Source organism: Trichomycterus rosablanca, chromosome 4, assembly GCF_030014385.1.
Source record: "Trichomycterus rosablanca isolate fTriRos1 chromosome 4, fTriRos1.hap1, whole genome shotgun sequence".
NCBI lineage: Eukaryota > Metazoa > Chordata > Actinopteri > Siluriformes > Trichomycteridae > Trichomycterus > Trichomycterus rosablanca.
The window spans coordinates 43195448-43316577 of record NC_085991.1 but is presented as its reverse complement, the minus strand read 5'-3'; the positions used below and the strand labels follow the sequence as shown (position 1 = coordinate 43316577).

The window sequence follows — 121130 nt, the reverse complement described above, 5'->3', positions numbered from 1 at the left end:
TATCAGGGTAATGGTAGCACTAGGCACAAGGGCATAGCATACTTACTCATTTGCTCTTAGCACAGCCAGTCCACCTTCTGCATGTTTCTGCCTGAAAGTAGTCCTTTATCTCACGTGGGGCGGCACGGTTCAGTGGGTAGCATTGTCGCCTCACAGCAACAAGGTCCTGGGTCGATCCTCAGGTGGGGCGGTCCGGGTCCTTTCTGTGTGAAGTTTGCATGTTCTCCCCGTGTCTGCGTGGGTTTCCTCCGGGAGCTCTGGTTTCCTCTCACAGTTCAAAGACATGCAGTCAGGTTAACTGGAGATACAAATTGTCCATGACTGTGTTTGACATTAAACTTGTGAACTAATGAATCTTGTGTAATGAGTAACTACTGTTTCTGTCATGAATGTAACCAATGTCTGTAAAACATGACATTAAAATCCTAATAAATAAATAAATAAATCATCTCACTTGTGATCAATCAGTTCTGCATTTAATTTGAGTCTTTTTAAACCCAGTTGAATAGCAGTGAAATATTCTGGGGGGGTTTTTCTCTTTACTGAAAAAGATGAGTGTAGTGTTGTAGAGGAAATGTTAGTCATGGTAAAAACGATTGTCCACCCTCCTTATAATCTATGTCTTTATTTATCAGTGCCTAAATAACAATTGTGTATTTGTGTGGTCCTCACCACATTCAATAAAGACATAAATAACATCAAACAGATTTCCACTAATGCGACATCACTATCTAAGCTTCACAATTTTGACTCAGTCATGTCACTGAAGTTCATGTTCATGAATTAAACATATTCAGTGTGTTACAGCAAAATAGCATTTATAACTAGTAGTAAGAAGGAAGCTTATGCTTGCAAGATTTCCATTAATAGATACTAAAACAAAGTGGCTTAAAGTCTTGTGGTTTTACTAAAACAATACCTTTTGTCTCTGATTAATCAGTATGAGTGGCGTGAATCAAATGAGACACCAGGTGACTCTAATCATGTTGTACAATTGTGGTTTAGTGGTTCAGCTGATCCACCTGTGACAAGACATCACTTTATTGTCATTACACATGTACAAGTACAATGCAACGAAATGCAGTTTAGCATCTAACCAAGAAGTGCAATAAGAAGAAAGTGCAGGATATGCAGTATCTATGATATACATTATTTACAGTGGGTAAATAGCAGTGGTATGAACAAGATCTATAAACTATACCATAAACAAGATATGTAGCTAAAAAAACAATATACATATTAAGGTGCAGATTAAGATTAAGGTGCTATGCAGGTTAAAGTGATTAAGGTGCTATGGACATGATCAAGGAATGTATATGTGAAAACATGGTAAACAGATGTATACAGTATATATGGGATTTATGTACATATGAGGTACAATATGTACCAATGAAATACTAAGTGGAAAAAGGATTAAAAAAATGTTTGTAGTACAACTTTGCCAGGAGGAGAGATGTGCAAAGTTAATTAAGATGTACACTATAAGACCAAAAGTATTTGGATACCTGTTCATATTCTTGTTGAACATCCCATTTATAAAACAAATGGGATTTAAACAGAGTGACCTCTATATAATCGTTTCAGTTATAAAAGTATGCACTCATCTGAGAAGGCTTTGAAGTATGTCTCTGGGAATGTGCCCATTCAGTCAAAAGAGCATCATATGGTCAAGGGGCCAGTGATAGCTCAGTGGTTAAGGTACTGAACTAGTAAACAGAAGTTTGCCAGTTCAAGCCCCGCCACCACCAAGTTGCCGTTGTTGGGTCCCTGAGCAAGGCCCTTAACCCTCTGCTAACTGCTGAAAATGTAAATGTATATAGTTAACCACTGCTGTTGGTCAAGGAAGCCTCAACTGATGTTTCAGTTTATTCCAAAGCTGTTCAGTGGGGCTGAGGTCAGGGCTCTTTGAAGGCCACTAGCAATCATTAGCCTAGTGGTTAAGGTACTGGGTTAGTAATAAGATGGTTGATATTCTTGGGCTCTTGAGCAAGGCCCTTAACCCTCAATTGCTCAGACTGTATACTGTAACTGTAATCAAAGTCGCTTTGGATGAAGGCATCTGCTAAATGCAGTAAATGTAAATGGACTTTCTTTAAATCAAGCTTTTCTTCATGTCTTTTTAGACCTTGCTTTGTCCTCAGGGTCACAGTCATGCTGAAACAGGAAAGGGCCTTCCCCAAACTGTTGCTGCAAAGTTGGAACCATATAGTTTTCATTATATAATTGAATTATTGGATCACTTAGCAAATGTTGTGGTTGAAAAACATAAATTTAATAATTAGAGGGGCCAATATGTTTTGAGTATTTAAAAGGCTATTGACTCTATAATACCAGCCAAATATGCTTCAACCATGTACTATACAAGTGGGATGCTTTTTTTTTTTGGTGATAATGTGTTCATATGGTGTTGTGTTTATAAAGCAATAGGTGTTAATACTTGGGGTTGGGGTAATATTTTTTATAATGTGCTTTATGATAAATCTATATCATTAAAGTTGTGTTTTGTAATGTACAAGATTACATTAAATGTCATTAACTGATTTAGCACTGGAAAAGCTTTCACATACACACACACACACACACACACACACACAAACATCATTATAAAAATGACAGAAGGAAAGTTTAAGCCTGGCTTAGAGAGATATTTGCCTAATACAGGTCACTGCTGGGCCAATGGGTCACAGTCCACAGGACAGATTCTGCATTAGAGCCAGTACATCAGCTCAGTGGGTTATACCAGAGCTAAGGAACCACATATGAGGAGAATAGATAGCAATATTAAAGTACTGAAATATGGTTTTACAGTTATGGCATTTTATCAAACTGATTTACAATTGTGACTGAATATATTGCAAGCAATTGAGGATTAGAAGAAGCTTTACACAAGTGCTCAACAGCAGTCAATTGACAGTGGTGGCTTAAACCAGTGGCCTCTTGATTAATCATCCAGTATCATAACATCTAAATTAACACTCAAAACTCAGAAGTGTGTTTGGGTGAGACTTTTATGGATCACTTTATTCTGAATATGGTCGGAGTACATTGATTGGATCACCGTGTTTTTCAGCATGTATTCCTGCCTTACAACCAGTGTTTCTAAGTTACTGTGGATCCCCTGCAACTTTGACCAGAATGTAGCAGTTCCTGAAGATAAAAGACTGCATGATGAATAAAACACTGCATCTTTGTTGCAACTCTTGTTAAATCAACGTTATATTGTAAATGCCAAACACTCCCAGATGCTGCACTGTAATTCAATTCTGCCTCATGGTGGCACCGTGACTCTGTCAGAAGCAACCTGTTGATTTATACCATTCTTCACTGGCTGTTTCCCTAGGTGGTACACATGCACAGTCTTTACTTCAGTTACAATACCAGTAGTGCTTCTTAACCTGAGACCAGTGACACATATGAAAAAAATTTTCCACAAGGGGAAGCTATTGACCCCGCAATCACACTGGAGAGCTAAAGTACAATGCATTTTGTGTGGTAAACTTTCATAATATACCATGTTAGTAAAATGGATTATAATTTAGATAGTATAACTTATTACAAATTACTTCTAGATGAGGAAATAGTTGACTGTAGCTTTTCTATAATATGATCTTTACGAATACCCCAAAAAACATCTAGGATTGTGCATTTATTTTGTTAGCATTTTTTCAATGTAGCATTAAATGCTTTACATGTAGTTACATTTAACTGTTTCAACTGTAGTTATTTGTAATGTATTGAAGATTAATTTAATAAAACTAAATAATAGCTGATTTTAGCATGAGATTTAAGTGTATTTTGACAGTGCAAAACAATGCATTACATTTTAAAACCACTATTAACTAAAGTACTATACATGAGCAGCCATAACATTAAAACCACCTTCTTGTTTCTACACTCACTGTCCATTTTATCAGCTCCACTTACCATATAGAAGCACTTTGTAGTTCTACAATTACTGACTGTAGTCCATCTGTTTCTCTATATGCTTTGTTAGCCCCCTTTCACGCTGTTCTTCAATGGTCAGGACCCCCACAGGACCACCACAGAGTAGGTATTACTTAGGACACTGACATGGTGGTGGTGTGTTAGTGTGTGTTGTGCTGGTATGAGTGGATCAGACACAGCAATGCTGCTGGAGTTTTTAAACACCTCACTGTCACTGCTGGACTGAGAATAGTCCACCAACCAAAAATATCCAGCCAACAGCGCCCCGTGGGCAGCGTCCTGTGACCACTGATGAAGGTCTAAAAGATGATCAACTCAAACAGCAGCAATAGATGAGCGATCATCTCTGACTTTACATCTACAAGGTGGACCAACTAGGTAGGAGTGTCTAATAGAGAGTGACAGTGAGTGGACACGGTATTGAAAAACTCCAGCAGAGCTGCTGTCTGATACCTGCTCTGTAGTGGTCCTGGGAGAGTCCTGACCTTTGAAGAACAGCATGAAAGGGGGCTAACAAAGTATGCAGAGAAACAGATGAACTACAGTCAGTAATTGTAGAACTACAAAGTGGAGCTGATAAAATGGACAGTGAGTGTAGAAACAAGGAGGTGGTTTTAATGTTATGGCTGATCGGTGTATATTAAACACTAAATATTTACTAAAAGAAACTCAACAAAACAAAAAATAGATCAAGATTAAGACAAAAATAAACAGAAGACTATAAAAAGACTCTCAGGATCAATTTCGAGACCTAAACTAATCTCAAGACGTACAACCCTGAAATAGGAAAGTCTGTCAGGCTGTTGAGACAAGCGATACAGAGAAACGACTGTGTTTTAGCTTGCACATTGTGGTACAGACAGTCTGTCATCGTTGCATACAAATAAAGAAGGAAAGGAAATGGTCTGGATTGGTACAACGTGGCACAAACAGCTAGCCCTATTGATGATGACAGAGGAAACCCAGTCTGGGTGGTACAAAATGGCACAGTGAGAAGACTGCTATGTCATAGAGAAAAAAAGTCAGTACTTGTTACAGAACATTCCTTACATGTCTATTACAATTGTATAGCGTGACTCAATAGTATCTATAATAGCACCTTTTGGAATTTAGGTTGAAGCCATGAATTCCTCCTGCTCTCTGCTCTGACCTCTGCTCACTGTAAGTCCATCCACCTGCACACTGAGGCTATTTCCCCAATCAATCAGAAAAAAGCTCTTTCTTTTAATCTCTCTTCCTCTCTCTCTCATTCACTCACTCTCGCTCACTCTCTTGCTGCCAGGATCCGTAAAAATTACATTAGTTCTGACATGCAGAAACACTGATTCTGTAAGGGTCGTGATCCCACACAGCAGGCCTTGGCAGGGTTTTAGTCCAGCCTAATCATACATCTGCATGCCCCAGTCCAGCACTGCCTGCTATGCTTTCCTCTGCTCCTGTTAAACGCAAAAGTATGTGCAACCCCAAATCAGAAAAAGTTGGGACAGCATGGAAAATGCAAATAATAAAAAACACAGAGTTTCTTACATTTACTTTGACTTTTATTTGATTGCAGACAGGATAAACCTGAGATATGGTTAACCTAATTTCATTTATTAATAAACATCCATTCCTGCATTTCAGGCCTGCAACGCATTCCAAAAAAATGTTGGGACAGTAAAGCATTTACCACTTTGTAATGCTGCCATTCCTTTTCACCACATTTAAAAGATGTTTTGGCACTGAGGAGACCAAGTGATTTAGTGTTTCAGCTTTTATTTTGTCCCATTCTTCCTGCAAACACATCTCAAGGTGTGACCACAATACTGTTTCCACTGTGTGATGGTCCATCCTAGATGCCTCCGAGCCCAGAGAAGTTGACGCTGCTTTTGGACATGGTTAACATAAGGCTTCTTTTTTGCACAGTAAAGTTTTAAGTGGCATTTGTGCATGTAACATAAAATAAAATAAATAACAAAAGTATGTGAGTTTAGATGTTTTTGCCACACATATTGCTTAACATTGTAGGTAATTCATTAAACAAAACTAACAGTTTGTGGCAGCAGTTTGGGAAAGCTGTGCCCCTATGTACAACACAAGGTCCATAAAGACATGCTGATAATGGGGTTAGTGTGAAGAAATTTCATCTTCCTGCTTTGGATTTAAACAGAACAAACACCTTTGGGATAAATTTAAATGCTGATTGCAAACCAGGCCTTCTTCAGTACATGACCTCACAAATGCCCTTCAAAGTGGGCAAAGTGTTTACAAATGTCCAAAAAAGTTGGGACAATTTGTAAATATGCATTAAAAAGCATCTATCATTGGTTAAGTATTTTAAATATTTATTTAGCTAAAAAAGTACAATGTGTTTGCTGACTTTGTTTAGCAGTACAAAACAAGATAATACAGGGCATGTGTTTCATCAATTTTCCATTAATTACATTTTTTAATTGTTTGGGGAAATTGGATATTAATTGATGTAGTTTTGCAAGTAAGATTTTTGTCCATTCTTGCTTGGTACATATCTTCAGTTGTTCAAAAGTCCATGGTTGGTGCAGTCTCCTCTTCATAATGAGCCATACATTTTCAAAAAGAGACAGATCTGGACTGCAGGCAGGCCTGTCAAGCACAGTGTGCAGAATAAGCCTGGCATTGTCTTGTTTAAACAACCAGGGATGTCTCGGCAAAAGACACAGATTTAGTGTATGGGTTTCACTTTGTATATCTTGATGCAGTGGTGGACCTTGTTTTTACACTCACTGTCAATTTTATCAGCTCCATTTACCAAATAGGAGCACTTTGTAGTTCTACAATTACTGACTGTAGTCCATCTGTTTCTCTGCATGCTTTGATAGCCCCCTTTCATGCTGTTCTTTAATGGTCAGGACTCTCCCAGGACCACCACAGAGCAGGTATTATTTAGGTGGTGGATCATTCTCAGCACTTCAGAGACACTGACATGGTGGTGGTGTGTTAGTGTGTGCGCTGCTGGAGTTTTTTAAATACTGTGTCAACTCACTGTCCACTCTATTAGACACTCCTACCTAGTTGGTCAACCTTGTAGATGTAAAGTCAGAGATGATCGCTCATCTATTGCTGCTGTTTGAGTTGGTCATCTTCTAGACCTTCATCAGAGGTCACAGGACGCTGCCCACAGGCACTGTGGGCTGGATGTTTTTGGTTGGTGAACTATTCTCAGTCCAGCAGTGACAGTGAGGTGTTTAAAAACTTCATCAGTGCTGCTGGGTCTGATCCACTCATACCAGCACAACACACACTAACACACCACCATGTCAGTGTCACTGCACTGCTGAGAATGACCCACCGCCTAAATAATACCTGCTCTGGTGGTCCTGTGGGGGTCCTGACCATTAAAGAACAGCATGAAAGGGGGCTACCAAAGCATGCAGAGAAACAGATGGACTACAGTCAGTAATTGTAGAACTAAAAAGTGCTTCTATATGATAAGTGGAGCTAATAAAATGGACAATGTGTGTAGAAACAAGTTGGTGGTTTTAATGTTATGTCTGTATATAACCACACAATATAATTTATAATTTGAAAGAAACAGTGCTATGCTTTTTAAACACTTCCTAAGCACTCTCCTCCTTTTTATCAAGCTCATCAGTCTTGATAAGTTCCCTCAAGTTAGTTATTGCTTGCCAGGCTATGCTGCCTTCCCATTGTGGTTTGAACAAAAGGAGTTGTTGTCGTCTCACAGGGTATGTTGCAGTCTATCACATGAGGCAGACACTCGGGATCAGTCACTCTTTATCTGCTGTGATACATCAGATTACTTCCACAGCCTCTGTCTGTTCACCACAACCAATTCAATTAGGCCCTATTAGTCCTGCTCTCATCCCACTGCTTGCTCCACTAACCCCCCTCTATCATCCTACCATCCATCCCACTACAAACATTCAACTTCTTTACCCCACTTTACCTAAACTCATCCTCTAGTTTGTCCATCGGCCAGGATGGTGGTGCACATCACTGCTCCCTGGCATGGTTTAGGACTTCATTGTGCGATGTCCAGCCCCTCTCGCCCAACACTACGCTCATTCTCTGTGCCTGTCTTTGCAAATGAAAGGGTTTGACAAGCGGGCAAAGAAAGAAGGGATGGAACAGAAGGAATGGAGGGTGGGGGTGTTGGATTTGGTCCTGTTGCATTCCCATGGAGCAAAAAGTTAATGATGGCTCTTTTGTGGTGCTGGCAGTTAGTGTGACGAAAAATCACCACAGGTGCGAGTGAGCAGCAACAAAAGAAACACAAATCTGACACAAATAAAAAAATAAGAGCTTTTTACTTGATTTATTACACCATTAAAGGCATTTTATTGCATTTTACGTCCAAATTTGATGTTTTTGCAAACATCAAATTTCAAAAATGTATTGTAATTAATAAGTAAATGTATCATAACCTTATATTAATTAAAATGTAAACAAAGCTAGTTAATTTACCATAATAAACCACCGTGTGTTAACTGAGCTGACAGTTATTAACTCATCAATCCTATTTATGTCCATGCTTTGTGTCTCCTAAACCCTTTTTGCTTTAATAATAATTCTCTATTACTCTTTTAATAATAAAAGCCACCCGTGCGCCCACCTTGCCCTCTGGGCTTAATCTGGCCTGACAGCTTCCTCCTATAATTGGTGCTAACACCCAGATGGACAGAGCCCTAATTTGCCATTCCCAATAAAGAGAGGTGGCTGAGGGGCGACAGAAAGGGGGAAGCCTTGATCTGTTGGTTATAGATACAGAAGCAGTAAACACCCCAGGCTTCAGACCCGCCAGTTTGAGCAGGCTTTTGTTCACACATTTGTTAAAAAGAGAGAATTCCCCAAACCTCCCTCCTCTTCTGTGCTTTAGTTCTCACTGCCCTGTATTTCTCTCGCATAGCTCCTGCTGTTTTATCTGCTTAACTTCATTTCATTTATTAATAAGCCTTCATTTCTGCATTTCAGGCCTGCAACACATTCCAAAAAAGTTGGGACGGGGGCAATTTAGGGCTAGTAATGAGATGAAAAAACTAAATAATTATGCGATTTTAAACAGGTGATGTCAACAGGTGATTGTAATCATGGTTTGGTACAAAAGCAGCATCCAGGAAAGGCTGAGTCTTTGAAAGATGATCAGAGGATCTCCAGTTTATCATCAAATGTGTGAGAAAATGATTGAAATGTTTAAAAACAATTAACCTCAAAGAAAAATTGGAAGTGATTTCCATATTTCTCCCTCTACAGTGCATAATATCATTAAACCATTCAAGGAATCAGGAGGAAGTTCAGTGCGTAAAGGCCAAAGGCGCAAGCTTAAGCTGAACGCCCGTGATCTTCGATCCCTCAGACGGCACTGCATCAAGAACCACCACTCAACAATAGCTGATATAACTACATGGGTGAGGGATTACTTTGGCAAACCTTTATCAAGCACCACAATACAGAGTTACATGCACAAATGCCACTGTACTTTACTGTGCAAAAAAGAAGCCTTATGTTAACCATGTCCAGAAGCGGCGTCGACTTCTCGGGGCTCAGAGGCATCTAGGATGGACCATCACAGAGTGGAAACATGTATTGAGGTCAGATAAACCAGCATTCCAGGTCTTTTTTGGGAAAAAAAAGATGCTGTGTGTTCTGGACCAAAGATAAAAAGGACCATCCAGACTGTTATCAGCAACAAGTCCAAAAGCCAGGGTCTGTCATGGTATGGGGCTGTGTCAGTGCCCTTGGCAAAGGTCATTAACACTTCTGTGATGGCAGCATTAATGCAGAAAAGTACATTGAGATCTTAGAGCAACATGTGCTGCCTTTAAGATGTTATCTTTTCCAGGGACGTCCATGCATTTTTCAACAAGACAATGCAAAACCATATGCTGCACACATTACAAAGGAATGGCTGCGGAAGAAGAGGGTACGGGTACTGGACTGGCCTGCCTGCAGTCCTGACCTGTCCCCAATAGAGAATTTTGAAAGGAAAAATGGGGTTGTAAAAAGGTGGATGAAATGTTTGATGAGCCCATGAAGAAGGTGTACATGTTGATGTCCCACAACATGAAACCATTGTTGATATTGGTGTAAACCTGGCAATAAAATATTGTAAACCAGTGCAAAGTGTCTGTAAATGAGTATGTTTATTAATTTTGTATTGTGATGAGGCCAGTCTTTTACTCATGTATTGTTAGCATTGTTACAAGTGTTTAACAACAAAGCATAAAAAATTCAGAATAAAGAAAAGTAAATATAAGGGTAAAATTAAATTATTTTAAAATAAAATATTGTAATTTGACACAAATATTGCTAAGACTTAAAATGGTCTATATCTACTTTATCATAAACATGACAAAACATCAACACCTTCTGCATGCTAGTTGGGGACATGGATAATGTGGGAGGAAAGTTTTTATTGTTATTGTTACGTTAAATTACTTTTTACCATTTTGTAGGGTGGCACGGTGGCTTAGTGGGTAGCACTGTCACCTCACAGCAAGAAGGTCCTGGGTTCGATCCCCAGGCGAGGTAGTCCAGGTTTTTTCTGTGCGGAGTTTACATGTTCTCCCCGTGTCTGTGTGGGTTTCCTCTGGGGGCTCCGGTTTGGTTTCCTCCCACAGTCCAAAAACATGCAGTCAGGTTAATTGAAGACACAAAATTGCCCTATAAGTAAATGTGTGTGTGTGTCTGCCCTGTGATGGACTGGTGTCCCGTCCAGGGTGTTACTGTGTGCGTTGTGCCCATTGAAAAGCTGGGATAGGCTCCAGCACCCCCAACCCCCCAGTGCGACCCTAATTGGATAAGAAAATAAATGAATGAATGATCATTTTTGTAACTTTGTAAGTAAGTGTCTGATCATGTGAATTTGTATTGCCTGTGATTGATAATCCTTATGTTTGTAAATCAACTAATACACATCATTGGCTTTTAATTCACAGTATTTGGAAAATGACCTAATTCTACTGCAGACCTGATGTACGTAGTTTACTATATACCTAATACACACACCGTGTCCTATAGAAATAAACAAATGAAAGATCTGTGGACAGATGGCCAAGCATGGTGACCATCTATCAGCTCATTAGCTCAGAGGTCACAACCTCAGTCTTTGTATATTGCAGACAGCATGAACCCAAGATATTTTATGTTTTGTCTGGTCGACCTAATTTCATTTGTTAATATACTTCCATTCCTTCATTTCAGGTAAGCAGAAAGAAATTTAGGGCTAGTAATGGTTAAAAGAGTAAATAATTATGTGACTTCAAATGGTAATGTCAACAGGTGATTGTAATCGTAATGTGAAACAAAAGCAGCATCCAGGAAAGGCTGAGTCTTTGAGAAGTAAAGATGGGCAAAGGATCTCCAGTTTGCCAACAGAATCATGAAAGAATTATTAAAATGTTTACAAACAAAATGTTCCTCAAAGAAATATTAAAATGAATGCGTAGCTAGACACTCGTGTACCATTCAGAGGGAACTGCATCAAGAACTGTCATTCATTAATAGTTGATATAACCATGTGGGCAAGGGATTACTTTGACAAGTTAAGCACTACAATACAGAGTTACATTCACAAATACCACTTTACTAAAAAATAGCCTTATGATAACTATGTCCAGAAGCAGCCTCAATTTCTGTTGGCTGGGAGGCATCTGGGATGGACCACCACAATAATGGAAACATGTATTGTGGTCAGAGGAATTAGTATTCCAGATCAGTATTAGCAGACACTTTTATTCAAAGCAGCTTATAATTGTGACTGAATACAGTGCAAGCAATTGAGAGTAAAAGGCCTTGATGAGGTACCCATCAGTTAAACTTGGCAGATGTAGGGCTTGAACTAGTAACCTTCTGAATAATAGTCCAGAACCTCACCCACTGAGCTGCCACTGCCCAGTACTACTTACTGATTTGATTGAATAAAATGTTTTTACAACTATTTTTAGTTTAACATACAATAAATTCCAAACGGAAAAGAAACAAGAAGAAGTTAAACAAATAGGCAGGGGTATTAAATAACAGAAGAAATTAGTTAAATATAATGCCAGCCAAAAATAAGAACATAGACCTTTTAGAGTGAACAGAAATAATATAAGAGCACAATACAGGACCTTTCAATCTTCTGTTCCATTTATCTAGTTATTAAGATTCTTTTCGGACATCCCATTCTAAAACTGTGAACAGTAATATGGACTTGGCACCTTGTTTGTGGATATAAAAGGCTCTACCTGTTTGAGAAGACTTTCCAGTAGATTTTTTTGAAGTGTGTCTCTGAAAATAAAATAAAAAAAAAGCATTTTTAATTCGGGATCTGATGGACTAGAAGCCCTGGCTTCAAATAAATCTTGCAATTAAGCTCAATAGTGACCAGTGGGGTTGAGGCCAGGTCTGTATGCAGGCCACTGAAATTTCTCCACACCAAGCTTATAAAACCATGTCTTGTATAGAAATTGCACAAAGTGCACAGTGATGCTAAAACATAAAAGGGCCTTTTATGTTGATACAAAGTTAAAAGCATATGATTTCTTTTAATCATTGATATTAAACACATACTAACATTGGCCATGGCTAAAATACCTGAAATGAATAATTAGAGGATGTCTCAATACTTTTGGCCATGTAGTGTAGGTGTGCTTGATGTGTAATATAAAACACTGAGTTACAGTCATTATGTTTTTGACCTTGAAAGTCTGTACAAGCGACAAAACATTTATTTCCACAGTCTAGACCATCCCATAGAATACATGGCAGGGTTACAAAATTCAAGTCAATATTTGTAATACGTTGGTGTCAGCAGTCCAGCCAGCAGTGCACTTTGTTTGTGGGTAGAAGGAAGAGGCAACAGACCTCACAGGTGCATGAGGGTTAATTGATTCAGAACACATTCACAGGTTGTGTGTGGTAGTGCTGAGACATGGACCAACAGACCATAGAGATAAAGAGCAAGTTGTCCTTGGGCAGGGGAATGGAACTGACTGTGAAAATTGGGGTCAGTAGATCTAGCAGCAAGGAGGTGGGTTTAGATTAAGAATTTGTGCTAGTTCTCATGAAGGTGATGTGACATTATTACATTTTTCACATGTAGTATCTTTTATTAAATCCATATTAAGTTCAGATGGTAAAGTCAACAATTCACAAAGCTTTAAAGACAGTAAGACCAAATCTAAATTTTGTAAACATAATACCTGACTTATACTGCATCTAATTTATTTCCATTTACACTTTTATCCAAAGCAGCTTATAATTCTGACTGAATACAGTGCAAGCAATTGAGAGTAAAAGGCCTTGATGAGATACCCATCAGTTAAACTTGCCAGATGTGGGGCTTGAACCAGTAACCTTCTAACTAATAGTCCAGAACCTCACCCGCTGAGCTGCCACTGCCCAGTACTATTTTCTGATTTGATTGAATACTATTTTTTTACAACCTGTAAAAAAATGTACTGAGACTGAAAATCTCACTGAGTGTAAGGTAAAAAAGTGCAGGTATAACTGCTCCACAATTGCTTCTTCCCCTCACTCCCTTTTTTCCTTTTCCCTCTTTCCCGTCAGTATTTGAATGGGCCTCACCATTTTTCTCAGGAATGCCGAAATGTCCCCTAATGGCCAAGTCAGCAGCTTGTGTGAAGCGTGTCAAAACAAGAAGGCTTAATCGCGCCCTGGCTGAGAAAAGCAGCCCATGCTAGGGAGCTGATCAGCCTGGGGTCAGCCTACAATTAACCCCTAGGGGGGCAAATTTGAGCACAGCCTAACTCTGTCTCATTCTTTCTCCTCGTCCTCCCCGTACCTCTTCTGGGCGAATACACTTCCCTCACAGCTGATCCAGCCCCTTTTGCTTCTTTTGCTCTCCCTCCAACTCAGTGGATGATCCATGGCCCACTGCACCTCACAGTGGGTCACATGATTCATGCAGGTGTGGAGGGGACCCCTGGCCCCATCACCCTCCAATTAGCAACCCTAATTAGTGAAGCGGCCTCCTGCAGGGTCACTGAACAGGGCGTAGCAAGAAAGCGGATGGATAAAGAAAAGAGAAGGAGGTAGAGAGAGTTAAAAAAGAGAGAGCGATGCATGGCAAAAGCTGAACAGACCAGTACAACAAATCTACAGCACAGCAAACTTATGTTATGGGTCATTTTGGATTTTTTCTTTTTTCACATTCCAAATCCAATTCTAAAAATATCGATTGGGTGATTTTTTTTGTACAAAAATTAATATTAAACCCTACTTTCATAGCTATTTAAAATTTTTTCCATACAATAAGATTGATATTAATCTACACAGATTAGTAAACAGTGATCTATACCTATAGATCTATAGTTCCAATTTCATCCCAAAGATGTTAAAGTCAGTTCAGCCTGTTATAAAAAAAAAACCTACAACCACATTGACTAGGTCAGACTGTCCATGTAAACTTAGTCAGCAAGCTAGAAAGGCACTAAAAACAATGTATACTAATGGTTTAGTGGTTAAGGTGCTAGACTATTGATTAGAGGCTCAGTTACCCCATTCTTTAGCTAGTCCCTCAACACTTAGTTGTTTAGACTTGTTTAAGCCTAATATAAGTCAAATATAAGTCACTTTAGATAGGTGCCTGACAAATATTGTACTGTACAACACCATTAAGTATATTCATACACATGCATATGTACCGTATGTTGATGTATATATAGATATGGCTATATTGGCCCAATTCAATGTGCAATACTCATCACTTATCACTTTATATTTAATATTTAATCTACAGTATATTTAATCTGTACCATATACTGTATACTTGGAACTGCACCTTCCTGCACTTTTCATTCCATTTGTTTATTTACACTCAATCCATCCTCATCATTAATAACGGCTCTGTAGTTATGCAATATATGTAAAACTCAGGTTATCTTCAATCTTGGTTATGTTTGTGCTGTTATTTTTTCAAATTTATATTGTTGAATTTTTATAGTGTTTATTTGATGTATAATGCTACTATCTATCTATCTATCTATCTATCTATCTATCTATCTATCTATCTATCTATCTATCTATCTATCTATCTGTCTGTCTATCAGAAATAGTTGGGACAGTATGAAAAATGCAAAAAAAATGCAGTGTTTATTTTGACTTTTATTTCATTGCAGACAATACAAACCCATGATATTTCATGTTTTGTCTGGTCAACTTAATTTTATTTGTTAATATACAAGGGTTCTTCAAAACGTTTCCACCCTGTTTTTTAACTTTATTTATTAAGAATTTCAAAAACAAATTATTTTACTTTTCTACTAGTCACCTTCCGATGCATTTTCCCAGCGTCGTACCAACTTTGTAATGCCATTAGCAAAAAATGTTTTTGGTTGAGCGTGTAGCCACTGATGCACCGCAGCTTTCACATCATCACACATGAAAATCTTCTTCCCTTAAAGCTTCTTTGAGAAATCAGATGGAGCTAAATCCAGGCTATAAGCTCTCTCAGTCTCTCAGACATGACCAATTACTACTACTTCCACCCTCACCGTTTCCAACCAAATTATAAAAGTGCAGAAACTTTTTGAAGATCCCTCATACATTCATTATTGCATTTCAGGCCTGCAAGGCATTCAAAAATATCACACAGTGGAAATGTATTGTGGTCAGACAAATCAGTATTTCAGATTATTTTTGGATGAAATAGACCCTGCGAGCTCCAGACTAAAAATAAAAAGGATTATTCTACAAAGCATGTCCAAAAGCCAGGGGCTGTCATGGTATGGGGCTATGTCAGTGCCCTTGGCAAAGGTCATTAACACTTCTGTGATGGCAGCATTTCCACATCTTTTCCAGTTCATGCATTTTTCACCAAGACAATGCAAAACCACATGCTGCACACATTACAAATGTGAGGGTACAGGTACTAGCCTGACCTGCCTGCAGAATTTTTAAATGAAAAATGCGACAACGATGACCCCTTACTGTTGCACACCTTATGATGTGTTTGCAGGAAGGAAGGGACAAAACCCCTGAAACAGTTCACCGCTTGGTATCCTCGGTGTTGTGAGAAGAAGTGGCAACATTGCAAATTGACCTGCTTTATTATGGCACTTCTTACTGCAAAATATGTTGGTGGTAGTATTATTCTATGAGCATTGTTTTCAGCAGCAGGTACTGGCAATCCGGTCAGAACTAACTCTGGGAAATAAATAATAGCTCGTACAGGAAGGTCGTAGATACGAAAAATAATAATAAAATTATAACAATTGCTTCTCTTCGTAATTTAGCATGGCAATGACCCAAAGTATGTTGCTACAATAACACTAAATTGGGTTTTTGTATGTTTTTGAGTTGCACTGTTCTTATTTCAACCCCTGTCGCACATCTGGATGCCCAACTAACCAGGAACAACCTAAAGAGGTAAGGACATAAATTGCTCTATCACTGTGCACAATTAATTAAAAATGATGAGCTGTTGCCATTTACTAAATATTTTAATACCCTTTGCAAAGCATGCCTTTAAAAAAAATAAAGGTGTTGCCTTGGTTGTTACACAGCTGTTAAGTCCTGCACCCCTGTCTTCCGCTGTCCCACATACAAAGCACCAGGCCACCCATTAAGTACTCGCTCTTCCCAGCCGTCCACTCTCTCAAAGAAAAGATGCCAATCATTTTAATTGGCACCCTGGAGTGTATTGTCTTGGCAAGCGTAAGAAAGAAAGTGCAGCTCTGAGAGGAAGGAGGGCAGCAAACCATGTGGTTAAACATATTGTGGCCGTTTAAGCCCACGCTTTCCTAAAGAATAACACAAACGTGAAAGGATTTCATGTTTTTACTGGCTGACTAAAGAGAGTGAATGATGTTTAAAAACGTAAATGTTTAGATCATCCTTAAAGCGGGACATCGCTGTGAAATAACCAAGGAACCAAAGAATGTTAAACCTTTAATCACAGGAACTAATCACAAATTCTTCCCTGCTAAAAAAAAATAAGACCATTATGTTAAATTAATCATGTTAAGTTAATTTGCTGGGGCAAAGCATCACATTTCATCACTGATACTAAATTACTGTAATTCATCTGTTTAAAACATCGTTGACCCACTATTAACCTACACATTTTAATGGAGGACTAACCTGTCTTACAAAATCTAAAAATGTAGAATTTTAATACAACTATTTCTGAGCACTTTTCATATTGAATCACCACCTTCAGCCAGTTATGCAGCATGAACAGAACAGTGCATGAACGATTCAAAGATCTAATGGATACCTTTGGAGAAAAACGCAGTTAAACCCCCTGGATAGGGTGCTAATCAATGGAAATGCATCACACATTAATTTATTTCCATTAAAAGTAGTCAACCTAACTACTTACACAGGCAGAGGATGAACTTCACATATACAATAACCAGGAGGAATCAAGTAAACACAGATTCTGGAACTCACACAACCCCCGTGCTGCATCAACTGACATCTCTAGCATATAATTAAAAGTCAGTTAAGAAATTAGACACAGACAGAGACAAAATACATAGACATATATTTAGATGCATATAAGTAAAAATACATACATACATTCTATACATTTTTTTGGCTTTCATTGCCAGAGCATCGAAACAGCTCTTTCACCAAAACACAGAGAACTGAATTTTTCTTTTAAATAAGTGCAAAATGTTATTGTAAGTAATTGTACACATAATTGTAAAGCATTATACAGGATTTATTTTCTTTTTCCATTTTAATCATTGCTTTGTTTACAGTAATATGACATGATACCTACATTACTGTGCAAAGACTCGTACGTTATAGTATTTACATACAGCTTCCATTCAGGGTTGGGCAGAATCCTCTAAAAAGATACTGATGGCTTCTGTAGAATACATCAAATAGAACATATTCACGAATCATTTAGAATAAACTTTTAAAAGGCATACGTAAAACATGAGTCACATGGGCTCATGTGGCCCCACTATACACTGATCAGCCATAACATTAAAACCACCTCCTTGTTTCTACACTCACTGTCCATTTTATCAGCACCACTTACCATAAAGAAGTACTTTGTAGTTCATCTGTTTCTCTGCATACTTTTTTTTAGCCCCCTTTCACCCTGTTCTTTAATGATCAGGATCCCCACAGGACCACTACAGAGCAGGTATTATTTAGGTGGTGGATCATTCTCAGCACTGCAGTGACAGTGACATGGTGGTGGTGTGTTAGTGTGTGTTGTGCTGGTATGAGTGGATCAGACACAGCAGCGCTGCTGGCGTTTTTAAATACAGTGTCCACTCACTGTCCACTCTATTAGACACTCCTACCTAGTTGGTCCACCTTGTAGATGTAAAGTCAGAGACGATCGCTCATCTTTTACTGCTGTTTGAGTTGGCCACAGGGCACTTTTGGCTAGATATATTTTTGGTTGGTGTACTATTCCCAGTCTAGCAGTGACAGTGAGATGCAGCATCCCTGTGTCTTATCCACTCATACCAGCACAACACACATTAACACACCACCACCATGTCAGTGTCACTGCAGTGCTGAGTATGACCCCCCACCTAAATAACACCTGGTCTGTAGTGGTCCTGGGAGAGTCCTGACCATTGAAGAACAGCATGAAAGGGGGCTAACAAAGCATGCAAAGAAACAGATGGACTACAGTCAGTAATTGTAGAACTACAAAGTGCTTCTATATGGTAAGTGGAGCTGATAAAATGGACAGTGAGTGTAGAAACAAGGAGGTGGTTTTAATGTTATGGCTGATCGGTGTATATTTATGAAGAGGGCTAAATTTAACTACCAGAGCAGACTACAGTGTAGATCCATAAAGCTAAGAAATTTTTTTGAACCAAACCCTGTTGGTGCTAACCAAACACAAATCTGGCTTTTAAAACTCTTTATAATAAACACATGTTAAAAATTTAAATCAGAGGGGCAAAGATGAAGGGAATTAATTTACTAATAAATGTGTAAATATCTGTATAAAATGTATTGTTTTATACAAGATATGCAATATCCAAATGTGTGATACAAGTATTTATAAAGTATATAGTAAAGAAACCATCATATTACTATGGCCTTTTGTCAGTTCCATCACTGCCCAACCCTGCTCATGTTAACACTTTAGTTTATTGGTGGGAAGCTGGTGCCAGATACATCTTGACATGGTTACACAAGTTACACAAAGTACATGGCTTGTGTAAAAACAAAAACACTGGCTTGTACAATCTCATTAATCATAAAACCAAAACAATCTCACATTACAATCAAACTATGTGAACATTTATAGACCTCTTTCTGTACCTAATATGGTATCTGTACTGTTTCACAGTGTGTTTCAATACTGTATAAATACTGTATATTTAAATTGAGACTGGGTGGTTAGGGTTTATAATAGGGTGTGGTGGGAGGTTTTGTTTGGGGACAATTTTACAATCAGTGCATTCTGATAAACTCATGGCCCCGTATTAAACAGGAATTCAACACATCTTTTCCATATACACTTAACACACAGCAAATACATGACAATACAACCACAGGAAACTGGTAACTATACAGTTAGTTAGCTGCTTTTCATAATATTATCATTATAATATAATTTTTTATGGATAAATCATTAATCTTGCAAGAATATAGCCAAGATAGAATTCCAGCAACTCATGGCATCATATCCTGATCAAACTTCACTTTTTCACATCCAGGAGCAATTTATTGTAGCAAATAAACCTACTGGCATATTTTTGGAAAGTGGGAGAAAACTGTGCCAGAAGAAACACATTCAGACATAGAAAGAAAATGTAAACTATAATTTAAAACTTATTAAATTATTTAAAAACATTAGTCAAACCTGGGTCACTAGAATTTGGTAGCACTAACTCTATTTGCTGCACAATTATGCCACAGAACAACAATTGTGCATATTTGTGAAGACATGATCAGCCACTGCATTAAAAACCCAAAAAAGTAGACAAAAAGCAAACAGAGGAGACCACGCTTCAGCGATGCTAAACTAAGCTTACTTCAGTGTTCCAGTAAATCATTTCCCCTAATTGAAAATAGTGGAAACAAGTGAAATGTGGGCAAGTAAATAATGTAAACTGAGTCAGTAAGAGAAGTGCAAAAGGGCACATTTTCACTTATTTTACCTTTTACCATGAATCTTTAAATAATACTGCTTAAAGGGGAGTCCAATAAGGATTGATGGTTAAACAGTATTGAGTCAGTAAATCAACCAATAGCAACAATATAGCTTTACAATGACTCATGGTTACAATATTGTAAGAGTCAACTTGCAGTAACAGAACATTTATGAGTTATGCCAGTTTTACTGCCGGTTTCAGACATTTAAAGACATTTAAAGGTCTTATTTCTTAATCTCAGTAAAAGCTTAAGCTAAAACATACAATGTAGACATATTCTGCCAATATTAGTAATAATATCTTTTATATTACTTAATTCAGTGATTATTAAACTATCTTTCAGCTGGACCACAACAGTAGTGGATAAAATAGAGGCCGCACAAATGCCTTAATGTATAATAATACTATTACAGAAAAGCAGGCCAGATCTGCAAATGTCCCACAAGCTTCAGGCTGAAAACCCCTGACCTAACTGAACATTAACAAAGACTAAATGGAATTAAGAAGTATGCATGTTTGAAAATAAAGTGCTTTCATTTTTTACGGTATAAGTTTTTTCCATTGTTCTGTAAGTCAAAATGTACTCAAAACCTGGAAATGCACTCATTTATCAAGAAAATGACAGTGTGTCAAAAAATACACGTTGCAGAATACAACATTTAGGCTGTATTTAAAATGGCATACTATACCATTCATACTAACTTGTAGTAGCATGCTGTGAGCAACGAACAGTATATCACTATTACAACAAAAAACCTAGCTTGTGTATGTTCCGGGTGGTCAAGTACAGAATAATGTTTGACTTTTTACTCACTTTATTGTGTTTTGAGTTTTTGAATGATTATGATTGCGTACTTTTATTGTTCTATCTACAATTCATCACTAAGTGATTAATACAAAGTAAATGGTTGATGCACTCTAAATTGTGAGCAGGTTCATCAAGTTTGCTTTAATTATCCTTGAGATGTAGCAAGAAGTGAGAGATGTAAGCAAAAACCCAAACAAAACATATGCATAAATTCAGTGGAACATATGTGAAAAGATCTGAAGATGGCAGTTAGGAGTTGAGAGGATCTGCCATGAAGAATGGGATAAACTGCCAACATCTAGGTGTGCAGTTCAGATTGTAGAGATGCATCCAAGAAGACCTGCAGCTGTAATTGCAGAGTCTACATTTTAAGATTTGATCCTATTTTATGGCCTCACTAAGAGATCGTGGCAGAATAAACATTCACAATGCTAGATTGTTCATAAATAATAAGATGCCTCCACATAAACATGGCGTTTTAGATCCTTTCCTTTTTTGGTAAATAAGTTAGCATTACACAAGTCCATGAAATTTAAAGATTGAGATAATTAAGATACTAATGTTATATAGTCTTGCATTTTCAAAAAAGTCTACTTAATTTTAGGTTGCTAGCTACATGTACTGTATTGCAGAAGTGTCGAGCCAGTTTTCTTTGTGGCAGCTAAATTTAATTGTGAACAAGGGGCATATAAGTAAATGCATTTAAAGTAAATAATACTATTAGGCATACCACACCACACAATCATTTTGGCCTGGAAAAATATGTGAAACACTAGATAGCATTACATGTTAGCATTCAAAATACTTACAACAGTCAGTGAAATTAGATTAAATATAATAAGCTATTTGAATTACATTTATCAAACGATTGTCCAGCATGTGACGTCATAATGTGGGTTGTCTTGGAAAACCTACATTAGTTTACATTAGCTAACGTTAACTAATCACGATTATGACTGACTCTGTTCAAAAGCATCATTTTCAACATGAATAACTCTGTTTAAACAAATTATTTGGAATCGAATTACAGTATTGTCATATTCTTAAGCATTTTTTTTAAATCATGGCACACAAAAAAGAAAAACACCATTGCTGCTTACCTACGAATCGTGTGATTTTTTTAATATGAATTTAATATCATTTTGAAGAACAAAAGCTAAACTAAACGATATTTAGAAGATTTGGAGAATGAGTCCGTGAATCTAAGTAGTAAGTTGAATTTTCCAATAAACAAGCAGTTAAACACACTGGTGTTTGTTACGTGGCTGATTTTATGCACATGCTATTATTATTCTTATTCTTATTCTTATTATTATTATTATTATTATTATTATTATCAGTAGTCGAGGTATAGATTAGTAATGCAGCATAGTTTCTTGTAAGCAAAACAACAACAAAATATAGCTATATTATTATTATTATTATTATTAAAATGCAAATGCTTACAGGCTACTTTAGGTATCGCCCCCATGGTAATTTATTGACTGTTTTGGTGCCACTGTGGCTGCCTGACTGGGTGAGGTTACCATGGCAATTTGTTGATGACCATCCCCCTTGAACTCTTGACCCATTAATATACCCATCTGATTGGTAGGTGAGTCCACCCCCCTCTCCCCCATGATCAAGATTCCACTTAGAAAAAAGTGTCAACTTTTCACTGACAAGAGAAGTGTGAGGTGCCAAGAGAATTAAGAGAGAAGAACTTATTTACAGAAGATGAGTGCATGGAAGACAAGTGATATTTGGATGCATTTTCATGCAGTAAATCAATCGCAATCAAGATGTCAGTACAAGTGACTCAAGTGAACCGGGTCACATTACTGAGTGACTCAAATTAACCCGAGTCCATAAAATGAACCGAATTTACCACCACTAGTTCCAAGACAATCCACATCATGACGTCACATACTGCGCAAGGATAAGATGGCGCTACACTTATTTGAAGAAAGTTATTTAAACAGCTTATTATTATTATTATTATTATTATTAATGTATTTTCACTGATTGTTACACTTTTATTTTTAATGCTAACTTTACCTAGTGTTCCATGTCCCACTCTTGGCTATTTCTTTATGACCATACCAGTTAGAGCAGCATAAACACATGTACAAAAAAGTCTATCATTTGATTTTTTAAACACAATACTGGTCATAAAGCAAATTTTGCCTCTATACAACAACGTTAACAATGTTATACTTTTTCCATTACTCACAAAATCTAAGCCTGAGGCTGATTGAAACGAGCATGCACACACAAAAGAACATTCAAACATGGAAGAAAACAGTGATCATCTGTTATCAAGAGTTCACACTTAAATGCTGGATGCATTGGCCGTTACTATATATACACACTACTTTAACTCATTGTATTGCAAAGCAGTGGTAGCCATTCTTTAATGTTAATGTTGGGGAGAGGACTTGAATTGGCAGGTCTGAAAAGCACTTCAGTACAATTCTAGGCTTAATTTTTTTCTTCTGTAGCTGAGGAGAAAGCAGATCGCAACATCCGGGCAGGTAAAAAAAGAGCCATTCCACCAGAACGATGGTCCAAGTCATATAGTGTACGTCAAGTTGTGTATCTTTAGGAAATTGTTTTCTTTCCATCCCCATCTTTTTTCTCTGTTCTTGTATAGGGCTCAAATGCTGATGATCCGCACCCATAGCTAGACGTGAGTTCATGATGAGCGCCACTTATTAGCGGCACAGAGAAGAGTGGTGGGGGTGCAACACCAAGCCTTGGTGAGGGTGGCGTAGCACCAAGAGAGGACAAAGACAGGCCAAATGTCCCACCACTCGCCACAATTGCTGGAGGTGTCCCTGCATTACTCACCACAGGTGAAGTGGAGGAAATCGATGGGCCACCAAGGAGTGAGCCATTGGCAGTGTATGGTGGTGCCAGAAGCGGGTTGGGAGGTGGTGCGGGCACTGAGAGCAATCGCCCCTGCTCCAGCAGCCTTAGGATGTTGCATGTGGCCAGAGACTCTGAGCTGGACAAAGAGTGCTTGTCTGAGTCTTTGGTCTGGTCTTTCTTCTGCTTTGTGCGCCGGTTTTGGAACCATACTTTCACCTATGTAAAGAGAGGAAGGAATTTAACTGATACAAGAAAAATGAACAATGCCTCTTTTTTTTAATACTTACATAAAGACCAAGCATATTAATTCTCAAAATGTTTATGTTGTGCAGAGAAATGTAGTTCTGTACTGTGTGTGGTGCTGTTTAATTGTATACCTGAGGCAAATGTATTACACCTGTAAGTAAGACTCATTACAAACTTGGTTACTGACATTGCAGAAGCTACAAATTTACTTACAAAGTAAATTAGCCCTCTAAGAAAAGTACTTTTTTTACTTTTTAGTATTTTACTGTAACAGGGCAGGTCGTGCCTTAACCTGAAAGAATGATTATGTTCTTATTTTTATTGTATTTAATGAAGCATCCAAGTCTTTACAAAAATTGGGTTTGTATATAGTGTACAGCAAAGTTTGTGGACCTGTGTTCTAACAATCAGAGTGTGCTTTAATAGCTGAAGGATCTATCTGATACGCTTCATGAATTTGTAATAGACTGTAGGTAGTGGGGTCAGATAGACAAAATAAACACCATTTAAAATAATGCACAACATTCCAGGTTTAATCTTTTTAACTGATGTGTGAAATCCACAGTAAGAGCGAGACCCTCTGTTGACCGAAATGTGACACTGTGCAGAGGCCGCTTAACACCTTGTTAATCTCACACTGTGATAACCGCTATAGTCATGTGAAACACATTGATGCTGTTTTGTAATTAGGTGTGTTTCCTGACCTCACAACTGTGTGGTGTAAGTCAGAAAAAAACTCAAATCATCATATTTAAGAAAGAGGAAATTTAGATTTTCCACTTTTCACAATTTTAAAGCATGACAGGACATACTTTCACCGACGAGGCATAACATTATGACCACCTTCCTAATATTGTGTTGGTCCCCCGTTTGCTGCCAAAACAGCCCTGCAACTGTGATGCACTGTGTATTCTGACACCTTTCTATCAGAACCAGCATTAAATTTTTCAGCAATTTGAGCTACAGTAGCTCGTCTGTTGGATCGGACCACACGGGCCAGCCTTCGCTCCCCACGTGCATCAATAAACCTTGGCCACCCATGACCCTGTCACCGGTTAACCACTGTCCCTTCCTTGGACCACTTTTAATAGATACTGACCACTGCAGACCGGGAACACCCCACAAGAGCTGCAGTTTTGGAGATGCTCTGACCCAGTCGTCTAGCCATCACAATTTGGCCCTTGTCAAACTCGCTCAAATCCTTACACTTGCCCATTTTTCCTGCTTCTAACATCAACTTTGAGGATAAAATGTTCACTTGCTGCCTAATATATCCCACCCACTAACAGGTGCCGTGATAAATACTGAGATAACCAATGTTATTCACTTCACCTGTCAGTGGTCATAATGTTATGCCTTGTCGGTGTATATAAATGATTCAGTCTGACAATAGTTTGCTGCCAGGGAGTTGGTGCATTTATAAGCTGCTTATAATGTTATTTACATTTTTATTGTGATTTTTTCAACAGTTGGTTAAAACTGACTAATAAAAATTACTAATATTATTAATATTAATATATTAACATTTGAATTTTTGCTGCAAAATGCAGCATTTATCATGCTTTCGTCTGTGATATTTAAAAGCTTTTGATCAATGAGCCTTTTATCAGTTGACCTAGTTGCTAAAAAGGCACAACACCCCAAAGGATCAGATGTATGTGAACACCTAATCATGGGTTTTTTGTACATTCACTTCCTAAACCATGGCCATAAATGCCATAAATATGGAGTTGCACCCCCCTGCAGCTATATCAGCCTCCATTCTTTTGCAAAACTTTTCACAAGTGTGTCTATGGAAATTTGTGCACATTTATTCAAAAGAGCTTTTGTGAAGTCATGGACTGATGTTGGATGTTGATGTTGTGATTGATGTTTCACTTCTAAACTTTTCTTCACACACTATGTACTTTTACATCTTGCTTTGTTCACAGTGGCACAGTCGATTGGTATAGGAAGAGCCTTCATCAAACTGAACTCAAAGGGTGTGTTCGAAAACCTAGTGATCTCTCTACATAGACAGCATTTTACGTCATCCCGAGTAGGCTGTTTGAAATCCTAGATGCCTTAATATCCTCACTAGTGAGGCATCTTAAAATTTCAACAGTATTTTGACTCAAGAACGAGTGAGCATCCGATGCTGCCTTAGCGGTGAAGGCAATCCTAGCATTCAATGCGGCACAACTTTTCTCACTGAAAAATAAAAAACATGGCGGACATGAAGTTATTTATTTATTTATTTATTTTTATTATTTTCTTTATGCATTTTCTCCCCTTTTTCTCCCTTTTTTTAGCATGTCCAATTGCCCTATTGCATCATGCTTCCTCTCCACCAGTGCCGATCCCTGCTCTGATTGAGGAGAACGAAGCTAACCCATGCCCCCTCCGACACGTGGGCACCATGCCGTATGCATCTTATCACCTACACTTTGACGAGTGCAGTGCAGCTCAGCGTTGTGTACCGAGAGACTTACCCTGAGAGCACTCTTTTCTCATCTCTGTGCAGGCACCATCAATCAGCCAGCAGAGGTCGTAATTGCACCAGTCATGAGAGAGAGACCCCATCCGGCTTAGTCCCGCCCATCTGAACAATAGGCCAATCATTGTTCATGTGGTTTCTCAGCCTTAGCAGGCAGGCAGACCTGAGATTCCAGCGTGTGTTTTTACCACTGCGCCACCTGAGCGGCCATGGAGTTATTTTTAAACATATATAAATTATTATTGATTTTTAATCTGTATAAACTTGCACAAGTGTATTTATTTGCTAATTCGGGCTTGTCAGCAAATTTAACCGTTTTAGGTACATGGAGGGAGATGTTAGTTGACATTCTAGCACGTTGTGCCACCCCATCTAATTGGTTTGAATGGCATGATGCTAACTGTGTTGTAGTAAGCGAAAACTGATGGAATCGCTGTCTAAGTAGTGCGTTCGAATAAACCTGCCTTATAAGTCGATGACTTATTAGAATCTCTCTACTTAGGCAGCTGCCTATAAGCAGTAAGACAGCAAGGCAGCTCACTAGGTTTTAGAACACACCCAAAGTTGGCTGAAACACCTAAACATTAATTAGTAACGGGGTACACATATTTTTGAATGCATTATTTATTTATTGACAATGATGGAACAGCATTGATGGCTTTCAGATTTGTCATTTTGATCAAGTTCTCTCTTATGATAATAGAAAATAAAACCAGAACTTCAAAATTCATTTGTTCTATTCAGTCAAGTTCTTGTTTTTAAATGTGCAGTGAAAAAATATGTTAATATAGAACCAACCCACTGTTTGATTACATTCACAGTCATTTCCCACTAAACTGCCCCTGACCTCTATTATATATGCTCACACCTCTACCTCCCCTGCCTTTTTCACGTTCTCAGCCTTACAACCTGACCATGGCATTACTGAAACGCATGTCTAAGCAGGTTCAGCCAACGGTCAACCCTGTCTTACAGATTGCTGGTGGATATGGCTCTATAATCTGCCTAAGTACTTGGACTATTATTAGTGTGGTGCCCCTACACATACTGATACAGCTTGACACTGGTGGTGTTGAGGTTTAGATAAGAGAATTAGGCTTACAGGGTATGAGTTCAGTCTGAGAGAATGACTGTTAACTCTGTGATGCATTTTAAGATTTACAAACTGAGCTACAGCTAATCCATCATACCACAAAAATGTGACTGGCTATAAGATTCAAGATTAACTTTATTGTGACTTTACTGTACACCAAGGTGTAAAGAAAAACGAAATTATGAGCGTTTGGTTCATTCTAAAAACACAGCAGATTTAAAATATAGAGCATATATAAAATGAAGGATATAAAAATGTAAATGACTAAAATAGGTATATCAAAAGTTACATATATTAGTATTTATATTCACATGCCAAAACATAGTGGTTATTTTAGCTATGATTATTGCACATGAAGAAAAATTCACATAGTGATTAATACACATGGTTATTGCATAGCTATGAGTATTGCACATGTAGAAAAATTCACATAGTGATTATTACAAGTGATTATTGCATATTATTGCACATTATGATATTTAACATTAAGTTATTGCACATTACAAAATTGTATATTAGATTTTGCACAAATGGTTTAATCTGCATCAGTATTTGGTTATTTTGTTCTGTTCAGGAGTCTAATGGCAGTCTAACAGGCAGTAAACACATTGTGACAGGGATAAGTGGAGTCACTGATGATGCTCCTGACTTTTGACGGTAATAATTTTTGATACAAGTATATGTGTATTCTATACAAGAACTTCTATCCTCACTAAATATATATATTTGGACTAATATATATGGACTAATATATTATAGCCTTTGCCCACTTGGTTCAAAAATGAATCCCAGCTCCAGACTTCCTGGTAGAGAAGAAGGTTGATGTTGTACCAGCAGGTCTGGATCTGGGATTCATTTTTAAACCACATGGACAAAGGCTATAATATATTAGTCTAAATATATTTATGTAGACTAGTGTTTGATAGGAGTTCTTGTGTAGTCAAGTTCCTCCACAACCAATTTGACTAAACATGTCTTTACATACCTTACTTCGAACATCAAGGAAAGGTAATTACAGATCATTTCCAGAAAATTTGGAAGCACACCATTCTCTAAAATGTCACTGTATGTTGTACTGTTAAGATTTTACTTTATTTAGACTAAAGGACCAAGCATAAAACATTAGCAACAGACCAAATCATTCTTCCACCAGGGTTTTATGGCATTCAGTTTAAATTGCCTGTTGTCTGTTTATAAGTGGTACACAATTAACAGCATTTTTGGATTTTCATTAAACCCAGCTTGTTTTATCAGATATTGAAGCATTATTTACCAATAACCAGTTCATCTGTCAACTGGCATTGCAAATGGTGAACTTAGCAAACTTGGTGTGTGGTGTCATCCATTTCCAACCTTTCCAGAAGAGGTTTATTTATTTATTTATTTATTAGGATTTTAATGTCATATTTTACACACTTTGGTTATTTGGTTTATGACAGGACAGGTAGTTATTGGTTACACAAGATACATCAGTTCAAGTTTAATGTCAAACACAGTCATGGACAATTTTGTATCTACAATTAACCTGAGTGCACGTCTTTGAACTGTGGGAGGAAACCGGAGCTCCTGGAGGAAACCCACACAGACACAGGGAAAACCAGAGGAGGTTTAAAACTCTGAAGTCAGTAATGTAAATGAGGGCAGACTATTTTTATGTGTTGCGCACTTCAACAGTTGGCATCCAGTTCTGTAAGAGCTACCAATTACCACTTTGTTCGCTCTTGTTCCAATGTCACAAGAACAGTACTAATCCCCTAACAAAGCTGCTACAGCAGGGAGGATATCTTATGATCTGATTTCAGTCTAAAGACTGCAAACTATAACAGTGTTACTGCAAATGTCACTTGCAACTCGTCAATAGCAACTTCATTGTTATTATACATATACGCATATGTATAGTACAACAAAGACACTGCTGAAGCAAATAAAAAGAATGGCTTGAGGTTAATGAGCTGAACGAGCATTTTTGTAGCAGTATTTAAAAAACCCAGAGTTTATGGTGCTGATTAAATTGTGACTGACACTTCCAACAGTGTTTTTAAAAAATGTAAAAAAAATAAAAAATAAAAATAAAAAAATGCAAAAAAACCAGTGTGTATAAGCTTACGTGTGTGTACACTGTGTTTCTGGACTGGTGTAAATAGTTGTTTTGAAATGCATTTTCTGGTATTTCACTGATAAAGTTAACCTTCAGATTTGCAGGTTTCTGTTCTGCTTGATCCCATCAACTAATAGCATTACACTCGACCTGGAAAGTGACACAACAGTCCTGTTTACATGCACTGCATGAACAAACATTGCATGTTTACACCATCAGAAGTTTTTTCATTAGAAAATTAATTTGTTTTCTTGTGTTGGCAAAAATAATGGTTTTCACAGAAGGACCTAAATTGAGAGCAGTGCCACAGCACAGGGCAGGAGAAGCTCACACATACACACAAACTTTTGACCCTACTACACACATGACCAACTAGCTAAATACAGCTCATGACTTAATGTTGCATTTTAACCATATGCATTGTAACTTATTGCATTTGTTGCATACAGTTAATAATTATCTGTAGCTTTAATAAAGCCATATTTTTGGCTTTTTAATTTTTTTTAAATATCATTTATAATATAAATGAATAGACAAGATTATTCAAGTCATTACTCTCTAAAATACATTTTAAAAAATGAAATGGCAAAAACTAGTTCTAAATAGTAATATTGTTATTAAAACAGAATAGCACTGATGCACTCTGGTCAAAACAACTTGCATGCTGAACTCCCACGCATAATAATTACACTGCTGCTTACCTCAACCTTTCCCCTTGATGAACTCTAATTTATATATTTCTGTGTTTCCATTGGTGTCTAGTACTTAATTTTGTTAACAGTATGGATGAAGGAAAGGTTGACCAGTTTTGTCAATTAGATATTGTTTGCAGTTATTATATTTATATTCAAAACAGAAGCTTTAGCCATGAATACCTAATTTGTAATTGCCCTTCAAATAACTTGCCTGAATCAAGTCACTGTTTTTTATGGGCTATAAAGCCCTAAAGAAAACATGGCCTACCAAAACAGAGGTAGATCTATCATTAAAAATAAACTTTAAAGGCTAGCTACACAGTTATGTGGGTACTTTCCCAACGGGGTACTTCAAAAGAGAGTTATTGTCCCAAAGCCTACAGGACTGTAAAACATTTGGGAACCACTGGGCTAAACTAAACGGAAGTCACTGTTGGAGAAGCAGCAAGTCATTTGATTTATTCAGGGATGACATTTGATGTAATTGCTTTATACTCTGTTAAAGAAAACTTAAATGGCCTTATTATCAAGACAAACGATTATTTATATTTAAATCTAAAGAAAATTAAAATATATAGTCTTAACTAGCACAACATAGACTACCATACTGTTTTATTTTTAAAAGCTTGCCTGTTTAAAAGTATTTACAGTTTTACTTTAGAATTAGAATTCAAGTAGAATATTAGCATTCATATTAATTTATACTTTAATAGCTATAATTAATTATTTAGTAATAAAAATAAACAATAACCTAAAAGGTATGAGTGAGGAACGTACATCAACATATCATCACAACAATATCTCTTGTTTTTAGTTACAATACCTAACAGACAGGCTTTTGTATAGAATACTGGGATAACCCAGTAAAGAAATAAATTTTTGGAGAAACATAACTAGACAACAGAACTAAAATTCCAAGGCTGAATCATAACATAAAGCTCAACAAAGGTAAACTCTAAAAAATAGCCTATTCTTCAACAGAGGAGAAAATAGACTGTACATATCTTCATACCTCAATAAACCTTGAAAAAAAAAAAAATCTTACATGTATTGCTGGCCTCTAAATGTGAATACAACCTTTCTGACTCTCTTTGTCTAACCAAGAACACTCACTATTTAATTCCCTTCAGACATTATGTTATAGTTAGGTTTGATGCTGTCTGTCTGGATACAGTGAACAGAATCACAGAACAAAGGCAGTCCTTCTCTCACCAGTAGGGTGATGTGTATGGATGGGGTCCAAGACATGGATAATAAGGCCATTTGTTTTCGTTAATGCAAGATATCACAACATTTATTTATTTAACATTTATCTGCTTGGTCTGCTTAAAGTGGGATTGAAGCTTGTTCCAGGAACACGGACTGCAAGGCGAGAATTCACCCCGAGTATAAATATTTTAAAGAACCTCCAGTCATCAGTCACTCACACTTACTCACACTCAAGGCCAACTTTAAGAAAACACTTCACCCACTGGCATGTTTATGGGATACAGAAGGAAAACATAACATCCAAGTAAAACTTATACTGGTAACTGAAGCTCTGGATTGCATTACACTACACTGGATTATTATTTACATTTTATAAAATACAAAAAACAAGAATCTATTATTTGATCCCTTTGTTTCACAAAACTACAAATAAAAGACTTACTTTACTGACCAACTCATCTTGAATTTGATGGCAACACTTTTAGAAAAACTTGGTACAGAGACAGGTTTACCACTGTGTTTCATCACCTTTCCTATTAATAACACTTTTTAATAATTTGGGTGGGAACTGAGGATGTTATTGTTGCCATTTTGCAAATGTACAGTATTTTTTTGCCTGTTCTTGCTTACAACAAGAGTCCATGATTGCCATTGTCTGATTCTCTTCATGATGCACAATAGTCAAGAAGACAAATCTGTACTACAAGAATGGGACCTGGAATTGTCTTGCTACAAAATACATGGACTTTCCAAAAAAAAGACATCACCTCTTGGCAGGATTTTCTCTATAAATTTTCATTATATACCTTTACATATATGCAAGCCACTCATGCTGTGGAATTTTGCACCTTTCATTAATATTGGAATAATATTGGTTTTGCTCAGAGAACTGCTGAAACGTGTATTTATCTGACCACAGCAAACATATCCACTGTCTTTTGGTTAATCTGAGATGAGCTTGTACCCAGAGAACTTGTAGACTTGATGTGTTGCTTTCCCTCTTGGATAAAAGAGTTTCAGGTTGCATTTCTTGATGCAGCATCAGACTGTGTTAAGTGTCAGTGGTTCCCGAAGGACACCTGATCCCATGTGGATATATTTGTAACAGTAGCATATGGGTTCCTCATGCCATACAGTCTGAGGGCTCAAAGGTTTCTGGCATTTAACAGTGCCCTACATGGACTGAAATCTCCACAGATTCCTTGAATCTTTTCACACGGTTTGTATGGTAAATGGTCAAATAATTAAATTATTTGAACCTTTAAACCTTTCTCTTTTCTTTACCCTGTCCCAAATTTTGTGTTTTGCAGATATCCAGGTAAAATTTTGTTTCTATTTACAAAACACAATTAAGTTGATCAGCCAAGACTCTAAAAGTGCATCTTTGTACTCATGAGAATTAACAAATCACTGTGCAGACATTATGTTTCCAAGTTATATTGTTAGAAGACAGTTACCAACTGAGCTGAACTGAATAAACGGGTTTGCTCCTACAATTTAACAAAAACACAATACCTCATTTACTGGGGCAGATCTTCTTGCTAGTGATCCTCAACTTGAGCATTTAAATACCTACACCTAAATACCTAATTATTCACAAACAAAGTATATAATTTGTTCAGGTAAACACGTTGTCAGTGTCTGGTACTTCCTAAAATAAGGCATGCTTATTCTATCCGATTTACACGTTTAACTTTATTGAATTAAGGTCAAGGCAAAGGAAGTCCAAACAGTACACCCTGTGTCTTCCATACAGTGCTGAGTTTCTTACTGTATTAGACTGTAGCGGGGAGCCATCTGCTGGGGATACAATCCCAAGGGCAGTCATGTTCTGGAGCAGAATCAAACATATTCTCATTTATACAGTACGTGATATCAAGTATGTGTATATGTTGTGCTTTTGTAATTAATAACAATTTTTGGATTAATTGATAAATCAAGTGAAACACTTTTGCTTGGAGATTTAGGCAACCTATACAAAAAAGAGCTCGAATCCACAATGTTAATCTCGTTAACCTACTAATTATAGTTCAAATACACAAACATGAACATATAGAGTGCTATGAAAAAGTATCTGTTTTCTATTTTTGCTGATAAGTCACATTAAATTGGTTTAGATCTATATGTTAATATACGATAGGCAATATGAGACAACAAAAAAGTGCAGCTTTTAAATGATCATTCAATTTATTAAAGCCAAAGATGTATTCAGTATCTATATTACCCATATAAAAAGGCAATCGTCCCCCTTAATAAGCTGTGGTTTGTGCTTTGCAACACTCCTACGGATGCCACTTTTGCCCAGTGTCTTTCTTATTGTGGAAAAGTCTACAGTGACCTTAACTGAGGCAAGTTAGGCCTACAATTCTTTCATAATACAGTTCATAATAATTTTTATTAAAATATCTTGTATATCAGATACTGATACACTTCCATACAGTGCTGAATATGTGTCACACTAATGGTTTCAGATCTGTATACAAAATATAAGACAAGGAGAACATAATAAACACAATATAATTTTATTTATTAATTGATAAAAAATGTGATGCAACAGAAATATCACCAATGAGAATGTAATTGCCTTTAAACTAATTACCTGGTTGTGACACTTACAATTAGAGATCAGTTTTTTACATTGCTTTGGAGGAAATTTGGGCCACTTTGTTAAAGGGTTTTAAGGCATGGTCTGCCTGTTTACAGTCCTAGCAAAGCATCCCAGTGATGTGTCTAGACCACTTCAAAACCTTAATTTTTGTTTTATTTAAGCTATTAGAGGTGAGCTTGCTCTTGTGCATTGGATCAGTGTCCTGTTACATCACCCAGTTGCACTTGGGATGACTAGATGTTTTCTTTTGGAAATTTCTGGTAAAAAGTATAATTCATGTTAATTTCATTATTGCACGTTGCCCAGGTCCTGAGGCTGCACGCGTCCACACATTATTACAGTTCCTCCATCATGTCTCACTGATGTTGTTATGATGATCCTATTTTGAAATGCTGTATTAGCTTAATACCAGACATCAGAATATTTCCCCAAAGGTGTGGTTATTTTTTGTTTGGTTGGCTGTTGTTATTGTTGTCGTTATAATAGTGGAATTATATGTAAATACTAAACTTGTCTTGAACTAGCTAGGTCTGGGTTCTTTTGTTCCTATATGAGAAAGCCTATTATTTCTGGGAGGATTCACCACTTCTCCAAGCGTTCTCTAAAATAGTGGCTTGTGGTCCCAGAGCCTTAAAAATGCTTGGTAAGTAACTAAGTTAATTAATCAAGATTAAGTAACTAAAAAAGGAAGAACGTCACAGTTGGTGTTGGAGTTTTTTTCATTACATAAAATACTTTTTGTGTTTACTTAGTTTGTCTTTGTCTTGTTTTTTAAAAAATATGAAACAGTAAAATGGGGGTAAATTTGCATAACACTGTGTGTAGTGGTTGCATAACACTTTAGTGTGCCTATATAGCTCTAGGGGTGATGGAAATGCATTCAAAATCATACATAATATATCTGCACAAGCTTTTTAAATTGAAAAAGAAAGGATGTAAATAGATATGCGTGTGTTCTCTAAATGCGACAGAGGCTTTTGCGTTTTAAACTGAATTAAATCCTTTAACACGAGAGCCGCGTCCACATTCCATTTTAATTTGTTTAGAAATAAGCAAAATAAAGGTTCTGATAAGCAATCTATCCAGTCATATACATATTTTACTATTATTATTGTTTAGCAATACGAGATCGTACGAGTCCATTCCATGTTTGAACTAATTAGGATTTCACTCAAGTGTGTCAGGACCAATGAATATGAATGAAGCTGATTATTAGCACTAACAGACTGTCTAAAAGCATGTACACTTTGAAAGGCATTTCACTAGAAAGAAAACTTAAACGCTGTCCAAAAAACAGAGCCATAGTGCATTTAGCGAGAGCAAAAAAATCTCGCAAACCATGGAAAATTGGACCACTTTAAAAACTTAAAATACATTTACTGGAAAGGACTGCCTGTCTTAAGTAAAGTGCTTTCAGAAAAGAATTTGGATATATTAAATATTCTAAGCACAAATCAATAAAGCATCAATAAAGTTAAATCAAATTGTTCAAATTACACTGTAGTGAAAGTTGAATAAGCTTTTAGAATGTCCCAAAAATTATGAAGACGATGAAGTTTTTCTGGGTTTAATGCAATGTGTAACTAAATGAAAGCAACGTGTTTGACAGCAGTGTGACAACAATGTTATTCTACATTTAATAGTTTATTAAACTAGAACACGCTTGGTTGACAGGTGGAGAATATACAAAAATGCATGGCTAAATGTACAGAGATACGACACAACACAAAATAAAACATAACTAAATTTGCTATGAACTCAGTCATATAACTTGATCTAATCTAATCTAAGAAAACATTTTGTATGTTGATCGAATAAAATTACTTTTAGTTTTTATTTTAATAGAATTTCGAAAAATGGGTCATTAAAATTTTTTTTTTTGTTGTTTCACAAAGCAATATCCTTTTTTCATTTTTGTAATTTCTACATTTTTATATATATTCTTTCTTTCTGTTTTTATCAGTTAGTTCCAAAATATACTTTTGTTGTTTATTATGCTGATCCGAAGATGACAACATTTCTACTGACAACTAATAAACGTATAAACCCCTATTGTTGACGTGTGGATTTATAACCTAACAAAGAAAACAACATATAATTTACTTTTAAGCACATGTAAAATACTTGTCTCAAAACGACGTACCAGTAACACCAGGAAAAACAATGCTTTTTATTTAGCAGTTAATCGTTTGTTCCTGTTTACTGCACACTTTATGTAGGGACCATTTAATGATTCTAAATATAATTTAACTATCCTATTTTATAACTGTAACACGATAACTGTGACTTCTTACTGGCAAGTATTTTACTGACTTTGCGGCCATTGTTTTAAAACTGAGAATAACATGTCAACAAAGAATGAAATAAGTAATTCATTTATCCAAAAAGTTTATAACATTCATAAGACCGAGTCCCAATTTACCCTCTTACATAGCAAAATGCACTCATTTTATTTTTACCTTTAACAATTAAATAATAATTAAAAATTATAATCGTAAGAGAAAAAGTGTAATTACATCTCTTAAAAAGCTCAGTTAACAACCACTCTGCTTTCTCCTTGTTTATTGTAGAGTTCTTAACCTGGAGCCTAAATAAGACGTGTGTAATAAAATACACCTGCGAAGTAAACCTCTCTTAATCTTTCAAAAAATAGAGCACAAAAGTTTCGATAAGAGTTATAAAACAGTATACGGCTGATTAACCATGGAAAAACAGCAAAATCAACCTGAAAATTGCTAATATATGTATGGTGTCTTTTTGCTAGTTTTGATAATTAAAGATGTGTATTTTAAGCGTTAAGATATTTCATCTGGGTCATGTGAGAACCCAAAAATCTTGTTTACATTTTTATTCCAAACCCAGCAGTATACACTTGTTTACCCACAAATCTGGTCAGAAAATAAACCCCATACCCTTGCTCAGCACTCTACAAACATGATGGTGCACTGACTACCAAAATAACCCAAAGTTGTTTTTAACAATTAGTATAATTTTACTACCAAAATAACCCAAAGTTGTTTTTAACAATTAGTATAATTTTACTACCAAAATAACCCAAAGTTGTTTTTAACAATTAATATAATTTTAGTACTCTATAGCATAATAACATTTTAAATGTTATTAAATCTTGAAATGTAATCGTGTTTAAGTCGACTGATGCCGCATTTACAATTTAACCACAACGACATCACGTGACCATTGCTTGTCTATGTGAAATGCACAGATAGTTCTGCGTCAGGAACCACACAAGAAAAGCACAAGTTAGTTAAACTTTCTAAACTTGGTAATTGTTATTGCTTTAAATGCTAAGAAAAAAACTTAAACTGTGACAAAGGGGTGTTTAAGATTAGATTAAATGCACAGGGTAAACAATACTATGTACAAATCAAGTAAAACAGAAACGGTTGGTCTGACGGAATAAATACACGATAGTAAAACGTTTTTGGTTTGTTTTTAGTTGCTTTGTATATTTGTAATTAAATTTTTTTTGCAAGCTTTGCCCTAAATATATATAGTTATATGTAGTTAATTTTCTTAAACTATTTTTATTTACTGTCGCCGTCAAACTTAATAGACGGTTGTCAAATATAAATGAAGACTTTAAATAGATATTGCTTACCAAAGCTATTTATCTGTTAATGCTTTGGTTTTACAGGAAGTTCATTTAAAAACAAAACTCACTGGAGTCAGAAAGAAATGCCATTATTGAATAATAAATAGGGCTGTCATGCGATTAAAATTTTTAATCGAGATTAATCACGATTAAAGAGCCAAATTAATCGCGATTAATCACAATTAACTACTAATTAAGCAAAATTTGAACAGTTATGCACATTTTTATTGCAAGAACCATTTCTAGATGCAACACCAGTGGTGTAACTAGGAGCTCATGGGCCCCAGTTAAAAAAAAAGAAGTTGGACCCCCTCAACAAATTGCATATGCTGATGATAAGCATAAATCATGTTTTTAAAATATTTTAATCTAATATTATGCATCAATAACAAAACACAGATATGATTATTTCATACATCTATTAAGAAAAGCTTGTAATACTGTGTTGTGCAGAAACATGACTGGGAAATATTGTTATAAATTACCATTTAACTACCTTTAAATACCTAAAACAATCAAGTTACCAGACATTATATATAAGTTATTGACTGTAGCTATAAAAAGTGTTAATTAATACAGTCCATGTAAACGCTTAGTCCATATAAATATCAGATACAAATGTGTTTTTAAAAAACTACAAACATCACAAAAATAAATCATGTATATAACCATGTGATAAAATAACCTGAATAAACTGTATATATATATATACATATATATATATATATATATATATATATATATATATATATATATATATATATATATAGTTTATATACGCAGTTTCACTTCTGTATCAAACAGTACCTGAGGGCAGGGAGGCGGAGCTACGCGGTTTTGATGGACAGCTGTAGCAGCCAATGAAAATACTCGTTACAGAGATGTGATTTCATTCATCTTTTCATCAACACGTAAAAATAGTGAAAACCGCTCAAAGTATTTTTTCATCGGACAGCGACGATAATTTATTACTTTTTTCTGTTTGACTGCGCTGGCGGGTCACAAGTAATGCAGTTTAAAACAGAAGATGCGGGCCGTATAAAACCAGATCCGGTGTGGACAGAACACCCCGGACTTTGTGATCCATTTAACAGCAGTGTTTGTAAAGTTCTGTGTACAGTTCATGCGCTTTACATCCTAATTCATCTGAAATACAGTTCATTACCACAGAGACACATATTTACGTGGCAAAAACAGCCAAATAAAAATAGTTAGATTAAACATTTTAATTAATTAATCTTAATTAACGCGTTAAACGACAGCCCTAATAATAATACAGCATACAATGTTTGGAATAACGAATCTATAATATAGTCTATAATAAAAGTCATTGTTGTTGTTGCTGTTTAGAGATAACTTTTATTAAAGTGCTTCATTTTTAAAATTAATTTAATTGTAAGTAAGTAGTAATTGTAAGGTTTAATAATTCCTTCTTTGTTTAATAAATTTTGTTTAGATTTCTCTTTTTTTAAAAACGGAGGACGGTAGATGCATGTATTACCACGTTGTTGTTGTTAAAGCGTTTTATAGCAATAAAATATCATAATTAAATACAATAGCAATAAAATATCATAATTAAATACAGTACAGCACAAAGAGCTATTTTTTTCAATTATTTTAACCCCACAACCCGTAGGAATCGTTGTAATGTCAACTAAATAACATTAACTTTATTTTATTCTTGGCACCGTGGCTCAGTGGGTGGCACAGTCGCCTTACAGCAAGAAGGTCCTGGGTTCGATTCCCAGATGAAGTGGTCCGGGTCCTTTCTGAGTAAAGTTTGCATGTTCTCCCCTTGTCTGCGTGGGTTTCCTCCGGGAGCTCCGGTTTCCCCCCACAGTCCAAAGACGTGTAAGTGAGGTGAATTGGAAATACGAAATTGTCCATGACTGTTTGACATTAAACTTGTGAACTGATGAATCTTGTGTAATGATTAACTACCTGTTCTGTCATGAATGTAACCAAAGTGTAAAACATGGCGTTAAAATTCTTAAAAATAAATATATGGGTTTTTTTTTTGTAAGATATAACTGCAGTAAAAGAACAGAGCTGATCAGAGGTGTGTATTATAAACTTGCAGACATACAGAAGTCTGTGTCCTACCTGAGTCTCGGACAGGTTGAGCTGGCGGGCGAGTTCAGTGCGCTCGCGCCCCACCACATACTGACAGCGCTGGAACTCGAGCTCGAGCCGGTACAGCTGCTCAGCGGTGAAGGAGGTGCGCGTGCGCTTCGGCCGGTCCAAGTCCAAACCCTTCGGTAAAACGATCTCACGGATCGTTCCTTTAGCATCTGTCAAGAGAAAGCACATTTACACAAAATCACAAATATGTACTTTTTACATTTAAAAGACTGTTAGCATAAAGCCTGAAATAGTAATCAACCCTGAATGCAGTAATTTAAAACTCAAATGAAAGAGTTCATGAGTTCAAGAGAGGCTTTATTGTCATTTCAGCTATATACACGTACACACTAAAACGAAACAACAATACCAGGGTGCAACACAAAACACAAAGTGCAAGACAATACAGTAAACACAGTGCAAATAAAACACAGCATGATAAATACAAAAGACATTTCTAATCTAAAAAGTAAGTAAATGATAAGTGAAGTAAAAAAAACCATATTCTGATATACAGTTAGCAGCATAGGATTTTTATAGCAACAGAGATATAAAAAGAGAATATTGTGCCAATTGACAGTCAAAGTCTATTTGCAACAAATTATTATTATTATTATTATTATAATTATTATTATTATTATCATTATTATTATTATTCGTAAGCGCTGTAAAAGATACAGATACAGTAAAAGAGGTTTTCATTTCTGAAAAAACATTGCCCTCATTTAATGTATTTAAGCATGCATGTGCACCATAATTGTCTTCTAGTTTTTTTATATTCTGTAAAAACATAAAACATTCGTATAAAGTAAAAAAAAATCATAAAAAAATTAAAACTTAAATAAATTAAACTACATAATACTTATCAATAATAATTTCCTTAATAATAAAATAATAAGTTCCTTAATTTCCTTCGGGATCAATAAAGTATCTATCTATTTATCTATCTATTTTTTGTATTATTTTACTTTTTTACTATATGTTTTTATATATTTATTTCTCAACAGCAATACGTATAATACTTTTACCTATAATGATATGCAGTGTTCATACAGACCTTGTCTTCCTTAACGTGTATGGTACTGATTATGATTGTTCGTAATTTAAAATTTTATAATTAATTTAATAATTAATAAGAGAGAGAGAGAGAGAGAGACACACACACGCATTATACAATATACAGTATTTAAAAAAAACATATTATCAACACCTTTGGTTTGGTATAAAATACAATAGTTCAATAACATGATTCTAAAGCAGTTAGGTATTTTATTTAGTTCTATTTTTGGTGCAGGAAGAAGCCTTATCTCGCCCACTGTTTCCCCTTTCAACCCAGTCCAAAATACTTTAATCGTTTCTGATCACGTTCGGCATTTTTGTGTTGAATTTATTAATAACACTGTAAATCATATCTTATATATTTTACATATATATCTTTAACACCTAAATTGTTACTTAGTTTATTGATACCAGACCTGCTGACCTTTCCATGACCCCAGTTCTGCCGTGTTATCCCTGCAGCTTTCGTAACACACACACTCACACACACTCACACACACTCACACACACTTACACACACTCACACACACACACACTGCTGGATTATGAGTTAGTGTGAGGCCTTAAACACTCATTCACTGTTAGTGTATGATTTCAGCTACATTAAATCAATCTCCGTTACCTTCCAGTTATAATTCACCAGCAATAGCAATCATTCTATCAGTCTGCAAAGTTAAAATAAGTTTAAATGTATTATTTTAGATTTTTAGAGGGGAAAATAAATTCTACTTAGTGCAATATCATATGACCATTTTACACGTGCATGTAGTCCACATGTATATTTATATTTTATTTATTTATGCTTATTGTGTAAATAATGGTCAACAATTTTAATAACAACACTTCTTTTTCCATGATCCCAATAACATATATTATATATACCCTATCTATCTATCTATCTATCTATCTATCTATCTATCTATCTATCTATCTATCTATCTATCTATCTATCTATCTATCTATGTATGTATGTATGTATGTATGAGTCTGCAAAATTAAGAGGTTTAAATGTATCATTTTAGATTTTTAAAAGGGAAAATAAATTCTACTTCGTGCAATATCATATAACCATTTTACACGTTCATGTGGGTTAGTCCACATGTATATTCATGTATGCTTATTGGTGTAAATAATGGTCAACAATTTTATTAACAACACTTCTTTTCCCATGATCCCAATAACATATATTATATACCTTATCTATCTATCTATCTATCTATCTATCTATCTATCTATCTATCTATCTATCTATCTATCTATCTATCTATACATATAATATGTATGCAAATGTTTAAACAAGATTTTTTAAATGTTTATTTTTCTTGATTGTGTTAAATGGCGAAATAGTACCTTCTTATTTACTAATCAATATCTGCACAGAGGCTTGTGCTTTGACAATGCTTTTTTATTTGTAAGCTATATATTATATTATAGTAATATAATGTTATATATAACATCTGTTTAATAGGCATTTCCTTTTTAATTTAAATATTGTATTTGTTCAGCTTGTATTATACATTTTTAAAGAAAGCTCCATCGACGTAAACAAAGTAAAAACACTAAATAGGAAAATTATTAAAGCTGTAAAACTGGAATATGGTTCCTTTTTCCGTGTAAACATAGTATCTGCTGTAAACATTTGTTACCGATAGATACAGCTGATTATTTTTACAAATTTCCTACTCAGGTTATTTATGCTTGCGACATGTTACTATATATTTATTACCGGCATGTGTAAATAAGCTCAGTCTGTAGGCTGTATAACATAATGTAGGGCACATTTTGAAAATAAGAAGTCTTATTATATAGAATTAATATATAGGTCATCTGGGTTACATCGTTTGCCCAAAATGGTTTAATGTTTATTGTTAATTTCGTTAAAAACGTGCGATTTAATACAAAAGTATTTCTTAAAAATACTTGTGTGTGTTTACAATAAAAACCGGTTCTTTTAAGACATCACACTTTTTTTTAAGAGTAGGCTTTTAATTAAAATAAAAATAAAAATGGGAATTGCACTTGATGTATTTATTTCAAAAATACACCATTACATCATTTTTATATGAAAATGAAAATAAATCTGAAAACAAATAAATCTGTAGCAACCTGAAAGGTCCAGCTGTGTTTTATGTTTTGAGGGGTGCAAATGTAAATTATTTTAATAGCCATAAGTAGCAGGGAACTGTCCAAAAGAAGAAGAAAAAATCCTGGGTAAATTAACCTTTCGTGGGCAAAAAAAATATTATTACTCTTTTACATAGCAACTTATATACACCATTAAATAGTATAATAATAGAATTGAATGCACTCCGTTTATTTAATGGACTGAGCCCTTACCTCGGACTAAAATCCTGCGGCAGTAGTCTGGGTCCACTCCAAGCAGTTTATCGTGTCCGTCCTCACTGGAGGAGCTCGGGGTGGATGAAGATGTCCCGGCATGATTGTCATCTGAACCGCGACTCCCCAGTTCTGTCCGGGTTTTGGCGTCTCCGCCGCGCTCTCGGCGCACTGAATGGGCTCCACAGTGGTTTCGGTCCTCAACCATTCCATCACCCATAGTCTTGGCTTGGTCAAACATTAAGTGTAGCTTTACTAGTCAATCTTTTCAGTCCTACTAATCCTGTTACTTGAATGTGCACCAGTTATTTAGACTTTCTTCCACTACTTGCTCTGAAATAAAGGAACCTGTTTCTGGAACCCATCCAATCAGATTCCGACCACTGAAAGCGGGGTGCTGGATGATCGGATTTGCATGTTCACTGTAGACCAGGCTTTGTGCAGAATAAGGAAGAGCACTGGGGAGTATTAATGAGAGAAATGCCTTAGCTATAGGGTAGCATTTAAGGAAAACGTGCAAAGCCAAATGTTGTTGTTCATGCAGGAAGTTTGGTCTGTAAAAGAACCACTGGGAGGTGCTTCACTGCTTAACCATGGATAAGTAAATTAGACACACGAAGCACTAGCAGCAGTGATACATTCCACAAAACAAACGCTTATTTCTTCTGTTTTCTCCAGAAATCGTGTCTGCTCCAATAAGTTCACCCTCTTCAAGTCTTCTAGGCAGGTTACATTTGGTCTCAGAGCATGTTCTTCGTCTAATAATCTTAGCTATCGAATTTCAGCTGGATGTACAGCAGCAAAATCTATATATATATAAATTCCACAAACGCTGTAATGTTAAAAATAAATAAATATATTTGACACAACATATTTCTTTCTCATAACCATTTCCTATACTGAGATCATCTGAAAATAAGTGGCAGGATACATGTTTAAATTACCCATGAGTCTCTACGTAACTTCCTGTCTGTGTATGATGAGCAGTGATTGGTAAACAGTGTAGTAGGAGCACGTTTCAGAGAGGAGGGAGGAGAGGACGTGGAGATTACTGGAGGAGGAAAGAGGGGAGACCCGGATTAAGCGTTTTCTATTAATCCTGCATCTTTCAGGATGGTGGAATCAAGATGCATTGCGACTACAAGTCTCCAGGTTTCATAACCAGTGTTAATATTTTAACCATTACAGTATAGTCATTTATTCAATAACAACTTTTATACTGTATTAAATAAACATTATACTCTGGGGCAGTTGTAGCCTATTAAGGTATTAGACTAGTATTTGGAAAGATCTCTGGTCCCACCCCCACCACTGACAGGTTGCCACTGTTGGGCCCTTGAGCAAGACCCTTAACCCTCAATTGCTTAGACGATACACTGTCTCAGTACTGTAAGTCGCTTTGGATAAAGCGTCTGGATAAATGCCAAAAATGTATTATAAATATATATATACAAATAAGACCTATGTATGTATGTGTGTATATATACAGTGTATCACAAAAGTGAGTACACCCCTCACATTTCTGCAGATATTTAAGTATATCTTTTCATGGGACAACACTGACAAAATGACACTTTGACACAATGAAAAGTAGTCTGTGTGCAGCTTATATAACAGTGTAAATTTATTCTTCCCTCAAAATAACTCAATATACAGCCATTAATGTCTAAACCACCGGCAACAAAAGTGAGTACACACCTTAGTGAAAGTTCCTGAAGTGTCAATATTTTGTGTGGCCACCATTATTTCCCAGAACTGCCTTAACTCTCCTGGGCATGGAGTTTACCAGAGCTTCACAGGTTGCCACTGGAATGCTTTTCCACTCCTCCATGACGACATCACGGAGCTGGCAGATATTCGAGACTTTGTGCTCCTCCACCTTCCGCTTGAGGGTGCCCCAAAGATGTTCTATTGGGTTTAGGTCTGGAGACATGCTTGGCCAGTCCATCACCTTTACCCTCAGCCTCTTCAATAAAGCAGTGGTCGTCTTAAAGGTGTGTTTGGGGTCATTATCATGCTGGAACACTGCCCTGCGACCCAGTTTCCGGAGGGAGGGGATCATGCTCTGCTTCAGTATTTCACAGTACATATTGGAGTTCATGTGTCCCTCAATGAAATGTAACTCCCCAACACCTGCTGCACTCATGCAGCCCCAGACCATGGCATTCCCACCACCATGCTTGACTGTAGGCATGACACACTTATCTTTGTACTCCTCACCTGATTGCCGCCACACATGCTTGAGACCATCTGAACCAAACAAATTAATCTTGGTCTCATCAGACCATAGGACATGGTTCCAGTAATCCATGTCCTTTGTTGACATGTCTTCAGCAAACTGTTTGCGGGCTTTCTTGTGTAGAGACTTCAGAAGAGGCTTCCTTCTGGGGTGACAGCCATGCAGACCAATTTGATGTAGTGTGCGGCGTATGGTCTGAGCACTGACAGGCTGACCCCCCACCTTTTCAATCTCTGCAGCAATGCTGACAGCACTCCTGCGCCTATCTTTCAAAGACAGCAGTTGGATGTGACGCTGAGCACGTGCACTCAGCTTCTTTGGACGACCAACGCGAGGTCTGTTCTGAGTGGACCCTGCTCTTTTAAAACGCTGGATGATCTTGGCCACTGTGCTGCAGCTCAGTTTCAGGGTGTTGGCAATCTTCTTGTAGCCTTGGCCATCTTCATGTAGCGCAACAATTCGTCTTTTAAGATCCTCAGAGAGTTCTTTGCCATGAGGTGCAGTGTTGGAACTTTCAGTGACCAGTATGAGAGAGTGTGAGAGCTGTACTACTAAATTGAACACACCTGCTCCCTATGCACACCTGAGACCTAGTAACACTAACAAATCACATGACATTTTGGAGGGAAAATGACAAGCAGTGCTCAATTTGGACATTTAGGGGTGTAGTCTCTTAGGGGTGTACTCACTTTTGTTGCCGGTGGTTTAGACATTAATGGCTGTATATTGAGTTATTTTGAGGGAAGAATAAATTTACACTGTTATATAAGCTGCACACAGACTACTTTTCATTGTGTCAAAGTGTCATTTTGTCAGTGTTGTCCCATGAAAAGATATACTTAAATATCTGCAGAAATGTGAGGGGTGTACTCACTTTTGTGATACACTGTATGTGTATATATATATATATATATAATATATATATATATATATATATATATATATATATATATACACACACACACACATAGGTCTTATTTGCATGAAATGTTAATAACATTCCTTTAATAATAATGTTAATAAACATTCCTTTTTTTATTTTTAACTTATATTGTATGCGTCAATATAGACAATCCACTTTTAAAGTAAAATTACAAAATAAAACTAATAAAAAAAACTAAAAATGACACAGTTTCGTTTTATCTTTTACATTTTTCTTTCAATCAATGACAATTAAAAATGACAACGTACGTTTTTGCATTTCTTTTTTTTCGTCTATTTTTCTCTCTCACTTTTTTGTCCGCTTTCTTCTTGTCAGTCAAAATACTTGATCGTAGTTCTGAATAATAACTCCTTATGCAGTGATAATCTATTGTTAGTAAAATTGTTCAAACATAAATTAAAAATCTAATAAATGCAACAGAAGATAATGTACCTCTCCTAAAATTATTTGACTGACAGATTGCACGAATAACACATTGGTAAAGTGTGAAGAAAAAGGCTTACATTAAAACAGTTAAGTTATATTAAAAAAAATAGGATTTTCTGTTGTATTTTTGCATCACATACACATGTGTATAAAACTTTTTTTTTAAATAAATTAATCTGCCTTTTATTGCTTTACTTTGCCATATAGAGTTCTACTGATTCGTGTAAACCTGGAATTTTATTGGTTTTTAACATCAGTTCATTGACCATATTTTTTTTTTCTTTTTTGTACATAAACATTTATAGTGGAAAATCACTCTCCAGTTCATCTTAGAATCTTCAAAAAATAATACAAAGGTAATTCTTATTCTAGAAGAACATTTGATTCATTAATTAAGCTAACAGTGAATGCTGTTTTGACCACGTTTTCACTACTGATCCACATCAAGCCAATTTTACCTCGCTTGGTAAAGTTTTACTTTAGATTTTACTGTAGTGACAAAATATAGCATTATGGGTAATATTTAACCTTCAGTTTTAGTTGAAAACAGTATGACAATAATTTTTTATTAAAAATGACTTTTTTTGTGGTTATGGGCAGTGGTTAATGTACCGGACTAGTTGTGAGGAGGTTGCCGGTTCAAGCCTCACCTCAGCCAGGTTGCCACTGTTGGGCCCTTGTAACTAAGACTTCATATTTTTAATCCTTTATATGCAGGTGTGTGTGTGTGAGAGAGAGAGAGAGAGAGAGAGAGAGAGAGAGAGAGAGAGAGAGAGAGAGAGAGAGATGGAATTTACGCTTTAATGGGTATTCTGTGCGTGCATTATGATTGTAACCATGGTATGTCCATGTCTTCGTTTTGGCAATGTGAAAAAGCAATCATCAAAAACATTCAAGTTCATCATGTGTCTATTTGGCTCAGTGCTATCTTTATTTTAGCATTTTAGAGACATTAAAGAACAGGGAACATATTTTATTTTAAATAACTTTTATTAATTATTAAATATAATGTTGCACCTCGAACAAAATGCACTTCAAAGAGGTTATACCAAGATCACTATAGCAAACACGGAACTATTAAATTGTTTAATTCGTACTAATGTGACATCAGTTTTTGTAAACTATGGAGAGAAGAGATAGAATGGAGAGATAGAGGCGGCACGGTGGCTAAGTGGGTAGCACTGTCGCCTCCTGGGTTCGATCCCCAGGTGGAAAGGTCTGGGTCCTTTCTGTGTGGAGTTTGCATGTTCTCCCCGTGTCCGCGTGGGTTTCCTCCAGGGCTCCGGTTTCCTCCCACAGTCCAAAAACATGCAAGTGAGGTGAATTGGAGACACTAAATTGTCCATGACTGTGTTTGATATAACCTTGTAAACTGATGAATCTTGTGTAATGAGTAACTACCGTTTCTGTCATCAATGTAACCAAAGTGTAAAAACATGACGTTAAAATCCTAACAAACAAACATGGAGAGATAGAAGAGCTACTTTTATTAACATCAGTTCATTCGTGTCTCGCTTGGTAGCCTGTTTCTCACGCTATTGCAGTTCTGGTTTTGCAAAATAAATTAAGAAAAAACTACACAATAAAAACATTAGCCTTTTTTTTTTTAGCTCACTTAACCAACTACATCAATCTACAAAATATTAGGCCAATTTAACCCAACCCAACCTACTGTGTACGTTGGATATGTAGTGTCTGCAAACTTAATTCAACACAAAATGACTTAAAACAAATACAACACAAAATCGAGCTGGTGTCTATTTTTTGGATATTGTTACTAATTCTTACATATCTCATTGGCATTTGTTAATGAAAGTATTTCTATGCGTAAAATCTTAACCATCCGCTCCAAAGAGCGTCAGCTGTCTGCGTAAACGTTGATTAAGTGGCTCCATACTGAAGTCCATTGGATATTGTGCAGTATTGCGAACGTATGCAATACAGACCAGTGATGGCGAGTCCCCTAATTCACAATCCGAACGCAATCTCCCACCCATCGTTTTTGTGCAATCTCGACGCCATTAGCCAAGTGCAATTACATAATTACAGTTTTGCCACTTTTGCCCAGTGTTTACTGCCGAGCTCCGAAATCGCTCATTATTCAATTGAGCTGTTGCGCAGATTAAACGGTGGACGTGATGAATGGAGCTGTCAGTCAGAGAACCACACACATCTTCTACCAAAGAGAAAACACAGTCAAGAGAGGTCTAATTAGCTTCAACTGCCCTGACAAGCTTACAAAAACAATCAGTCAGTTAACAGAGTCTCTCTCGTCAATGCCGTGGACAAATTGACATGCACTTCTTTACACAAATTACTAGTCTGTCCAGTTCAGGCTACAGAATCTATAAAAAGTCTTCTAGCCACATACATAAACTCAGCCAACAAGTCATTAGGCTACTGATGACCTTCATGACTGTAAAAGGCCTATGTGCATCACTTACAGAAACAGATATTATTTATTATATTATTTATTATCTTTCTTATTTTATTTTGATAGATAGATAGATAGATAGATAGATAGATAGATAGATAGATAGATAGATAGATAGATAGATAGATAGATAGATAGATAGATAGATAGATAGATAGATAGATAGGGCTATATATTTAGATAGATATTTAGATAGGGCTATTTAGTTATTTATTAGGATTTTAAGGTCGTGTTTTACACTTTGGTTACATTCATGACAGAAACGGTAGTTACTCATTACACAAGATTCATCAGTTCACGAGTTTAATGTCAAACACAGTCATGGACAATTTTGTGTCTCCAATTCACCACCTCACTTGCATGTCTTTGGACTGTGGGAGGAAACCGGAGCTCACGGAAGAAACCCACGCAGACACGGGGAGAACATGCAAACTCCACACAGAAAGGACCCGGACCGCCCACCTAGGGCTTGAACCAGGACCTTCTTGCTTTGAGGCGAGAAGCAGCACTTTAGGGCTAGTGATGAGGTAAAATGTTCTAAAACAGTGTTCCTCAAAGGAACATTGGAAGGGATTTTCATATTTTTTCGTCTTAAGTGCATGAAGCCTTTAAACAAGTTAAGGAATATAGAGAAATTTCAGTGCGTAAAGAACAAAAGCGCAAACCTAATCTGGACACCGTGATCTTCGATTCATCAGACGGCACTGCATCAAAAACCGTCATTTATCAGTAGCTACTGAAGGTCCTGGGTTTGATCCGCAGGTGGGGCGGTCTGGGTCCTTTCTGTGTGGAGTTTGCATGTTGTCCGCATGGGTGTCCCCATGGGTGCTCCGGTTTCCTCCCACAGTCCAAAGACATGCAAGTGAGGTGAATTGGAGACACTAAATTGTCCATGATTGTGTTTGATATAAACTTGTGAACTGATGAATCTTGTGTAATGAGTAACTACCGTTTCTGTCATGAATGTAACCAAAGTGTAAAACATGACGTTAAAATCCTAATAAACAAACTTGTGTGTCAAGCTATGATAATTATAACTCTGATTATACTAAAAGTTGAATAATAAATTTCATTTTTGCAGTTGAGTTTCTCAGATATGTGTAAATATTGGAAACATTTTGATGGTTATGATGGCTGGTGTGTAGTGTAGTGTAGTGCAAGTACATACTTCTTTAAAATAGCTGGCATGTCAATTTAACAAGTTGTGTTTTGTTTAGTGTTTTAGGTTTAGGAGACTCGTGTATTACCACACGTCGTGTTTATGGTTGTACTTTGAATACTTCTGGCTAGAACTGGAACTAAACACTTGTTTATGATGTTCAATTGTACAACAGCCTGTGCAGTGAATTATTCAATAATAAACAATGGCACAGGAGCACCAGCTGAGCCAAAGGTGTAATGCCACCACAACTTGTCTGGTGGGATGTGTACTTGTTTTTCTTGGTAGTACAACAATCTAAAATTACTGCTTAAAGACTATCAACGCACATTCAACAGTCGTCTTTATTGTCTATACGCAAGTGACAGTAACATTCAAATACAAGCAGACGTTAACAGGTCAGATATAAACATGTACAAAACAATTAAATATATATGCCTCATTTCTGCTGTATCCAAACAGAACTGACAACTCACACAACAAACCCTCACTGTAAAATCAAATCACGAGGTATGTATTCATTTACAAACTCCAGATCAACTTTAAAATAGCCTTTGTTTTTGTTTCTTGAAAAAAGTTACAAATCTAAGGTTCAGTAAGGCTTTGGAAAAGTGGCATAACTTGACAGATGCTGACAAAAAATAAGGAAGAGTAAAGAGAATGGTCGACTTAGGCACTTAGGCTTACTGGAACATAAGTGAAAAACATACAAAATCAAAGTAATAATTAATTATTTCACAAAATAAGCCCTTAAAGTGTAACAAATAAAGCATAAAAGAAAATGCTTGTAGCATCTTCTTACAATTTATCCAATACTGTACTTTGTGCTAAATTAAATTCCTACTTGTAAGCAAACAGTCTGGTAAGCGTCTTTACATTTGTAATACACATTTCATCATGTGTCCTATAATTATTCAGCCTATGGATGATTGATAATGAATGGACGGCCTTTTAGTTGTGTCCCTGTAACTTATTTATGTCGTGGTCGTCTATAAAGCTTCTTTAGCCGCAAGCCAGTGAATAAAATAAATTTTAAGGTTAATGGTGCCCCCTACTGAAAGTCTGAGACAAATAACTCGCTCACATCGTTTCCAGGGGCCCCCTTGTGGTCATCAATTAAAAAAAACAAGACCCTCACATCAGCACACGACAAGACGAGATCAGTTCCTGCAAGACGATTAGATGCATACCATACATGCAAAACCACAGGGTATTTCTTCTTGATCTGCTTCCACAAGACTTGTATCTAGACCATACAGCCTAAACACATACAAATCATACAATATTTATTTCAACCATATTTATTAACCATTTGAACTTGTTAGACAAATAATATTAAGCCACCTACTGCATGTTGGCAAAAATATGTAACATGATTTTACTAATAAGCAAATTTAGGAACACAGAACATTGTGCAGGTTCTGGAACGTAGATTGTCTGGGAGCTTTTAAAACACACAGTTTAAAGATTCCTCATTTCTGAATTTTAGGAAGATTCCAGAACAAAGTTTGGAAGAGCTTTTATAATGCTCACTGCTGAAAAGTTCAGTATGCTGGGAAGGTTTCAAAACACAAATTTGAATGATTCCAGAATGCAGAACGTTGAGCATAATTTAATATGCAGAATGTTGGGAGATAGCAGAATGAATGGTTTAACAGTGGTCACTCGGTTTTCTCATCAATGATGTGTAAAACTTCTACAGTTGGAGTAACAGGCTTAGTCGAATCCTTGCCAGTCGCTCTGCTCCGAGTCATACTCAAGCTCCGCTCCAATGCACCGCACCCCTTCTAATAACATAGGAGTCCCATGGTGTCGATCTGTGTAGGATAGACAGCGGTACAAATCTACTGAACATTTTTATGCTTCAAACAGGTGGTTTTCAAAGTACAACAATGGCATTAATAGTACAATTCTGTTTAGTCATTAATTTATTTATACAATAACTGCTCCATTCTTGTCAGAGTTGTGGTGGCAATAGCACTGCTGAAAACAGTGTTTATGCTTATAAATACATACATAAAGTCAAAGCATATTTTATGTATAAACTTAAAGTAGATGCACTGAAAGTATATTAAAAACAAAATTGGTTAAATTCATAGTTTCTCACAGTGTAGATTACTGTAATTTAATAGCTACTGTAACAGTTTTGACAAATCAGGCTCAGGTTACTGATTATAATTTTAAAAAATTATTTATTTATGATAAACAAATTTGATGTTTTTATTATTATGCTGTTTAAAGGTTAGTACAGCTTATAAATTATTTCCGAATTAAAGACCTCATAGTTGGCTTCTTATTCAAAGAGCAACAAATACGTACATAGTGCACTTGGATTTACAGTATGTGGTATGACTGTGACTTCAAACAAAATAGTTGTCACACAAAATGGACCAGCAGGGGGAGCCAGAATCCTCTTTTTCTTGCTCCTTTTTGTCTTGGAGAGTCCACACACGAGTATACAAAACAGCTGAGCCCACACCACATACAGACCAAAAGGTTCTATTTCAAGACCAGCTTAACATTTAGCTAAAAATTAAACATAAGCTGGACATTTTTTCTTTTAACAACCCAGCAGTGCCTCTTCCTTTTGAGTGAAAATGTCCTTATAAATAATTAAATAAATTTATTTTTCTTATGTTTAAAATTTAGTGCAGCTTAAACTGCACCTAAAGATCCTAAAATTGGCTTCTTATTTCCTGACGAAGCAACAAATCTGTCTATACTCCACTTAGTTTATGTGATATAGCTCAATGACTTATTTTAAACAATACTTTTTTTTAACCTTCGTATTTAAAAAAAAAAAAGAGAAGCATTCAAGTAAGAACCTCATTGTACTTGGCACTTTCCACATATGACAATAAACCTGATCTTGGTATATGAACTATGTGCGCAAATAAAGGCTGCACACCACAGTTTAGTATCATTTGTTATAGCCTAGCAGTTAAGGTACTTGACTAGTAATCAGAAGGTCGCTGGTTCAAGCCCCACCACTGCCAGGCAGCTGCTGTTGGGCTCTTGAGCAAGGCCCTTAACCATCAATTGCTCAAGACTGTATACTGTCCCGGTATTGTAAGTCGCTTTGGATAAAGGCGTCTACTAAATGCCGAAAATGTAAATGTAAATCTATAAACACTTCTTAGTATTTAGTTTTTAAATTACAATTTAATATTTTAACTTTTCATTTGCTCTCTCATTGCTGTCTTGAAGAGCTTTAATAAAATACCTGAGCTTAATGTTTTTCAGCTGCATTTAAAGAAAGCACTAAAACAGTTTAACATGTAAACTAATGTGTAAAGTGATTCACTGCTAATCTTTATTGACTAGCTATGTCTGGGGGAATGGGTGGATGGTCGAGGCCCTGTAATGGATTGGTGTCCTCTTTGAGGTGTGTTACTGCATTTCGTCCAGTGATTCCAGAGAAACCAGACCAGGATAAACTGGAGGTAAAACATGACAATGAAATGGGGGGCTCTCAGTATGAGTATGCTTTAACCCTGACCAAGATTAAGTGGCTCATGACAATAAAATGAAATGATGAAATAGGGTTGCATGAATGGTCTGATTAATTATATTCATGGCCATTTTTATGATTTTTGTATGGCTTGGAGGTCAATAGAAAACAACAGATTTCTTGTAAAATGTTTTTTTTTTTATTAATTTGAACTCAAGAGAAAGCAAAGAACCTGATAAATACAATCAATTTTAGACAGCTGCTATATGGACCATAGATGTGTTAGATAAACCTACCCATAACACGAGCATGAACTCTGACTTTCAGACACACATCCTCCTTGCGCTCGCTGACTATCAGCATCTCCTCGCTCAAAACACCCTCCTTATGAGCCATATATTCACATGTCACCTTCAGCCCTCCTGCAACAAGACAAGGTGTTTTAATATAAGGTGGATGATGCAGGAGTCAGCCAAAAAAATAAGAACATCACATGAAAAATCACAAATATCTGCAGAGGCATGTACTTCTAGGTTGATTGTCAAATCTGATGTAATTGCTATAAAAGAGGTTAAGCAATTAGCATGATATATTTGACATTATAAAGCAGCATAAGCTAACTAAGCTCACCAAAGAGGCAAATTACTTTGTTTCAAGGGGGATAGTCTAAACAGTGATGAAAGTGAATGTCCAAAATAATCAATACAAATGTATTAAAAACATGCAGTTAAATGACCACCTCTAATACCCAATCTCAACAAAAATTCATGTGTTTCATAAAGCTGGAATATATGGCATTGCAGTAATTTAGGTAAATTTAGGGCAGTGATAGCTCAGTGGTTAAGGTACTGGACTAGTAAACAGAAGGTCGCCGGTTCAAGCCCCGCCACCAACAAATTGCCACTGTTGAGCAAGACCCTTAACCCTCAGTTGCTCATCGTGTTCCGCTCATTGTGTAAGTCGCTTTGGATAAAAGCATCTGCTAAATGCTGAAAATGTAAATGTAAATCGTTTAAAAAGGCCAATGTATGCATAATTTGAGCTTGAAGTGTTAATTCCTGAGCAACAAAAATATGATCTGCATATTTGTTTTTAATCTGAATGGATTTTTGTTTCTGCATCGAAGACATCCTATAGCTCTTTCTAATGTCTGCTGTCAATATAAAAACCATACTCATACTAGCAGCCATCAGATGGACACCATAAGGTCCATGATTGCTTTATATGGCAGAATAACATTCAACAAAATTGAGTGCACCCTGTGGTGCAAACATATTTCCCCTATTCTAAAGTGGTTAATGATTACCAGAATAAAGTCAAGCATGCTGCAAACCTTTTATGAGTTGTATGACAGTATTTCAAAAAGGGTTAATGCTGTTCCTTGGGCAAAGGCTGGCCCCACTAATTAGCTCCTTTGTATTAATATACAGATAAAGATCTTTTTTGTTTGTTTGTTTAATTTGTTGTTGTAAGTGGTACAGATCATAAATAAATATTAAATTGGAGTGTATAATGGCAATGCAGTGTCTTAACCATCATCTATACTACTCTATGTTGTTATATTTTCTACGTTCTCCAATTTGCATTATCTTACACCATATCCACCACATTATATTTTCAGCATGTTTATCCAAAGCACCTCACAGATTTGACTGAATATAATCCAATCAACTGAGAGCTGAGGGTCTAGTTATCAGGGCCCATTAGTGACAACCCAGCAGTGCTGGGGCTTAAACCATAGACCTTCTAATTAGTAGCCCAGTACCTTAACCTCTGAGCAACCACTGATCACTAACCTCATGTCCAAGTATGTCCAAACAAAGCTCAAAAAAAAGATTTTATTTATATTCTATTTAACAACATAAAAGGGTATTTCATAATGCTTCCTAAACATTCCTCCCTGTACACTTAACTGCTGCTCCTTTTTTAAAAACAACATTTGGTAACACATATTCACCCAGCACTTTATTAGCTACACCTACCTGGTAAATAAATGTATTCATTATTTTGTATGCTACACCTACCATACAGATATATTTTGTGAATATATAATTACTAACTGGAGCTCATCTGTTGCTCTGTATACCTTGTCACCCCCTGTAACCCATAAAAAAATTTATGTACAATATAGGTATACCTAATAAAGTGCTCGGAGAGTGAATAAAGGGCAATTAGTGCTTACACCACTTGGGTTGCGCAGCATTTTAGTATGCTACCCCACCAGCCGGCCAGGCATCTACACAGACATGACCGACTATGTCTGGTCATATGAGGGGTGGGGTGTTGTTGCAATAGATTGGCACCCTAGAGTGCATTGTTTTTTAGGGAAACGAATACCGATGCAAACCTTGACCAGGATAAAGCGTTTGATTGGTGCTTAGGTTAAAACACATTCTGCCTGGTGTTTTATAACAGCAGTACAATTTGTTCAGGTGTTTCTTTGAACTTGAGATTGACTCTGGTGACAGAGCAGAATGTATCCTTGTAAATTCAGCTGGATGTTGCTGCCCTGGAACTACTATAAACAATACATTCTTACATGCCAAACCCCACAGGCACAGTTACACAAAGCAGAGTAATGGAAAATGCCTGGAGCATGCCAGCCTCTCACTAATATTCTCTCAAGCTCCCAGCCACAATAAGTAATGATCTCAAAAGTGCACATTAATGGTTAATTATTTGCAATCTAATGTAAAAGATTGTGCATGTCTGTTTATTTTTTTGTTCATTCAAAGCAATTGGCTTAAATATCCTGAAAGTGAGCCAACCAAGACAGGGAGAGCTGTTAAAAGATTCTGGAGGTGGTACAGATCTACAAATATATAAAATATAGGAAACCCAAAACACTGTATGGCTAAAGGTATGAGCACACTTTACCTACCTTAAAGCAGCTTTTTTGCATTCTACAAGTATTCTTTACTGCAGATACCAGCAACTACATATTCTTCACATTACAGATTTTTTTGTTTTGTAGTGACTTTGTTTTATAATGTCTATCTCACCCCTGACAACCTCAATTTACAAACCTGAGAAAACCTGCGAAATTGTAAGAATCAGCTTTTTTCCCCCCAAAGTGTCCAAAAGGCTTAACGTTTTTTAAAAAAGCTTAACATGACTTAAAGTATTAAAAGAACAACATAGGAACACTAAACCTCTCTTAATTATTACTGCTCATAAGTTCTCCACTAATTAAATTCCTCGCTTGTTTTAGTACAATAAGTCACGTTAAGCTTTGGGCACCGGCACAGCAGTGATCTTGGAATACCGTATTCCGCTCAGTAAAAGCACACTCATGTGAATGGGCATTTACTGAATGGATTACGCTATTCCAAGACCAGTCATCTCCACAATTAAGAAGCACAAGGAAACAATAAAGAAGTAAAGGTAAAGTGTATTTAAGTATATTTTGTGTTATTTTATGTGTTTCTCATGATTTTACATCAGCCTAAAAAATATGAACTTCCATGGGACCATGGAATGCATTAACAGGTTTCCCAAACATTCTTATGGGAAAAAATACTTTTAAATATAAAATTAAGTAGAACATACCTCCAGGGGCCACAGTAATGTCTTTGATCTGGAGGTATGGATTGGGTACAGGAGCTGGACACACATCTTTCCCGAGTGCTGGAACCTCCGGCAGTGTGAAGACAATTTCATACTTATGTTGAGTTTTTAAAAAGCCCACCTGTAAAAACAAGAACATTAAACACACATTAAATTTGGGGACATCTATTGTGATTCTGTTATTTGCTATTGTTGGTTAACAGTCAAAATTATGTTAACAATCAGAATGATGGGTAAATTGTTAATAAATAAATAACTTTAAAAAAACAACTTATGAACAAGTCCAAATTATCCCAATACCTCCCAATATCTCCCTTATATCACACACTAATAAAATGATGTGTAGATTATTCAACACAGACTACTGGAGCCTTGTATTAGAAGAAAACTGCATGAACATTGTAGACCACACAAAATTATGTAACGTCCTCAGTAAGATTAGGATACCAGAGCATCTCAGCATTCTAATGAGGAATTTACATGGATCTACAAGCCACAGTCCTGACAGAAAATGGACAGTCTGGTTCCACACTGGCAGTGGAGTTAGACAAGGCTGCATTCAGTCACCATTCTTGTTCAACCTGTACACTAAACATAATGATAAAAACAAAACTGAAGGAAAATGATATTTAAGATGATAGTAAAGTAATAGCTTGATATGAAGAGGACAAAAGTCATAACAACATGAAAGACCAAGAACTTCACCACTGATGGAGAAGATGATAAGTGGTGGACAGCTTTTGCCTGCTTGGATCAATAATTAACAGCAAAGGATTTAGCAGACAGGAACCAACTGTCATCTGGCATAACAAGAATGAAGGGAATTAAAAAAGATGTAATAATTTGTCTTTCTAAACAACAACTGGAATCGTCCAGGCTAGGGTCTTCCTGTGGTTCTTTATGGTTGAGAGAGCTGAACAATAAAAAAGCGGGACAGGAAGAACATAGATTCTTTTGAACTTTGATGCTGGCAAAGACTGTTAAATGTACCTTGGATGGCAAAGAAGACAAATAGATACTTAATCAAATCAAACCTATTTGATTTGGTCACTGATATTTGATCTTATTTTGGACACACAGTATTATGAGAAAAACAATTCATTCCAAAAGTCAATTAAGCTTGGAGCTGTTGAAGGTTAAACAGGAAAAAGACAGCCAGCAGCAAAATGAATGAATACAATTAAGGGAACAATAAGTGAGTCATGAACAGTAAACAATCATTAACAAAGCCGAATCAGAAAACAGGATGTTCTGGAAAAACACAATCCATACAGTCACCAGGAGTCTTAATCAACTTGATGGACCTTTATATTAGATTATAAGTAGTCAAATACTTTTAATATACATTGGGTTAAAATAAAGTGCCCCATCTTTTCAGCTATTCCATCCTCCACTCATCTGGCTTTTCACAAGATTTTGGTGTATGTCTGCAAAAATTTCCCATTAAGTCAAAAGATAGATAGATGCTAGATAACAATGCCTGGCTCACAATCAATGTTCTAATTAATTCTACAGGGGTTTAATGGGGTTAAGGTCAGGGCTCTTTGCAGGCCACTGGAGTTTCTCCAGAAAAAAAAATACATCAAACCATGTTTTGATAGGCCTCACTTTGTGCACAGTGCCACAATCATGCTGGGACAGGTCAGTACTGTCACCACAAAGATGGAATCCGTTTCATTTTTTACAAGTGATTTTATACACCTGTCAGCAATTGTTGTGCCTGAATCACCTGAACTCAATAATCAGAAGAGATACATTTTGAGGCATACAGTAAGTTTAGGTATAAAAATGTATCAACAAAATGTATTTATTTATTAGGATTTTAATGTCATGTTTACACACCTTGGTTACATTCATGACAGGACAGGTAGTTACTGGTTACACAAGATTCATCAGTTGAAGTCTTTAATGTCAAACACAGTCATGGCCAATTTAGTATTTACAATTAACCACACTTGCATGTCTTTGGACTGAGTGAGGAAACCCACACAGACACGGGGAGAACATGCAAACTCCACACAGAAAGGACCTGGACCTCTCCGCCTGGAAATCGAACCCAGGACCTTCTTGTTATAAAGGGCACTGTTGGCTGGATATTTTTGGTTGTGGACTATTCTCGGTCCAGCAGTGACAGTGAGGTGTTAAAAACTCCATCAGCGCTGCTTTGTCTGATCCACTCATACCAGCACAACACACACTAACACACCACCACCATGTCAGTGTCACTACTGTGCTGAGAATGATCCACCACCCAAATAATACCTGCTCTGTGGTGGTCCTGTGGGGGTCCTGACCATTAAAGAACAGGGTGAAAGCAGGCTAAATAAGTATTTAGAGAAACAGATGGACTACAGTCAGTAATTGTAGAACTACAAAGTGCTTCTATATGGTAAGCGAAGCTGATAAAATGGACAGTGAGTGTAGAAACAAGGAGGTGGTCATAATGTTATGCCTAATTGGTGTATGTTACATTGCCAGGAAATTTGTAGAATCTGTAATCAGAATGAATTAAGTATGAAAAAGGACAAGGAAAAGTTCCAAAAACAAAGGACAAATGCAAGAAACAGGAAGGGTGTGTCCAGAGTATTTTGTAAAAAGTAATTGCACAATCAAGAGGCTCATCAGCTGTCTCTGTAAAACAATGTGCAGCCCTTGGTGCAGATAGACACATTTTATAATCCTAAATGCACATGATAAAAAAAAAAACACAGTGAAAGCACACATGTGGAAGTGAATACAAGGAAACAAGATATTGTGAAATCAAGTGAGCTATAACAATGAGAGGACACACTGATGTCTGTGTATGACTGGAAAGAACACAACTCACTACAGGCTCTGAGAGGAGTTTATCCAAACCAACACTGTTGGATCTGTGGAATAAGTGCTAAAACGCTAAAGACTAAATTATAAACTAAACACTTTGGCACTGTGCTGTGGTGTCGCCAAAAAAAAGATGTCACTGAACACAGAAGTAAAAGGATTCTGTATTGTTTACCTAAAACTTCTTATACTATAACAATGATACAACATTGTTCTGGTTTAATGTAACACCAGGAGTAAATCCTAATTATTTAATTAATAAACTAAGTTCTGGCAACCATGTGCCTGGTCTTTATAGCCATTATATTAACTTAAAGGAGATTAAGAGAGATTAAAGAGGGGTTCTGTTTCTGTTTTAGCAGAGCCAGACGTGGGTACCAACATGGTTTGTGTTTTTTCTATTCACTGATGAGTATAATTTAATTAAGCTATTACAAATAGGCTCTTGGATGGTGAAAAAACAAAAGAACTTTTAGGCTAATTCTAGTTCCTGATCATATGGAGTGTAACGTTTGTAATCGCATCCAATTGCCCGATGGCATCATGCTTCCTCTCCACCAATGCCCCGCTCTGATTGAGGAGAACGAAGTTAACCCACGCCCCTCTCGACACGTGGGCAGCAGCCGTATGTATTTTGTCACCTACACCAGCGCTCCCCAACCTTTTATGCACCACGGACCGGCTTCACATAAAATAAAATTTTACGGACCAGCAGGGGTGGGGGGATTTAAAATAGAATAACTATACTACTCTACAAATGAGCTTTTTTCACTGCAACGAGACGCTGCTTCCACCTGGGGGTGATATGAGATGATAAACACCCGTGTGTTGAAAATGGAAGCAGTGTTTTCATTGCTGATGCAGCGATCTCTAATTAATTATTTTTTCTGTGGCCCGGTAATAAATGACCCACGGACCGGTACCGGCCAGGTGGTTGGGGACCACTGACCTACACTTTGACGAGTGCAGTGCGGATCAGCACTGTGTAGGGAAAGACACACTGTGCAGGCGCCATCAATCAGCCAGTAGAGGTCGTAATTGCATTAGTTATGAGAGAGAGAGTCCCTATACGGCTTTAATATCCCACTCCTATCTGAACAACAGGCCAAACATTGTTTATGTGATGTATTCAAATCCCAGCTGAGACTTGATACGATGTATTCGAGGTCCCAGCTCTGGTGTCCCAGCGTGTGTTTTTACCGCTGCGCCACCTGAGCGGCCACTTTCGTAAGTTTTTAAAAGTGTTGTTAATGCCTTTACAAACCTTGTTTTGGTAAATTAGTGAATTAAGTTTCCATAATCATCACGGTGACAGTCTGGCAATTAACATCGGACAAACTTTTTTTAATGACCTTTTTTTTTTTATTTGTTACCACTGTGCTGAGAATGTCCACCTGCCAGATATCAGAGATGGTCCTTCAGTGCTTGCTCCCTTTCTACTAATAGACAGGGTACTAACAAACTATGCATATCAGTTGGGCTTGTAGTAATGATATACAGTGCATTCTGGATTAGTGCTATTAAAATATACAGTACATTCAGCTGGATACAGGTACCATGTTGTAAAAAATTGTATTGTTAAAAAAAGATTTGTAGTGGAGGGCATATTTGATCTGATTTATTGGGGGTTCTGCCAAAATTACCAGTTAGTCTCTATACAAGTGTACCTGATAACCTGATGAATGTGTGAATATACACCGATCAAGCATAGCATTATGACCACCTCCTTGTTTCTACACTCCCTGTCCTTTTTATCAGCTCCACTTACTATATAGAAGCACTTTGTAGTTCTACAATTACTGACTGTAGTCCATCTATTTCTCTACATACTTTTTTAGCCTGCTTTCATATATCCAGCCAACAGCGCCCCGTTGGCAGTGTCCTGTGACCACTGATGAAGGTCTAGAAGATGACCAACTCAAACAGCAGCAATAGATGAGCGATCGTCTCTGACTTTACATCTACAAGGTGGACCAACTAGGTAGGAGTGTCTAAAAGAGTGGACAGTGAGTGGACATGGTATTTAAAAACTCCAGCAGCGCTGCTGTGTCTGATCCACTTATACCAGCACAACACACACTAACACACCACCACCATGTCAGTGTCACTGCAGTGCTGAGAATGATCCACCACCCAAATAATACCTGCTCTGTGGTGGTCCTGACCATTGAAGAACAGGGTGAAAGCAGGCTAAAAAAGTATGTAGAGAAACAGATGGACTACAGTCAGTAATTGTAGAACTACAAAGTGCTCCTATATGGAAGGGGAGCTGATAAAATGGACAGTGAGTGTAGAAACCGGGAGGTGGTTTTAATGTTATGGCTGATCAGTGTATATCTAGTGGCACAGTGGTAAAATACGCTAGTTCACCAGTGCTGAGATCTCAAGCTCTCAAGTTCTCAGCTCTGCTATCAGCCAGCTGGGCATTTACACAGACACACAACTGTCTGTAAGGGGTTGGACAATGGCTGAACAGGGTTTCCTTTGGCTGGTTGATGATGCCTGCACAATGAGGCGGGGGATAATGAGGATTGTGCGTGATTGTCTGTGTGAGAACCAGATCCCCATATAAACCTGCCTTGTGTAATTAAAGATGCAGTCAGTACTGAACACGTGTCAGAGGGGGCGTGTGGCGGTTGCAAGCCTCCTCGGTTAGAAACGGAAAGTCTGTAGCAGTAAAGGCGAATTACGAACGACTGATTGGGAGGAAAAAAATGGACAAAAAATAAATAAATAAATAAATACAAAACAAAAACCCTTACCTTAACCATGAAATTCCCATCAGCCTCAGGAATCACCATGACAACCGAGTCATGCAGCTTTTCATCAAAGTGCACGTGGGAGTGTGCAGCAGCGGCAGCGGTTTCCTCAGCAAATCGAACACCCCCTGCCTTAGAGCAAGCTACAAACACACACACACAGGTACTCCAGCTTTCTCACATACACTATATGACTAATTATGTGGACATCCCTCCTAATTATTGAGTTCAGATGTTTCAGCCACACCCACCAACAGGTGTACAAAACCAAACATATAAAATAAATTATGCTTTCAACTTGTTGGCAACAGTTTAGGAAAGGCCTTTTCCTGATCTGAGTATGACTGTCCCTGTATACAAAGTGAGGTTTAAAAATGCAAATGAGCTCATGGTCAGGTGTCCACACACTTTCGGCCATACAGTATATATGTATTGAAGTGTGTAAAATGAGATTCTGGAAAGTATATTGCCTTCATTTAGTGAAGCATGAACCATTATAAACATTCCAGTCTATATTTTAAAAAGACATCTTACAGAATCATTACTCGGGTGGCACAGCAGTAAATTAGGCTAGCCCAGTACCGCTAGCATCCAGGGTTTGAATCCCCAGTGGTGCTATAGGCAGGACGGGCAACTACACAGACGTGATTGGCTATGTCTAAAGGGGTAGCTGAGGCACCGAGATGGATTGGTGTCCTGTCCTGGGTGAGTTACTGCATTGTGCCCAATGTTTCCAGGGAAACTGAGCAGTGGTGTTAAAATGCAAATGAAATTAATTCTTGCACTGTGTGAAAGCCAAAAAATAAGTGTTATAAGAAATTTTCATCGTCTGTAATTGTGTATTTATGAAATATCTGTTTTTAACATACAGTTGCAAGACAAAGTAAGCAAGCCCACTGGAATTACCTGGATTTCTGCACTGATTACTAATAAAATGTGGTCTGATTGTTCTCCAAGTCACAATTATAGACAAATCCTAATCTACCCAAACAGGTATCTCTTTTTGATCTCTGTTTATCTCTTTTATTTGGCACATTTAGTAAATATACACAGTAAAGGAAGAAAAATCACACAATGTCTCTTCAGCCTAAGGTCATGGGCCATCCTAACGTTTAACAATGGTGTTGTAGGCATTAAGTTACAAAATATTACAAAATACATACTTATTTTTAGCTTTCCCCCTGCTCTTCAATGGTCAGGACCCCCACAGGACCACCACAGAGCAGGTATTATTTAGGTGGTGGATCATTCTCAGCACTGCAGTGACACCGATATGGTGGTGGTGTGTTAGTGTGTGTTGTGCTGGTATGAGTGGATGCTGGAGTTTTTAAATACCGTGTCCAGTCACTGTCCACTCTATTAGACACTCCTACTTAGTTGGTCCACCTTGTAGATGTAAAGTCAGAGATGATCGCTCATCTATTGCTGCTGTTTGAGTTGGTCATCTTCTAGACCTTCATCAGTGGTCACAGGACGCTGCCCACAGGACACTGTTGGCTAAATATATGGGGTTGGTGGACTATTCTTAGTCCAGCAGTGACAGTGAGGTGTTTGGAAACTCCATCAGCATTGCTGTAGGTTATCCACTCATACCAGCACAACACACACTAACACACCACCACCATGTCAGTGTCACTGCAGTGCTGAGTATGACCCCCCACCTAAATAACACCTGGTCTGTAGTGGTCCTGGGAGAGTCCTGACCATTGAAGAACAGCATGAAAGGGGGCTAACAAAGCATGCAAAGAAACAGATGGACTACAGTCAGTAATTGTAGAACTACAAAGTGCTTCTATATGGTAAGTGGAGCTGATAAAATGGACAGTGAGTGTAGAAACAAGGAGGTGGTTTTAATGTTATGGCTGATCGGTGTATAATCAAGTTGGACAGCCAAAACATTCTTTGTACTACAGTTAACTAAATAAGAATTGGGGTTTGTGGATATAATGTCAAACATGCTCTGGAAATCAGCCAATACCAATATTAATTTTAATATTGATATTCACTCGCTGCAAGCAACTTTTGCAAACATTATGATCATGGCATGATGATGGTATCCTTTAGGGCAGGGTGGTTCACATGTTTATGTTGATTATCTGTCATGTGAAAGTAACATTAAATGCCACCATGTACTGAATTATAAATGCATCAAATATAACTGATATCAGTCAAGCATTATACTTAAGTATTACCCTAACACTAATAAATACAGAGTTAAATTAATTAGTTCATTAATTCATTGTCTATTTTATCACCGCTTTTCCCTGTTCGAGTTACAGTGGATCTTATTCATGAGCGAAAGGCAGGAAACACCTCGACAGGTTGCCAGTCCATCACAGGGCAGACACACACTTCTTTCTGGGTAATTTTACTAGCTCCAATTGGCCGGACTGTGTGTCTTTGGACTTGTGGGAGGAAACCGGCGCGCCTGGAGAAAACCCATGCAAACACTGGGAGAACATCCAAACTCCACACAGAACTGAATGCAGACCCTTGCTGTAAGGCAACAGCGCTAACCACTGTACCACCGTGCGCCTCAAAGTAAACACACACAAAGTAAAGTGCTTAAATCACAATGCAAACATTTTTTAACTAATTGGAAAAGCTCTTAACAACTTCAAGTGTACACTTTTACATGCTGGATACTGGAATTGGAGTTGAAAGTAGTTTTCAACTCCTCACAGGGCATTTCTGTCCATCCTTTTGTTCATCGTCATTTGTTCTGTATGTTGGGCATTCTACAGATGTTTGTGTATGGCAGTTAATAAATATTATAATGTGACTGGTCTAGTTGCCCAAGAAAGATACTTGTACATCTTATTAACTTATTTTGTGAATTTTGCACTTACATTCAACTGTTAAATGTTTTGATACATCTTTGAGTTCATTTCCTCATTTATTGCAAAGCATCTACACTATTCAGGCATAACATTATAACCACATTTCTAATATTGTGTTGGTCCCCCTTTTGCTGCCAAAACAGCCCTGACCCGTCGAGGCATGGAGTCTTCTAACTTCTAACTAACTTCTACAGCAACTTGAGCTACCACACGGGCCAGCCTTTGCATTCCACGTGCATTAATGAGCCTTGGCCGCCCATGACCCTGTTGGCGGTTTACCACTGTTCCTTCCATGGACCACTTTTGATAAATGCTGACCACTGCAGACCTGGTACACCCCACAAAAACTGCAGTTTTTAGATGCTCTGACCCAGTCGTCTAGCCATCACAATTTGTCCCTTGTCAGACTCGCTCAAATCCTTACGCTTGCACATTTTTCCTGCTTCTAACATTAACTGTGAGGATAAAATGTTCACTCCCTCCACCATGTTTCACAGTTTTTTCACAGACATCAGTGAGAGCAAGTTCAAAACTTATTGAGCATCAGTGAACCTGCCTGGCCGTGAGAGAATTCCTTAGCAAACTGATCAGGATAGGGACAAACCCTGAATGTCATTGCAAAAGAACTACAGCATCCACATTGTGAGACTGTGATCTACAATTTCTGACTAAATAGATTTTTTTCATTGGCCAGCTTTGGTGGCAGCAGCACTAAATTGGCTGCCAGTGAGAATGTTACACTGGGTATTCCAATACTTAATCACCAACAAATCATGAGCAAAGTCAAGACAGATTACTGCAAGTGTAAAACTGCTTAAACAAATGAAAGAGATACTGAGATTCTATCTGTGAGCAAGTGAAATGCCCTGCCTGCATTAAATAGGTCATCCAATCTTACAGGCTTACTTTGTTTTAGAAGGCAATTACATTATAAAATTAGGGCCATTATTCTTGCTCTCTGGAGTCACCTAAGGGAAATGTGATTCTCTATAGATAGACATAACTGACATACATCGAGTGTCATAAATCTGAGTGATAATTCTGTAAAAGGTCTTCTTAAAATATAAACTGGAATGTTTATGATGGCTCATGCTACTATTATTGCAAATAGATTTTCCATGTCCTCATTATTGCATGCTTATTTTAAAACTACACATCTACAATCAATTGGCATTGCATGCTAAATTACAAATAATTAAATAATTCAAAAACATATCTACTGGAGAAATTAAAACATTTAGAAATTAATAAAATAGAAATTAATAAAAAAAGTTTCTTCAAGTGTCATTGTAGATTTTAGTATATTTACTTCAGCTTGTAACTAACCACATCATCATTGATTGTCTAATTTTAAACATGAGAGAAATCTGAAACTATTGCTATCTCCCTTCTTAAATTGTATTTATGCATTTTCCTCTCTTTTCCCAATCCAGTCGTATTCAATTACCCAGTTGTATCATCTCTACTGCTGTAGACTCTACCCTGACTAAGAAGTGTACCTAACACAAACCCTTCCAACACGTGTCTAGTAACCAACTTCTTCTTTTTACTTGCATCAGGTGGGCTTACACGAAGAATGCACTGATCTCTATTATCCCACATCTCTGTGCAGACACCATCAACCAGCCAGCAAAGGCCATAATTGCAGCAGTAATGAGCAACCCCTTCGGCCTGCCCACCTTCAGGCACAGCCAATCATGTCTGTATAGGTGCCTGGCCAGCTGTCAGCAGGGCTGAGATTTAAACTAGAGAGCGCAGCAGTGGTGGGCTAGTGTGTTTTACTTCTGGCTACTGCTGGCCAAGACCCCATCTTTAAACCAATAAATTATTAACACTGCTAAATTATATAGCTTATCCACATTACAAACAATTAAAACAGTTTTTCCATTTAATAATAAAAACAGTAGGTTGAACAAAAACTAACAAGCTTGTATTAATACATTCATTCTATTTAACCTGGATTCTATTTATGTACAAGCAGCCCGATTTCCAGACAAGTTGGAGCATATTGTAAAATGAATTAAAACTGTGATTTGTAAATTCAACTTTTATTTAACTGACAAAAGTAGAAAGAAAAGATTTTCCAGTGTTTTTACTGATCAACTGAATAGAATCTTAACTATAAACAATTTTAGTATTTGACACCTTGCACACACCCAAAAAAAAGCTGAAATACCTGAAATACTATCAGTTCATCTGCTTATTGTGGAATGTTTGCAAATAGTGTACCTTAAATATTCTATAAACATTCCCTCCTATTTTGAGCCATCCTAACGTTTAACAAGGGTGTTGCAGGCATCAAGTTCAAGTATTTGCAAAATACAATTAAGTTGGTCAGCCAAAACATTCACTTGTTTGTACTATACTTAGCTAAAGAAGGTTGGGGTTTGTAGTTGTAATGCCAAATATGCTCTGGGAATCAGCCAATACCTATATTAATCCTACATTCTTACAGTAACCAAGCTAACTCACTGCAAGCAAGTTTTGCAAACATTATGATCATGGCATGATGATGGTATCTTTAGGGCAGGGTGGTTCACATGTTTGTTGATTATCTGTCATGTAAAAGTAACATTAAATGCCACAATGTATTTAATTAAAAAAGATATCAATCAAGCATTTTACTTAAGTATTACTCAATACTACCCAACTATTTAACCACTGCTTTTTCCTGTTCAGGGTTGCAGTGGATCTTATTCATTAAGCGAAAGGCAGAAAACACTTTTTGGTAGGTATGTCTATGTTGCTCAGTGTTCTACAGATGTTTGCATATGAAAGTTAATAAATATTATAATGTGGCAGGTCTAGATGTGAAATGAATAAACTACCCAAGAAAATCACTTGTTTGGTAATCTTATTAACTTATTCCGTGACTCAAACAAAAAGAAAACTAAATAACAAAAAGAGGAAAAAAAGTACTAACCTTTTTTGGCAGCTGCCATGTTTGTATCTGTCAAAAAAGTCACAGCCTCATCATAAGGTTCTTATCCTAAGAACAAAAAAAAAACAGAAAAGAATAAAAGTCATTTAGGGTTTCATCAAGGTATATTACACAATAAGAAAATTAGGGATGCCTAAAGTATTGGCATGGAACCTGTGTAACCTGTTATTACCTGTCCTGTCATGAATGCAACCAAAGTGTAAAACATGACCTTAAAATCCTAATAAATAAAACATAATCACACAGTGTGGTGCTACTAATGTGTTTATGTGGCAGTATCATTTATTGGCTTGTTCAATACTATACACTGATCAGTCATAACATTAAAACCACCTCCTTGTTTCTACACTCACTGTCCATTTTATCGGCTTCACTTACCATATAGAAGCACCATAGTTCTACAATTACTGACTGTAGTCCATCTGTTTTTCTGCATGCTTTGTTAGCCCCCTTTCATGCTGTTCTTCAATGGTCAGGACTCTCCCAGGACCACTACAGAGTAGGTATTATTTAGGTGGTGGGTCATTCTCAGCACTGCAGTGACACTGACATGGTGGTGGTGTGTTAGTGTGTGTTGTGCTGGTATGAGTGGATAAGACACAGCAGCGCTGATTGAGTTTTTAAACACATCACTGTCACTGCTGGACTGAGAATAGTCCACCAACCAAAAATATACAGCCAACAGCGCCCCGTGGGCAGCGTCCTGTGACCACTGATGAAGGTCTTAAAGATGACCAACTCAAACAGCAGCAATAGATGGGCAATCTTCTCTGACTTTACATCAACAAGGTGGACCAACTAGGTAGGAGTGTCTAATAGAGTGGACAGTGAGTGGACACTGTATTTAAAAACTCCAACAGTGCCGCTGTGTCTGATCCACTTATATCAGCACAACACACACTGAGACCCAAATAATACCTACTCTGTAGTGGTCCTGTGGTGGTCCTGACCATTGAAGAACAGGGTGAAAGCAGGTTAAAAAAAAGTATGGATGGACTACAGTCAGTAATTGTAGAACTACAAAGTGCTTCTATATGGTAAGTGGAGCTGATAAAATGGACAGTGAGTGTAGAAACAAGGAGGTGGTTTTAATGTTATGGCTGATCAGTGTATGTCTAAACGTTTTCAATAATTATTCTGAATAAATGCTATTTTTATTAGATTTGTCAAACTAATATGACTAATGTTATGTTGTCACTGCCACTTATAGCTGCAGTGTGAATTTAGCATCACACCACCTAAAATACATACACTCACATGCACTCAGGATAGAAAACTACAGCAGGGAAAGTAAAACCAATGCTCTTCAAGCTTCACTGTGTTCGTAATCTGTTTGAACACAAGAACTACAGCAAATTATAGTACAGAACATTTTTTACCAATTTATTAAAGTTAATTTATATATTCTTCTTCCAATTATTGCACTTACATTTGTAGTTTTGATTTTCCTTTACAATATTACAAGCAATTGTCATAAATAAGTCGTAATATGCGGTATAAATAACAATACCAATGTCATTCCACTCCTACCCAGCCTCCTACCCAGTCGGCACTGTTCTTATGAGCCTACATCCATCATGGATTGTTTAACCAAGCTGAAATTGAACACCATAGAGAGTCTGGCAACCATCAGCACAGCAAAAACATAACACTGTAAGAGAATTAGATTAACTTGTTGTTTTTTTAATGGAAATTACCCAGGCTGAACAGATCAGTGGCAGAAAGAGGTCATTAGAGACAAAATTTTTACTAAAAATAAACAGGTTTGAAGATGTGGGGCTCTGGTAGATCATAAGCCTGCAGCTTATTCATACACTATATTGCCAAAAGTATTCACTCACCCATCCAAATAATAGAATTAATGTGTTCCAATCACCTCCATGGCCACAGGTGTATAAAACCAAGCACCTAGGTATGCAGACTGCTTCTACAAACATTTATGAAAGAATGGGTCGCTCTCAGGACCTCAGTGAATTTCAGCATGGTATCGTGATAGGATGCTACCTGTGCAACAAGTCCAGTCGTGAAATTTCCTCGCTACTGAATATTCCACAGTCAACTGTCAGTGGTATTATAACAAAGTGAAAGCGATTGGGAACGACAGCAACTCAGCCACGAAGTGGTAGGCCACGTAAAATGACAGAGTGGGGTCAGCGGATGCTGAGGCGCATAGTGTGCAGAAATCGCCAACTTTCTGCAGAGTCGATCGCTACAGACCTCCAAACTTCATGTGGCCTTCAGATTAGCTCAAGAACAGTGTGTAGAGAGCTTCATGGAATGGGTTTCCATGGCCGAGCAGCTGCATCCAAGCCTTACATCACCAAGCGCAATTCAAAGCCTCGAATTCAGTGGTGTAAAGCACACCGCCACTGGACTCTAGAGCAGAGGAGACGTGTTCTCTGGAGTGACGAATCACCCTTCTCCGTCTGGCAATCCGATGGCAAGTCTGGGTTTGGTGATTGCCAGGAGAACGGTACTTGTCTGACTGTATTGTGCCAAGTGTAAAGTTTGGAGGGGGGGGGGGTTATGGTGTGGGGTTGTTTTTCAGGAGTTGGGCTCGGCCACTTAGTGGAAGGAACTCTTAATGCTTCAGCATACCAAGAGATTCTGGACAATTTCATGCTCCCAACTTTTGTGGAAACATGACTGCGCACCAGTGCACAAAGCAAGGTCCATAAAGACATGGGTGAGCGAGTTTGGTGTGGAAGAACTTGACTGGCCTGCACAGAGTCCTGACCTCAACCCAATAGAACACCTTTGGGATGAATTAGAGTGGAGACTGCGAGCCAGGCCTTCTCGTCCAACATCAGTGTCTGACCTCACAAATGCGCTTCTGTAAGAATGGTCAAAAATTCCCATAAACACGCTCCTAAACCTTGTGTAAAGCCTTCCCAGAAGAGTTGAAGCTGTTATAGGGCCAACATCATATTAAACTCTATGGATTAAGAATGGAATGTCACTCAAGTTCATATGCGTGTGAAGGCAGATGAGCGAATACTTTTGGCAATATAGTGTATCTACAATAAAGAGGAAACACTTTTTTTTTTTTTTTTTAGATGTAATTGTTATTCAATGTACAGCTGGTGCTTATATTTTCAATTTACAATATTAATCACTACATGAACCAATCAATTCTGTGTAATTATATACAGGCCCTAGATTTAAACTGTGTGGAAATTAGGACAGTGTTCTATAAAGTCACTTTAAATCCCTGTCATTAAAGTTTAAAGGCAAGCACAAATATAATTCATGATTACAACTATAGTGATGACAGCCTTGTTTATGCTATGTTAAAGTTATTATTAAAAAACAACAAATCTGAGCTTTAATTGCCAGTTGCCTTTCAAATACAACTGACCAAACAAGCTGTATGGGCACTCAGGCCATTATTTAGTGTAGGCGAAGCTACAGCAATCCAGCAGCAGTGTGAAAGTTATGTGACCACTGAGAAATATGGGTGGCAGGAATAGACTGATCCATTACAGAGTTTAGTATCTGGGTCAACACTGAACTGAAAAGTATTGAATCAGGTCTGGAAATTTCTGATCGGACAAACTGATGTAACTGTATACTGAATAAACAGTTGCAATCAGTAATATTCAACCCCCCAATGAAAATAAGGATTTATACCATTACATTTTTTTTGCATTATTTATCAGAAGTATTTATCAGATAAATGATGCAGCAAATGAACGATGTAGTATTTTAGCATAGCGGTGTGTTTTGTTAATGCTGCCATATCACTATTATTTAACCCTGACTTAATATTACTGATCTTAAAACCTACTGCAAGACCGTATGACCTACAGTGATTAAACCATTGAAAACTCGATAACGACTTGTGTGTTAATTTGCTTCATATGTGATGTGTTACATAAAGACCACATGTGAGGTATGTTTAAGGCGTATTTTACTGCAAAAAGGACCTGATAAGGGCTGGGACAAATATGTCAGTGGAACCATAAGAAGATTCCTTAACATCCAAGGACTTCATGGCCAGACTCCTTGATGCATGCCACTCTTAACCAGGCGGTACAGGACGGGTTGACTGGAATACCTGAGAAGAAATCTAAACAGGTCTACACCTGTTCTTGCACACAGTTCTATAGAGAGCAAAATCAAAACTAGAACTATTTGGCCATGTGGATCAGTGGTTTATGACCAGAACTATTCCCACAGTCAAGCCTAAAGTTGGGTCTGCAATGATGGGGTGTTTTTCTGCTGCAGAAACTGGTAATCTAATGCCAGCAAGGCAATGATCCCAAGCACACTTTCATGTCAACCAAAGCTTATATAAGCAATTAGTTCTGGAATCCCCTGGAGTGGCCTTCTCAGCCTTCAAATTAAAATCCCATAGGAAATCTGTAGGGGGGTTTAAAGAAAGCAGTTGCAGCACAAAAGCAATAAAAGCTTAATGAGTTGGAAGCTTTTGCACAAAAAGAATGAATGAAAATTCCACAAGAGAGGTGTTAGAGGCATTTACCAAAATCACTTAATAAAGGTTTTCAAAATGATGTTCAATCAAGTACTGAGGGTAGTGGATGAATAACAGATAAATAAATGATCCACTGTGGCAACCTCTAACAGCAGCAGTGGAAAGGAATCAGTCAATAAATTTACCGATCAGCCAGAACATTAAAACCACCTCCTCGTTTCTACACTCACTGTCCATTTTATCAGCTCCACTTACCATATAGAAGCACTTTGTAGTTCTACAATTACTGACTGTAGTCTATCTGTTTCTCTACATACTTTATTAACATCCTTTTATAGCCTGCTTTCACACTGTTCTTCAATGGTCAGGACCACCACAGAACAGGTATTATTAAGGTGGTGGATCATTCTTAGCACTGCAGTGACAATGACATGGTGGTGGCGTCACTGTCCACTCTGTTAGACACTCCTACCTAGTTGGTTCACCTTGTAGATGTAAAGTCAGAGACGATCGCTCATCTATTGCTGCTGTTTGAGTCGGTCATCTTCTAGACCTTCAACAGTGGTCACATGACGTTGCCCACAGGGCGCTGTTGGCTGGATATATATTTGGTTGGTGGACTATTCTCAGTCCGGCAGTGACAGTGATGTGGTTACAAACTTCAGCAGCGCTGCTGTATCTTATTTACTCATACCAGCACAACACACACTAACACACCACCACCATGTCAGTGTCACTGCAGTGCTGAGAATGACCCACCACCCAAATAATACCTACTCTGTGGTGGTCTTGTGGGGGTCCTGACCATTTAAGAACAGCATGAAAGGGGCTAACAAAGCATGCAGAGAAACAGATGGACTACAGTCAGTGATTGTAGAACTACAAAGTGCTTCTATATGGTAAGTGGAGCTGATAAAATGGACAGCGAGTGTAGAAACAAGGAGGTTTTAATGAAATACCTGTGTTTCATAACAGCAAAGCACTGAACATACATGTATAAAAAAATAAATGGACGTCAAAATGCAACAGGTGTTTGGAAAAATTACCATAAAAATGCAAATCAGTGCAGAGAGAAGCTCTCAGTTACAGAGAAGCATGAACACAGTGGGAAACTTACACCTGCCTGCAGCTACCAGCATGCTCAATAGCAGTAACTTAACTGTAGTACTGAGTGTAAAGTACTAACACTGAACATTTAATAATTCACATGTAAGTTATATAACAAGACAGGCAATCTATAACATACAAGTATAATGCTTATTCACTGACCTGTTTTAGTCCACACAGCTGTGTAAAAATCGCTCAGCCTCACACGATCTTGTTTTTCAATATTTAAGGTGTTTAGATTCTACTTTTAATGTCACCTTTGTGTTGTACACAAATTAACCAAGTAACTACCGCTAGTGCCCAACCAAACACAGTATAACCTCCCTCCACCCAAAGCAGAGCGCTATAGAAGAAACGCCAAATATTTCTCCCACCTGAGTTTAGACAAGCCATGCCTCCTGTTTCCGGATTGGCTATTTCTATCAAGCGACTTGCTAAATGTCCAATCAAATTGTGAGAACTGAATGCTAGCCAATCAGAAAACAGAAGGTCGGTTCAGTCGGAAAATGGGTGGGAATAAACAACCCTGACTTACTACTGTACTGTATTTCCTATTTCCTTGTAAGTGTTACAATTTTTTAAATGACGTTTGACGTTTCTAACAGCTCAGAGACAGAGACACTGTTACCAAGAGGCAGTGCACTCTATTTTCTTACATATGTTCATTTACTCTGTATGAAGTTGGTCCTCCTAAATTAGATTCTCCTGTAGTGAACAGACGGGTTTGGAGTCGGTGCATAAAAGAGTCGATTCTTCAAATGAATCTGTGGTCTATTAAAGAGAGGCCGCGCGTTACTGTGATTTTAGCACGGGGATGACGTTTTTGCCTAAAACTTCTTTCCCCGTGCTAAAATCATAGCAGTAACGCACGGCCTCGAGTGGCTTATTGCTTTTATAAAACGGCGGTCAACATAAAATACAATAAATACAACAATGTTTAATTCATAAATGTATTTATTGTGTATAAACTTACAATAAAGCATTCTTCCGCGACGCAAGGTATTTCGATTAACAGTGTTGCTAGGCAACATGAGGGCGAACATAACATTAACTTTTTCTATTCAGTGGCGTATTAATATGGAATGATGTGAGGTGGTCCTAGGTGTGCGTTTCAGGGGCGGAGCCAGGGGGTGGCCAGTGGTGGCCATGGCCACCATAAAGTAATCTTCGGCCACCCCTCTGGCCCCCCCCACCACCGCTTTGCCGGCAATTTTTTTTGCGGAAGCATTTCTGCACGCAGGAGCAGCGCACCTTAAATAAGTAGTTCTTCACCAAAACAGTGCAGTAATACACTCAACATAAATGTCAACCACCAACACCATTACAGAAGTATAGTAGTACTATTTAGTAGTATTCGTGGCGCGCTACGAGTAAAAGCGCCAGCTTCTCTGCGCATTCCAGTGTTGCCAGATTGGGCGATTATCCGCCAAATTGGGCGAATTTTGTTGGAAAACAATTTAATAGCAGTTAAATAACACTTCTATTTAAAAGAAAATCTTCCGTTTTAAGAAGCTCCAGCATTGTAGAAGGCTATTAAAAGTAAAGTTAATTTTCAATGCTGATTTGGCTTAATAGTGTTGGTCAGTCTGTATCATATTCTTGAAAGAAAATAAAAATGTGTTTTCCATGCATTCACACTGGCATGTTCTGGGATTCAATTGAGTGTCATCAGTACACACAAGTTGGCAGCCAAATGATAAAGTATTGCAAAGGAATATCTTTGAAATTCTTCCTTATAATGTTAAGGTTGCTATGTTTTGTTTTTTCACTTGTCAAAGAAAATGAAGAGAAAAAAAGCTTATTATTAGTATGCAGGTCTTCGTGATGTAATTCTACATGGCACTCACTGTCTGTATAGGTAAATGAGTGAGTGACCACATAAAAAAGTATCAGTTTCTGTGCCACCCCTGTGTGAGCAATGGTCTCAGTCTGGCCACCCCTGTGAAAATTGTCTGGCTCCGCCACTGGTGCGTTTATCGGGGATTTTACAACGGCTTCGAACGCGGCTCAGCCAATCAGATTTTAGGATCGGAACTATCCGTTTTATAAACCAAAGTTTGGTGTCTACGTGATTTATTAAGGTTCTTACAAAATGCATCCAAACAAGCCAAAAATACAAGAAGTGATTCTTTACACTTCCTTGTGCTACTAGCTCTTAGTTATTTTACTCGGATTTATTTGGGTCTTACAAATTTGACTAAGAATTAAAAAAAGAATCTTTTAAGCATCCGTTGTATTTATGGTAGAAACCAATTGGAAACTTTACAGTAGTGATGTGTATTTCTTCACTGTAGGTTACACAATGTTAACTCACATTAATGGTCCTAGGTATACAACGCTTCAAATAAGTGGATTTAACCACTGTGTTCATTTTTAATGCATTTATTTTAATTAACACGTTGTCCTGTTCAGGGTCACGGTACAGTTATTAAGTGTTACCCCTTTGTGTGGGTGAATGGGTGTGTTACCCTTTTAGGTTTAAAAACAAACGCTACAGTTGTTGCCAGGTTTAAAAATAAGACCCGCATCGTTTGGATGATCTGAACGATTAACTGTCGCTTTGATTGTGTTGTGTGTGCCCGGCTAGCTCAGTCGGTAGAGCATGAGACTCTTAATCTCAGGGTCGTGGGTTCGAGCCCCACATTGGGCGGTTACTATAGTTTCATCCCTTTCAGCTCTATTCATGTATACTGAAACATGGTTCTTCTAGAATCATAATATACAACTTTATCAAACCCAATTATTCGTTCATGGGCGACTTCTTTGGAAGAACCCTCCTTTGCTCTTCAGAATGGATAAGGGGTAAAGGCTACCCATAAATTTGTCATAAGGCAATAAAAAGCAACCGTCCCTGGGTGGGCTCGAACCACCAACCTTTCGGTTAACAGCCGAACGCGCTAACCGATTGCGCCACAGAGACCTGGAAGGTATCATATTAGTGGATGGTAAACACAGGTCACATGACTTGATAATGTTTACTTTAAGCTATTAAACAGTGTATAATTCAGTGTTAAATGACCCATGTGTCTGTGGGTAAATAAGTTGGTGTTACCCTTGAGCTAGTTTCAAAACAAATGCTACCATTCTAGCCAGATTGAAAAAGTCGAACAAAATACACCTGCATCACTTCCCTGGTCTGACAGTCGGTCATACCGGTCAACTGTCTTCTCTACTAAGTCGTACGTGCCCGGCTAGCTCAGTCGGTAGAGCGTGAGACTCTTAATCTCAGGGTTTGAGCCCCACGTTGGGCGAAATAGTTTTCGGTGGGTGAGAGGCTTTCAGTTGTAGGTGAAAACCAGTTACTGTATTGTAAGGTGTCCTTGGGTGTCAGAAAGGCGCCTATGAAATAAAATGTATTATTATTATTATTATTATTAAAACAGGGACAAACATGCAGTTTTATATTTAGACCTGTTATAGACCGCAAGATGCACTTGCATTGTTTCCATGGTCTACGGTCAGTCAGGCCGGTCAACTGTTACCTCTACCAAGTTGTGCATGCCTGGTAAGTAAGTTGGTGTTACCCTTTAGCTAGTTTACAGTTTTTCTCAGTCGATTTGGTACATTTCTCACATCATGATTTACATTGGCATCACAAGAAGTGCATTTCTCAAAACAGTTAGTACAAACAGCAAAACTCAATGAAATACCTGCAAAAGCACGTACCTTGCTCACAATTCTTTGTTTTTGCCTCAAAAGCAAATTTTTATGTCAATCAACTTGTCAGTGCCATCAGAATGTCTAGTCTGTGTGTCATTGCCTATGAACAAGGTAGTCAAAATACTTAGTCATGTTGTCAGTGCAACAGTGTACACTGTAAGTATATTCTGATGGAAACTAACTAAGCTTTTGATTACAAGAACGCTGCACATTTTGTGGCATATCAATTGAAACGGTACGTGTTACACACAAAATACAAACTTACACAGAAAACAAAGTTACACATGACTGTATGTGGGAGACTGACAGCAAGAAATTGGACTGGAATCAAATTTATACAGTAATATTCTTTTACTGTATTGTTCGCACTGCAATTTGTTGACAAAAAAATCAGATAGAAATTCAGGAACTGTTTGGCAGCACTCTATAACTACAAAAAACTACAAAATTAGAAACTTACTCTAAACATTCAAAACAAACTGAGACAACAACTTAAGGAATTATAGTGCTTTCTTTTTTATAAATCCTGACACTCCTCTCTTTTGGGACACATGTTTTCATCCACGTCACACTGGATATCTTCCCTTGCAATGCAGTGTGGAAAGAATCTCCTGAAGTGCCTAATCCAGCCCCTGCAGGCATCTGCTGTGATATCCTCACAAGCTGCATCCATTGCAGTCAGCAGGTTCATTTGGGTGTGCGGCTGGTGATTGTACACCTTTCATCTCCAGGCTGAGAAGAACTCCTCAATTGGGTTCAGGAATGGGGAGTAGGGTGGGAGGAATTCCATCAGCATTCTATGATAAATGGCAAACCATTGCCTGATGGTGTTAGTGTGGCATGGACTCTCCTAACTCTTCCTCTGTTTTGTCCCCTCAGTCTTCCACCACACAGCCTTCCCCCTCTTCTTGGCTGTTCATCCTGTACACGGCCTTGTCTTTCCATTGTGAGACTTTGTGACACTGCAATGTTTTGTGTCTATATATGTTTGTCAATTGAAGGTTCATGAGATGCACCTCTGACCTATGGTTGAGAGCTGTTTGACCATTGGTTGATCTAAACCTTCACAAATTCCCCTTCTTAACTGAAAGCCAAGATTCACCTGAGAACAATTTAATAAATTTAGGATAAATTACCAAAATTTACCAAAAAAGTGTAAAGCACACCGCCACTGGACTCTAGAGCAGAGGAGACGTGTTCTCTGGAGTGACGAATCACCCTTCTCCGTCTGGCAATCCGATGGCAAGTCTGGGTTTGGTGATTGCCAGGAGAACGGTACTTGTCTGACTGTATTGTGCCAAGTGTAAAGTTTGGAGGGGGGGGGGGTTATGGTGTGGGGTTGTTTTTCAGGAGTTGGGCTCGGCCACTTAGTGGAAGGAACTCTTAATGCTTCAGCATACCAAGAGATTCTGGACAATTTCATGCTCCCAACTTTTGTGGAAACATGACTGCGCACCAGTGCACAAAGCAAGGTCCATAAAGACATGGGTGAGCGAGTTTGGTGTGGAAGAACTTGACTGGCCTGCACAGAGTCCTGACCTCAACCCAATAGAACACCTTTGGGATGAATTAGAGTGGAGACTGCGAGCCAGGCCTTCTCGTCCAACATCAGTGTCTGACCTCACAAATGCGCTTCTGTAAGAATGGTCAAAAATTCCCATAAACACGCTCCTAAACCTTGTGTAAAGCCTTCCCAGAAGAGTTGAAGCTGTTATAGGGCCAACATCATATTAAACTCTATGGATTAAGAATGGAATGTCACTCAAGTTCATATGCGTGTGAAGGCAGATGAGCGAATACTTTTGGCAATATAGTGTATCTACAATAAAGAGGAAACACTTTTTTTTTTTTTTTTTAGATGTAATTGTTATTCAATGTACAGCTGGTGCTTATATTTTCAATTTACAATATTAATCACTACATGAACCAATCAATTCTGTGTAATTATATACAGGCCCTAGATTTAAACTGTGTGGAAATTAGGACAGTGTTCTATAAAGTCACTTTAAATCCCTGTCATTAAAGTTTAAAGGCAAGCACAAATATAATTCATGATTACAACTATAGTGATGACAGCCTTGTTTATGCTATGTTAAAGTTATTATTAAAAAACAACAAATCTGAGCTTTAATTGCCAGTTGCCTTTCAAATACAACTGACCAAACAAGCTGTATGGGCACTCAGGCCATTATTTAGTGTAGGCGAAGCTACAGCAATCCAGCAGCAGTGTGAAAGTTATGTGACCACTGAGAAATATGGGTGGCAGGAATAGACTGATCCATTACAGAGTTTAGTATCTGGGTCAACACTGAACTGAAAAGTATTGAATCAGGTCTGGAAATTTCTGATCGGACAAACTGATGTAACTGTATACTGAATAAACAGTTGCAATCAGTAATATTCAACCCCCCAATGAAAATAAGGATTTATACCATTACATTTTTTTTGCATTATTTATCAGAAGTATTTATCAGATAAATGATGCAGCAAATGAACGATGTAGTATTTTAGCATAGCGGTGTGTTTTGTTAATGCTGCCATATCACTATTATTTAACCCTGACTTAATATTACTGATCTTAAAACCTACTGCAAGACCGTATGACCTACAGTGATTAAACCATTGAAAACTCGATAACGACTTGTGTGTTAATTTGCTTCATATGTGATGTGTTACATAAAGACCACATGTGAGGTATGTTTAAGGCGTATTTTACTGCAAAAAGGACCTGATAAGGGCTGGGACAAATATGTCAGTGGAACCATAAGAAGATTCCTTAACATCCAAGGACTTCATGGCCAGACTCCTTGATGCATGCCACTCTTAACCAGGCGGTACAGGACGGGTTGACTGGAATACCTGAGAAGAAATCTAAACAGGTCTACACCTGTTCTTGCACACAGTTCTATAGAGAGCAAAATCAAAACTAGAACTATTTGGCCATGTGGATCAGTGGTTTATGACCAGAACTATTCCCACAGTCAAGCCTAAAGTTGGGTCTGCAATGATGGGGTGTTTTTCTGCTGCAGAAACTGGTAATCTAATGCCAGCAAGGCAATGATCCCAAGCACACTTTCATGTCAACCAAAGCTTATATAAGCAATTAGTTCTGGAATCCCCTGGAGTGGCCTTCTCAGCCTTCAAATTAAAATCCCATAGGAAATCTGTAGGGGGGTTTAAAGAAAGCAGTTGCAGCACAAAAGCAATAAAAGCTTAATGAGTTGGAAGCTTTTGCACAAAAAGAATGAATGAAAATTCCACAAGAGAGGTGTTAGAGGCATTTACCAAAATCACTTAATAAAGGTTTTCAAAATGATGTTCAATCAAGTACTGAGGGTAGTGGATGAATAACAGATAAATAAATGATCCACTGTGGCAACCTCTAACAGCAGCAGTGGAAAGGAATCAGTCAATAAATTTACCGATCAGCCAGAACATTAAAACCACCTCCTCGTTTCTACACTCACTGTCCATTTTATCAGCTCCACTTACCATATAGAAGCACTTTGTAGTTCTACAATTACTGACTGTAGTCTATCTGTTTCTCTACATACTTTATTAACATCCTTTTATAGCCTGCTTTCACACTGTTCTTCAATGGTCAGGACCACCACAGAACAGGTATTATTAAGGTGGTGGATCATTCTTAGCACTGCAGTGACAATGACATGGTGGTGGCGTCACTGTCCACTCTGTTAGACACTCCTACCTAGTTGGTTCACCTTGTAGATGTAAAGTCAGAGACGATCGCTCATCTATTGCTGCTGTTTGAGTCGGTCATCTTCTAGACCTTCAACAGTGGTCACATGACGTTGCCCACAGGGCGCTGTTGGCTGGATATATATTTGGTTGGTGGACTATTCTCAGTCCGGCAGTGACAGTGATGTGGTTACAAACTTCAGCAGCGCTGCTGTATCTTATTTACTCATACCAGCACAACACACACTAACACACCACCACCATGTCAGTGTCACTGCAGTGCTGAGAATGACCCACCACCCAAATAATACCTACTCTGTGGTGGTCTTGTGGGGGTCCTGACCATTTAAGAACAGCATGAAAGGGGCTAACAAAGCATGCAGAGAAACAGATGGACTACAGTCAGTGATTGTAGAACTACAAAGTGCTTCTATATGGTAAGTGGAGCTGATAAAATGGACAGCGAGTGTAGAAACAAGGAGGTTTTAATGAAATACCTGTGTTTCATAACAGCAAAGCACTGAACATACATGTATAAAAAAATAAATGGACGTCAAAATGCAACAGGTGTTTGGAAAAATTACCATAAAAATGCAAATCAGTGCAGAGAGAAGCTCTCAGTTACAGAGAAGCATGAACACAGTGGGAAACTTACACCTGCCTGCAGCTACCAGCATGCTCAATAGCAGTAACTTAACTGTAGTACTGAGTGTAAAGTACTAACACTGAACATTTAATAATTCACATGTAAGTTATATAACAAGACAGGCAATCTATAACATACAAGTATAATGCTTATTCACTGACCTGTTTTAGTCCACACAGCTGTGTAAAAATCGCTCAGCCTCACACGATCTTGTTTTTCAATATTTAAGGTGTTTAGATTCTACTTTTAATGTCACCTTTGTGTTGTACACAAATTAACCAAGTAACTACCGCTAGTGCCCAACCAAACACAGTATAACCTCCCTCCACCCAAAGCAGAGCGCTATAGAAGAAACGCCAAATATTTCTCCCACCTGAGTTTAGACAAGCCATGCCTCCTGTTTCCGGATTGGCTATTTCTATCAAGCGACTTGCTAAATGTCCAATCAAATTGTGAGAACTGAATGCTAGCCAATCAGAAAACAGAAGGTCGGTTCAGTCGGAAAATGGGTGGGAATAAACAACCCTGACTTACTACTGTACTGTATTTCCTATTTCCTTGTAAGTGTTACAATTTTTTAAATGACGTTTGACGTTTCTAACAGCTCAGAGACAGAGACACTGTTACCAAGAGGCAGTGCACTCTATTTTCTTACATATGTTCATTTACTCTGTATGAAGTTGGTCCTCCTAAATTAGATTCTCCTGTAGTGAACAGACGGGTTTGGAGTCGGTGCATAAAAGAGTCGATTCTTCAAATGAATCTGTGGTCTATTAAAGAGAGGCCGCGCGTTACTGTGATTTTAGCACGGGGATGACGTTTTTGCCTAAAACTTCTTTCCCCGTGCTAAAATCATAGCAGTAACGCACGGCCTCGAGTGGCTTATTGCTTTTATAAAACGGCGGTCAACATAAAATACAATAAATACAACAATGTTTAATTCATAAATGTATTTATTGTGTATAAACTTACAATAAAGCATTCTTCCGCGACGCAAGGTATTTCGATTAACAGTGTTGCTAGGCAACATGAGGGCGAACATAACATTAACTTTTTCTATTCAGTGGCGTATTAATATGGAATGATGTGAGGTGGTCCTAGGTGTGCGTTTCAGGGGCGGAGCCAGGGGGTGGCCAGTGGTGGCCATGGCCACCATAAAGTAATCTTCGGCCACCCCTCTGGCCCCCCCCACCACCGCTTTGCCGGCAATTTTTTTTGCGGAAGCATTTCTGCACGCAGGAGCAGCGCACCTTAAATAAGTAGTTCTTCACCAAAACAGTGCAGTAATACACTCAACATAAATGTCAACCACCAACACCATTACAGAAGTATAGTAGTACTATTTAGTAGTATTCGTGGCGCGCTACGAGTAAAAGCGCCAGCTTCTCTGCGCATTCCAGTGTTGCCAGATTGGGCGATTATCCGCCAAATTGGGCGAATTTTGTTGGAAAACAATTTAATAGCAGTTAAATAACACTTCTATTTAAAAGAAAATCTTCCGTTTTAAGAAGCTCCAGCATTGTAGAAGGCTATTAAAAGTAAAGTTAATTTTCAATGCTGATTTGGCTTAATAGTGTTGGTCAGTCTGTATCATATTCTTGAAAGAAAATAAAAATGTGTTTTCCATGCATTCACACTGGCATGTTCTGGGATTCAATTGAGTGTCATCAGTACACACAAGTTGGCAGCCAAATGATAAAGTATTGCAAAGGAATATCTTTGAAATTCTTCCTTATAATGTTAAGGTTGCTATGTTTTGTTTTTTCACTTGTCAAAGAAAATGAAGAGAAAAAAAGCTTATTATTAGTATGCAGGTCTTCGTGATGTAATTCTACATGGCACTCACTGTCTGTATAGGTAAATGAGTGAGTGACCACATAAAAAAGTATCAGTTTCTGTGCCACCCCTGTGTGAGCAATGGTCTCAGTCTGGCCACCCCTGTGAAAATTGTCTGGCTCCGCCACTGGTGCGTTTATCGGGGATTTTACAACGGCTTCGAACGCGGCTCAGCCAATCAGATTTTAGGATCGGAACTATCCGTTTTATAAACCAAAGTTTGGTGTCTACGTGATTTATTAAGGTTCTTACAAAATGCATCCAAACAAGCCAAAAATACAAGAAGTGATTCTTTACACTTCCTTGTGCTACTAGCTCTTAGTTATTTTACTCGGATTTATTTGGGTCTTACAAATTTGACTAAGAATTAAAAAAAGAATCTTTTAAGCATCCGTTGTATTTATGGTAGAAACCAATTGGAAACTTTACAGTAGTGATGTGTATTTCTTCACTGTAGGTTACACAATGTTAACTCACATTAATGGTCCTAGGTATACAACGCTTCAAATAAGTGGATTTAACCACTGTGTTCATTTTTAATGCATTTATTTTAATTAACACGTTGTCCTGTTCAGGGTCACGGTACAGTTATTAAGTGTTACCCCTTTGTGTGGGTGAATGGGTGTGTTACCCTTTTAGGTTTAAAAACAAACGCTACAGTTGTTGCCAGGTTTAAAAATAAGACCCGCATCGTTTGGATGATCTGAACGATTAACTGTCGCTTTGATTGTGTTGTGTGTGCCCGGCTAGCTCAGTCGGTAGAGCATGAGACTCTTAATCTCAGGGTCGTGGGTTCGAGCCCCACATTGGGCGGTTACTATAGTTTCATCCCTTTCAGCTCTATTCATGTATACTGAAACATGGTTCTTCTAGAATCATAATATACAACTTTATCAAACCCAATTATTCGTTCATGGGCGACTTCTTTGGAAGAACCCTCCTTTGCTCTTCAGAATGGATAAGGGGTAAAGGCTACCCATAAATTTGTCATAAGGCAATAAAAAGCAACCGTCCCTGGGTGGGCTCGAACCACCAACCTTTCGGTTAACAGCCGAACGCGCTAACCGATTGCGCCACAGAGACCTGGAAGGTATCATATTAGTGGATGGTAAACACAGGTCACATGACTTGATAATGTTTACTTTAAGCTATTAAACAGTGTATAATTCAGTGTTAAATGACCCATGTGTCTGTGGGTAAATAAGTTGGTGTTACCCTTGAGCTAGTTTCAAAACAAATGCTACCATTCTAGCCAGATTGAAAAAGTCGAACAAAATACACCTGCATCACTTCCCTGGTCTGACAGTCGGTCATACCGGTCAACTGTCTTCTCTACTAAGTCGTACGTGCCCGGCTAGCTCAGTCGGTAGAGCGTGAGACTCTTAATCTCAGGGTTTGAGCCCCACGTTGGGCGAAATAGTTTTCGGTGGGTGAGAGGCTTTCAGTTGTAGGTGAAAACCAGTTACTGTATTGTAAGGTGTCCTTGGGTGTCAGAAAGGCGCCTATGAAATAAAATGTATTATTATTATTATTATTATTAAAACAGGGACAAACATGCAGTTTTATATTTAGACCTGTTATAGACCGCAAGATGCACTTGCATTGTTTCCATGGTCTACGGTCAGTCAGGCCGGTCAACTGTTACCTCTACCAAGTTGTGCATGCCTGGTAAGTAAGTTGGTGTTACCCTTTAGCTAGTTTACAGTTTTTCTCAGTCGATTTGGTACATTTCTCACATCATGATTTACATTGGCATCACAAGAAGTGCATTTCTCAAAACAGTTAGTACAAACAGCAAAACTCAATGAAATACCTGCAAAAGCACGTACCTTGCTCACAATTCTTTGTTTTTGCCTCAAAAGCAAATTTTTATGTCAATCAACTTGTCAGTGCCATCAGAATGTCTAGTCTGTGTGTCATTGCCTATGAACAAGGTAGTCAAAATACTTAGTCATGTTGTCAGTGCAACAGTGTACACTGTAAGTATATTCTGATGGAAACTAACTAAGCTTTTGATTACAAGAACGCTGCACATTTTGTGGCATATCAATTGAAACGGTACGTGTTACACACAAAATACAAACTTACACAGAAAACAAAGTTACACATGACTGTATGTGGGAGACTGACAGCAAGAAATTGGACTGGAATCAAATTTATACAGTAATATTCTTTTACTGTATTGTTCGCACTGCAATTTGTTGACAAAAAAATCAGATAGAAATTCAGGAACTGTTTGGCAGCACTCTATAACTACAAAAAACTACAAAATTAGAAACTTACTCTAAACATTCAAAACAAACTGAGACAACAACTTAAGGAATTATAGTGCTTTCTTTTTTATAAATCCTGACACTCCTCTCTTTTGGGACACATGTTTTCATCCACGTCACACTGGATATCTTCCCTTGCAATGCAGTGTGGAAAGAATCTCCTGAAGTGCCTAATCCAGCCCCTGCAGGCATCTGCTGTGATATCCTCACAAGCTGCATCCATTGCAGTCAGCAGGTTCATTTGGGTGTGCGGCTGGTGATTGTACACCTTTCATCTCCAGGCTGAGAAGAACTCCTCAATTGGGTTCAGGAATGGGGAGTAGGGTGGGAGGAATTCCATCAGCATTCTATGATAAATGGCAAACCATTGCCTGATGGTGTTAGTGTGGCATGGACTCTCCTAACTCTTCCTCTGTTTTGTCCCCTCAGTCTTCCACCACACAGCCTTCCCCCTCTTCTTGGCTGTTCATCCTGTACACGGCCTTGTCTTTCCATTGTGAGACTTTGTGACACTGCAATGTTTTGTGTCTATATATGTTTGTCAATTGAAGGTTCATGAGATGCACCTCTGACCTATGGTTGAGAGCTGTTTGACCATTGGTTGATCTAAACCTTCACAAATTCCCCTTCTTAACTGAAAGCCAAGATTCACCTGAGAACAATTTAATAAATTTAGGATAAATTACCAAAATTTACCAAAAAAGTTTCATAGAAATTTACAAATTATGCCTGAGAGATTATGACAACATGTTCAGCACTTTTGCATGTAATGACCTAGGCAATGACCCGAAGCCTAAATGTTTTGCAGGGTGAGACAATTCAACAGATAATTAGTAGAACACATTTTGATAAACATGACATAAGCAATTGATAATGCAAAAAACAGCAGACAATCGTACATGACCATTTGCATGAATGTACAAAAGCATTTGCAAAATGAGAAACACAATGAGAAATGCTATTATGATGTGCACAAGTGACAAGGAGATGTGGAGATTGAACACACAGTTTTGAGAATTTCAATTCTGATCTGAGAAATGAACCAAAACGACTGAGAAAAACTGTAAAACAAATGCTACCATTCTAGCCAGATTGTAAAAGTTGAGCAAAATACACCTGCATCACTTCCATGAGCTGTCAGTCGGTCAGACCAGTCAACTGTTGCTTCTACTGCAGTGTGAATGCCTGGCTAGCTCAGTCGGTAGAGCATGAGACTCTTAATCTCAGGGTCGTGGGTTCGAGCCCCACGTTGGGCGATTGCTTTAATTTCACCCCTTTCAGCTCTCTTCACGTATACTGTATATTGAAACAGGGTTCTTCTAGAATCATAAACAACTTTATTAAGCCTGGTTAATGATATATGAGCGACTTCGTTGGAAGAATGAACAGAAGAACCCTCCTTTGCTCTTTAGAATCGATAACGGTTAAAGGGTACCGAAGAATTTGTCATCTATTCAACTTTCACAATGAGGCAATAGAAAGCAACCGTCCCTGGGTGGGCTCGAACCACCAACCTTTCGGTTAACAGCCGAACGCGCTAACCGATTGCGCCACAGAGACTTAAAAGATGTAATATTAGTGGATGGTAAACACAGAATACATAAAGCATGACCTTACTTTCATTTTGAATGTCTGGGAGCTTATCTGAATTCTCTAAACAGCTCAGTCATTTAAACAACATTTATGCTTACAACAAATCTCTCTCACACCATAGATATATTACATTATACATTAACGATTTCACCATGTATAAATGTAACATAAAACTGTAAGATAAATCCCCAAAATACACCTGCATCACTTCCATGGTCTGACAGTTGGTCAGACTGGTCAACTGTTGCTTCTACTTGGTTGCGCATTCCAGGCTAGCTCAGTCGGTAGAGCATGAGACTCTTAATCTCAGGGTCGTGGGTTCGAGCCCCACGTTGGGCGATATCTTTAATTTCACCCCCCTCCCAGTTCTATTCAAGTATAGTGTATACTGAAACAGGGTTCTTCTAAAAATATAATATACAACTTTATCAAGCCTGATTAATCGTACATTGGCGACTTCGTTGGAAGGACAAAGTGAAGAATCCTGCTTTGCTCTTCAGAATCTGAATAAGGGGTAAAGGGATAAATTTGTCATGAGGCAATAGGAAGTATTTACCCCTGGGTGGGCTTGAAACACCAATCTTTCGGTTGACAGCCGAACGCGCTAACCGATTGCGCCACGGAGACCCATGCGTGTGGGTAAATGAGTTGCTCGTGGATGGTAAACACAGGTCAAATGACCTTTTAACGTTTACTGAGCTAGCCTGGCACTTACAATCCGCTAGAAGCAATTCTAGCTGATTGTGTGTGCCTGGCTAGCTCAGTCGGTAGCGCATGTGACTATTAATCTCAGGGTTGTGGGTTCGTGTCCCGCGATGGCTTTAATTTGACCCCTTTTCAGCTCTATTCAAGTACAGTCGAATCCGGTTAATTGGACCACCGTTAATCGGACCAGCCGCTTATTCGGACCGAATCCTAAAGTACCGAAACGAATCCTATTATGTACGTGTAATGTTATTCGCTTATTTGGACCAAAATTCCGTTTAATCGGACCAAAGAACGTGAGAGCGAATAAGAAAAAGAAGCCACAAGTCGCCACTTAGAGCGGATGCAAAACGGGTCAGCGAGATATGGGAGGATTCCTGGGCTCCCCGGGAGAATTTATGCTTTCATCAAAGGTCAGGAAATCCGAAAAGTTGTGTTGACAAGAGCAAAACCAGCGGGAGGTGAACACGCCCACCACTTTCTTTCCCACAACGAAGCACCCAGTAGCCAGCAGCGTGGTTATTGGATCCATCTGCATCTCCGCTTTTCGGCGAAATGAAGTCAAGCGTAAACAAGAGTGTCCGGCAACACGTGCAAGGAATTCCCTCCTGTCAATCACGATTAAAGTCTACACGAGAAAGCTATCATTCCACTTTCATTCCTTGTAACATAGGGCATGTTCGTGTAATCGGACCAGCCGGTTATTAGGACCAAAACGAACGCGTCCCGATGTGGTCCGATTAACCGGATTCGACTGTATATTGTATACTGAAACAGGGTTCTTCTGGAACCACAATGAGTCATGCATGCCCGGCTAGCTCAGTCGATAGAGTGTGAGACTCTTAATCTCAGGGTTGTGGGTTCGATCCACATGTTGGTCAGCAACTTTAATTTGGCCCCTGGTATCTTCAAGTGACTTTATTATCATTTCAGCTGTATACAAGTATATACTGAAACTAACAACATTTATCCAGGACCATTATAAGTAAATATACAAGTTTATCAATTCTGATTAACATATATCAATAACTTTGTAGGAAAAACATTCTTCTGCTGATGTGTCTGTTTCTGACAAAACACCCAAATTACAGGTAAACCCGGTTATGCATTCATGAAGACTCTGTTTACATGTAGTTGCACTCATTGCATTTATTGTAATTATAAGTTTGTAAATACAGTTTGGTTAAAGTAAACATGCATAATCAATTTTAGAGCTTAAAGAAGCAGAAAGAAAACTGCACTGTAATTAGAAAAAAGAAAATACATATCTTAACTGACAGTCACCTGCATCTTGTCTAATCACTTCAGCTAGAAGTGTTTTTTTTAATCATTGTTTGTCCCTCACTGATTTGTTAGCTCTTCGTTTGGCAACCAGTTTTCTGCTGGTGTATGAGGCCAACACACTTTTATCTCTTTCTGGGAACTCAGCAAGTGTCACAGCCTTTTTCAGGTGTCACAAGGGAATCGCCCTGATAACGCCCTTTCCTGAGGCTGGCTCGACGTTTAGTCCCACACTGTATGCAGGCTGGACCAATCTGTAGGATGGGATGCAGCTCATGTATTGCTGACCCTGCTTGTTCTGGATTTCTGGTATAGCTGCGCGATCCTTTTTCTATTCACTTTCTCCATTGCAGGCTGTGGACGTTTTTGTGTCTTTTATTTGTTCCTTGTTTCTGTTGTTTTGGTCACCTCATTATTTTGCTTACCTTATTGGTTTGTAGCTCTGTTTAGTTGTACCTCTGTTAAGCATTCTGTAAAATCGGTTTCATTTTTAATTCTTGTAGGTGTGGGGCTAAACATGGCACTTCAGTTGTGAGGCGTAAAAATACATGAATTAAAAAGACATTTGATCCCTGGTACCAGTACATAGATTTAAAATTAATAATATTGCACGTTTAGTTACATTAAACTAATAAAGTAGATGTGTTACAGATGCACAACTGTTCATGGTTTTATTAACGGAGAACACTGTGAAATTAAAAGAGCTTATCTGGCATGTATAATGCAGTGATGTCAATCAAGTTCAGTATAATAAAATGCTGATTGATTATCTTTTAGCTAACACGAATCAGATGCACTGTTGCCCCTCTTCTCAGTTCTGGATAATGACACTTCATCTTTGTCACATCCAGACGTTCTCCTAAAGATAAAATATATATATTATAAATATTATTATATTATGAATGTTGTAGTTAGCTTGTAAACGTTCTTATTTTCATTGTTGTTATTACTACTATTAATTCCCAAACTTTCTCTTTTATCCTATTGCAACTTCATTTAGCTCATTTTTAGATTGTGGTAGGTTTACCTTGAAAAATAAGCCCCATGTTCTCTGGCTTTTTGTGCAGGTTTTTGCAGGCTTCTTGAAGCAGGGAAGAGATTTTCTCTAAGGGAAATATACTGAATTCCTGGGATTTCCCAGCATGCTTCACAAAGATGTTTATTTTCTCTGCTTCCCCAGTTAGATCAGAAGTTGAGGTGAATGAGTTGATACCATCTGGAAGGTCTAAAGTATATGGAAGTAAATCTGTCTCATCAGATTTTGAAATTTAAAAGCCTTTGAATTTTGATTACTGAACTTTTTTTGCCTCAGAATTCAACCCACACATTTTACAATAACTCATTTTCACTTTCATTTTTCGATGTTAACAAATTCAAAATAAAAAATTCAAGTTTATAAAATTCAAATAATATATTCAGGTTGCTCAAATTCGATAGGTCAAATTCAGATCACAAAATTCAGATTAAAAAATTCAGACTAAACATCCGGGACACGCAGGATGAGCAATCGATTCCAGAGCCGTAGCGAGAACAGAGTAGCGACACTCCCATAGAGAACCGCTGTGACGGGGGCGGGACAGCTCCGGGTGGAGCTCTGTTCATTTCCACTACTGAGCAGCATTTTCAGCTGTATGTTGCTTTGTTTTAAAGAAATAATGAATTTGATGTCATTAATATACTTAATACTGTTATTGTTTAGCATTTGCTCAGCACTAAATGTTACAAGTTTATCTTAATTAATAGGTATAACAGAATTTAGCTTAGTCAGTTAAGCTTAATTATTGACACTCGAGTCTTTTTACCTAAAATGAGGTGATTAATCAAGAGTCTTGTTACAGAAATGATAATAAAACATTAGAGCCATAATAAATCATGCTACTTTTACTTTCATACTTAGGTACATTTGAAGGTAAATTTAGTTTAGTACTTTAGTGGAGGTAAAGAGTATTTTTACTTTTACTACTACTTTTACTGGAGTAATATGTTACCTTGGATATCTCTACTTTAACTCAACTACATGGTTTGTGTACCTTGTCCACCACTTACATTAGACAAAATGAACTAGTGCATATTAATAATGAATTCATTAATGTATTACATGTAGGAATCAATTATTAATCACTCATGAAATAAGAGATGAATTAATGCTATTTCATGTACCTGCACTATAATGTTAAAGGTACGGTAATGTGTTTATCAATCTGTTCATTCAGTGCAGGTAAACCTTATGAATCCAGCCACATGGCTTAGTGTTTAACCAAAATGATGATTATTATTATTATGAATCCTCAGGAAAGTGAATTATAGTTTATGCAAAAAAAAAAAGCTCTTTAATCTCTGTACTGTATATCGTCTCTATTACTTAATGATATCGCATTATGTAATGTATGCTAATATAATGTACTGTGTGTTAACAAGAACGACCTATTAACAAGTCATTATAAACATCAATCTTCCACTTCATATACCAAACTGACATTAAAGCAGATGCAGTAAATGTAAACGCAGTTGAAAATACCCAGAAATTGTACAAATGTTTATTATTTACTGTTTAATATTTCATTCACTGCTGCCGGTCCCATAGGAGAACATGACAGCGCCGGGTTTATTTGGAACTATTGGAGGGTTACATGAACCACGTGACCGCGAGAACAAGAAGTGTCGCAACTCTGTTCTCTCTACGGCTCTGCTGTAAACGAAGCCGCTTCGTTGTCACTTGATCGCTGGAGTGTAACTTGATTGGCTGGGTGTCGGTTCGATTTGAGACAGAATCGATCAGAGCCGTAGATAGAGAGAGTTGCGACACTCCTTGTTCTCGCCGCCACACGGTCACGTGGTTCATGTATCCCTCCAATAGTTTCAAAAAAAAACCGCGCTGTCATGTTCTTATATCCCAGCTAGCACAATCATCTGGTCCAGCTCCCTCTTTTCTATCGGCACAGTCGGCCGAGTGTCAGAATCGGCCAGAATCAATGTTGTTACCACAGCTGGGTTTGGCTGGTGCTCGTAGAGACGCATGCGCGCCGACGCTGGTTGTCCGGCTGTGGCGCACGAGCGTCACCATAGCAACAGTGCGACGCGAGCCGAAGTTAGCAGAAAGTCTGATAATGAGTTTTGGATTAAGATAGAGAACAATTTGGAAATGGAAACTGTTAGGTAATGTTATCTAGTAAGTTTCAGGTTAACTGGTAGTCTGAACTAATACACTTCAGGTAACGTTAGCTAAAAGGTAAACAGTTTCTTGCATTAGCCAACAGCTGCAAAATAATTAAAGCTCATTCAATACTGTGTATCAAATACTTAATAATAATAATAATTAATAATATCAAATACTTATTTCCACCACTGTATATATATATATATATATATATATATTATTGAATTATTGAATTTTTGATTTTGAATTTGTTAACATCGAAAAATGAAAGTGAAAGAGTTATTGTAAAATGTGTGGGTTGAATTCTGAGGCAAAAAAAGTTCAGTAATCAAAATTCAAAGGCTTAAAGTTCAGTAATCAAAATTCAAAGGCTGATGAGACAGATTTACTTCCATAAAAGTAGTACAACATGAGAGTTCTATGAGACAAAGTCAAATAAAATATGAGTATAATCAGGTGATAAAGCATGACCTTACTTTCATTTTGAATGTCTGGGAGCTTGACTGTCTCGTTTTGGGTTTGTGGAAGATCACTTGTCTCAGTTTCAGGATTTGGTGATGAACTTTCCACTGGGCTTGACGTCCCAGACTCCTGCAGATCCGTCACCTCAGTAGAGTTCTGCAAATGTGTGCACATGTAGTACATAATCTTTATAAACTGTACTATTTAAAATGAACAGTTTTAGATTTTAAATACAGGTACACCATATGAGCTCGATTAGGTACAGATTATTACCATGGACACATCATATATAAATATATTCAAATCAATCATTAAAGTTTGTTTGCCACATACAGGTAATAATACATGGTGTAACTAGCAGTGAAATGATTTTCATTTAAACAACATTTATGCTTACAACAAATGTCTCTCACACCAGTGCTCATAGATATATTAAATTATTATACTTTAAGGATTTCACCATGTATAAATGTAACATAAAACTGTAAGATAAATCCCTAAAATGTCTTATGTCTTAGAAGAAAACTTACTTCACCAAAGAAGTAGCTGATAAAGGATCCCATGTTTATCAATCCACCACTCTCTGTCTGCAGTTTGAAGAAAGATACTTTCACTTTGTGCTTTTAAAGGATCATTGTTCTATGTAGTTTCACTTTCAAATTACTTATTACATATATGGCTAAAATGTACCTGGGGAAACTTGGGGAGTTTCCCAATGTTTTCACACTGTCTTTATCCCATACCTAATTAAAGTTTAAAAATATTCTAGATGGTTTCAACATAATCTCTAGCACCCACATTAAGGGTCTTACAAAATGCATCCAAATGTATGCACAAGACAAAAATACAAGAAGTGATTTTTTTACTCTTCCTTGTGCTACTAGCTCTTAGTTAAATGATGCAGCAGCTTAGTGTTTAAAAAATCACTCAAACTAAAATGAAGTACCAGTGGTGGTGTCGGCTACATACAAATCAAGTAAGATGGAGAACTGAGGTAAGAAAAAGTATAAACAGACACCAGTAATTTATTACCAGTAACTTAACACCCTTACCTCGGTAAGTTTTGTGTATTTGTGCATTTGTTTTGGATGTGTGACACAAATAAATGAGTCTCTTCTCACAGATTTTACTTGGATTTATTTGGGTCTCACAAATTTGACTTAGATTTTGAAATGAATCTTACAAGTATCTGCTGTATTTATGGTAGAAATCAATTGGAAACTTTACAGTAGTGATTATTTCTTCATTGTAGGATACACAGTGTACATCTTGTTTATTGCAGTTTTAGTCACAATGTTAACTCACATTAATGGTTTTAGGTATATAACGCTTCAAATAAGTGGATTTAACCACTGTGTTCATTTTTAATGCATTTATTTTTAACCAACACGTTATCCTGTTCAGGGTCACGGTACAGTTATTAAGTGTTACCCCTCTGTGTGGGTGAATGGGTGTGTTACCCTTTTAGCTAGTTTAAAAACAAACGCTACAGTTGTTGCCAGGTTTAAAAATAAGACCTGCGTCATTTTGTTGGTCTGAACGATTAACTGTCGCTTTGATTGTGTTGTGCATGCCTGGCTAGCTCAGTCGGTAGAGCATGAGACTCTTAATCTCAGGGTCGTGGGTTCGAGCCCCACGTTGGGCGAGATAATTTAGTGTTTTTTTAAACAGTATAATACTAGTAGGTGAAAGCAGGGACAAACAGGCAGTTTACAAGTTAGAACTGTTACAGACTGTGACGGGGCGAACCCCGTGGGTAGTGTCGGGCGATTGGTCTGGGACCCGGAATAAAAGTTGAGAACTCAGGTTTACTTCCTTTGTCCGCCTTCTTTATTTACACACATATAAACACGACGCTATTTACAAATATACAACTGCGCGCACACTGGACAAAACTAAACGAAAAGTTCACAAACATAAATTAACACTCCGACCAGGGCTCTCAAGTTTGCTTGGAGTGAGATTTTTTGGGGGGGAGGCAGGGGGCTGGAGTCATCACAGTTTGTTATGGGGAACTCTGGAACCAACACAGGAACTCTATCAGTCCTGTATATTTTAAGTAATTGATCAATCAGTGAAGGTCTGTAACGCGTTACTATTTCCAATCCAGTAATCAGATTAAAGTTACTTATCCAAGTTACTGTGCGTTACTATTTTTGTCATTTTCCTTAGTAAAAAGATATATATTTGCTTTCTTCTTGCGTCTCGGGGAGTGACGTCTGGCCTATGCGACAGTTAAGTCACGGGCTGCGTCCGGAATCGGTTACTTACAGAGTGTGCACTAGATTGGAGGAAGTGTGCACTACTCGGCCAACGCCGAGTGATGACGTGGGGGACGTGATGACATAATATCACCATGGTTACAGACTCATTACAAATTCCACTCGCCAAAATGTAGGATATTTATCGTCTTTTTGTTATTTATTTGTCTTTAAAAATGTTATTTTATCTTACTTACACTTGTGAACAGAGGACTCCGTTTTCCGCGTCTTTCTTGTTTCTCATTCCGCTTCAATCGCAGCTCCAGTTGCATTATGGGATACATTAGCGGACCGCATTATATAACTAATAAAGTAACTTGTAATCTAACTTAGTTACTTTTAAAATCAAGTAATCCATGAAGTAACTAAGTTACTTTTTAAAGGAGTAATCAGTAATCAGATTACTTTTTCAAGGTAACTATGCCATCATTGCTGATAATACACATCTACAAATAAACACAGAAAGGACAGAAGACAAAGAACATGAATAAATAACCTGAACAAAACTAGGTACCTATCTTGCCATGAGAGTGACCAATGGGTAAACATGGCGTTAAACAACAAACAAACAAATGAACAGCAGCTGTGTGTGTTTGTGTTTATGAGTGATGTGTGTTGTAGGTGTTTGTGGCAGATTTTGATGCCTTGATGACCGATATTGGGGGCTCCCATTTAAAGCAATGTGGTTCAATGTCAGCCATTTTTAGTCATGATGGATGACAGAGTTCCATCCAGAGCCAACGCGTTCCTGGTTTTTGTTTTATTAAGCCCCACCATGGAAAAAACCCTCTCTGCATCTGCATTTGAGTGAGGCAGAACTAATACCAATTTGGCTATTGTAGACAGCCTTGGAAATCTGCTCATAGCAGTCACCTTTGAAAAAAATGAACCAAGGAAGCCTAATTACACTCCTACATATTTTTGCAGTTATTATGTTGCTCATGTCAATGCTGAATATTTCTTACCCTATTCTTCAGTGCGGTTATATTCCCCCAGAAAGCCTCAATGTCAAACATGGCTGGGTCTTGGGGCATAGGGATGTCCATTAACTGGTAGTCCAGGAACTCCTCACTCAGCTGATCATGCTCTTGGGGTCCATGGTATGGAAGCAGTTCAGGAAACCTAAAGAACACAATGTGTACTGAACTAGGAGAAACAACGGGGTTTGTTTTTTCAAATGTGATCAAACTTCACAATCTATTCAAAATGTTAAACCCTTACCTTTCCACAAAGTATGCAGCATCATTCACTTCACACTCAGTCCTCTGCTGGACATCAACAAACCTGGCATGTTTCAGCAGGGTCTCTTTCAGGGGTAGTTTCGCAATAGCATACTCAACTGCCCCTATTAGAAATGCCAGGGCTGCCTGATGGAACCTCTCCACTTGCTGTGGCGTGATATCTCCTGCATCAAGGAGCCTGTTGAGCGTTGCTCGGGTTGTAAACCCAATATTCTGCTTTTGTCTTACCAGAGACATAAATCAAAGACTTAAACCTCAGGAAGGTACGTTCACAATAATAGTCATGGACAACTCCCACATTTTCCAATTTTCATACTCCTCTTAAAGTATATTCAATATCTCTTCACATCAGTGACATCCTCAGTGTCATAACTGAATGAGCCATTTGTGGTCAGTGGGTGGAGAGTTTATGTATTTGCTTATGGAAAACTTGGGGAGTATTACCTGGCAGTTGGTTGGATGGATCCTTGTAGTGGATCTCATCCACCGCTCGGCTTTGCAGTGCTTCAACTTTCAAAAACCTTCCGCACAACTTGCGAATGAACTTGGTCATCTACAAAGTTGCATTTCAGTAAAGATTTTGAATTAAATTTGCACAAAATAGTATCAGCAAATGAAACATGACTGGCAGAAACACAGCTTAACCCTCCTGTTTTACCTCTTCATAGAGAAGGAAGATTGAGGATTTCTCTCTCTGAAGGAGGAGATTTAGTGAGGAGAAGGCTGACAACGTTGCATGATAGAAAAGCAGGTATACCTCTGTAAGTGGGTTACAGAATGCATCCACCAGCCTTCTGAACCTTGGTTGTTTCTCATCTAAAAATTAAAAAGCACACATTATACATAGTATACATTTACATAGCAATCTCCTGAAGAACCTTGCATTCATGTCAGTGAAATATGCAACCCACTTGACGATTTGAAATAGCTTGGCTCGTATTGCTGTAGAATGCGTGTCAAACACCGCTCCAGGCTTAGCCAACGAATGGAAATATGCTGAAGTATCTCCATATAGTCGTATTCGTGCAACTCACAGAATTCTGTGATGAGAATGTAACATTAAGTTTCAGTCTACTGACAATCTTCTGCATGCCATTCACACTCTACTGCTGCTGATTAAATCACAAACCTGTTAGGTAACCTTTACGGTTTGTACTGCCTCTAAACCAGTGCCCAACATCCACTGCAAGATCTTCGGGGTCAAATCCAGTCACCTACAATACATTATGTTTCATAATCACAGCATTTTGATCACAGATTCATTACACTACAGCATAACAAGCTATTTAAATCTTACATTAGGGTTAACATATAGGTTATTGAAAGGATACAAACTTACTTCCAAAAACCTCTGCCCAGCATGTTTCGCAGTATTATGAAGAATATGGCATCGACACCCATGGATGTTGTTAGGACGAATCTTTTGTCGAGAGGTCCTGAAGAAAGCAGTCAGAGAATCCAGAAAGTACTCTTCAAACACTTTATTAAGTGTAAGAAATGATCTGTGAATATATGTCAGAGCTAAGCCAATCGGCGCTCCTTTCTCCTGCAGTCTAGAAACACAACCACCAAAGAAAGAGAGCCGGCGTCTGAGCGCGCCCTTCTTTTAAACTAGTCTAGGCTCCTCCTCCGCCGCTGCTGTTGGAGCCAATGAAATGTGCTAAAAAGCCCAGGGCTCCGCCTCCCCCCCCTCGGTAGGAGTCAGGGAGGGAGCCTGGCCGGCGCCATTTTGAACAAAGGGAGCATGGCCGGCACCATTTTGAACAAAGGGAGCACGTGGGTGAATGCCGGAACACTTCCCATATTAAATGTACGTTTTTATGTTCCGAAAATCCTAACAATGTACACATGGGGATTCTCTGTGAGTATCCTTGAGGAAATGGAGTTTCTTGCCCCTGTATTGACAGGGGCATTGTCGATAGAGAGAGAAACACAATTACCCCACGGTATCGAGTGTTTCTGGAGGATGTCGTTCATTTTCTGGAAAATGACTTTGGCCGTGCCGCAGCGTTGCCCACTTGTTGTGCACATGTCCAGAAATCTGTGAACAACAGCCTTGCCGTCAAACACTCTGACCGTGAGGGGGTTCATTTTCTCTCGTCCTGTGATGACAAGGTGCAAGCATTACATTACAAGCATTACATACACCCTACACTGAAATGTTGTGTAAAGAAATGAGTACTGGAAAATGAGGAAGTGTCAACTGGCTGTCAAAATAACACCTGTATCATTTGATCCATCTATTATTAGAGTGAAGGGATTGGTCTTCATCCGCCAACATGGAAACAGAAGCGCAATCGGGGGGCGCCAACTCAGGAACAGAAGCGCCGTCAGGGAGCGTCAACATGGAAACAGAAGCGCCATTGGGGGGCGCCAACTCAGGAACAGAAACCAGTTGCGTGGAGCCTGGCGAAGAGGCTTTGGGAGTCAGCTGCGTGTAGCCTGGTGAAGAGGCTTCGGGAGTCAGCTGCGTGGAGCCTGGCGAAGAGGCTTCGGGAGTCAGCTGCGTGGAGCCTGGCGAAGAGGCTTCGGGAGTCAGCTGCGTGGAGCCTGGCGAAGAGGCTTCGGGGGTCAGCTGCGTGGAGCCTGGCGAAGAGGCTTCGGGAGTCAGCTGTGAGGACCCTTGCGAAGAGGCGTCCATAGTCAGCTGCGAGGACCCTGGCGAAGAGGCGTCCGGAGTCAGCTGCGAGGACCCTGGCGAAGAGGCGTCCGGAGTCAGCTGCGAGGACCCTTGAGAAAAGGTGTCTGGAGTCAGCTGCGAGGACCCTTGAGAAGAGGCGTCCGGAGTCAGCTGCGAGGACCCTTGAGAAACTTCTTGAATCAGCTGCGAGGACCCTGGAGAGGCGTCCGAAGTCAACTGCGAAAACACTGGAGAAACATCACTCAGCTGCAAGGACCCTGGAGAGGCGTCTGAAGTCAACTGCGAAAACACTGGAGAAACATCACTCAGCTGCAAGGACCCTGGAGAGGCGTCTGAAGTCAACTGCGAAAACACTGGAGAAACATCACTCAGCTGCAAGGACCCTGGAGAGGCGTCTGAAGTCAACTGCGAAAACACTGGAGAAACATCACTCAGCTGCGAGGACCCTGGATAGGCGTCCAAAATGAGCTGCTTGAACCCTGGAGGGACGTCTTGAATCAGCTGCTTGAACCCTGGAGGGACATCATGAATCAGCTGCTTGAACCCTGGAGGGACGTCGTGAATCAGCTGCTCGGAACCTGAAGATTCATCTTGAATCAGCATCTTGGAACCTGGTGAGGTTTCTTGAATCAGCTGCTTGGAACCTGGTGAGGTTTCTTGAATCAGCTGCTTGGAACCTGAAGATTCATCTTGAATCAGTTGCTTGGAACCTGAAGATTCATCTTGAATCAGTTGCTTGGAACCTGAAGATTCATCTTGAATCAGCTGCTTGGAACCTGGAGAGGTTTCTTGAATCAGCTGCTTGGACCCTGGAGAGGCGTCAGAAGTCAGCTGCTTGGACCCTGGAGAAACTGGACTCAGCTGCGAAAACACTGGAGAGGCGTCCGGAATCAGCTGCATGGACCCTGGATATGCGTCAGAAGTCAGCTGTTTGGACCCTGGAGGGACGTCTTGAATCAGCTGCTTGAAACCTGAAGAGGCTTCGTGAATCAGCTGCTTGGAACCTGCTGGCGGCAGCAGCAGAGCTGAAGGAGAATTTTCTGTAGTAGACTGTGGCTTGAACTCTGAAGACTGGAACATAAAGCTTGGAACTTTAGCAGGAAACAAAACTGGAGAGGACTTGGAACTGTTCGACTCTGCCTGGGCGGCAGGATGTCCCGAAAGTACAGACAGACCATCTCTGAAACACTGACCTGCTGACTGACACCCACGGCCGACAGAGACGGATGAACACGGAACCGGACTAGACAAACTAGAACTCATAGAACCTGACTTAGAGACAGGACGGACTTGGACAGACGGACAAGACATGACCGGCTGACTGACCGGAAACTTTCCTAGACAAAGACTTAGACTGACTATGAGTCAAGGAGACAGACAGAACCGGCAGAGGACTCACCCGAACCTGAGTACCTGAAACCGGAGCCGGCAAACAAACAAAAGGGCCCCTGGAGCCATTGGGGTCTTTACAAGGAGCAATACTTAACAAACGATCCTGACTGGCTCCTAACATGGACACGGGACGGTCACGAAATTTAACTTCCCCAGTGGGCACTGGATGCCGGGTATAAGCTGCAGTGGGCGCTTTGCTGCGTGTAAATTTCGCTCTCAAGAGGCCCTCAAACACCTCAACCGAGTTCAGCACAACTCCCCTGTCAGACCACAGCTGCCTGGCCCACTCACAAGCGGCACCCCTCAGTCTGGACATCATAAACCGCACCTTGTCGGTTTCAGCTGGCTGGGGTCCTGAAGGTTCTGCAGGTAGAGCTGGCTCTGCAAAAGGAAGCCGTCGACAAATGAGTCGCTTCCATCATATGGAGCTGGCCTACTAAGCGGTAGGGTCTGAGGAAACCTCATGGAGTTATACTCCGGGAAAACATGAACAAACTACATCTCGCTGTGTCCTTAAGTGGTGAACTGTTATGTCACGAACGGGTGGCTATGGCGAGACAAAGGTCGGACACACACGCAGAGATGTAAACCAAAACTAGATATTTATTATAACCAAAAGACAAGACAGAACAAAACAAGGCTAAACTAAACTAAACACAGCTAAACAATGGCAAACATGGCATAACATGGAAGACAACATAAACTAGGCTAAGATAGCAAAACTAAGCAAACTTGATAAACTAAACATAAACGGCATCACAACATATCGTAAAACATGGCACAAGGAAACATGGCACAAGGAAAACAAACAAAACAGTTCACAAAGTCTGTGCTCCAGTGCACCTCTTAAATAGATGCCAGCTGGAGCCAGTTAGTTCAGATGAACCAATCATGAGCTGGGGCGTGGCAGGAGTGTGCTCATGGAGAAGGGGGCGTGGCACACAGGAGCACACAGAGGCGAAGTGTTACAAAATGTTCCGCGATGGCAAATGGCACATTGTGCTGCACCATGGCCACAGCCACTTTAACTTCAGCTCTTCTTGTCTGTAACAGAAAACGATGATAACCATGTTATCAGCAGAGGGGACATTTAAGTCAAATTTATTTGTATGTCTAATTTCATATGGTAAACACAGACTCAATGTACTTTAAAAGTGTGATATCAGCTACCCTGTAATTGTTCATAATCATTGTGACTGAATTACAAAAACTAATTTTTATAAATGGAGGGCAGAAATAATGAAAAACAAGATTTCATGTGTTAGTAAGCATTTCAGCTGCATGTGCTCCTATACCTTGGCCTCTTGTGTAGTCATGCCACCAACAGCAACTGCGGGATAAAACTGAGCAATCCCACTTGTGGACTGCAGTGCCTGCTCTTTAGACTGGTGTCCTTTGCTCCTAATATGTCGCTGCACATCTGCTACACCTTGATGGGCACATGAGTTTTCCTGTCTGCAGATTGAGCACCAATAGTAGGAGCTGGTGGTGCCTACACTAATGAATGGCCATTTTGCTGTCCACTCACTTTTAAAAGTGCTCCTATAGGTGGCAGCTCCAGTTAAGGCCATTTTTTTCACTGTTATTTCTCTGACCTCCACACTCTCTTCTTCGGTCATCTCCACTGTCACTATCTCCCCTAATGTCTCCCTTGCTGTCTCAATCACTGCCTCTTCCACCGGTAGGCCTACCTCATCTGACCTGGAAACCTTTTTTGATGGCTGAGCCACCCAAAACAAAATAATACTCTTTTGTTTCTTCCCTGACATCTTGAAATCTGAATAAATGACACAAATGGTAAAAAACAGGCAAACGTTCCTCTCTTCATCCTCTTTAGGCCTACCATTCAAACGAACACTTTAACTGGCAGGTATAGGCCTTATACAAAGAGTTGAAAAACTATAGTAACCAATGAAAGATTAAAATAAATGAAGATATTACCTGATGATCCTGACGGTTCTCTTCCACCTCCAGCTCGTCTACAATTATGTGCACGCATTCAGAGCATAGGTTACGTCACTATTTCAGACCTCCCCCAGCAACAAGAAATTCTATTTTCTGATTGGCTGATAGGTCGCTAATTCAAGACAGCGGTATGAGCGCAGAGTAGTCTGTCTTTGACTCGTGTGTAGGATAGGATATAGTCATTTCTGTGCGGCGAAGTTCATCATTTCTCAGCGTGAGAAATACCATGTGTGGCGTGTGAGCTCGTTGAAATGCGTGTGTCTCACGCTCAATGCGTGAGACTTGAGAGCTCTGTATGGAAGTAAATCTGTCTCATCAGATTTTGAAATTAAAAGCCTTTGAATTTTGATTACTGAACTTTAAGCCTTTGAATTTTGATTACTGAACTTTTTTTGCCTTAGAATTCAACCCACACATTTTACAATAACTCATTTTCACTTTCATTTTTCGATGTTAACAAATTCAAAATCAAAAATTCAAGTTTATAAAATTCAAATAATATATTCAGGTTGCTCAAATTCGATAGGTCAAATTCAGATCACAAAATTCAGATTAAAAAATTCAGACTAAACATCCGGGACACGCAGGATGAGCAATCGATTCCAGAGCCGTAGAGAGAACAGAGCAGCGACACTCCCATAGAGAGCCGCTGTGTATTTCTCTGCACAGCTCCGGGTGGAGCTCTGTTCATTTCCACTACTGAGCAGCATTTTTAGCTGTATGTTGCTTTGTTTTAAAAAAATAATGAATTTGATGTCATTAATATACTTAATACTGTTATTGTTTAGCATTTGCTCAGCACTAAATGTTACATGTTTATCTTAATTAATAGGTATAACTGAATTTAGCTTAGTCAGTTAAGCTAAATTAATGACACTAGAGTCTTTTCACCTAAAATGAGTTGATTAATCAAGAGTCTTGTTACAGAAATGATCATAAAACATCAGAGCCATAATAAATCATTATACTTTTACTTTCATACTTAAGTACATTTGAAGGTAAATACTTTAGTACTTGTACTCAGTGAAGTGGAGGTAAAGAGTATTTTACTTTTACTACTACTTTTACTGGAGTAATATTTTACCTTGGCTATCTCTACTTTAACTGACCTACATGGTTTGTGTACTTTGTCCACCACTTACATTAGACAAAATGAACTTGTGCATATTCATAATGAATTCATTAATGTATTACATGTAGGAATTAATTATTAATCACTCATGAAATAAGACATGAATGAAGCTATGTCATGTACCTGCACTATAATGTTAAAGGTACGGTAGTGTGTTTATGAATCTGTTCATTCAGTGCAGGTAAACCTTATGAATCCAGCCACATGGCTTAGTGTTTAACCAAAATGATTATTATTATTATGAATCCTCAGGAAAGTGAAGGGAGATTATAGTTTATGCAAAAAAAAAATAAAAATAAATAAAATCTCTGTACTGTATCTTGTCTGTACTACTTAATGATATCACATTATGTAATGTATGCTAATATAATGTACTGTGTTAACAAGAACGACCTATTAACAAGTCATTATAAACATCAATCTTCCACTTCATATACCAAACTGACATTAAAGCAGATGCAGTAAATGTAAAGGTACTTGAAAATACCCAGAAATTGTACAAATGTTTATTATTTAGCGTTTAATATTTCATTCACTGCTGCTTGTCCCATCCCAGCTAGCCTTGTAATTGTGGCCCACTTCCGGCGCAGCTGGGCCAGAATTGCCCCCAAAACACTACGATACCATTTATTTCCCGTTTTCTTCTCCTTTCACATCCTCATAGATAAAATAATACATTTATTCTACAGATTAACTTCAGATTGTGCAGCAGAAAGTATTTTATTAAGATAATTGCAGCAAGTATAAAAATAATAATAATAATCAGAATATTAAAAATAAGACAAATTATAAAAGTGAAACAAAATTACAACTATATTAATATTATATATAGAAAATAACATATAATTGCATCTGTTCTCTCTACGGCTCTGGAATCGATTGCTCATCCTGCGTGTCCCGGATGTTTAGTCTGAATTTTTTAATCTGAATTTTGTGATCTGAATTTGACCTATCGAATTTGAGCAACCTGAATATATTATTTGAATTTTATAAACTTGAATTTTTGATTTTGAATTTGTTAACATCGAAAAATGAAAGTGAAAATGAGTTATTGTAAAATGTGTGGGTTGAATTCTAAGGCAAAAAAAGTTCAGTAATCAAAATTCAAAGGCTTAAAGTTCAGTAATCAAAATTCAAAGGCTTTTAAATTTCAAAATCTGATGAGACAGATTTACTTCCATAGCTCTGACTCCAACAATGATTTCACTCACAACTCACTTGACTACAAAGTCACATACACTGTTGTGGTCTCTTTCTCTAATGGTAGACTGAACTCCATATTGTCTACCTGTGTGTGCTTTTATTGTGGGAGCCCCTCCCCCTCGGCTGAGCCGATATATTTATAGGGTACCTACCTAGGGTACAATATACAGTACAAACACATACAATGGTAAACCCCAGCTAACAAAATTACGTTCTGAGAACGTTCCCCAAACGTTCCATTTTGGTTGTGGGAACGTTGCATTGAAATGTTCCCATTTTGTCCAGTTTTCTTGATGTTCTCAGAACGTTTTTTTAAGTTATGAAAACGTTCATAGAACATTACCTAAACCTCATTTGCAACCATAATTTAACGTTCTGGGAACGTTGTCTTGGAATGTTCTAAGAACGTTCAAAATACGGTCCTCTGAATGTTCCATTTTGGTTGTATGAATGTTTTATTAGAACGTTCCTTCAACGTTATTCTGCCAAGATTTCTTATTGTTCTCAGAATGTTATTTTAAAGTTATGAAAACGTTCCCTGGACATCCCCACAACCGCATTTGCAAAGATTATAGGAATGTCTTGCAATGAGAATGTGTACATTTATTTTCATTTATTTAGTTATTTAATTCTATTATGAAACAGAAAATGTTGCTAAAAAACGTCCTTAAACTTTTCCACTTCTTTCTTACACAACATCTCACTTCAATGTTTTATAGTCCCATTTTTCTTAATATTCTCAAGACATTTAATACAAGTTAGAGAACATACCCAAAAGCATTTAAAAACATTTAAAAATCATCTCGACAAGCCAAAATATTTAACGTTGTGCACATTATACACACGATGCAATTTTGATGTTTAAAAATACGTATTACTTCATGTAGATAATACATCCCGATCCCATCTGAGCCGATTCTATGAACACATGATATTAACTCGTGGTTCACTTTAGTAAATCGTAAGCGGTTCTTGCTTTTGGTGTAGATGAGAGCAGGAAACGTTACAGAGCCAAGCAGAGGCAAAAGTTCATAAATTACTAAGTTGGTTAGTTCAGGATCATCTGCTCTGACTGACTAAACTTTTAGCTCCACAGGCAGAACGAGTCTGAGTCGGTTACCTCTCTGTGGTAATACTCAGTGTAATTAAGCCTGAGCTTTATAAGGTAAGCGAGTCACACACAATGTTCCAGTAACTGGTGTTTATTTAAAACCGCAACATTCATTATAACAGTAAAAGAGATAACTGTGAAAAGAAACTTACAATTCGCATCTTATGAATCGACTCATGACTCACTTATAGCGACACTGTGAACAGAGCATCTCCGACACCTTTTTTAAAGACACACACACGTACTATAACAGCACTCATTGTTCAGTCACCGATTTATCTTCACAGTTAGCCATATTTTAATCTGGATAACATTAAACGTGCGTTTGTGCGTGGTCAGCAAGACTAATCAAATGTGTCTCCTGTGGATGAAAAATGAATTGCTTTAGTACGGAAGCGTATTGCTGCCACACAGATAAAATAAAAAGCCGTCAGTATGTTGTTATAACGAGAAAAGGATGTCGTTTTAATGAGAAAATATGTCGTTATAACGAGAAAGTATGTCGTTATAACGAGAAAGTATGTCGTTTAACGAGAAAGGATGTCGTTATAACGAGAAAAGATGTTGTTATAACGAGAAAAGGATGTCGTTATAATGAGAAAAGATGTTAAAACGAGAAAAGATGTTGTTATAACGAGAAAAGGATGTTGTTTTAACGAGAAAGGATGTCGTTATAACGAGAAAAGATGTTGTTATAACGAGAAAAGGATGTAGTTTTAACGAGAAATTATGTCGTTAAAACGGGAAAAGATGTTGTTATAATGAGAAAAGGATGTCGTTTTAACGAGAAAAGTTCATTGCCTCAGATGCTGCATAGCTGATGGAAGCGTATCTGCTGATGGAGAGACAGTTTGCACACATGCAGGATGCTGTAGTTTGTGTAACCTGCAGCTTGTCGTGCTGATCAAGATTCTCCTTTAGGAGCAACAATGTCTAAACTTAGTTTAATATTCAACATTTGTCTGACATTCGGCGTTCCGATCTAAATAAGTGGTTGAAAAAACACATAAGACCTTCTTATTTTATGATTTCTTACACGAATAAAAATAGTCAACATACTACAAAAACAATTTTATGTTAATTTTAAGATTACGTCTATTTATCTAAAGAAAGGTTCTAATGAAACCGTTTATTAAGCTCCCACTTCATCTAATGAGTTAGGGACCGTCATAAAACTAACTGAGAAACGTAGGAAACATTTACTCTTGCACTTATCCAGACTAATAAATCCATTTAAATCTTGTATGATTTGATGAATTAATGTCAAACAATTTTTACACAATCACATCAATGTTTCTCACCTACTACACACACCTTATTTTTTGAAATAACATAGTATTTCTTTTACATTTAAATAAAGATCAATAAATCTGTAATAAATTTATATTTCAAATATACAAATTATATATACGATTTAAATGGATTTATTAGTCTGGATAAGTGCAGAGTAAATGTTTCCTACGTTTCTCAGTTAGTTTTATGACGGTCCCTAACTCATTAGATGAAGTGGGAGCTTGATAAACGGTTTCATTATAACCTTTCTTTAGATAAATAGACGTAATCTAAAAATTAACATAAAATTGTTCTAGCCAGATACCATTCTAGCCAGATTGAAAAAGTCGAGCAAAATACACCTGCATCACTTCCATGGTCTGACAGACGGTCAGACCGGTCAGCTGTCGCTTCTAGCAGTTTGTGTATGGTCGGCTAGCTCAGTCAGTACAGCATGAGACTCTTAATCTCAGGGTCATGGTTCATTCGTCCATAGGTGGGCTCGAACCACCAACCTTTCGGTTAACAGCCGAACGCGCTAAATGATTGCGCCACAGAGACCTGGAAAATGCAGTTGCAGGGGATGGCAAACACAGGTCACATGACTTGTTAACGTTTATTTTAGGCTATTAAACAGTGTAATACACAGTAATAAATGACCCATGTGTAGGGGTTAATGAGATGGTGTTACCCTTGAGCTAGTTTTAAAACAAATGCTACCATGATGCATACACCTGCATCACTTCCATGGTCATTAGATGAAGTGGGAGCTTGATAAACGGTTTCATTATAACCTTTCTTTAGATAAATAGACGTAATCTTAAAATTAACATAAAATTGTTTATGTAGTATGTTGACTATTTTTATTCGTGTAAGAAATCATAAAATAAGAAGGTCTTATGTGTTTTTTGAAGTACTTACTTAGATCGGAATGTCGAATGTCAGACAAATGTTGAATATTAAAGTTTAGACATTGTTGCTCCTAAAGGAGAATCTTGATCGGTACAACAAGCTGCAGGTTACACAAACTACAGCATCATGCATGTGTGCAAACTGTCTCTCCATCAGCAGATACGCTTCCATCAGCTATGCAGCATCTGAGGCAATGAACTTTACTCGTTATAATGACATCCTTTTCTCGTTATAACGACATCCTTTTCTCGTTAAAACGACATCCTTTCTCGTTAAAACGACATCCTTTTGTCGTTTTAACGACATCCTTTTCTCCTTTAAAAAACTTTAAAAGAACGTTCATATAACATTACACTTTGAACAGATTTTTTTTATCAAGGTCACGTAACGTTTATAGAATGTTCTTCTGACGTTATTGTAAGAACGTTTGCTCATAACATTAGGAGAACTTTAACATAACGTTAGTGAAAGTTGTGGGAACGTTCCCTGTTAGCTGGGACACTAGTCAATACATCAATATCTTCACTCATTTTAAATCACATGGCTGGCCATGGCACTTACACCTCCATACAATTATTTACATTCCATTTAAGTGCACTTTACTCTCCCTTCCTGGTCTTTCTCCCCCTCTCCTTAACAGTACTACCCAGGTAAGTTAAACATTCAAACATGCCGTCGTGATGGATAAGTTACCGTTACTTCATCACACAGACCGCAAAATGCACATGAATCGTTTCAATGGTTGATCACAGGGTCATTGGTTCAAGCCCCACATTGGGTGGTTACTTTAATTTCACCCCTTTCAGCTCTATTCAAGTATACTGTATACTAAAACAGGGTTCTTCTGGAATCATAATAAACAACTTTATCAAGCTTGATTAATCGTACATGGGCGACTTCATTGGAAGAACCATCCAAGGAATCCTCTTTTGCTCTTTAGAATTGCTAAGGTGTAAAGGGTAACCATATATTTGTCATCTATTCAACTTTCACAATGAGGCAATAGAAAGCAATCGTCCCTGGGTGGGCTTGAACCACCAACCTTTCGGTTAACAGCCGAACGCGCTAACCGATTGCGCCACAGAGAGCTGGCCCTTTATTTGGTGGATGGCAAACACAGGTCATATGACTTGTGAACGTTTATTTTAAGCGATTAAACAGTGTAATACTCAGTATTAAATGATCTATGTCTGTGGGTAAACGAGTCGGTGCTACTCTTGAGCTAGTTTTAAAACAAATGCTACCATTCTAGCCAGATTGAAAAAGTCGAGCAAAATACACCTGCATCACTTCCATGGTCTGACAGACGGTCAGACCGGTCAGCTGTCGCTTCTAGCAGTTTGTGTATGGTCGGCTAGCTCAGTCGGTACAGCATGAGACTCTTAATCTCAGGGTCATGGTTCATTCGTCCATAGGTGGGCTCGAACCACCAACCTTTCGGTTAACAGCCGAACGCGCTAAATGATTGCGCCACAGAGACCTGGAAAATGCAGTCGCAGGGGATGGCAAACACAGGTCACATGACTTGTTAACGTTTATTTTACGCTATTAAACAGTGTAATACACAGTAATAAATGACCCATGTGTAGGGGTTAATGAGATGGTGTTACCCTTGAGCTAGTTTTAAAACAAATGCTACCATGATGCATACACCTGCATCACTTCCATGGTCTGACAGTCAGTCAAACCGGTCAACTGTTGCTTCTACTGCGTCATGCATGCCCAGCTAGTTCATTCGGTAAAGTATGAGACTCTTAATCTCAGGGTTGTGGGTTCGAGCCTGTATGCAAGTTGTACAAGCTGTATACAAGAAACTAACAACATTTATCCAGGACCATTATAAGTAAATATACAAGTTTATCAATTCTGATTAACATATATCAATAACTTTGTACTAAAAACATTCTTCTGCTAATGTGTCTGTTTCTGACAAAACACCCAAATTACAGGTAAACCCGATTATGCATTCATGAAGACTCTGTTTACGTAGTTTATGTAGTTTATTACTGTTTATGTAGTTGCACTCATTGCCTTTATTGTAATTATAAGTTTGTAAATACAGTTTGGTTAAAGTAAACATGCATAATCAATTTTAGAGCTTAAAGAAGCAGAAAGAAAACTGCACTGTAATTAGAAAAAAGAAAATACATATCTTAACTGACAGTCACCTGCATCCTGTCTAATCACTTCAGCTAGAAGTGTTTTTTATCATCGTTTGTCCCTCACTAATTTGTTAGCTCTTCGTTTGGCAACCAGTTTTCTGCTGGTGTATGAGGCCAACACACTTTTATCTCTTTCTGGGAGTTCAGCAAGTGTCACAGCATTTTTCAGTTATCACAAGGGAACCGTCCTGATAACGCCCTTTCCTGAAGCTAGATCGACGTTTAGTCCCACACTGTGTGCAGGCTGGACCAATCTGTAGGATGGGATGCAGCTCATGTATTGCTGACCCTGCTTGTTCTGGATTTCTGGTATAGCTGTGCTATCCTTTTGCTATTCACTGTCTCCATTGCTGGCTGTGGAAGTTTTTGTGTCTTTAATTTGTTCCTTGTTTCTGTTGTTTTGGTCACCTCATTATTTTGCTTACCTTATTGGTTTGTAGCTGTTTAGTTCTACCTCTGTTAAGCATCCTGTTAATTGGGTTTCATTTTTAATTCTTGCAGGTGTGGGGCTAAACATGGCACTTCAGTTGCGAGGCATGACTGTTACAACACATGTAGGAAATATGACCTAAACAAAAATGCCAAAAAAAGGAATGCCTTTCATAAACACAGAAAGCTAAAAATACATGAAGTTATGTTTAGTTACATCAAACTAATAAAGTAGATGTGTTACAGATGCAAAACTGTTCATGGTTTTGTTAACGGAGAACACTGTGAAATTAAAAGAGCTTATCTGGCATGTATAATGCAGTGATGTCAATCACGTTCAGTATAATAAAATGCTGATTGAGTATCTTTTAGCTAACATGAATCAGATGCACTGTTGCCCCTGGTCTCAGTTCTGGGTATTGGCACTTCATCTTTGTCACATCCAGACGTTCTCCTAAAGAAAGGAAAAAAAAAAGAAAAAAAAAATTATATATATATATATATATATATATATATATATATATATATACAGTATATATATATATATATATATATATATATATATATATATATATATATATATATATATATATATACAGTATATATATATATATATATATACAGTATATATATATATATATATATATATATATATATATATATATATATATATATATATATATATATATGTATATATATATAATAAATGTGGTAGTTAGCTTGTAAACGTTCTTATCTTCATTGTTGTTATTACTACTATTAATTTCCAAACTTTCTCTTTTATCCTATTGCAACTTCATTTAGCTTTTTTTGATTTTTAGATTGTGGTAGGTTTACCTTCAAAAATAAGCCCCATGTTCTCTGGCTTTTTGTGCAGGTTTTTGCAGGCTTCTTGATGCAGAAAAGAGATTTTCTCTAAGGGAAATATACTGAATTCCTGGGATTTCCCAGCATGCTTCACATAGATGTTTATTTTCTCCGCTTCCCCAGTTAGATCAGAAGTTGAGGTGAATGAGATGATATCTTCTGGAAGGTCTAAATTAGTACAACATGAGAGTTCTATGAGACAAAGTCAAATAAAATATGAGTATAATTAGGTGATAAAGCATGACCTTACTTTCATTTTGAATGTCTGGGAGCTTGATTGTCTCGTTTTGGGTTTGTGGAAGATCACTTGTCTCAGTTTCTGGATTTGGTGATGAACTTTCCACTGGGCTTGACGTCCCAGACTCCTGCAGATCCGTCACCTCAGTAGAGTTCTGCAAATGTGTGCACATGCAGTACATAATCTTTATAAACTGTACTATTTAAAATGAACAGTTTTAGATTTTAAATACAGGTACACCATATGAGCTCGATTAGGTACAGATTATTACCATGGACACATACATAAATATATTAAAATCAGTCATCAAAGCTTATTTGTCACATACAGGTCATACATGGTAAAACTAGCAGTGAAATTATGTTTTTCTGCCCAATCACATTTAGTACTAAAGAACAAAAGAAAAACATAATGAACACAATAGATACGTTACAAAAAAATATAGAAAATAGGAGAAAAATGCAATTTGAGGTGCAACATAAGCCTATAAAGTGAATTCTAATATATATACATACATACAGGAACTATACTCTCAATGTGTTAATGACTGTGTAATATTTCAATAAGGATTTCAAATAAGCACAATGTTTACATAAACAAAAGAAAAATTGTGATACAAGGAGAGAAATATGAGCAATTTTATGCAATAAGACAATTTGAAGTTATATTCTGTTTCTTTTCAATAAAAGTTAAACACTTTAAATTTAAATTATATATTTTAAAAGAGTTGTACTGCTTAAATTACATTTTACTGCAATAACAAATACATTAAGGATTTTATATAAAATTATCTGAATTTTCTTCACAGTTCACTTGTTTAAACAACATTTATTCTTACAACAAATCTCTCTCACACCAGTGCTTATAGATTAATTATTATACGTTAACAATTTCACCATGTATAAATGTAACATAAAACTGTAAGATAAATTCCTAAAATTTCTTAGAAGAAAACTTACTTCACCAAAGAAGCTGATAAAGGATCCCATGTTTATCAATCCACCACTCGCTATGTCTGCAGTTTGAAGAAAGCTACTGGATACTTTCACTTTGTGCTTTTAAAGGAAAACTCTGGGGATTCCCTTCTAGTGGGAGACACCTGGAGATGGAGATGATGTTCAAGTCATTGTTCTATCTAGTTTTACTTTCAAGTTACTTTAGTACGTATATGGCTAAAATGATCCTGGTGGGGAAACTTGGGGAGTTTCCCAATGTTTTTACACTGTTTTTATCCCATTCCTAATTAAAGCTGAAAAATATTCTAGAGGGTTTCAACATAATCTCTAGCACCCACATTAAGGGTCTTACAAAATGCATTCAAACAAGACAAAAATACAAGAAGTGATTCTTTACACTTCCTTGTGCTACTAGCCCTTAGTTAAATGATGCAGCGGCTAGACCCATAAACTCAAACACCGAGGTAATGTTTTAAAAAAACACTCAAACTTATTATGAAGTACCAGTGCTGGTGTCGGCTACATACAAATCAAGTAAGATGAAAAACTCTACATTTTTGGATTCACTTGTGACCTGAAGTAAGAAAGAGTATAAACAGACAACATGTTATTTATTGGTATAAAACCAGTACAACTTAACACCCTTACCTTGGTAAGTTTTGTGTATTTGTGCATTTGTTTTGGATGTGTGACACAAATAAATGAGTCTCTTCTCACAGATTTATTTGAGTCTCACAAATTTAACTTTCAGATTTTGAAATAATTCTTACAAGCATCTGGATTTAACCACTGTGTTCATTTTAATGCATTTATTTTTAATCAACGCTTTATCCTGTTCAGGGTCACGGTGGGTCCAGGAAACCAAGAAATCTTATTCACTCCTTGGAGAACACCATTCCATCACAGCAACAGCTTAGCAACCTTTGTACACCTTGGTAATTGTTTAAACGTTTGGTGAAATGGTAGAAAAACTACAGTAGAACTCAGGGAAATGTTTAATAGTGAAAGTAAGAGCATTTCCACACGCACAATGCGAAGTGAACTCAAGGGATTGGGACTAAACAGCTGTGTAGCCTTAAGAAGACCACTTGTCAGTGAAGCTAACCAGCAAAAACGGCTTCAATTTGCTAGGGAGCATAAAGATTGGACTCTGGAGCAATGGAAGAAGGTCATGTGGTCTGATGAGTCCAGATTTACCCTGTTCCAGAGTGATGGGCGCATCAGGGTAAGAAGAGAGGCGGCTGGAGTCATGCAACCATCATGCCTAGTGCCTACTGTACAAGCCTGTGGGGGCAGTGCTATGATCTGGGGTTGCTGCAGTCGGTCAGGTCTAGGTTCAGCAGCGTTATGTGCCCAAAGAATTAAGTCAGCTGACTACCTGAATATACTGAACCACCAGGTTATTCCATCAATGGATTTTTTCTTCCCTGATGGCACGGGCATATTCCAAGATGACAATGCCAGGATTAATCTGGCTCAAATTGTGAAAGAGGAGCATGAGACATCATTTTCACACATGGATTGGCCACCACAGAGTCCAGAGCTGAACCCCATTGAGAATCTTTGGGATGTGCTGGAGAAGACTTTGCACAGTGGTCCAAATCTCCCATCATCAATACAAGATGTTGGGGAAAAATTAATGCAACTCTGGACAGGAATAAATGTTGTGACATTGCAGAAGCTTGTGGAAACGATGCCACAGCGAATGATGGTAAAGCTAAAGGCGGTCCAACCAAATATAAGAGTGTGACCTTTTTTTTGGCCAGGCAGTGTGTATATATATATACAGTGTATCACAAAAGTGAGTACACCCCTCACATTTCTGCAGATATTTAAGTATATCTTTTCATGGGACAACACTGACAAAATGACACTTTGACACAATGAAAAGTAGTCTGTGTGCAGCTTATATAACGGTGTAAATTTATTCTTCCCTCAAAATAACTCAATATACAGCCATTAATGTCTAAACCACCGGCAACAAAAGTGAGTACACCCCTTAGTGAAAGTTCCTGAAGTGTCAATATTTTGTGTGGCCACCATTATTTCCCAGAACTGCCTTAACTCTCCTGGGCATGGAGTGTACCAGAGCTTCACAGGTTGCCACTGGAATGCTTTTCCACTCCTCCATGACGACATCACGGAGCTGGCGGATATTCGAGACTTTGCGCTCCTCCACCTTCCGCTTGAGGATGCCCCAAAGATGTTCTATTGGGTTTAGGTCTGGAGACATGCTTGGCCAGTCCATCACCGTTACCCTCAGCCTCTTCAATAAAGCAGTGGTCGTCTTAGAGGTGTGTTTGGGGTCATTATCATGCTGGAACACTGCCCTGCGACCCAGTTTCCGGAGGGAGGGGATCATGCTCTGCTTCAGTATTTCACAGTACATATTGGAGTTCATGTGTCCCTCAATGAAATGTAACTCCCCAACACCTGCTGCACTCATGCAGCCCCAGACCATGGCATTCCCACCACCATGCTTGACTGTAGGCATGACACACTTATCTTTGTACTCCTCACCTGATTGCTGCCACACATGCTTGAGACCATCTGAACCAAACAAATTAATCTTGGTCTCATCAGACCATAGGACATGGTTCCAGTAATCCATGTCCTTTGTTGACATGTCTTCAGCAAACTGTTTGCGGGCTTTCTTGTGTAGAGACTTCAGAAGAGGCTTCCTTCTGGGGTGACAGCCATGCAGACCGATTTGATGTAGTGTGCGGCGTATGGTCTGAGCACTGACAGGCTGACCCCCCACCTTTTCAATCTCTGCAGCAATGCTGACAGCACTCCTGCGCCTATCTTTCAAAGACAGCAGTTGGCTGTGACGCTGAGCACGTGCACTCAGCTTCTTTGGACGACCAACGCGAGGTCTGTTCTGAGTGGACCCTGCTCTTTTAAAACGCTGGATGATCTTGGCCACTGTGCTGCAGCTCAGTTTCAGGGTGTTGGCAATCTTCTTGTAGCCTTGGCCATCTTCATGTAGCGCAACAATTCATCTTTTAAGATCCTCAGAGAGTTCTTTGCCATGAGGTGCCATGTTGGAACTTTCAGTGACCAGTATGAGAGAGTGTGAGAGCTGTACTACTAATTTGAACACACCTGCTCCCTATGCACACCTGAGACCTAGTAACACTAACAAATCACATGACATTTTGGAGGGAAAATGACAAGCAGTGCTCAATTTGGACATTTAGGGGTGTAGTCTCTTAGGGGTGTACTCACTTTTGTTGCCGGTGGTTTAGACATTAATGGCTGTATATTGAGTTATTTTGAGGGAAGAATAAATTTACACTGTTATATAAGCTGCACACAGACTACTTTTCATTGTGTCAAAGTGTCATTTTGTCAGTGTTGTCCCATGAAAAGATATACTTAAATATCTGCAGAAATGTGAGGGGTGTACTCACTTTTGTGATACACTGTATATATACCTCAAAATAAGGAATATTTAACTTTTTAGTTTAAGCACCACAAACATGACATGAGATAATATTTAGCAATGCTAAATAGCACAACACTCCTTTTCACTATTTTTGTGATGTTTATCCTGATGACCTGTATGAATCTCATGAATAACACACTTGTACATGAAAAGACACTTGTACCTTAATTACTAAAATAATTAATATATTGCTCCTGAATTAAGGCATACATTAGCAGTGGTGGACAGTAACTAAGTAAATGCAAGTAGTTACTATACTTAAGTAGTTTTTTTTTGTGTGTGTATCTTTAACTCCACCACATTTGGTAGTCAAATGTCTTACTTTTTTCTCCACTACATTATGAACAATCTGTGGTTCCTTTTGGTTTATGTGTGAATAAAAACGTAACATTGTCAAAATAAAAGAAGCGTGAAGCAATCACACCAATCAGTGTTTTGTTCTTATGATAATTTTAATAAATATTAGTGTCAGATCAGAGACGGCTCCTGCCAAATCTCTCAGGGGAGGGGGGGGGGGGGGGGGGGGGGCAATTGTTGCGATGATGGCCAAGGTGACCCGTTCAATGGGTAAATTAAAGCTTAAATAATTAACATCTTAAGTCATCTGTCAGTTTGTCCTCACAAATAACTTTGAACATGGAGAGAGACCAGCTTTACCATTAATCATAAAATGAAGTAAAGCCTTCACACTAACAATTTATTTCAGTCTTTATCAGCATTTTATTTTAGGTGCAGCAGATTCAGAATAAAGATTGGCATTGGGGCTAATGTGCAATGAATAAAGAAGTACAATTAAACAATTGGGAGATACAATAAGTGCAATCACAATTCACTATTTAAAAATTACATTACTGTACTTACTTGTAATTTACTTGTAACTTATATGATTTTTCCCCCTTTTTAGATACTAAATGTTTAAATTTGGTCTGGGTGGCCCTAATTCTTAAGTTGCTAATTTATCCTGATTACACGATGGAGTTGCTCTGAACTGAGGTAATGGTAGTCATGGTGACGAGGTCGCGACACAGGGTTACGTGTGACGCAAGCATGTAAGTGCGAGCCCTCCCGGAACCCATTCAGAATGTATTGCAGCGCCTGCAGTTCGAATAAAAGAGCCTTAACATGAGAGTCTATGAGAACAATCCAAAGGGGCGGTACTGTACGGAACACAACTCCACGCTGATTGGACGATATTCAGAGGCAAGACAGACTGTCCAGAACAGTCATAGCTGTGATAGAAAAATTTCTTCCCTTTCGCCCTTTGGTGGTGGATCGCCCTAAGGAACGAGCTTAACGAGATTAATTACTGACACTAGAGTCTTTTCAATTTAAATGAGTTGATTAATCAAGAGTCTTGTTACAGAAATGATAATAAAACATTAGAGCCACAATAAATCATGCTACTTTTACTTTCATACTTAAGTACATTTGAAGGTTAATACCTTAGTACTTTTTCTCAAGTGGAGGTAAAGAGTATTTTTACTTTTACTACTACTCTTACTGGAGTAATATTTTACCTTGGATATCTCAACTACATGGTTTGTGTACCTTGTCCACCACGTACATTAGACAAAATGAACTTGTGCATATTCATAATGAATTCATTCATGTATTACATGTAGGAATGAATGATTAATCACTCATGAAATAAGAGTGATTAACTCTGTACTGTATATTGTCTCTGCTTACTTAAACACATGGGGGTGGACTTAATCCAACTCACCCCAACAAGGCTACAAGCAAGTTTACCTTTGAGCTTAAACCAGGAGTTCAGAAGTAGCCAGATTTGAAACAGTGTAATACTCAGCAGTAGAAGAAAGCAGGGACAAACGTGCAGTTTTGTATTTTGACCTGTTATAGACCAAGGTGAAGTCGTTACTAATATCTAGCTGTGTATTTTATTTACAGCTGTATTTGCAGCTTGTTTTACACGTATTCTTCAAGATCCTCTTTTGGCTGCCACTGTCTAATGTTGAAAGATTTCCAATTAAAAAATTCTGTTTTGTCCTCTAGTGTTGAATGACTAGTTTTGGTCTCATAGGTTGGTGCTGGGATGGGGGTCGTGACAGTGGTGGGCAGTGTGCCCCTGAATGTTCTCTCTGTTCCCAAACACAAAGTGCGAATGCTATTCTGCCCTGTGTCATTCTCTGTAAATCGAATGCTATAGAAAATGCTATTCTGCCCTATGTCATTCTCTGTAAATCAAACACATAAAGCATTTTGTTGTTTAGTGTACATTTCTTTCTTCCTTTATTTCTGATTGGCTTTGCGAGTGGACTGCTGGACCAAGACTGCTGGACCACAACATGCAGATCGGCAGACAGGTTCTAACTGATTGTGCTTTAGTTTGTGCTTCTACTTAGCTTGTCATAAGTAAAATACTGTAAATCACATTATACTATAGTGTAGGGTTAAAATCCTGCTGTTGAGGTGCGGCGATGGTTTACTCGTGCCATGTCGTTCATTTTGACAATCATCCACTTGTAACACACTTGTGAGTTTTAAAGAAAAAAACAAACTTTAATTCCACATTTTCCACAGTTACAATTATCAAACAAACGCTGGACACGGCAAGAAAGCTGCATGCTTCTACACCTTTTATCTAAAATGATCTGAATTCTCTAAACAGTTCGGTAATTTTTGATTAGGTTGCAGTCATTTAAACAACATTTACAACAAATCTTTCTCACACCAGTGCTCATAGATATATTAAGTTATTATAGGCTATTGATTTCATCATGTGGAAATGTTACATACAATTGTAAGATACATCCCTAAACAAATTACAAATGAATATCTCTTAGAAGAAAACTTGACAAAAATTGACATCTCTGTGCTTGCAGTTTAAAGAAAGGTGTTTATAACATGCTGGATACTTTCACTTTGTGCCGAGGAAAATTCTGGGAATTCCCTCTTAGTGTCTTTCTGCATGGTTATTCATGTCTGGAAAAGGGGCCACAGAGGTGGAGATGGACAGGGACTAGGGAGGAGAAAAATGGGGTTTAAACATAATCTCTAGCCCCACATTACCACCAAATTTCAAGGTTTTTTTATTTTCATAAAAATAGCAAAAATGTACAAATGATTTTCATGTTTCTATATGCCTTTTGAATGAAGGTCAATTAATCTTCCATCAATCTTTCACCAAGTGTGCTCAAACTTTTGCATGGCACTGTTGGTGATATTAATTCATGATTACACAATGCATACTTTATTGTGTATTTGTTGTCAACATTATGTCTTTTATTTGCAGTAAAATGTGTATTTACTCATCATTAATTGTTTGTCAGCCTTTAGAGACAAATATTTAGCTTTAATGTTAATGTATTTTGTGTGCTTGGGTGGTGCAGTAGTGAAGTTTGCTAGCCCCTCACTGCTGGGACCAGGATTCAAATCCCCACTGGTGCCATTGGTTGTTCGGGTATCAACAAACAAGGAAAACTGGCTAAATAGATTGCGCAGGATAAATCAGAGGTGAAAATAAAATGATTAGACTTTATTAATAAATTGTAGTAATATCTGTATGTTTTATTTACATGTGTATTCACTACAATTAAATAAATTCGCAAAGTCTCGAATATCCGCCAGCTCCGTGATGTCGTCATGGAGGAGTGGAAAAGCATTCCAGTGGCAACCTGTGAAGCTCTGGTAAACTCCATGCCCAGGAGAGTTAAGGCAGTTCTGGGAAATAATGGTGGCCACACAAAATATTGACACTTCAGGAACTTTCACTAATGCCAAGTTCACACTACACGACTTTCCCAGTCGTCAGGTCGCTGTACAGTTCACACTACACGACTGAATCTCTTGCACTCGGGAGTCTTTCAGTCAGTGTATATTTCACACTACACGACTGATCGGCGATCGGGGGTTTCACACTACACGATTCATCACCAACTGGAATCGCAGGTGAACTTCTCTACGTTTAGTCACGAGAACAAACGCGAGAAGTGACCAATGGTTTAATGATACCACGTCCAAAAATGCACGTCAACAAGTAGCGAGTGATCAAAGTTTGTGAGCTGATGTGCAGCGTAAAATCAAAGAGGAAAATAAATGAATCTGAGTGGATTTGGCAACACAAACAGTATAGATGGTTCTGTAGTAAGTTGGAGGTTAAGTAATAATTTTGTAATGCAGCGTGGGTGTTATGTTTTGTAGAGGATCAAATCAGAAATACTGTAAAACGTGTGTGTGCCGGTGTATCCTGATATAAACTATATCCTCTCCTGCATTTCCCCTCAC

At 37.9% G+C, this 121130-nt stretch overlaps 3 protein-coding genes and 7 non-coding genes across 10 annotated transcripts; 4 read left to right on the top strand and 6 right to left on the bottom strand.

The window, feature by feature from the left end:
* Positions 1 to 23397: 23397 nt before the first annotated feature.
* On the bottom strand, positions 23398 to 43463 carry vax2 (ventral anterior homeobox 2). The gene is made up of 3 exons (XM_062993365.1): positions 43223 to 43463; positions 39809 to 39996; positions 23398 to 23883 (listed from the first exon to the last, which is right to left on the bottom strand). Exons 1-3 carry the CDS (start codon positions 43461 to 43463, stop codon positions 23398 to 23400), a joined length of 915 nt encoding a protein of 304 aa, XP_062849435.1.
* A 7286-nt stretch (positions 43464 to 50749) lies between these two features.
* On the bottom strand, positions 50750 to 74662 carry LOC134311714 (adipose secreted signaling protein). The gene is made up of 6 exons (XM_062993364.1): positions 74506 to 74662; positions 68784 to 68849; positions 63024 to 63163; positions 57424 to 57562; positions 54171 to 54296; positions 50750 to 52240 (listed from the first exon to the last, which is right to left on the bottom strand). The coding sequence occupies exons 2-6, from the start codon at positions 68800 to 68802 to the stop codon at positions 52140 to 52142; spliced, it is 525 nt and encodes a 174-aa protein (XP_062849434.1). The 5' UTR covers positions 68803 to 68849; positions 74506 to 74662; the 3' UTR covers positions 50750 to 52139.
* A 2258-nt stretch (positions 74663 to 76920) lies between these two features.
* Positions 76921 to 76993, top strand: trnak-cuu (transfer RNA lysine (anticodon CUU)). The gene has a single exon. It is a non-coding gene; the product is annotated as a tRNA-Lys (tRNA).
* Positions 76994 to 77189: 196 nt separating this feature from the next.
* On the bottom strand, positions 77190 to 77263 carry trnan-guu (transfer RNA asparagine (anticodon GUU)). The gene has a single exon. It is a non-coding gene; the product is annotated as a tRNA-Asn (tRNA).
* Positions 77264 to 84924: 7661 nt separating this feature from the next.
* Positions 84925 to 84997, top strand: trnak-cuu (transfer RNA lysine (anticodon CUU)). The gene has a single exon. It is a non-coding gene; the product is annotated as a tRNA-Lys (tRNA).
* Positions 84998 to 85193: 196 nt separating this feature from the next.
* On the bottom strand, positions 85194 to 85267 carry trnan-guu (transfer RNA asparagine (anticodon GUU)). The gene has a single exon. It is a non-coding gene; the product is annotated as a tRNA-Asn (tRNA).
* Positions 85268 to 87640: 2373 nt separating this feature from the next.
* On the top strand, positions 87641 to 87713 carry trnak-cuu (transfer RNA lysine (anticodon CUU)). The gene has a single exon. It is a non-coding gene; the product is annotated as a tRNA-Lys (tRNA).
* A 230-nt stretch (positions 87714 to 87943) lies between these two features.
* On the bottom strand, positions 87944 to 88017 carry trnan-guu (transfer RNA asparagine (anticodon GUU)). Its single transcript has one exon. It is a non-coding gene; the product is annotated as a tRNA-Asn (tRNA).
* Positions 88018 to 89884: 1867 nt separating this feature from the next.
* LOC134311943 (uncharacterized) lies at positions 89885 to 97710 on the bottom strand. Its single transcript, XM_062993595.1, has 7 exons — positions 97602 to 97710; positions 97138 to 97321; positions 96882 to 97038; positions 94186 to 94242; positions 93670 to 93811; positions 91064 to 91261; positions 89885 to 90895 (listed from the first exon to the last, which is right to left on the bottom strand). Exons 1-7 carry the CDS (start codon positions 97708 to 97710, stop codon positions 90810 to 90812), a joined length of 933 nt encoding a protein of 310 aa, XP_062849665.1. The 3' UTR covers positions 89885 to 90809.
* trnak-cuu (transfer RNA lysine (anticodon CUU)) lies at positions 95228 to 95300 on the top strand. Its single transcript has one exon. It is a non-coding gene; the product is annotated as a tRNA-Lys (tRNA).
* Positions 97711 to 121130: the final 23420 nt, after the last annotated feature.

Coding starts and splice junctions, on each gene's coding strand:
- vax2 (XM_062993365.1), bottom strand. CDS start 43,463: ATGTTTGACCAAGCCAAGACTATGGGTGATGGAATGGTTGAGGACCGA. Junction 39,997..43,222: donor CCGCAGGATTTTAGTCCGAG/GTAAGGGCTCAG, acceptor TTCTCTTGACAG/ATGCTAAAGGAACGATCCGT. Junction 23,884..39,808: donor TCAACCTGTCCGAGACTCAG/GTAGGACACAGA, acceptor CTCTTTACATAG/GTGAAAGTATGGTTCCAAAA.
- LOC134311714 (XM_062993364.1), bottom strand. Junction 54,297..57,423: donor CATTACTGTGGCCCCTGGAG/GTATGTTCTACT, acceptor GTCTTGTTGCAG/GAGGGCTGAAGGTGACATGT. Junction 52,241..54,170: donor AGTTCATGCTCGTGTTATGG/GTAGGTTTATCT, acceptor TATCCTACACAG/ATCGACACCATGGGACTCCT.
- LOC134311943 (XM_062993595.1), bottom strand. CDS start 97,710: ATGACCAAGTTCATTCGCAAGTTGTGCGGAAGGTTTTTGAAAGTTGAA. Junction 97,322..97,601: donor TCCATCCAACCAACTGCCAG/GTAATACTCCCC, acceptor TCCTTGATGCAG/GAGATATCACGCCACAGCAA. Junction 97,039..97,137: donor GCTGCATACTTTGTGGAAAG/GTAAGGGTTTAA, acceptor TGTGTTCTTTAG/GTTTCCTGAACTGCTTCCAT.